Below are 121,896 nucleotides of genomic sequence, written 5' to 3'. Positions count from 1 at the left end.
GTCTGGAGTTCGTTTGCAGAGGCTGGAAGCCCTGGCGCGCCCATTCTCTCTCTCTCCCTCTATCTGTCTTTCTCTCTGTGTCTGTTGCTCTCAAATAAATAAATAAAAAATTTTAAAAAAATAAACAACAAAAAAATTAAAGATACCATAGTGCTGAAAAGAAGTGACAGAGTGTTCAGTACTGAAACATCTCTATCACACCTAACAAGGCTCAGGGTCCCTTGCGGAAGAGGTGGTAGGAAGAAAGTAAGCGCCAAAGGAAGGTAGGCCTCCCTACAAAATGCGCTCTTCCAGACTCACAATGGCCTGGATACCCGTGACCTTGCATTGCCTGGCACAACATACACAAGGCCATCATAACAGGAGGAAAAGATGATGACATCAAAATAAAAGAGAGAGTGGTCGGGAAGGGGAGGGGATATGATGGAGAGTGGAGTTGTGAAGGGGAAAATAAGGGGGGGTTATCATGGTTTATTGTCTATAATAAGGAAGTTGTTAATAAAAATATCTATTTTTTTTTTAAAAAAGCTGGAGGCTGTAGCGTGAGCACCTGTAATCTCAGTGTGCCTATGGCGACAAGGGCAGTAGAGACAAGAGAATCATCTGGAAGTTCATGGGGCAGTTAGTCTGGCAAATGGAGTGGTGAACAATGAGAGACCCTGCTTCAAACAAGGCGAAAGGCAAGGACTGACCTCCAAAGCGTCCTCTGTCCTCCGCAAGTGTGCTGTGACGTGTGACACCTGCATCCACATACACGAGCATGCCCACAATGCACACACAACCCAAAAGAAGAAATGAAGAGAATATGTTATTTTACTGAGTCCTTGGATCCAGCTTTGCTCAAAGCCCACGATGGCTCTGGGCCACTTAACATCAGGATTAGCTCGGAGATGTGCCACTTAGATAGCCTGTCACTGTTTAAATGTTGTACACTAATGTGTACAAAACTAGATGGTGAAGGTTGATTAATGGATATAGCCTCTTGAGTAAATGTGAGCTACCTGTGGCCTTATATAGCATATTTCTTCATAGTGAATTTTGTTTTCAAGGTAGGATTCCTCTCTAACCCAGGCTGACCTGGAATTCACTATGTAGTCTCAGGCTGACTTTGAACTCACAGTGATCCTACTACCTCAGCCTCCCAACTGCTGGAACTGAAGGCATGCGCCACCATGCCCAGCAAAGAGAGGAAAGAATGGCCACACCAGAGCCTCTAGTGCTACAAACAAACTCCAGACAAGTGCCACTTTGTGCTTCTGTCTTTATGTGGGTATTTGGAGACAGAACTCAGGTTGTTATGTTTTATTGGCAAGTGCCTTAATCACTGCCAGTTTTGAAAATAAATATTTTATTCATTTATTTATTTATTTATAAGGAATAGGTGGGTGGAGAATGGGTGCATCAGGGCCTCCAAGCCACTGCAAATGAACTTTAGATGCAGACGTTACTTTTTGCATCTGTACTTATATGGGCACTGAGGAACTGAACCTGGATTGTTAGGCATTATAGGCAAGTGCCTTAACTGCTGAGCCAATTATGCAGCCCAAAATTTCATTAAAAAAAAAAAAATTTTGAGGTAGGGTCTCACTCTAGCTCTGGCTGACCTGGAATTCACTATGTAGTCTCAGGGTGGCCTCAAACTCATGGTGATCCTCCTACTTCTGCCTCCCAAGTGCTGGGATTCAAGATGAGTGCCACCATGCCCTGCTGCCATTTTTTAAAAAATAAACTTATGTGTTCTTTTTTCACAATTTCTATTAGCATTTTCCATGATTATAAAAAATATCCCATGGTAATACCCTCCCTCCTCCTGGCACTTTCTCCTTGGAAATTCCATTCTCCATCATATTACCTCCCCATCTCAATCATTGTAGTTACATATATACAATACCAACCTATTAAGTACCCTCCTCCCTTCCTTTCTCTTCCCTTTTATGTGTTCTTTTTTAAAAATTATTTATTTATGAGAGTGAGAGAGAGATAGAAAGGCAAATAGAAAGAATGGGCCCACCAGGGCCTCCTGTCACTGCAAAGGAACTACAGATGCATGTGCCACTTTGTGCACCTGGCTCATGTACACACTGGGGAACCAACCCTGGGTTCTTAGGCTTTGCATGCAAGCGCCTTAACTGCTAAGACATCTCTCCTGCCCCAAATTGCCAATTTTATACAAGTGGTAGTGTTGTGGCTCTGTCCACACCAGCATTATTACACATTCTTGAGTAATTTGTTGGGCTTTGATGTTGCACTGGTTCTGATGTCACTAGGCCGCAGTAATTTCAATCTGTATTTGGTCTGTCACTGAAACCTCACACAGGACTGTATCTTCTCTCCTTATGGTAAACAATGGGGCTTGTCTCTGGCAACTGAGAAAGTCCGGACTCAGCAATGTGCTTCCTACTCACTCAGCCACCCACTACCTGACCCTGATTTCAGGTTCTGAAAGTGAGAATGCTGAATAAGAAATTGAGGTGTGGTTTCTGACGGGAATTTAGGTGCATTCCCCATAAAAATAGGAATGGATTCAGCAGGAAAACCCACAGCTATTTGCCACACTGAGTAGACATTTTTTTTGTTTTGTTTTGCTGCTTTTTTTTTTTTTTTTTTCCTGAGGTAGGGTCTTTAGCCCAGGCTGACCTGGAATTCACCATGAGTTCTGGCCTTGAATTCATGGTGATCCTCCTACCTCAGCCTCCCACGTGCTGGGATTAAAGGCCTGAATCAGCATGCCTGGCTTAGCATGGATTCTTAGACATTCCGGAGGCAAATGACTCGTGTGAGCAGCTGGAAGCGGCGTGACGAGCTGGGTTGCCCGGGATGTGCTTTGGAGAACTGAGAGCTGAGGTTGTCCTTGTGAACAGACTGAAGGGCTGTAGATGGGTCTGTGGTTACTACCTCTATTCTTTTTTTTTTTGTTTTTATTTATTTTATTTATTTATTTGAGAGTGAAGAGAGAGAAAGAGGTAGAGAGAGAGAGAGAGAATGGGCACACCAGGACTTCCAGCCACTGCAAACGAACTCCAGATGTGTGTGTTCCCTTGTGCATCTGGCTAACATGGGTCCTGGGGAATCGAGCCTTGAACGGGGTCCTTAGGCTTCACAGGCAAGCATTTAACCTCTAAGCCATCTCTCCAGCCCACCACCTCTATTCTTGTAGCTCATGCTTGCACAGCCAGGGTACAGATTTCTGTGCAGCCTGCCTGCTTCTCATTGCTTAGAAAGTTGACAGTCCCAGGAGTTGCTAAAGACTTAAGTCTTTTGTTTTTCTCACATGTACATAGTACGTGTAGCGTGCTGTATACTCATGAATGTGCTGATGCAATGCCCCATGAGCTTGCCATAGCATAGAAGCTGGAGAAGGACAATTGTCTCTGTTCCCCCCTGGAACTGAGGTTACAAACGTGTGTGGTCACATCCAGCTCTTTGTGTGGGCTCTGGATATTTGAGCTCCAGTGGTCTCAGCGGCCTCTGACACCCTCATGCTTTCATGGAAAATGCACCGAATTGCCGAGTCCAACTTAGGACTTAGTCTCCTGTTAATGGCTACTCCCCCACACGCCCTTCTGAAGAGACTTCCCATTAGGATGAGATCAATCGTCCATCCTGGTTTGTCCAGTACCGTGTATCAGTTTTAGTGCTTGAGCAAGTTTTTATAAGGTGACCCCCATAAACTCATGTGTCCCGAATGCCTGCTCCCTAGCTGGTGGCAAGTTGGGAGTAAGAGCCTTGCTAGAGGACGTGTGTTGTTAGGGGTGGCGTGGTGGCTTGATTTGGGTGTTCCCCATAAACTTAGGTGTTCTGAAGGCTAGGTTCCCAGCTAATGGAGATTTGGAACCTAACACCTCCTGAAGAGAGTGTTGGGGGCAGGCTTATGGGTGTTATAGCCAGTGTCCCCTTGCCAGTGTTTGGCACACTCTCCTGTTACTATGGGCCATCTTATGTTGGCCAGGGGGTGATGTCCACCGTCTGCTGGATCATGTCGTCATTTTCCCTGCCAGCATGGAGCCTGTACGCCAAAATAAATGTCTTTCTTCCCACAAGCTGCTCTGGGTTGGGTGATCTCTGCCAGCGATGTGAACCTGACTGCAACAGGTGGACTTGGGGTTCACTAACCCCTTGCTTGCCAGTGTCCGTCAGCTCACTCTCCTGCTACTGTCGTCCACCTGCTGAGGTGGGGGGACTGTCCAGCTTCCGCTCTACCATCTTTTCCTGCCACCATCGAGGTTCTCCTTGAGACTGTAAGCCAAAACAAGTACTTTCTTCCCCCTGGCTGCTTTTGGTCAGGCGCTTCCTACCAGCAACGTGGAGGTAACCACAACAGGGTTGAAAGGCCGGCATGTTGGGAGAAGCCTCGGGGCTGGGCACATCAAGGTGGACAATCACCCGAGCGTCTGGCAGGTGTCTCGCCTTGACACACCAGGCAAGCTGCGAGGACAGCGCTGAAGAGGCGGGCTCGGGGCCCCACGCCACTGGCGCACCTGCCTGACAGCACAGGCTTTGTGAATGAAGGTGGATTTCCCATAAAGCAGCAGCGAGGGCCTGTGCAAAGCCGAGCAGAAGTAGGAGGGGCAGCGTCACACGGCCGTGCAAGGTAGAGGCTCTCGAAGAAGGTGCTAAGAAATGATCTCATATGGATGGAGGAGGGTGGGAATGGACACGTCAACATGGCTAGGAGCTGCTTCACAAGACTTTGTATGAAGAAGCTCCAGGAGTGGAATGGGGACATGACTCAACAGTTAAAGGCAATTACTTGCTAAGCCTGCAGGCCCAGGTTCAGTTCCCTAGTAGCCATTTAAAACCACAAGCACAAAGTGGCACATGCGTCTGGAGTTCATTTGTAGGAGCAAGAGGCCCTGGTATGCACATGTTCTCTCTCTATCCCTCCCTCCCTTTCTCTCTGTCCCTATAAATAGATAATAAACAAATACATATTTTAAAAAGCAATGCCAGGAGTTTGGGGGGATGGTGACAGCCATCCCTGCTTCACCCACAACACTTACAGGGATAAGTATACAGGTGAAAGCCTGCATATGATGTGTCTAAATGGTTAAAGGTTATGAATCAGACTAAAAGTTCTTAGTTAAATGTTGTATTCTCCTACACCCTGTATCATGTTGTGAGGGATTGGAAGAGAATGCAGACACTCAGAGGTGAATCAGCCTGTCTGGCAACCCCTTACTGCTGATATGAAGGGCTTAAGCTGTGACAAGTTATTTGTTTGCCCTTCTATGAGAGGAGTCAGGATGTGTGTAAGGTAACTGATGACCCAGGCTAGGGTATTCTACAGCGGGGACAGCGAAGGAACTTGGAATTCTCAGATCTGGACTCTCTAGTCCAAGTCTTGGGCTCCCCCATGTTTGATTTTTTTGAGTGGGAATTTTATTTGACTCATCTTCAAATATAGGTGTTCTTGGGGATTCTGGCTTCTTTCTCATATAAGCCTTATAAGGGCTATCTTGCCTTACCAATTTCAATGATTCTAAAACTGAAAGATGACCCTTCTTCCTCCCTTAGCTCTTCCCTCCCATATTCAACCCAACACGAGATCCGCTGATTTTACCTCGTAATTATCTCTCAGCTCCCCTCCTTTCTCCCTATCTTCACTGCACACTTACAAACTAAGTCTATCACCTCCAGCCTGCATCACCACAAAAGCTTTCTGGCACGTGACTTACCTCTGTTTCTGGCCCCTACAATCCTCCAAGGTACTCTGTACATTTCAGCCACAGTGACTTTCTTGTAATATAAGCAAGCACCTTTAACCGCTGAGCATCTTCCTGGCCCTGTTTTGTTGTAATACAAGATTGACTATAATGTCTCTTCTTGGAGAGAGAGTGAGAGTTTACCATACAATATATACATGTATGAAAGCTTAAAAAAGTAAAAGAAGGGCTGAGGAAATGGCTTAGTGGTTAAGGTGTTTGCCTGTGAAGGCTAATGACCCCGGTTTGATTCCCCAGGATCCACATAAGCCAGATGCACAAGGGGGCTCATGTGTTGAGTTCATTTGCAGTGACTGGAGGCCCTGGTGTGCCTATTCTCTCTTTCTCTCTATCTGCCTTTCTCTCTCTCTCAAATAAATAAATAAAAAAAAATATTTTTAAAAAAAAGTAAAAGAAAAAAAAAGCCTTTTGTCCTAACCTGCTTGAAACCATTAATTGGCATTGTCTTGTCTCCCTCTCATCTCTTCTCTCATTCTTTCTGTTTCTCTCTTTTTTCCCTCTACTTTCCCTCCCTACTCCTTCTCCCTCCCTCCCTTCTTTTCTTTTTGTGCAGGGGATTGAACCCAGGGTCTCACACATGATAGACAAGGACCCTCTCACTGAGCCACATCCCAGCCTCACTGGCTTTCTCTTGCTCTTAGTATAAGATCCAAGTCCTCATGACCTCAAAGCAAGCATCTTCATGCTACGGCCCCTGTCTTCTAGTGTGATCTTTAGTCCATTTCTCCTGCTTTCTGGCCATTACTTGCCTCCAATACATTGGGTTCTGACCTAATGTCCGACTTTCACACATGCAGCTCCCTCTGCCTTAAACCTTTTCAGCTGTTACTCATCTTTCAGATCTCAGCTCAAAAGTGACTTCTTCAAGGTCAGTTTTCCTTGAACTTCCATCCTAGGTCATATTAACCCATTAGATGTACTTGCAGCACCAACAGGGCTCTTCTTCACAGCACTTAACAGTGGTTGTAGTTACCTTTTGTGTTTCCCACTAGATTATAAAGGACTATGTCTTCTGCCTTCACCTCATGTACCCACTCTAATATGTTTTCTTTTTTCTTTCTGCTGCTGAGGAATAAAGGAATAAGCCCAGATCCCTGCACGTGCAGGCAAGTGCTCTAGCACTGAGCTAAATCCGGAACCTCCAATAGCCCCCCGCCCAAGGTAGGGTCTCACTCTAGCCCAGGCTGACCTGGAATTCACTACATAGTCTCAGGGTGGCCTCAAACTCACAGTGATCCTCCTACCTCTGACTCCTTTGTGCTGCGATTAAAGGCGTGTGCCACCACGCCTGGTTTCCAATATGTTTTGAATGAATGAAAAACAATTCTTAAGTCCTCACCTGAATGAAGTTCATCCCTTCTTCTAAGTTTTTATTTCTTAGCAACTCCATCTTTCCAATTGCCCAGGCTTAAGACTTAGAGCCCTCATTGATTCCTCTCTTTTTCTCACCTTCTGATACCTAAGCACCAGCCAAACCTATCTAATCTATCTTTGAAATACCTGCAATGTCTTAGTCAGATATTCTATGCTTTGTAATGGAAGAATATAGCTCCGAAGCATTCGTGTTACTTCCTACACGGTGAATGACTTAATCTCTTTAACACTAACTTGAAAAGGGAAAAAGGAGAGGGAACCTATAGATTATGAGACAGATGGATCAAATTATACTATGGGGGCTGGAGGGATGACTTAGTGGTTAAGGCATTTGCCTGCAAAGACAAATGACCCAGGTTCTATTCCCCAGGACCCACATTAATCAGATGCATTAGGGGGTGCACACACCTGCAATTTGTTTGCAGTGGCTGGAGGCCCTGGTGCACCCATTCTCTCTCTCCCTCATTCTCTGTCAAATAAATAAATAATAATTTAAAAAATTGTACTATGGACCTTTACTGGATTCTGACTCAAATTAAAAACAACATAATCAGAAATTTTAGCTAAGAAAGTAGGAATAATTTTTTTTCAAGGTAGGGTTTCTCTTTAGCCCTCAGTCTGGCCCTCAGTCTATAGTCCCAAACTGGCCTTAATCTCATGACAATCCTCCTACCTCTGCCTTCCAAGTGCTGGGATTAAAGGCACCATGCCAGCTATTATTTTTTTTAATTTTATTTACTTGAAAGAAAAGAGAGAGAGAGAGAGAGAGAGAATATGGACATGCCAGGTCCCTTCAGCTGCTGCAAACAAACTCCAGACACATATGCTACCTTGTACATCTGGCTCACATGGATTCTGAGGAATCAAACCTGGGTTCTTTGGTTTTGCATGCAAGCACCTTAACCACTAAGCCATCCCTCCAGTCCCTAACTATTAATTTTTAAGGTGTGATATTCTGGTTGTATTTAAATGTTTACTTTAAAAATTAAAGGTAGAATGAACTGTTTATCTTTTGGTTTTCAGAGACAGGATCTCACTCTGTAGCCCAGGTTGTTCTTGAACTCACAGTGATCCTCCTGCCACAGATTCCTTAGTGCTGGGATTGCAGGTGTGAGCCACCACGCCCAGTGAAAAGGCTGACTCTCTAAGGGTGAATGTAGTGACATATATGCATATGAGATGATGTCTAGGATCTGCTCCAAAATAATGCGGAGGGAGGTCGGGGGAGTGTGTGGCTCAGATGTGAGTGGTCAGGAACTGTTGATGTAGGATGATGGGGCACATGAAGCTGCATCTTAAATTTCCATGTAAGGTTTGCAGACACGGCTCAGTGGTTAAGGTGCTTGCCTGTAAAGCCTGACGACCTGGGTTCAATTCCCCAGTACCCACATAAATCCAGGTGCACAAAGTGGCACATGCATTTGGAAAACATTTATAGTGGCTAGGGGCCCTGGCGTACCCATTCTCTCTCCCTTCTCTCTGCTTGCAAAGAAATAAATTACTTAAAAAAAAATTCCAGGGCTGGAGAGATGGCTTAGTGGTTAAGTACTTGCCTGTGAAGGCTAAGGACCCCGGTTCGAGGCTCAATTCCCCAGGACCCACATTAGCCAGATGCACAAGGGGGCACACGTGTCTGGAGTTCGTTTGCAGAGGCTGGAAGCCCTGGCGCACCCATTCTCTCTCTGTATCTGCCTCTTTCTCTCTCTGTGTCTGTTGCTGTCAAATAAATAAATAAAACAAAAAATTTTTTAAAAAAATTCCACATTAAACTATGTAAAAACAAGGCTGGCTGGATGGCTTAGTGGTTAAGTGTGCTTCCTGTGCAAGCAGGAGAATCTTAGGGAGCCTGAAACACCTGAATTTGACTCTCTAGAACCCATGTACACAGCTGGGCATGGCCACGCATACATGCATACCTGTCACCCCAGTACAAAGAATTGCCTGGTTTGTGGAAAAACAGCAAGCTCCAGTATCTGTAAGAGACTCCAACTCAAACAAGAATGGTGAACGAGGGCTGGAGAGCTGGTTTAGTGTAAGGCACTTGCCTGCATAGCCAAAGGGCCCAGGTTTGACTCCCCAGGACCCACATAAGCTATATGCACAAGATGGTGCATGCGTCTGGAGTTTGTTTGTAGTGGTTAGAGGCCCTGATGTGCCCATTCTTTTTCTCTCTCCACCTCTTTCTCTCAAATAAATAAATAAAAATTAAAATAAACTTAAAAAATAAAGAATGGTGAAAGAGTAATGGAGAAGGACACTCCATGCTCAAAGACGTAAAAACACATATCCAATTGTGACCTATTGTATTTCCACTCTGTTCTTACATTTTCTACTTCCATCCTTTCCCAAGCCATTACCACTGCCCACTCATCCCACCATAGCTTCCCATCTGCTCTCCCAGCTTCTAGCCTCACCCTGCAGTGACACTTCTTCATTAAATGGTGTCATATTAGTTCCCCTTCTGGGTGAGCCCTCCGTGGGGGACTCATCTTGTTTGGACCTTGTGGTAACTCTCAGACTTCATCACCTGCTACTGGGCTCCTCCTCAGCTCCTCCACTGCCCTGTGTATCAGAAGTTCAACACTGTGGTAAGGCCCACAGGGCTCTGCTGCATGTCCTCTGCTGGTCAAGGCTCATCCCAACCCAGTGGGACAGTCAACATTCACTTGTGGCTCCTTCGTGTTAATCATACCAAGCTGGACCTGGCTCCTCTAGAGAAGACCTCACTCCATACTTCTCACTGCCCTGGTGCTGGGCCCTTGAGAGCTCAGCACTGATTCCTAATCCTCTGTGGCCTTGTCAGCCTCCTTCTCTCTAGACCCAAGCCCCTTGAATAAGCAGCTGCTTGTGTCTCTGTGGCTCAAGCCTCAATAAAATGGCTAACACTCAAAATTCAGCAATTAAAACTTTTTTGTTTACATGCGTGTTTGCAGATGTGTTTGTGTGTGCACCAGGGTCTCTTGCCCCTCCAAATGAATGCCAGATACATTTGCCACTTTTTGCATCTGCCTTTATGTGGGTACTGGGGAACTAAATGCAAGCGGATAACCTTTGCCAGCAAGACCTTTAACCACTGAGCAATCTCCCCAGCCACTCCCCAAATTAAGCATATTTTTTTTAAAGTCTGCATGTTGGTACCCACACATGCAATCATAGCACTCAGGAGGCAGAGGCAGGATGGAGTATATAATGAGACTATAGTTCAAAAAGAAAAAAGAAAAGAAAAGAAAGGAAGAAAGAAAGAAAGAAAAGAAGGAGAGCGGGTTGTGGTGGCACGCACCTTTAGTCCCCATACTCAGCACGCGGGAGGCAGAGGCAGGAGGGTTGCTGTGAGACCAGCCTGGGTCTGGGGCTACAGAGTGATTTCCAGGTCAGCCTGGGCGAGAGTGAGACCTTACTTTGTAAAAAAAGAAAAGGAAAAACAAAATGCCCTAACTCAATAAAATCTTTACTCTCCATTCTTGTTATTGGAAGCATTTTTCTCTAAGAAGTTAAGGAAGCACAAATACATGGATTTTGGAGACAGATAGTCCTAGGTTAGGATTCTGGTCCTGTCTAGCTGTAGGAATTTCTCAGCAACTACAAAATGTGGGCAATGGGGTCCACTTCAGGGCAGGGGGTTGATAATGAAGACCTTGGTAAAGAGATTTCCACATGCCTGGGACTCAATACATGGACTTTGCTTCCCGTGAGAACAGAAAACTCCCAAGAGAGTATTCCACTCTCCGATGTATCATATAGCTTCAGGCCTATCCCCAGCCCAATTTTCAGAGGCATTTAATGTTTATTATTTCATCTTTTAAATATCATAGTCTATTTGAGTCCTAAGCATGCTTGCAAGTAGCTTCCGTGACATATAAACAAGGAAGCAGAACTACACTGAGTGCCGTCTGTGTGGCTCAGCTGTGACACAGCTCGCACATGAACAGTAAGAGAGGAGGGTGATTAAAACCAGGGATAGGGCTGGAGAGCTGGCTTAGCGGTTAAGCGCTTGCCTGTGAAGCCTAAGGACCCCGGTTCGAGGCTCAGTTCCCCAGGTCCCACGTTAGCCAGGTGCACAAAGGAGTGCACGTGTCTGGAGTTCGTTTGCAGTGGCTGGAGGCCCTGGCGCTCCCATTCTCTCTCCCTCTCTCTATCTGCCTCTTTCTCTCTCTGCCTGTCACTCTCAAATAAATAAATAAAAATTTAAAAAATTATTTAAAAAAACAGGGGTATATGAGAAGGCCACATGGCAACTGACTACTTTGTAAACTAATTACAAATATACTTATGGCTTGGGAGATACTTTCAGATCTGAAGTTCCTGTCCCAGCACCCATGTAAATGCTGGGTGCGTGTGGGAGCTCACCTGGAATCCCAGGCTCTGAGGCACAGACAGGCTCCCCACAATGAGCTGGTTCATCCGACTAGTCAAATGGGAAAGCTCTGGGTTCAAGTGAGAGGTCCTGCTTCAGCCATTGAAGTGGAGAGTGATAGAGGAAGACATCTGAGGTCAACCTGTGGTCTGTACGTGCATGCATGTGCTCATATGTGTCCACACTACATCATATATATGAAAATTTGGTATCTGATGTGGGTAGACAATGTTGCTCCTAGAAGCCATAGGTCACCAAATACCCCAGTTCCATAGGGAGTGGGATACCTCCCTATGAGTTATTGGTCACTAAGGCCCCTCAAACTGTAAGGTTATTTCCATTCCTCTTTATTTTTGTGGTTTTTTTTTTCAAGGTAGGGTCTCACTCTACCCAGGCTGACCTGGAATCCACTATGTAGTCTCAGGTGGCCTTGAACTCACAGTGGTCCTCCTCTTCCCCTCGAGTGTTGGGATTAAAGGCATGTGCCACCATGTCTGGCTTTTGTCTTTTTTTTTTTTTTGTCTATTGGCTTTTCTCCATTACTTAGCTGCCCATCAGAATTAGGTGGTAAGACCATATTACTGAAGACACCACATGCTTTGGTTGCAGGACACAGAGAAATCAAGCTGGAACTGAATGAAAAGCTTCCTGGCCAGCTTTCTTAGTGCTGGAAGGCACCATGCAGCCTTCTGGGGAAGAAGCATCAACAGTCTTACACTGTGCTACAGACATACTAGGCAAGATGTGCTCACTAGAGCAACAGTGGCTTGACTTCTGACTGGATTTGAAACCCCTTCTCCAGGAGGAAATTCATTCCTGGTCCTGGAAGCCTTATCAAAAGCCCATGGCTGGGGAGGTCATAGGTAATAGAGGCTAAGCAACTACTGTTCCTTTGCTAACCAGCTGCCATGTCAAACTGCCTTCTAAGTATCTGTGACCATGGTGCAACTTTCAGCCTTGCAGAGAGCAATGAACACTGCCGGGACTTATAACTGGTCAAAGAGCTGAGAATAAGTGACTGTTGAGTGCTCAGCCCTAAATGGCCTGTATATATCAGCCCCTCCAAAACTCAGAGACCCCTGTGGAAGACGGTTTCACATAATCTGTGGTTACCTGCATAAAATTGGGCCAGACAACATTCTGTCGTGGATAGGGAAAGGGCTCACGAGGCCTCACTCCTCCGTGAGGAACTGTTGGTAAGCTAGTGGTTACTAGGGCAGTGGGTGACACTTTCTTCCAGGTCCCACGTTAGCCAGATGCACAAGGGGGCGCACACGTCTGGAGTTCGTTTGCAGAGGCTGGAAGCCCTGGTGCACCCATTCTCTCTCTTTCCCTCTATCTGTCTTTCTCTCTGTGTCTGTCGCTCTCAAATAAATAAATAAAAAATGAACAAAAAATATTTTTAAGAAATGTTATTAAATTAATGCCACCATGTAAATGAAACGAATCTTGTGACTAAGTTGAGTTTCTTGTAAGCATATGTGTACACTAGCAAACCCATCGATGATTAAGCTTTGTGCTAATATGTATGTCCAAGGTGGGGGGGGAGGAAGCACATTACTTCAAAATATGAAGAGATCTAAGAGTTAGTTGCAAATATTTTGGTGGTTCTAAGTATAACCACAAAGTTATTGTGAATGTGAGCTGGACTACATGATTCTCTTTCAGTGAGTAGAATGTGGTGAAGTGATCCTTTGTGACTTCCAAGGGTAAGAAACAAAAAGGGGCTGGAGCGATGGCTTTGAGGTTAAGGCATTTGCCTGCAAAGCCAAAGGATCGCAGTTTGATTTCCAGGACTCAAGGGGGCACATGCATCTGGAGTTTCTTTGCAGTGTCTGGAGGCCCTGGCGTGCCCATCCTCTCTGTCTCTCTCTTCCTCAAATAAATAAATTTTTAAAAAAAGAAATAAAAAAAGGGGCCAGGTATGGTGGCACATGCCTTTGACCCCAGGCAGAGGTAGGAGAATAGCTACGAGTTCGAGGTCAGCTTGACTACACAGTGAATTCCAGATCATCCTGGGCAGCTAGAATGAGTCACCTGACTTGAAAAACAAAACAAAACAAACAAAAAAACAAACAAACAAACAAAGCAGTTTTTTTTTCCCTCAAAAAACCCAAGTCTTATCCCATTTAACCTATGCTGACCTCAGTCTCTGTTGGAGAATCTGAATCTGTTCTTTTCCAGAAGGCAGTCAGGACCAAGGAGATGACCCTCCCCTCACACAGCAGACAGGGCCCAGGTGCAACCACAGAGGAACCGGTGAGCTGAGCAAGAGCGCTGCTTTAACGGTGATCCTGTCACCTAATCCGAGAGAGGGATGCAAGCACTGAGGCACGCAGAATGTACCGCAGCAGAAACCCAGAAGCTGCTGAGAGCTCAGCACTCCCGCCACGTGTCAGGGGATTTTGCAAAGGAGGGGGTGGGAAGATTGCAAGAGCCGCAGAGTGGAAGGACTGTCCAGAGGCACTGCCCTGTCCCCTACACTGACTGACCACTGCTCTCACAGCTCATAACCTACAGCCCCATGGTGAATACCAGCGACCCCACTGAGAAGGGCCCTCAGCACACTGCGGGCAGGGAGGACAGAAAGGATGGACACATGTGTCCATTCAAGGTTTCTATGTATGAAAAAACAAAACAAGCTTTACAACATTTCAAAGGAGACTTAATGTAGGAATAAGCTATTTTAATCAAGCAAAACAAATTTATATTCATTATTTCTAAAAATAAAATTAGACTTTTCCAACTCTTAACATCTGCATTTAATATCTTCTAATCAAAATACAGATGCTAAAACAGCAAATTACAATATGTCTTGTACAGCATACATTATGTTCACTGTTTACACTTACTTTAATTCTACTTGGTCGTTATGTACTCAATGCATACTTAAACACCACTCATAACATTTTCACAATCAACAAAAAAGTGACCAGTTGTCTTAGACGGCTCTGCTATAAATTGTAGAGAATATACAGAATTACAAAGTCAAGTATTTTTTATCAAAATATACACCCCTCCCTGAAACTAACACAAGCTATCAACATTTTAAATGAATAATACAATTATAGAAAATATTTGTAAAATTATTTTTTCATGTATAAATATTCTGCCATATTTACTTTGGTCTAGAATTATCAGCATACAAGTCCACTTATAAAATATCCACATATAGGGGCTGGGAGACATGTAATTTTATATTTGTTGTTAAAATAACTAAAATCTGTAACTGATTGCTTTATAATCCTAACTGAGATAAAACAAATTAGTGGATCACAGGATTGCTTATTCAATATTCTAATTATTCATTGAAACGTGATTTTCATAAGCCCTTTGTGACTATATCCTTAACAAAACCCAAGTGGATGGTGCCGGTGTACATATATACAACATACAAAATAAAGTTGAATTTACTTGCATTTTCCCATTTTCCTCTACTATATAATACTGTATGCAAGTGAAAGTAGATAAACAAAAGATAAATGTAGATACAATATTGGGGTTACTTACAGCAAAGTACTACAGTATAAAAAGGTGAACTTGAATCATGTCCTTTTCCAGATGTTCAAATGTTTTCTTGCCCATCCAAATCCATACTAAGTCTTCTCCATAGAGACATCACAATTCTTTCAATTCTGGAGTCCTTTGAGCTACTTCTTCATAAAGATAACCTTCCAACCTTGGATTTCCACTTATCAAATCCAATGAACACGAATGGCTACTGGCCACCCTTGAACTCAGTTCTCAATTTGGCTCATACTGGTGATGAAAGGGTAGAAATGTAGTCTCCCTCCCTCCTATTCTGGAAGTTTTAAAAGTGACAAGCATGAGCTCCAGCTTTCCAGAAACCTAGTCCACGTGAAAGAATGTCCTGTAGAGCAATGGTTTTTGAGGGCAATGTTGATCGTATGGGTCAGTGTAAAAGAACATTTAAAAACTGAGATGGGGTTTTACAAAGGAACTAGATGTCTGCAAACATGAAGACAAACCATCTGGCTTTGAGGATGTGTTTCTGAGTCATGTAAGTAAGGGACAGAGCCTCATCACTTCACTTCCTATCTCCCTACCCCTCACAAGCCAAGCCACTGTTTGAGGCAAGGAAGCTCATTACTTCCCCCAGCCCTCTCCATCATTAATGTGTGAGGGGGCCCATTATCCTTTTATTTAATACTAGTATGTACTCGTGGGCTGTGTAATCTCCCAGAAGGCTCATGGTTGAGGGATTAGATTTTCTGTCACATTCAAACGCCTGGGAATTCATCACCACAGGTGTGTCTTGCTTTCAGTGTCCTGCACATGCCAAGGTGGAATGGGGGATGTCGGTTTACTTGACTCCAACATCCATGGCCGTGGGAAGACTGGAAGACTGCAGAGAGTTTCGGAAGAATTTGACCCTTCTTAATTCTCTGAGATGAGGCCACTGCAAAGTGTTATACGGCAGCACAGGTAAGTTCTGGGAAGGAGTCCCCCACAGATAAGGCATGACCTAGGTTTTCGGTGACTTGTATAGACCAGTTCTACTAACAGCACAGCCATACTCTAAGAGAACAGCAAAGCATTCCGCCTAGAGGGATACACATGCTTCTAAGTCAGATTCAAAATGCTTCTTGCTGAGTTTTACACCAGCCCTCATTATCTGCAGATCTATTGCTCATTATTATTATTCTCTACAAGGGATATGAACAGTTAAAAGGTATCGTACTTTACATACATATTTTACAAGGTTTACACTACAGAAAAGTAGTTCTAGGTAATGTACGAGTGTCCTACTGTAGGTTACTCATTGCAATTTTTCAGTTATACTGTTAAGTATTTTATATGTATCCATTAATTTAAACAAAGATTAATAGTGCAGAAACCGGATGGGAATAAATACTGTCATAACTCATTTACCATTAGACATATATCGAAGATGCCATCTCATGATATCTGACCCTTCTTTTCTCCAGTGACTAAAGACAGCTCAGCAGCCAGTTCCCATTAGCATTTACTAGCAAGCTTTAAATTAGGCTAAAACTGTTCAACTGTTTTATTTCCACTGGTAGAAATACCACAGCTAAGAACTTCATTAGCTTTCACAAGATATTTGGGATATTGGAGGATTCAGCTGTTTTGTTTTGTGCACTCTACATGAAGTGTATGGAAACAAACAAACAAACCCAAAGTAGATATCAGGATCCTTTTTCTGGAGTTTTTTACAAATGATACTTTAAAAACAACAACAATAACAACAACAACAAAAAAAAACCCCAAGAAACATTTCACTCCTTCATGACTGTATGTGAACAAAACAAAACAAAACATATAAGACAACTAAAAAAAAATCCCACAAATCTACCTTTTGAAAGATTTTTTTTCCCTAACTACTGTCACTCCAAGGATATTTTAAACAATGGTTTGTATGTTATCCTTTTGGTCATTGTCTTCTGAATTGATGTAATGTTGGTTCTCTGAGGGACTTGAACTTTCCTGGCACGTGTCACCTGTTTTTTCCTGCTTACTTGAGTTTTTGAATAAGTGTTTCTTTTGGTGCATTCCGAGGGCAGCGGCTGTTTTGCAGATTTTGGGGCACTGGAAGCAAGCGAAGCCTTTCCCGTCATGCTCTCGGACATGCCTCCGCTCATGATTTCTTTTTGTGGAAAGATACAAAAATCCCTGAAAGCAGAACTGACAGTGGTAACGCTTCTCACCAGTGTGGATTCTCTCGTGGATTTTGAGCGTCTCGTTCAACGTGAAGGCTTTGTTGCAATACTGACAGATGAACTCCTTCACCCCCAGGTGAATGCGCTCGTGTTTCTGTAAGTTTCCTTGCACCGAGAAGCACCGCCCACAGGTCTTGCACTGGTACGGCTTCTCTCCAGTGTGACATCTCATGTGCATTTTCAGCGTGGAAGGGCTCTGGAATTGCTTGGCGCAGAGCTCGCAGGTGTAAGGCTTGGAAGTGAGATGCTGGTGAGGCTTGTCTTGGTTTTCAGCCCCTGACGCTTTATCCCCGTCGCAGAGTTCACACTGCAACTTGGGCATCTCTTTATTTTCTTCTTCCTCGAAGGCCCTGTCTGGAGGCGGCTTCTCCGCAGCACAGTCCAGCTCCGCTGGGTACTTGCGACGACCGCTCGGGCTTCTGCTCTCATGCTCTTTCCTCCAGCTGACTTTCCTCATCTTTCTCAACTGTCTGGATTTCTTCTTGGGCTTATAGTTGTAGTAAGGGCGCCATGGCTTGTCCGTGGAATCCTGGTCACTTGCATCATCAAACACTTCGCTCATCTCCACACACTCAGACTGGCAGAGCCCAAGGGGGTTGTCTCCCTGGGCTTCGGGCTTGCCCTCCTGGGGCAGTGTCGCCTCCTCCGCTTGATGCTTGGGTCTTCTCCCTCTTTTGTAAAACAATTTAGAACCAAGGATATGCCTTTTCACAATGGCTTCATTCCCTATTTTCACTGTTATTTGGCAGAGGGGTGCAACACTGCTGTTTGTGGAGGTTCCAGGCAGAGCAGGTTTTGCAATGTAAGTTTCAATTTTACTGGTTTCCTCAACAATATTAGTGGTTTTGCCCGGTGACACTCCAGAGTCGGCAGCATGTTTTGACTCCTCCGGCATTTCTCCCTTGTTACAAGAAGCCGCTTTCTTTTTCTCTTTAAGGCTTTTGGGTCTGCTTGCAAGTTTACCCACTTTGTCTGCCTCAGGCTTGATGTCCTCTTTCAGCGACTGGCTGGCAGCAGGCTCGGAAGGGGCTTTGTGGTTGCTGCTGGTCAGGGGAGCGATGGCTTTGCTGTGCGTGATCACTGATGAAAACTGACTGCTGTGCACAATGACCGAGGGAGCCGGGCCACTGTAGCTGATCACAGAGGCGGAGTTCTCACCGCTGTTACTCAAAGATGAAACAGGTGCATCCCTTGCCCCGGGGCTGGAGCTGACAGCATTTTCAGTGGAAGAAGCTGACACTTTAGTTGAATAAACATTATTTCCACGATCCATTTTCAATGCCTCCTTTCTCCATTTGGTACCCTCTGCGTGTCGCATGCTGGCGGAAGTGGGTACGTCCTGACAGGCAGATGTTTCCATTGGGATAGCTGGACTGTTGGTCAAGGTATTTCTCCTGTCTTGGAAATTCAGTGTGGTAGTCAATTCAGAGCTCTGTGCGTTCTGAACAACAAAAGGAGACTCAATCATTTGACTGTTTTCTTGAGCACTTTCATAAGAATTTCGGTAGCTCTTATAAGGCGCTCTTTTGCATTTCATAGGCAGCAGCCTATAAAGTTTATATGGATAGACAGAAGGCTTCAAGCCCCCATTTGCTGTTTTTTTATTCATGGAAAGTCTGTGATCTATGGCATGAAAAGACTTCTGGTGGTTTTTTAGTATGTAGTAGGTCATGAAAGTTTCAAGACAGAAAATACACTGGTACCGTCTCTCTCCAGTGTGCCAAATCTCATGCCTTGTCCTGTACTCGGCCAGAGCAAACACTTTGTCGCAGTAATGACAAGGGTAAGTTCTTCTCCACGAGTGGACGTTTGCATGTCTTCGGAGGCTGGACAAAGTCACGTAGCTGCGCTTGCACACAACACAGCTGTACAGCGTCTGCCCATTGTCAAACCTAACCATGTGGTCCATGTCCGTCAAGGTGCTTCCAGTACTGGCAAACTCACCAATCCTGTTTTCCGATAATAAGGATTCTGGACCCGTGAAGGAACTTCCATTTTGTCCAATAGTGGGGTAGTTTTCCAAAAAGCGTCGGCTTTCTCCCGGGAGGGGCGTGTGGCTTGACCTCATACAGATCTGTTCGTGCCGATCCAGTCTGTTCAGAGTGGTGAACTGCTTATTGCAATATTTACACACGAAAGGCTCCTGGGTGGGCTTGTGAAGTTGCATGTGGGCACTGAGCAGGGTGCTGCTGTCAAAGGATTTAGAACAACAGCTGCAGTTATAAACAAGAGGTGGAACCTCGGCTGCTGGCGGCCCAGGGACGTCAGAAGGTTGACTTTCATCTTCCCTGGGAAAGTGCACATCTCCTTCCTGGCTGGGAGGTTCTGACTGCGGCAAAACTGCAGCCGGCTGGGGGCTTGTTTCGTGATGAACCTCTGGGCTGGTTACAAGAGGGAGGGGTGCATTTTCCGAGGTTGAATCAGAATCCTGGGGTGTGGAGACCGTTTTTGGCTTTCGGCCTGCTTTTGCTTTTGTAGCAGGAGCCTCACCATTTTCTTTACCTGTCTTATCAGATAAACTGCTATCATGCTCTTGCACAGGCTGCCCCCTGTAAGCATCGGTGGCGGAAGAAACGGCGTACGAGTGCTCAGCGAGCGTGCGCACAGGCTCTACCTCGTGGCAGACCTCAGTCCTCTCCAAGCAGAGGTTGGCTGTTCTCATGGAGTCAGACACTTTTTTGAAACTTGCCCTCAAGTCCAGTGGAGAAAACATGTTGTTACTGTTTTCTGTTTCAATGATGGAAAATGCATTTGTGATCCTTGGCCCATTAGTGATGGCTGGTTCTTCATGCCTTTTTTCATTTTTTTCTTCCTTAACCACACCCTTTTCAGTAATGCAGAATACATAGGGACCTGGGGAATTTGAGAAGTTGCTGTCAGTAAGGTCTTCCAAGAATGATATTCCCAGCTTTTTTCCTGCAGCTGCAAGATCGGTGACGGTTTCCTGTCTCTTGACAACAACAGTGGAGCTGTAGATATAATTAAGTATTTCTGTAAACACTTCGGCTTTGAGATCATCCAGCTCCAGGACGTGGCTGGAAATACAGATTGTATGGCTCCAAAAGATGTTTTTGAAATAAAGGCTTGAAGCAGCCAGGACATTGCTGTGGGCTTTAAATTTGGTGTCTTCCACAATGATAGTGACATCACATAAAATGCCTCGTATGCGCTGCTCATTTAAGATGGAGAGTACTCTGTCACTGTGAAAATCGTCCTTGAGGTCCCTGGAAAGGGACATGACTGTCATCTGCAACAAGAGAGACAAATAGTCAGAGGCCCTTGCATAAGCATCCTTTTATTTCTACATTTGCAACTTCTAAGAGAAGCCTTTTTTCATATTTGAAAATTCAATTTTTTAATCTCATTGTGTTGTTCCTCCCAAGTCCTTGAGTCAACAAACCTTTTTCTCATCCCAGACTGTTTCTCATCCTATTGCTAAGAGCTGAAGTTAAACATCCTCCCAAGACACTTTCCCTTGCCTTCTCCAAAGTTGTAGCCATGTCCACATGTCCAAATATTCTCATTCGAGGCTGTTTCATTGAACTTGTAGAGTTGGGCAGTATCATGGTCCTTCTATGATCCTCCACCCTGTTTTCATTCTGTGGGAGCTGGGCATTGAATCTGGGGCCTCTACATGCTAGGAAAGGGCTCTATAATTCATCCATACCTCTAGACTCACTTATGTTTACAGAGATAACCCTGATTATTGGATGCAAGCTTAATTTATGAGGTGGAAAAGTAATTTCTTCAAAAGAAAGTTCCCCATAAGCAAATGGCTCATTTATTCATATCTCAGAGGAGCAGCAAGCACTGGGCTGTTCTAACTTGGTGCTCTGATGCCCCTCTCTTCATCCTCGCCTGGGTGACTGACCCTGGCTGGCTAGGAGGGGCACCCTGTCTTCTCTGCACTAATGACCTGGTGAGGACTCACCCCATTCCTTGTCTTATCTCCCCCTCATTATTACCAGAATAGACTAGAGGTTTTTAAAAAAATTTTTTAAAAGAATTCTGAGACACTGAAAGCAAACAAAAAGGTGACCAAACACAAAGCCAGGAAAGTATGTTTCTAAGCCTATGATAAATGAGTTCTAAACTAGAACAATGAAAAGGTATGGTGGCACTTGTCCTGGGCTGAGGATCTCACCTCGGCTCTTTTCTATGTATGTTATTCCAGAACATTCGTCAGACTTCTCTACTGCCGTGACAAATACCTATGAGAAATGACTGAATGGAGGAAAGATTTATGGAGCTCATAGGTTCAGAGGTTTTAGTCAATCATGGAGGGAAGCGTGTGGCAGAGAGAAGCAGCTCATGTGATGGTGGCAGGAGGAGGTGGAGAGAGAAACGTGAATGCGAATGCCTGGGTTAACTACCTAGCTTTCTCCTTTCCCCTTCTACTCAAGCCCCCGACCTACATGGGCTGCTCAGGGTGGGTTTCTCCTTACTCCTTGGCAATTTCCTCAGACACACTCATAGGTATGCTTTACAAATCTCTCAACACACACACACACACACACACGCGCGCGCGCGCACACACACACACACACACACACACACACGGCGCATGAGCGAGCACTGGGGGAGAGCTTGTTATTCTCTATAGTAAGTTCTACATTGTGTGCCTGGGAAGGCAGAGCCAAGTGACACCCTAGTGAGGGATAACCAAGGCAGCGCCCTTCACACTTACCCGTAGCAAGAAATGGTGTCTTGAGACACAAATGAACTTGATACATCACCTGAGCACATGTGATACAATTTATTCTGTTCTAATAACTTTCACTTAAAAAAATGCAAAACAGTACCTCACTGTTTCCACGACAGACCGGAATATCACACTTGCAGTTAAAAGTGCAACAAAAACTCTGGTTTTTTCAGGTTGGGTGACTGGGAATTTCCTCTAGTCTCTGTCCAGTACATGCAGGCTCCAGAAAACCACTGAGCTCAATGATACTTCTTTTTTCTATTTTTTTTTTCCTCAAGTAGGGTCTCACTCTGGCTCAGGCTGACCTGGAATTCACTATGTAGTCTCAGGGTGCCCTCGAACTCACAGCGATCCTCCTACCTCGGCCTCCCAAGTGCTGGGCTTAAAGGTGTGCGCCACCATGCCTGGCTACATTTCTTTTTTTTAATTTTTAAAAATACCTTTTATTTATTTACTTGTAAGCCAGAGAGGGAGAGAGATAAAGATTGAGAGAGAGAGAGGGAGAGCACATGCATGCACCAGGACCTCTAGCCTCTACAAATGAACTCCAAATGCATGTGCCACTATGTCCCTTGGCTTACGTGGGTACTGGGAAATTGAACCTGGGTCCTTAGGCTTAGCAGGTAAGCATCTTAACTGCTAAACCATCTCTCCAGCCTTTAAAAAAAATATTTATAAGAGTTATTTTATTGAATTGCATTCCTATTTAAATACTTTATTTATTTATTTATTTGACAGAGAATGAGGGAGACAGAGAGCCTCTAGCCACTGCAAGTGAACTCCAGATGTGTGTGCACCCTTGTGCATCTGGCTAACATGGGTCCTGGAGAATTGAACCTGGGTCCTTTGGCTTTGTAGGCTAAGCCATCCCTCCAGCCCTGCATTCCTATTTATAGAAATAGCCCTCTACAGTTCTAGGAAAGACTAGCGGAAGATTGCAGTTAAAGACAGGGCAAATGAGAGCAAAACTAATGTGAAGTAAAGAAAATATGACAGTGGTCACACCAGAAATCCCAGCTGAGTGGCTACAGCAAGGGATCATAAAAGTTATAAGCTCCCATGGGCTGGAGAGATGGCTTAGCGGTTAAGCACTTGACTGTGAAGCCTAAGGACCCCGGTTCGAGGCTCAATTCCCCAGGATCCACGTTAGCCAGATGCACAAGGGGGCACACACGTCTGGAGTTCGTTTGCAGAGGCTGGAAGCCCTGGCGCGCCCATTCTTAATCTCTCCCTCTATCTGTCTTTCTCTCTGTGTCTGTTGCTCTCAAATAAATAAATAAAAATTTTTTTAAAAAAGTTATAAGCTTCCTTGTGTCAAGAACTAAGAGAAACATTGTCCTCATTATCTGAATTGAAGAATTTATTAGTAGGAAGGTTTTTTTTTTTTTTCTTATAGCTGAATGTGATGCAAGAATTTATCAAATAGATGCTAGGAAAAAGGAAGTTAAATGCTGTAATGGGCCCAGCTTATAACAGCAGCATTACACAAAGGTAACGAGAGGTTCTTTGTGTGGCCATCTGGTCTTTCCAACTGCTGAAAAGCTGTGTGTGAATGCCGTGCTCCACTGCTAACAAGACCTTGCCTCTGGCAGTTTAAGAAATGTCATCAAGAGCTGAAGAGATGAGTTAGATACCAGATACACATGGTGGTGCATGCGTCTGGAGTTTGTTTGCAGTGGCTAGAGGCCCTGGTGGCCCATTTTTTTCTCTCTCTCTAGTAAATAAATAATAACAATATTTTAAAAAGAATCTTTATGGCAACTCTGTAGCCCTGTAACAGTCTACTGCTGTTTTACCTTACTTCCAGTTTCCCCTGAAGGGAAGAAACGTGCTCCCAGATAGAGCCAGGAGTCTGTCCTTTACTGGACTACAGACCAATAATAATCTGTGGGGTGTGTGTGAGAGAGAGAGAAAGAGAGAGAGAGATGTGGGAGGTCAGAGGACAATTGCTGGCCTATCTTCACTTTCCACCTTGTCTGAGGCAGGATCTCTTGTTCGCTGCTGCGTTCCCCAGGCGAGCTGGCCAGCGCTCCCAGCCCGCCTCCTTCTCCCCATAGGCATGCTGGCATTACAGATGCCTTCCTCGGCACCTGGCTTTTTACATTGGTCCTGGTGATCTGAACTCAGGTGTTCATGCTTACATCTTTGTAGCCCTGTAACAGTCTACTGCTGTTTTACCTTACTTCCAGTTTCCCAGCCTGTGCCTCTGTAGTATTTACCTTCTCCATTGGCTAATAATCTTTTTAAAAAAATTATTTTTATTTATTTATTTGAGAAAGAAAGATGGAGGGAGAGAAGGAGAGAGAGAGAGAGAAAGAGAGAGAGAAAATGGGCATACAGGGCCTCTAGCCACTGCAAACCAACTCCAGACGTATGTATCACTTTGTGCATCTGGCTTATGTGGGCCCTGTGAAACAGAACCTGGGTCCTTTGGTGCTAAGGCAACCACCTTAACTGCTAAGCCATCTCCCCAGCCCCAAGTCATTTCATATATATATAGTTTTTTTCCCAATTATTTGTGAGAAAGAGGCAGATTGAGAAAGAATGGGCACTCCAGGGCCTCTAGCCACTGGAAATGAACTCCCGATGCATGCATCACTTTGTGTATCTGGCTTTACATGGATATTGGGGAACTGAACTCAGGTAGTTAGGTTTTTCCAGAAAGTGCCTTAACCGCTGAGCTACCTCTCCAGCCCCCTGGCTCATGTTCTTATCCTGTTTAGCTTCCCTGAAGCCTAGACTTGATGTCTTTATCTAGCTGACTAGAGTCTCAAATGACAAAACGTGTGCTATAGGATTCAAAAAAGTCATTGCTATGTTAGTTTAGGTCTGAGCTGATATCATATATTTTCTTTCTAATTCAAACTTCTGGCTTCTCACAAAAGTCTCCTTTATGCTCTGAGCCTCCCACTAGGCTTTTCTTCCATTCTGAGAGCACAGTCATCCCTTGGGTATTCTGGGGCTGGTTCCCAGACCCCCAGAGGATACCAAAATCAGTAGACGATCAAATCCTTTAAAAACAATGGTTCTGTTACTTGAATGCACTTGATGCACATGTTCCTGAATGATTAATTGATTAATTAATTAATTAATTAATCTCACTCAGCAACCTCAGGTCAGCCTGGGCTGCAAGGTGAATTCTAGGCAAACATAAACTACAGCAACATTTTGTCTAAAAAAGAAATCCACAACAATACAAACAAAATACTGTTGGGAATCTCACTTTGGATTTATGATAGATAAAACACTAGCTACTTCTGAAGGATCCACTGATCCAGATATTCAAAAATGAGAATGGTTAGTAAAAGGCATGTTAACCCAATGGTACCTTTATCACTTTTAGTGCTAGACTGACATATGCAATAAATACCATAGATTGGAGAGATGGCTCAGCAGTTAGGGTGCTTGCCTACAAAGCCTAATGACTGGGTTCAATTCCCCAGTACCCACATAAAGCCAGAGGCACAGAGTGGTGCATGCATCTGGAACTCATTTGCCCCTGGTGTGCTCATTCTCTCTCTTTTTTCTCTCTTTCTCTGCTTGCAAATATATAAATAAAATAACACTTAAAAAAGAAGTATAATTATATATGTCACTAAAACATTCTTATAACTTTAGAAAAAAAAATATAGCTACAACAACTTTCAGGTGAGTATCTACCTTGGGGTGGCAAAGCCCTTTCAAAAACTGTTATCAAACAGCATCTTGATTTGCCTTCTTGCTATGTGCACCTTCAGCTTTCTATTATTTTGGTTTTGTTTTTCGAAGTAAGGTCTTGCTCTAGCCCAGGCTGACCTGGGATTCACTATGTAGTCTCAGGCTGGCCTGGAATTCACAGTGATCATCCTACCTCTGCCTTCTGAGTGCGGGTATTAAAGGTGTACACCACCACACCCAGCAATTTTCTGTTAATTTTATAAAGCAAATACGTTAATCCTGAACAGGTCAGGAATGACACCTGGATGCTGCAGCTATGGAGGGGAGTGAGGTTAATTAAGTCTCTGCTCTCAAAGAGCTCAGCTGCTGCGGAATAAAAGTCGTTAAGTCTGCAACCTATGAAATCAACCAGCCAGGCAAGATGTACCCACTGGCACAACAGTGACATACAAGGGGGGTAATCACCTGCTCTGACTGAGGCCTGTCCAGTGGAAGGCAATTCATGCCTGGTACTAAAACACAAGTCAAAAGCCCATAGCATAGAAAGTCATAGACCCAGAGGGAAGATTCCACTGTTCTTTGGCTAAACAGAGAGGTTATATCTATCAAAAAGTTGTCTGAATGTGTACGTTTATCCCGTTGATCAGTGCTGCTCTCACTCCTGGTTAGAGAACCTGCTTTTTATGAATGACAACAAATACTAGAGAGATCTCAAGCCCATTAGAATAACCAGAGAAAGCCAAGTGCCTAGCACAAGACATCTCTGTCACACCGACCAGGGCCCAGGAAACACCACAGAGGAAGTGGTAGATTAAATATGAGTGCTGTTCCCAAGGCTAGCCAGAGAACCTGCTCTAAGGAGATATGATAGACACTGAGGACATTCAAAACTCATCAAAGAGAAATCCAGAGGCTGCCTAGAGCTCAACACTGAAGGAGACGTATGACAAAGCCTCTAAGGCTCAGGAACACTGCAGAAGAGGAGCCAGAAAGGATGTGAGAGCCACAGGGTGGAAAGGTGTGCTGGAAGGCATTATCCTCCCCACAGGAATTGACTGATGCAGTCACGATCCCATAGTGACTACAGTCATACCACTGAGGAGGACCCTCAGTAAAATCTGGGTCGGGGAGAGGGACATACGTTCCTATGTTAAAAGTTCTCGATAAAATTGAAAAAAAAAGAAATTGAGGCAAGCCCAATGGACTGCCTTTTTAAAATGTGAGAGTGAAAGAAAGAGAGAAAGAGAGAGGATTGGTATCCAGGGCCTCCAGGCACTGCAATCAAACTCCAGGTGAGTGTGCCCTTTGTGTGCATGTGTGACCTTGCATCACTGTGCATCTGGCTTATGTGGGATCTGGAGAATTGAACATGAGCCCTTAGGCTTCACAGGCAAGCACCTTAGCTGCTAAGCCATCTCTCCAGCCCTGGGCTCTTTTTTTTTTTTAAAAAAAAAAAAAAAGAATTACTGGGGTCTGGCTTAGTGGTTAAGGCAGTTGCCTGCAAAGCCTAAGGACCCATATTCTACTCTCCAGAGCCCACGTAAGCCAGATGCACAAAAGGCAAGGCAAGCACAAGGTTGCATATGCCCACAAGATGGCACAAGTGTCTGAGGCCCTGGTGTGCCAATTCTCTCTCTCTCTCTAAAATAAAAAAAGTAAAAAAAAAAAGAAGAGCTCAGAGATGTGCAGAAGAAAAACTAACACCTGGAATTTGTGACGGCATGCTTTACACTGGTTCAAAATGTTAGAGATTAAGTGTACACAACCCTGGAATGCCTGACATTAATGAATAAACAAAACAGAAAGATGTCTGAGCAGAAAACCCATGGAAAACAAACACACACACAAAAGATAAAAGAGTAGACTGCACTGAGAGACCAACAGTGGTCTTGGCTGGGGCAGGAGAGGCTGTGGCTACCCAGTCCTTAGAGTCTGAAGAAGTGTGGGGTACAGGCAGGCTTTGCATATATTTGCTGACTCTGGACAGACCTGGAGGAGACGCCATGTGGATCAATAAAAGGCTCTACAGCACTTCCCACAATATATTTACACTGTAGATTACAGGAATCATGGAAAGTCCCAGTCAACTTTGAATAACAAAAGCATTAGGCTGAAGTGTGCGAAGAGACTTTATAGTGGTTTGATTGAAAACTATCCCTCACAGTCTCACGTGTTTAGGATAAAGCTTCATCTTTAATCCCCAGCTGGTGGAGCCTTTGGGAAGTGCAGCCTTATTGGAGGAGGTGTGTCGCTGGAGGCGGACCTTAAACATAGGAGCCCAGCCTTACTGGGTGTTCACTAGTGAGCTCACTTTAGCTGTTTCTTTCTAGCTGATGTGACAAGATGTGATGTTCTGTTATCTGCTCTTACTATGCTTTCCCTCCATGAAGAAACTTCCTCTTGAAACTGTAAGCCAAAAGAAACCCTTTCCTCCCCAAAACTGCTTCTGGGTGGGTTTTTGTCCCAGCAACAAGAAGGTAACTGCTTCAGGCTTATAGGAAAGTTAAGCTGAGGGGTAAATAAAAGACCAACTAACTGGAAATCCTAGACACGAGGAAGGATAGAGGGTTTTGCTCCCTAAGAAAGTCACCTAAAAGTGCTTGTGAGGTGGTAGTGGTATCTGAACTCAAAACGTATCTTAGCTCTGGGGAGATAGCTCAGCAGTGTTTACTTGCAAAGTCTGCCAGGCTTGGGTTTGACTCCCAGCACCTACCTAAATCCAGATGCAAAAAACGGCACAAGCACCAAATATCTGTTTGCAATGGCAAGAGACCTTTGGTATGCACCCACAAATAAAATAAAAAATATTTTTTAAAAACCCACTCTGGTTTAAACATTTCTTCATGTCTTCATCTCCTCATTAAGGGTCTCAGGTAATAGTTAAAAATATGTATTTAAAATTTATTTTTATTCTTTCAAAAATTATTTATTCAGCAAGTGCTAGGTAGAAACATTCTTTTAGATCAAATGCTTACCCCACTTCATCATATATTTTAGGACAGGAGTTCCCGAACCTGGATATGCCTCAAAAACTACCTGGGGAGCTTAAACACAGCTTTAACACACAATAGATTTATAGCTGCTTTCTCCCTGTTTTTGCAGATTCTGGCTTAGTTGGGGTAAGACCCTGACATCCATATCTATACTTAAGTCTCATTTTGTGAACAAGCAACATAGTCACATGGTACCAAGTTGGAAACACACAATGAGTAAACCCTGAGTTTCCCTCCCACCTGGTCTCAGAGGCCAGAACTAGGCTTCAGGGCAGGTACCAACAGGAGGGCTGGAAGAGACATGCACGCTGCCTTCACAGGCTTGCAGGGTAGAGAGGAAAACAGAACCTGTCCAAAAATGCTTTAAAACAAGGAGATAGCTGGAGAGATGGCTTAGTGGTTGAGGTGCTTGCCTGTGAAGCTTAAGGACCCATGTTTGACTCTCCAGATCCCATGTAAGCCAGACAGTGAGGCAAGTGGAAGGTCGCACATGCCCACTAGGTGGCGCAAGCGTCTGGAGTTTGATTGCGGTGGCTGAGGCCCCCACACCACTACCTAAAACAAACAAACAAGCAAGGACACCCTGGGACGTGTGATCAGGCACATGGGAAAAGGCCTTGGGTGTGTGGAGGAGCATGGCTCAGGAAGCAGGGTGAGCACCACAGAGGGACAGACTTCAACTCTCTGCAGGAGGCAGTGACTTTTTGTTGAGGGACCCGGATGGGTAGAATGGAGCTCTGACGAAATGGACAAAGGAAGAAAAAAAGAACTGTGGCAAAAAGCCAGACAGAGTAAGTTTCATGCTTTCAAGAAGTTAATCATCTAGAAGGTAAAACAAACGAATCCAAGTCTGCAATGCAAACTGGAAAAGCGATGGACGGACTTTTAGATGCTAACACCCCCTTCTAGCCACCACGGCGTCCTCCACCTAACACTGTTTCGTCACCAATATCCTCAGAGCGCGGCTGCAAGGAAGCGGTCATCGGGAACCACTGTGGGCAGTTGAGCTTATTCGGCAGTCCCCAAAGGTTGGGTTTGATCCACATCTTTTCTGAAACCATGTGTTTGAGAAACTTAGTTAACAAATGCTGAAAAACTCCTAAGATTTAAAAAGTCAGTGTGCTCTCTTCTTGAAAATCAGAAGACTGAGTAATCCTGCGGCTGTTGCTTGCCTGGAAAGAAGGACTGACCCCGGGGAGCTTCCCACACAGCGCAGCCCCAGAGTTTACCACCAAGCCGCTTCGCTCGTAGGGTCAGTTCACGCTACTGATAAGAGCAGGAAGTAAAACAACTCAGCCTCCCACACATCTAAAAGGACAGAATGCAAGATGGTCCCATCCCCAGTGAAAACCGAGGTTTAGAAAATTGTCCAGGGCATGGAGGGTGGTCACTGTTACACAAGCTAGGATTCTTACATATTAAAAATGTAACTTACTTTATAGCAATTTCCTTTTCTTCATAGAGAATAACTTTAAACAGGAGTCCTAGGAGCTTCTGCCAATGGAAAGCCCACAACAGATTTCAGAACAAAAAGTTTAAAAAATTTTGGCTGGAGAGATGGCTTAGCGGTTAAGCGCTCGCCTGTGAAGCCTATGGACCCCGGTTCGAGGCTCGGTTCCCCAGGTCCCATGTTAGCCAGATGCACAAGGGGGCACACGTGTCTGGAGTTCGTTTGCAGTGGCTGGAAGCCCTGGCGTGCCCATTCTCTCTCTCTCTCCCTCTATCTGTCTTTCTCTCTGTGTCTGTCGCTTTCAAATAAATAAATGAATAAAAAATGAACAAAAAAAAAGTTTAAAAAGTTTAAGTCAGGAAGGTGAGATTTGGGAAATGGCTTAGGGGGTTAAAAGAGCTTGCTTGAAAAGCCTGCAGTCCTGGGTTCAATTCCTCTGTAACTGCATAAAGATGAATGCACAAAGAGGCACATGTCTCTTTCTCTCTCCCTCTCTCCTCAGAGAAATAACAGTAGTTTTTATTTATTTGATTGCAGAGAGGGGGAGAGAGAGGGATGCGCAGAGAGAATGAATGAGAATGGGTGTACATTAGGCCTCTTGCCACTGCAAACAAATTCAAGATGCACACGCCACTTTGTGTGGCTTTATGTGGGTACTGAGGAATCGAACCAGGGTTGTCAGGCTTTGCAAGCAAGCACCTTTAACCACTGAGCAATCTCTACAGCCCCTAAAAAATAATTTAAAAAAATTTAAAAAGAAAGGTGAGCTGGGCATAGTGGCACACATCTTTAATCCCAGCACTGGGGAGGGAGAGGTAGGAGGATTGCCATGAGGTCGAGGCCACCCTGAGACTACATAGTGAATTCCAGGTCAGCCTGGGCTAGAGCAAGACCCTATCTCAAAAAACTAAAAAAAAAAAAAAAAAAAAAGGTGAAATTTACATGTAATTTCTTAAATGTTTTCTAAAACGTTTTGTGCAATAAGTTTCTAAGATGGTAAGATGGACTACATAAGCATAAAATGAAATGTTCTAGATGTAAAATTTTGGTGAGCCAGTATTTAAAAAATTGTAATTAGATACCTGTCATCATCTGACTTACTCTTTTCCTAAATTTGTATTATTTGGTCTAGTTATTTATATTTCATTTTATTTTATTTTTTAATATTTTGTTTTATTTATATATTCATTTCATGGAGAAAGAGGGAGAGAGAGAGAGGGAGAGAGAGAGGGAGAGAATGGGCACGCCAGGGCCTCCAGCCACTGCAAATGAACTCCAGACGCATGCGCCCCCTTGTGCATCTGGCTAATGTGGGTCCTGGGGAATCGAACCTAAGTCCTTTGGCTTTGCAGGCAAACACCTTAACCGCTAAGCCATCCTTCCAGCCCCTCTTTTATTTTATTTTTAAAATCTTATTTATTTGCAAGGTGTTTTAAAAAAACTTTGTTTTCAGGGCCAGGTCTCACTCTAGACCAAGCTGGCCTAGAACTCACTCTATAGTTCTAGGTTGGCCATGAACTCACAGCGACCCACCTACTTCTCTGCTTCCTGAATGTGGGGATTAAAGGCATGTGCCACCAAGCCTGTCTAAAAAAATATTTATTTATTTATTTGTGAGCAGAGAAAGAGAGAAGAAGAGAGAGAGAGAAAATAAGCACTCTCTGCCTACACTCCATGAACTCTAGAAGCATGCACTACTTTGTGCATCTGGCTTAAATGGGTACTTGGAAATCAAACCCAGACAAACAGGCTTTGCAAGCCAGTGCCTTAAACTGCTAAGCCATCTCCACAATTCCTACAATATCTTTTAAATATGTAAATACACACACAAATATGTATATATCTACATGCATATACTAATATATTTTAAATAAAACATATGAACATATGCTTTACTTCTGTTTTATATGAACAGATATATAATTTAATACTCAAAACAGGGCACTAGAGGGCTGGAGAGATGGCTTAGCGGTTAAGCGCTTGCCTGTGAAGCCTAAGGACTCTGGTTCGAGGCTCGGTTCCCCAGGTCCCACGTTAGCCAGATGCACAAGGGGGCGCACGCATCTGGAGTTTTTGCAGAGGCTGGAAGCCCTGGCGCACCCATTCTCTCTCTCTCCCTCTATCTGTCTTTCTCTCTGTGTCTTTCGCTCTCAAATAAAAAAAAAACAGGGCACTAGAGAGAGCAATGAGGTTCAGCTAGCAACTGTGCCAGGGAAACAGTCTGCACTGGACTGTATCCCAGAAAATCAGAATCAGTGGGCAACATATGCATACATATATAGTATACTGCACTATAAAATTCAGGATTTTTGTTTTGTTTTGTTTTTCGCGATAGGATCTTGCTCTAGCCCATTCACTACGTAGTATCAGGTTGGCTTCAAACTCCTAATAATCCTCCTACCCTTCCCTTGTGCTGGGATTAAAGGCATGTGCCACCACAACTGGAAAAATTCAGTATAAAATTCAGTGTATTAACATAAAATATATTTTGTAAGTATGTGAAATATTTTTCAGACAGATGCCATGGGGAAACGCCAGTCCATTGGGATATTTGGGATTTCCTGCAGCTTCTGTCTCCTTCCATACCACTGAAAAATACACGTATATATGATGCACACATGGGCACCAAAATCCGATACTTTTGATTATTAAGATGACTTTTTTTTTTGGTTTTTCGAGGTAGGGTCTCACTCTGGTCCAGGCTGACCTGGAATTCACTATGTAGTCTCAGGGTGGCCTTGAACTCATGGCAATCCTCCTACCTCTGCCTCCCGAGTGCTGGGATTAAAGGCGTGCACCACCACACCCGGCCCAAGATGACTTTTTAAGGCCAGTTGTGGTGGTATATACTTGTAATCCCATCACTTGGGAGGCTGAGGCAGGAGGCTTATAAATTCAAAGTCAGCCTTGGCTACATAGTAAGATTCTATCTCAAAGTAAATAAATAGCTAAATAGGATTAACAGAATGGCTTTGTTATACCTGTGATCACAAGTACCTACCTTTAAGAAAATAGATCTTGTTCCTGGTAGGAGATTCAGACAGTTTAGACAGGTGCCCAGGAGAGCAGCAGCCCCCTCCCCATCCTGACCAGCACTCCCCACACGGAGCCCACCCGGCAGGCTTCCTTCGTCATGGAAGCTTCTCTCATAACTTTGGAAGAAGCGCATGTTTTTGTTTACATCAAAATTTAGGGGGAAAAAACTCTATTTCTCCTCTCAAGGTTCTGTTTCTCTTCCAGCCTAGAGCTTTCCAACCTGTCCATTTTCAGATATTCCCATCTCTGCCTCATGTGGGCAGCCACCCTCTGGGTTTCTGGCTGGGGCTCCATGCCGCTGCTATAGCACATGGTACTGGGATGTTTCACATGGGCATTTCCCTAGGAGCTCCCTGGGCAGGGCAACTCTGCACCCACAGCACGTCGTGTGCTGACGATGCTGATGGTGAGCAGACAGGAACTGGCTCTCACCAAGAACATTCTGTGCTCACAGAACTTCCTGATTTAGAGCCTTAAAATTCAAACCAAAGTGACCTCAAGTGTGCTCTAGAGGGAGAAAGATTATAGGAAAAACAAAAATTAATTGTTGCCAATTTTGTTCTAGTGTCTTTCTTGTCTGGCAGCCCTTAAGGTGGTTTCTCAGGCTTCTGAGTTCTTATCATGAGCCCTTTTTTCCAGGTTTGTGAGGTCAAAACTGCCTGCATAATAATAACTGAAATATTTTCGATGCTTTTTACTATATTGAGCTGCATGGTGATGATGCAAAAGCAGAATGGGTAAAACTGCTGGCACCTTAGGAGGCACCAAGCCAGTGATAGCAAACTGAGGAACACAACATTATTCATTTTATGAACTCTTCACGCGGAAATGGTTCATATTGGATGATAAAATGAGAAGTGTAAAACAATTCATGTGCATACTGAACCACAATTACTGTCTCCAAAAAAGGCAATTAGGTGGTTCTTTGAATTGAGAGCTAAACTAGCCAATATTTTCCCCATAGGGTTCCTTCCTTCCTTCCTTCCTTCCTTCCTTCCTTTCTTTCTTCATTTATTTATTTTTGTTTTTTTGAGGTAGAGTCTTGCTCTAAGTCCAGGCTGACCTGGAATTCACTATGTAGTCTCAGGCTGGCCTTGAACTCAGTGATCCTCCTCCTATCTCTGACTTCCAAGTGCTGGGATTAAAGGCATGTGCCACCATGCCAGGCCCGTACTTTCTTTTTTAATTGTTAATTTAAAAAAAATATTTATTTTTATTTATTTAGGAGAAAGAGAGAGAGAGAGAGAAAGAGAATGGGTGTGTCAGGGTCTCTAGCCACTGAAAACGAACTCCAGACATATGTGCCACCTTGCACATCTGGCTTACATGGGTCCTAGGGAACTGAACCTAAGTCCTTAGGCTTTGCAGGCAAATGCCTTAACCACTAAGCCATCTCTCCAGCCTACCATTCATTTTTAAAAATACTTTTATTCATTTACTTGTGTGTGTGAGAGAGAGACAGAGAGAATGGTGTGCCAGGGCCTCCAGCCACTGCAAATGAACTCCAGATGCATGTGCCACCTTATGCATCTGGCTTATGTGTATACTGGGGACTCACACATGGGTCCTTCCGCTTTGTAGGCAAATGTCTGAACCAGTAAGCCACTTTTCCAGCACCACTCTTATTTGAGAAAGTATGGTTCCTGCGGATATTTGATTGAACATTTTCTTGAAAATGGACTAAAAAAGCCTGTCATTTCATAGAAATTTAATAGTCATTCCGTTACCAGTAATAAAATTTTGCTTTCAAATTAAAACCACAATTAATTTAGAAACCTTACATCTACCACAGTACACTTCCCAAAGAGTGATTATTATAATGAGGCTGATGGTATGTCAATTAGGATGATTTTCGGATATTCGGAGGACAGGTATTTTTCAATGCCTAATGCCCCTCTCTCTCATAAAAAAATGAAAACTCTCTTGTTCAACTACCCACTTGTATGAAGTTGGATGTTCTTAATATACCTCAACATAGATATGAAAATCAACTGGTTTTTCTATTATGCCAAACTTACAATACCACTGTTCTATTTTTTGTCTTATGCAATAGTCATTTTAGTTATTTTTTAATTTGCTTTTTAAACTTATTTATTTGAGACAGAGAAAGAGGCAGATAGAGAGAGACAATGGGTACACCAGGGCCTTCAGCCATTGCACATGAATTCCAGATGCATGTTCTACCTTATGCATCTGGTTTAGGTCCTGGAGAATTGAACCTGGGTCTTTTGGCTTTGCAGGCAACTGCCTTAATCGTTAAGCCATTTCTCCAGTCCAAAATGTTATTTTTATCATGCAATTTGGATGACCAGTCATTTTTGCATGAGTTTGTTAAACACTCATTGAGAATATTGACTGATCTCAGATAAACAAAAGCTTTTCATATCTATTATTATTTATAATTATTATTTTGTGTGCATACATGTGCAAAAGGAGGCCAGAGGACAACTGTGGGTATCACCCCCCAGGCACTTTTTTTTCCCCAAGGCAGGGTCTTATTCTAGCGCAGGCTAACCTGGAATTCGCTACGTAGTCTCAGAGTAGCTTCGAATGAACTCTAGGCAATCCTCCTACCTCTGCCTCCTGAGTGCTGGGATTAAAGGCATGTGCCACCATGCCCTGCTTATGACAAGGTCTCTCATTGGCTGGCTTGGAGCTCACCAAGTAGGCTAGACTAGTGGGCCAGAGAATCCAAGTTATCAACTTGTCTAGGCCTCCTCAGCTCTAAGATTAGAAACACATAATACTGCTACTATGACCAACTTTTTCATGTGGGTTCTGGGAAATTAACTCAGGTCTTGATCCTTGCAAGACAAGCAGTTTACTCACTGAGCTATCTCTTCATCCTGAGCTTTCAATGATTTGTAAACATATAAGCGAGTTCTGGGACCAAAACAGTTGAAACTCATTGTGTTAATGAGTAAGAGAATGCTCATAATAATCTTAAATAATTTCTACTGCCAGGAAATTACTTTATTTAATTAAAAATTATCATATGTAGGGCTGGAGAGATAGCTTAGTGGTTAAGGCATTTGCCTGCAAAGCCAAAGGACCTAAGTTCGATTCCCCAGGACTCACGTTAGCCAGCTACACAAGGGGGCACATGCATCTGGAGTTCGTTTGCAGTGGCTGGAAGCCCTGGAGTGCCCATTCTCTCTCTCTCTCTCTTTCTGCCTCTTTCTTTCTCTCAAATAAATAACTAAAAATAAAATATTTAAAAAAATTATCATATGTAAACCTAAAAGGACTAAGGATAAAGTGAATGAAAGAGAGCTAAAACAGCAGAAATCCCAAGAGACAGAAGGGGAGACCGCAGGACAGAGAACCGCAGGTTGACAAGCTCACAGTCACACTGTTTTCTATGTCTGAGTTGAATTCTTTTTTTTTTTTAATTTTTTTTGTTTATTTAATTTATTTATTTGAGAGCAACAGACAGAGAGAGAGAAAGAGGCAGAGAGAGAAAGAATGGGCGCACCAGGGCTTCCTGGCCACTGCAAACGAACTCCAGACGCATGCGCCCCCTTGTGCATCTGGCTAATGTGGGTCCTGGGGAATTGAGCCTCGAACCGGGGTCCTTAGGCTTCACAGGCAAGCGCTCAACCGCTAAGCCGTCTCTCCAGCCCTGAGTTGAATTCTTTTGAATCTGAGTTATGGCTAAAAAGCCAAAAGGATCAAGAGACCTCTCCATAGCACCCTCGGGTGAAAGCTACTTTTGATTTGCAGGGCTCCCATCTTCATTCTACTTATACAACTCTTACTCTTCACTTCTTCTTTTCCAAGTCTCAAGAATTATCTTGGAACAGAAGGGATTAGCAGTTAAGGTGCTTGCCCACAAAGCCAGAGGATCCAGGTTCAATTCCCCAGGACCCACGTAAGTCAGATGCACAATTTGGTGCATGTGCCTGAAGTTCATCTGCAGTGACTGGAGGTCCTGGCACACCCATTCTCTCTCTCAAATGAATAGAGACAGACAGACAGACAGAATGAATGAATGAATGATCTTGGTCACCATAATATGCCTTCTCAAATGCTTCTACCCATTCATGTGTTAGAAACTCTTACATCTAGGACAGTGCTTTCAGCCCTTTGGTTCACTCATGAGACTGGGTTTGAAAACAAGGGGATAATTCTTGGCAATGATCTGACCGCCTCTTCCCAGTCTAGCATAATTAAAACTTCATGCCCTCTGGTTAGTTAAGACAATTCTACCAAAACACACAGACACAAACACTACAACACTTAAAATGCTAGTTCCCATATAAAGTCAACATGTATACTTCTTTATAGGATTTGATAATAGAATCTGATGTGTTTTTGTTGGTGAATCTTTAAGACAGGACAGAGAGTGAAGCACTCCTTCCAGGGTACTTGAGGGCCAGGCTGGACCCCATTCCTCTAAATCCTTCCATCCGAGAAGGCAGGAGCTCTTGCCAGCATGGTGGCTCCTCTGCTCCTAAGACAGACCATAGAGTCGAATCGACAGAACAGCTTTCTCCCCTCTCTACTGCAGGTCGCAGGTTGTCTATAAAAAGAAACTTAGGAATAAACCCTAACTAAAAAAAGAACGCTGTGTATTAGGATACTGACCTGGAATCCTGCAAAAGTCAAGCTCACATTCCATACGGGGCCAGCGCAGGCCTCATGGAAGCGGAGTCGCCGTGCGGGTTTGCTAGGCGCCGTGGAAATGTTATGACAAAGAGCATTTTGCCGCAGAGAGCCGGCTCCACCATCCCACACACATCCTTGCAGTGCATTTGCTCACAGTCATGGTGAGGTCTACGTCAGAGCTCACGTGATGGGGTGTTAGAAACACAAGCACCAGATCTTGAAAACAGATTACAAAACAGAAGCCCTTTATAGAGCCAAGCTGTGTCTAAGAAAGAGAACATTCCCTTGATTTGGCCTTCTAAATGTGGCCCAAAGGGGCCAGACCAGCTACGTGTATCAGACTGCAACACGCTGAAGCTGTCAGATTCAGGGTGACAGTGTGTGACAAGGGAAGTTCATCCCACATCGGGAGCCACTGAGCGTGCTCCACAGCGGCAGCGCAGGGACAACCCCAGACATTATCATGAAGAGGTAAACAAGTGGCCTCCAGACCCACAGTCGTGTGCACACAGGTTGTGAGAATGCGTACTGTCAGATTAGTCAATGATGCAATGGGCCCAGTTAAACGTTCTGGGTTGCTTGTTTGGGAAGATGAAAGTGGGGAATAGGCCTGTGGTTTGGTTTGGTTTTTTTCCCCTTTTGGAAATGCAGCAGTGTTTAGGGTAGCCTGTGTACTTTGGGTTCATCTCAGGATCAAGCTTGCCCAGACACCTGCTGGCTTGAGAAACCTGGCAAACAGGCTTACAGACGACCTCCTAAGCCCGAGGAGTGCTGGGCCCTTTGTTCAGCCAAATTCCACCCACAGCCAGAGCCCCAAATGTCGAAGGCATGTTCAGTCTCAGTGTTGGTTCCCTGGGCAAGGTCTCATCTCCTGACACTCCTCACTGCAGAGATGAGCTGACTAGTAAGAGTTTCAAGGGGCAAATTCCACTTCCTGGTGACCCTAGAGGCCCGCTAACTTAGAGGAAGGTGATCCTACTTTTCCCAGCCGACTGCCAGCCCTGGGGGCGGATAAAGGAAGACCTGCCGCACTTCTGCTGCGGCTTCTGAGCAAGCACGAACCTCCCACTAGTGGCAAGGGCAGGTTACCCTGCGACGGGCAGAGCTCCGGCTGCTACTTTGCTGCTAGCCCATCTGAATTCAAGCCGGCTTCTCCCCACCCTACCTGAACCCTCGGCACCCAGACTCATGCAACACTGTGACGTCACAGTTCACACTTGTGCATCCCAGATGAAGCAGGAACTGGGCAGAGGGAATCAAAGGACACACAAAAGCCCCGCACATGCAATACTTGCTGCACATTAATTCAGTCAATTCCCTCCACAGTCACAGGAAGCAGGCACACAAAATGGAAATATTAGGCAGCAGTTAAAGATACCTGACTGCAAAACCTTTTAGCCCAAGTTCGATTCCCCAGCACCTTCATGAAGCCAGATGCAAAGTGCAGCACTGCGCCTGTGGCAATGGGAGGAGCAACCAGAAGAATCCAGAAACACATGGACCAGCTAGACTGGTGCACACACAGCACAAGAAACAAGGGGGACCCTGTCCCAAGCAAGGTGGAAGAAGACCCCAAGGCTGACTCCACATGTGCATTGTGGCCTCCACACACAAACACACTCCCCTTAAAATAAGTATTGCCACATACTCACAGGATTAAATGAATTAACAGAGGCTGTTATTATTATCATGCCTATGGCAGAGGTGGAGAAACTGAGCCCAGAGCAGCGACTTCAGGCCATGAGTCTCTGATGGAGGACAGTGGTCAGGCTACTCCCTCTGTTGCCCCCTTTTGTATGCCCAGCATAGGTCAGAGCAGGCCCCTTTCTCTCTATGTAACACAAAGGGGTGCAATGCTGAGCCCACACTGCAGGTTATTCCTGAAGAAACTTGCAGGGACAGATCCACACAGTGGTAAGAGGCTGGGCTATCAGGACAGCTGAACTGAATCACATACCAAATCACCAAAAAACACTTAAGATTGTGCTGGAAAGGACCTTAACAGGAGCCAGGGATGACAGAGTTACCATGGTGGCAGTCGTCAGGACAATATGAGCATGGACGATGGGGCTTGGACCTAGGATCCTTCGTAGCTGTCCAAGTGGGCAAGAGCTGTACAGAAGGCATCTTCCAGCCTGGCATGCATTGTGTCTGTTCCACAGTCCAGAAGACACTTGCACAGGCAGGATTTGCTGGTCTGGAGTGATGGCATCAGGAAGGTGAGCATGAGTGCGTCCTCTTGCTCCAGGCCCAAGTCTATAGACTTCACCTCTCATCACAGGTCAGCGATGCTCACGGGAGGGCCGAGGCCATTTAGTACCATTTCCCTGGCATTCAGCTCAGCCACTGCCACGTAATACCTCCTCTATTAAATGAATACTGAACAGAAAATACCCCGACACTGTTTCATGGAGCTACGGCACCTGGCTCTATGACTAAGCCTTCAGGACGCAGCACGGGGTCATGGTGAACCGCTCTGCTATCTCCCACCTATGTGCCACTGGGGGAAATGGCCCTTGAGTACACAATACTCAAGGAGGCTGTTATGACATTGGAAAAAAAGAAAAACCCAAATGCCCCTCACAAACCCCTGCCAGGGTGCAGCACAAGAGCTGAGCTGCCAACAAGAAGCCAGTGCTACCCACCATGCACAAAGATGTTCTTGCCTACACTGAAAACACACTTCTAAACACCGAAGACTAATGCTTACTGTGCTAGTCAATTTCTAGTCTTTGTGACAGAATATATCAGAAAAATAGTTTAAGGGAGGATTTATTCTGGCTTACAGTATAAGAGGTAAGGTAGAGCTATCATGGCAGAAGAACATGGTAGAGGGAAGCTGCCCACCTCATTGCAGCACAAGAGGGGATGGGGGCAAGAGAGACCTTTCTAGAACATGCGCCCAGCATCTACTTCCTTCAACAAGGCCCCACTTCCTTGGTTCCACTCTCTCTCATTGCCATCCAAGTATGAATTCATCAAAGCTTAATTTACTGTGAGGTAAATTGCCCTTGTGAGCTACTCACTTCCCCAAAACCTATCAGCTGGCTATCAGGCCTTTTACAGTAAGACTTCCAGGAGGTTTTATACCCAGTATGAAATACTGCAATTGCTTTGGCTCAGCGGAAGGAAAGGGGCAATCCTTCAGGCTCTACTGATATGATTTGCTCAGAGCCAGAGACTGGGGCTTTGTCTGAGGTACTGAGACTGAACTGGCAACAAACCTCAAAAAAATGAATTGTTTTACCACTAAAAGTGTGAAGTGGGTGGCACATGCATGTAGTGTCAGGCCTTCATGCAGGGTATGTACAAAGAACTTAATTGCCATGTAACACCTTCCTTTTGGCATTTTTAAAGCTTCCTACTGCCTGTACCCACTTTAAAAATCCATCCGTATCCTCCCCCTCGCCCAACCTCCTGTCCTGAGCAGCTGACTAGAGATGGTGCTAGGTCCACGACCTACTTGTGGGCTACGGCGCTGTGGACGCTTGGGTTTGCTCTGCATGTGACTCGCTCTCGAGACACATGCTTTCTCCCCTCATCAGACCATCACGGGCAGCAGGATGGAGATGGCACGGTAATACGTACCCACCGCCGTGGTGCTTAGCCCATGAGCACGGCAGACCTGGCGTGGGTCCTCCCAAACCATCAGATGGGCTACGTCACTGATGCCGCAGCAGCGTGTGGGGCAGAGGGTTCAAGCTTTCCGAACCCCACCAGAAACGAACTGAGATACAGCACACATGAGCCGGTCTAACTTCTGGCTTTATTATAAGGAAGCGGGTGATGATGCCTCTTGCTTATTTATGTTGGAGCCCCTCTGGGCAGCCTTTCCAAGGGTTAGAAGAATGGAGAGATCCCCAAAACATTGAATTAGTCCAGTCATGAGATAGGACTCAATCTAAGGAAGGGAGACTATGGTACAGAGCCCGACCTTGGTGTCAGTAAGTTCTAGTTGTGTCTGTCAAGACTTTAGGCATGCTTCTCAAACTTTTTGTTTAAACTTTCTTCATCTGTCAAATGGCAGATCTATCAAGTGGCAGTCACATCTCTCACAAACACATCCAAATCCCCACTGCAACTCACTCACTGACAGGAGGAAGAGCATGCAAGAATGATAGCCAAATACTGTACCCCAGCACTGTTCTCCATATCACATGTGCATCACCCCACATAAGCCTCACGGCAGTCTGATTTTCCCAGTGATAAAACTGAACCTCAGGGCTGGAGAGATGGCTTAGCGGTTAAGCGCTTGCCTGTGAAGCCTAAGGACCCCGGTTCGAGGCTTGATTCCCCAGGACCCACGTCAGCCAGATGCACAAGGGGGCGCACGTGTCTGGAGTTCATTTGCAGTGGCTGGAGGCCCTGATGTGCCCATTCTCGCTCTCTCTATTGGCCTCTTTCTCTGTCACTTTCAAATAAATAAAAATAAACAAAAAAATATTAAAAAAAAACAAACCTGAACCTCAGAGAGGCCATGGAGCTTGCTTAAGATCCCTGAGCCTGTGAGTGGCAGAGCTAGGATTTGAAGCAAAGGGTGACTCAAAAAACCACACTTTCCATTTCAACTTCAGGAGCATGAAGACGTAATCAGATCTCATGTCTTCCCGGTTGCACGGAGTGACATGTACATGACCGAACTACCAGGGCTCATAAGATATCAGCCCATTCTGCTCCCCCAGTACGTATATGGCAAACTGTAGCATAGACTTCAGCAAGGCTGCTGTGTGCAGGGTAGTTATGATGTGGCTGTTCTGCAGCAGGTGGGGAACCCCATGTTCTACTTAGCCTAGCCGAGACCTTGTCCAGGTCTGTGCCCTGCCAGAAGGGGCTGTTTCTCTAATGTGCTCAAAGGATGTCATCCGTACCACAAGGTGGCTCTGGCAAGAATAAGTGAAATTCAGTATTTTCCATAATGTTTTACTTCATTTTCTTAAAAACAAAAACTTCACAGTAGCATATGACACTCAGATGATATTGTTTTAAGTTTATTTTCATCTACTTCTATTATTTCATAAAAATAATACTTATGAAATGTCTGTGGTCCACCATTTATTGCATGTAATACAGAAGCTCCCATAAGAAGAGGGCACAAAAAGGTGGGGAGATTAAAGGCACTAATCTAGGAGAATGGAGAGATCCGCAAAGCACTGAATTAGTCCAGTCATAAGATAGGACTCAGTCTAAGGAAGGGAGACTATGGTACAGAGCCTGACCTTGGTGTCAGTTAGTTCTAGTTGTGTCTGTCAAGACTTGAGGCATGCTTCTCAAACTCTTTGTACCCCACTGTCTTCACCTGTCAAATGGCACTGGTTACAGAATACACTCAGCAGGTTTATAAGAGAAGTATACCACAATATCCATGAATGTTCTTGGCATGGCCTGTGTCAATACACATTAGCTGCTGTCACTATTGCCAGTGAATTACTGTTAGTTGCCAAAGTCAGCAGGAACAAGTACTACCATAACCTTGATCCCATGCCCAAATATTAGAGAATGTGAAATTCCTCAAAGGCAGGGACAAATGTCTTATTTTACTGAACCCAGGGCACACAGAGTGCTAAATACCACACAGAAGCTTTGCTAGTCATTCTTCTTCAATCTAGACAGCATTACATCTTGCAACATGGACATGTAGTAACAAATATCTTTTTTAAATTTTTATTTACTTATTTATTTATTAGAGACAGAGAGAGAAGGAGGGGGGCAAATGGGCATGTCAGGGCCTATAGCCACTGCAAGCAAACTCCAGATGCATGTGCCACCATGTGCATCTGGCTTACGTGGGGCCTGGAGAATTGAACCTGTGTCCTTAGGCTTTGCAGGCATGTGCCTTAACCGCTAAGCCATCTCTCTGGCCCATAACTTCTTTCTTTACTGGCATTGTTAGCATTTCTTCTAGGCCTGGGCAAAAGGGCATTATCAACTTAAAAACTTTTCAGAGCTGGGGAGATGGCTCACTGGTTAATGGCACTTGCTTGCAAAGCCTGTGGCCCAGGCTCCATTTCCCAATACCCACATGAAGCCGGATGCACAGACTGGCACATGCATTAGTTTGTTTGCATTGGTAAGAGTACTGACATACCCATATTGTCTCTGTCTCTCTGCTTGAAAATACATAAATAAAAGTTTTTTTTTAAACTGTTTCCCATTCACTACTTATTGGCTGTTCTGGTAAAAAAAAAAAAAAAAAAGTCTGTTAGGAAAGAGGCCAAAGTAATCTAAGATAAATACTTATATTATCAATAAATTTGAGGGTCATTCAAATTTGGCTATAAATTTTGGGGTAACCTATTTAGGGTTATATGCTTGTTTGGGTGGGCACTTCCTTTTCCCTTCCCTTGCATTGTGTCCTATCACCCTGGCAGTATGTTTACAGACTCCTGGCAGACCTTGTCTGTTTCTTTCTTCCTCATGCAGAGGGGGTTTTTATAGCATAGTCTTGGGATCCCTTAGCTATTGCTTTAAACAAGGAACCTAAGAGCATATCAGTTTAGTTATGCTTTATGTTAGATAATATTTTAGTTTTGATTTCAGAATTTTTCAGTTTAAGTATTAATAGATTCAATTAGTTTCTTGTATTTGTTCAGTAAAAAAAATAAAATATTTGGGTTCAGTTTGGGGATTAACACATGTATGGGCTTTGTTTTATTTTATGGTCCAAGCGTCCATCAAAATCTTTGATTAAAATTATTAGTAACTATTAGGTATAATTGGATACCTGACTCCAAATATTCCTGCCCTGCTGGACCAGCCTTTCTCTTCCTGCATAGTTGGTTATCTTTCTTCCCTGAGGACAAGGTTGGGCCTTTGTTTACAATGCCTGGGCTTACATTCCCGTCCTGCTGACTAACAGTTAACTGGGGTATCAACTCAGACAATTTCATTAACATTCAAGACTTGTTTTGTTTTTAACATCTATAACATGTATATAATAGTGCAAACAACTTTAAAAAAATTTTAAAATATTGTATTTATTTATTTGAGAGAGAGAAGGAGGCAGAAAGATAGATAGGTAGAGCGAGAGAGACAATGGGTGTGCCAGGGCCTCTAGCCACTTCAAAGAAACTCCAGACACATGCACCACCTTGTGCATCTGGTTTATGTGGGTACTGGCGAATCGAACCTGGGTTCTTAGGCTTCACAGGCAATTGCCTTAATAGTGAAGCCATCTCTCCAACCCACAAACTACTTTTTACGATGACTAAATGAGATAATATAGATTAAATGTCATATCTTATTCTAGTGATCTTTTTTTGTTTGTTGTTAAGATTTTTATTTTATTTTATTTTTAGAGAGAGAGAGTGAGATACAGAAATAGGCAGGTAGATTATGGGACAAAACTGACGCCATGACAGGCTTCAGTAAGGCGCCACTCTAACTAGGCTTAAGTTTTAGTTTTGCAGACAGGCAGGCAGGACTTCTGGAAAGGGCCTGCCCTGACATGTGGCTGGGAAGACAGTTGCCCAGAGGCTGAGTCAGTTCCTGGATATGCCCAGACCTGCCCAGACATGTCCCTTTGGTGCCTTCTGCCCCAACCAATCAGAGTTGCACAACTGTAACTGCTGCTTGCCTAGCCAATCATTTTAAAGATTACCTAACCCGCCTGGAATTCCGCTAAACCTAGCCAGCCAAAACCTTAGGACCCATCAAAAGAATACAAGTACAGTTGTTCAAATTAGCCAGTCATGTTAGAAATGACTAAGCCCGCCAAAATTCCTGCAAGCTCCTCTCAGGGTCGTCATTTTGTATGAATGGTTGACCCCCCCCCCCCACACACACACATGATGGCTGATTCTGAAGAATAAATGCTCTTTGTTTTTACATACTATTTGAGTCTGGGGTCTTTCTTCAGCAATTCTCGGACCCTTACAGTAGAGAGAGAGTCAATGGGTGCATCAGGGCCTCCAGCCACTGCAAATGAACTCCAGATGCATGTGCCCCCTTGTGCATCTGGCTTACGTTGGTCCTGGGGAGTTGAACATGGGCCCTTTGGCTTTGTAGGCAAGTGCCTTAACCACCTAGCCATCTCTCTAGCCTGAGAGGATCAAATTTGCTCCAGTTTACAGCTAGGCCTAAGTTTCAGCTTCCTGAAGAGGCAGACAAGACTTCTGGGATAAACCACAAACAAAGGGCTGTTAATCAACAGCGACCCTGACATGTGGCCGGGGAAGACAGTCAGTTCCTGCAAAGTCTCTAAAACATGTCTAAACATGCCCAAGGATGGTAAAATCTGGGCCACAGCTAACCAAAGGTGTGCAAATGTAACTGCTGCTTGCTTAGCCAATCGCATTAGAAAATGACCTAACCCTCCTAGAATTCCCCTAGCTGTGCTTAAAAGGGGCCTTAGTGCTCCTCTCGTTTTTTTGTTTTTTTTTTGTATTTTGTATCAATGGTTGACCCCCGCATGCTGGCTGATTCTGCAGAATAAATGCTCTTTGTTTTTACATACTATTTGAGTCTGGGGTCTTTTGTCAGCAATTCTTGGACCCTTACATTTGGGGGCTTGTCCCAGAATCACTGGAGACACCCAGACATGATAGTGGAGCATTTCTAGGGGAGCAACTGGTTCTTTGTCGATCGGTGAGTTGGGGCACCCCTCTGTACTGTGTGTCTTTGTTCTGCTCTGTTCCTTGTTTGTCAGGTAGATCTGATGTCTGGACACAATCTGGAGGCCCACAAAGGTCAGGCGGATGTGCCAATTATTACCTTTGGGCCAGGGGGTTGCGAGAACGCTCCGGACCCCCATCTGTTGGAGCTAGAGAGCCCCAGTCTGACTCTGGATTTGATAGATACTGATGGGTCGCGCCCGTCTGGCGGGGCCTGTTTACGGGAGAGGCCGCCATCAGCAGTCAGCACCGGTTCGGTTTCTGTTGGATCCAGTCACACTTCAAGGATTTCCCACGCCTGGCGGACACTCCGGGTTTAACAGTAAGGCCAGGAAAACTAACCATCTTTTGCAGGAATGAATGGCCGACTTTCAATGTGGGATGGCCGGAGGGAGGCACCTTCCACCTTCCCACCATTTACCAAGTTAAAGCTTTTGCGGGGCTCTTCACGACTCAGGAAAGAGAACGAATGCGGACCGCAGCCCGAAAGTCGGTTCCAGGGCCGAACCGCCTGCCCCCGGCGGTCCAGGCCGACACCGACACAGCTCCTCCCTTGATTCGCCCGAACTGGGAGAGGCTGAAGGTCTACCACCAGACTCTAATGGGTGGTCTCCAGGAAGCCACCAGAAGGCCTACAAATTGGTCTCAGGTAGGCCAGGTCATACAAGGTAAGGAGGAAAGCCCAGCTGCCTTCCTGGAACGACTGTTGGAGGCCTACCAGACTTACACAGCCCTCAACCCTGAAGCGAAGGAAAACCAGTCTGCTGTGAACATGGCTTTTGTCAACCAGGCGGTGCCCAACATCCGCAGAAAGTTCCAACGACTAGATGGATTCGCAGGTAAGCAAATGGCAGAGCTCGTAGCCAGAGCAGAAAAGGTCTACAACAATAGGGAGACTCCAGAAGACAGGCAAACAAATGGACTCGCCAGGGCACTACTGGCCGCTACAGGGAGAGAAAGGTCTGATTCCCGAGAATTAAGAGATATTGCCTATGAAAGAGGGAAAGACAAACAAACCCCTCGAAAAAGGAGGGAATGACCCCATCTCTAAAAAGACCAGTGTGCTTACTGCAAAAAAAAAAAAAGACACTGAAAGAATGATTGCTCCAAAAAAAAAAAAAAAAAAAAAAAACAGAGGGAAAAAGGAACCATACTTGGAAAAATTATGGGAGGAAATTCCAGGAGTGTGGGCAGAAAAAACTCAGATGGGGCTAACTAAACATCGGGTCCTAATTTTGGTACAACTAAAAGCTGATGCTGGTCCGGCCTGAATCCATCAATACTCCATGTCTCGGGAGGTGAAAGTGGGGAAAACACCTCACATAAACTGAGTCTGGGAACAAGGGATATTAGTTCCTTCCAGTCTGCCTGGAACACCCCGCTTCTGCTGGTAAGAAAACCCCACTCCAACGACTACCGACCTGTGCCGGACTTAAGGGAAGTTAATAAAAGAGTAGAAGACATTCACCCCACAGTGCCCAATCCATACACCCTGCTGAGCAGCTTGCCGCCTGAGCGGGATGTCTACACGGTGTTGGATCTTAAAGACCCATTCTTCAGCCTGCCACTGGCCCCAGCTAGCCAAGCCTTGTTCGCCTTTGAATGGAGCGACACGGACAGCTGACCTGGACTAGGTACCACAGGGGTTTAAGAACTCCCCACCATCTTTGATGAGACACTCTATGAAGACCTGGGTGAGTACCATCAGGCACACCCTGAAATAACCCTTCCACAGCATGTTGATGGCCTCCTTATAGTTGCCCCAGATGAAAAAACCAGTGGTTTGGTAACTGGCACCTTGCTCAGAGAATTCGACTGAATGGGATATTGAGTGTCTGTGAAAAAGACACAGCTCTGCCAAAGGGAGGTAACGTACCTAGGGTTCATACTCAATGAGGGGGCAACGCCTGCTGTCTCAGGACCAAAAAGAGACAATCCTCAGTATCCCCCTCCCCAAACTCGACAACAAGTTCGTGAGTTCTTGGGCTTGGTGGGATTCTGTAGACTCTGGGTGCCAGGATTCATGGAACTTGCTAAGCCTCTCTATGAGGCCATAAGGAGGAAGGAGAATGCCTTGGACTGGACTCCAGAGATGGACAGAGCCTTCCACCGGTGCAAGGAGGCACTCATTAAGGCCCCAGCAGACATCTATAAGCCTTTCCACCTGTATGTGGATGAAAACAAAGGCATAACTAAGGGGGTGCTGACTCAAACTCTAGGCCCTTGGAAAACACTATCTGTCCAAAAAGCTGGACCCAGTAGAACAAAGATGGCCAGCCTGCCTGTGCATTGTGGCGGCCACCACATTGCTGGTTAAGGATGCAAATTACTATGGGACAGAAATTGATCATAATTGCCCCACATGCCACTGAAGGAATTCTCAAGAATCCCCCAGATTGACAGATCTCTAGTAACAGACTGGTGCATTACCAGTCTCTGCTTCTTAACCGGCCCTGCAGCTGATACCACTTTCCCTCAGCCCTCAATCCAGCCACATTGCTGCTGGACCCAGCCCAGAACATTATACATGACTGCTCAATAATATGGAACCAAGTCCAAAATGTAAGGCCGGACCTGACAGACATGCCCTGGCCAAATGCAGAGGTGGACTACTTCACAGATGGGAGCAGCTACATGCAAGATGGAGTCAGGTATACAGGTGCTGTGGTAGTAACTCTTGACTCTGGAGGGCCTCGGCTCTACCACTCAGGACTTGGGTCAGGGGGCTGAACTAATTGCCTTGACTCAGGCCCTTAAAATGGCCAAAGACAAAATTGCAAACATCTTCATGGACAGCCTATATGCCTTTGCCATGGCTCATGTTCATGGGCTCATCTATATGGAAAGGGGGCTGCTCACAGCAGAAGGAAAAAAATCATCAAAAATAAAGATGAGATCCTAGCCCTATTAGAGGCGATATGGCTGCCCCTCAAGATAGCCATCGTCAATTGCCCAGGCCACCAAAAGGGGGACAATAAAAGAACAAAAGGGAACAGACTGGCTGATAAGGCTGCAAAAGAGAATATACTAGGCTCCATAGGCATGGCCTTGGTAGCTATGGTTCCACCAGGGCTCCCTCTGACCCCCCATTACAGCTCGTAAGATAAGGAGGACCTAACCAAATGCCAAGGACTCTTTCGAAAGGAAGGATGGCTCCATACAGCTGAGGGCCGAATAATTCTCCCTTCAGAATTTGCTAAACAGCTCATTCATCAGATTCATCAAAATACCCATCTGGGTCTTAGAAAACTTAAGGAGCTGCTGAGAAATGCTAACTACAAAATTTTTCACCTTGAGTGAATGAGATCATTTCCCACTGCCCTATCAGTAAGGCAGTAAATCCCTTGACTATAGGACAAAAGGCCCTGGGAAACCAGCTACGCAGACAGACACAAGGTGCAAACTGGAAAATAGATTACACCGAAGTCAAACCAGGTTTATATGGATACAAGTACCTCTTAGTTCTTACAGACACCTTTTCAGGCTGGGTGGAGGTGTTCCCCACCAAGAAAAAGACTGCCACCATAGTGGCTGTGGTGGTTTGATTCAGGGGTCCCCCATAAACTTAGGTGTTGTGAATGCTAGCTCCCCAGCTGATGGAGATTTGGGAATTAATGCCTCCTGGAGGGAGTGTATTGTTGGGGGCGGGCTTATGGGCTTTATAGCCAGTTTCCCCATGCCAGTGTTTGGCACACCCTCCTGTTGCTGTGTTCCACCTTATGTTGGCCAGGGGGTGATGTCCACCCTCTGCTCATGCCATCGTTTTCCCCTGCCATCGTGAAGCTTCCCCTCGAGCCTGTAAGCCAAATAAACCTCTTTTTCCCAGAAGCTGCTCTTGGTTAGGTGATTTCTAACAGCAATGCGACCCAGACTGCAACAGTAAAGTGGTACCGAGGAGTGGGATTGCTGCTAGACACCTGACTGTGTGGCTTCGGCCTTTTGAAGCTGATTTTCAAGAGGACTGTGGAAGGAGTTGAAACCTTGGCCTAAGAGATGCCTTGCAGTGCTGTAAGTACAGCTTGATAGTCTATCCTGGTCAGAGCTGAAAGACCTGAAGGCAGTAAGAACTATGGACTGTGAGGTTTGGCTTATGAGGGTGAGAAAGAGCTGTGCCTGGACTGGGCTAGCAGTTTGTGTGAGAAGCTTGCTCTTGTGCCCATGTCCTGAGAAGTTGTGCAGGGTTGCTTAGCGTAGAAATGAACTGGTGTGTGCAGAGGGATATGGCACAGAAAGGAAAATCTTTGGGTGAACTCTTGCCCGTTCAGCTGCAACTGAGAGATTACAACCTTTGAGACTGGGCTAGCTGACCTGCGCTGGGGCAACAAGAAGAATGTAGACTCTTTAGAAGGGGCCTGAATGCTCAAGGAGTGTCCTGTTCTTCAAAGTCTGCTTTATTCCCCCCTGGATTAACAAATTGGCACCCTACCTGGTATTGTGGAGTATAAGAAATGCTGGAAAGAGGGTCATTGAGTTTGCAACACGGTCTTGTGTTTTGGAAATGGCCATGGGCAGTGTGAAGCAGGTTTGCTGGTTGCCTGCATAGAGACCCCATGGGGCCATGAAGATGGACCGTGGCTTGCAGTGGAGACTCAGTGGAGATGCTGGGACCATGAGATGGCTGCCGAGGAGCTGCCGGCCCCGGTGAAGTTTCCCAGGACTGTGAGTAGCCTAGCTGGAGGGGTGGAATTGGAATGCCAGAGACTTGTTACTGGTTAGAATTATCGGACTTGAAGATTTGTCACTGGTTTGAGTTGCTGGACTTGAAGCTACAGAGTTTGATGTTTGCCCTGGTTGTTTTAAATCTTGTATTGGTTGAATGTTTCTTTGCTATGCCCAATGCCATCTTTTGCAGTGTGAATATTTATTCTGTGCCATTACGGGTTTTTTGAGGTTATATTTTGGTATTATGGCTCAGTTAAAAGATCTTGAACTATGGGGATGTATGAACATCATTGAGATTGATAAAACTATGGGGACTTTTAAAGTCAGACTGAATGCATTGTATTTTACATCATGTATGGATATCAGTTTATGGGGGCCGGGGCGGAATGTGGTGGTTTGATTCAGGTGTCCCCCATAAACTTAGGTGTTGTGAATGCTAGCTCCCCAGCTGATGGAGATTTGGGAATTAATGCCTCCTGGAGGGAGTGTATTGTTGGGGGTGGGCTTATGGGCTTTATAGCCAGTTTCCCCATGCCAGTGTTTGGCACACCCTCCTGTTGCTGTGTTCCACCTTATGTTGGCCAGGGGGTGATGTCCACCCTCTGCTCATGCCATCGTTTTCCCCTGCCATCGTGAAGCTTCCCCTCGAGCCTGTAAGCCAAATAAACCTCTTTTTCCCAGAAGCTGCTCTTGGTTAGGTGATTTCTAACAGCAATGCGACCCAGACTGCAACAGTGGCTAAGAAGCTGCTAGAAGAAATTATCCCCAGATATGGACTGCCTTCATTGTTGGGATCTGATAATGGACCTGCCTTCATACCTCAGGTAACACAGTCGCTTGTTAAGTTTGTGGGGACAGATTGAAAACTTCATTGTGCCTACCATCCCCAGAGTTCAGGCCAGATAGAGAGAATGAATCAGACCTTAAAGGACATCCTAACTAAATTAACCCCAGAAACTTTGATGGTGGCTGGGTAGCCCTCCTTCCTTATGCCACGTATAAGGCTAGAAACACCTCCTACATCCTAAGCCTAACTCCCTTTGAGATACTATCTGGGAAGCCCCCTCCCCTTCTGCCTAAACTTCAACCTGAGATCCTTGCAGAATTTGACTACCAGAAGTTCCTGGAATCCCTACGAGCTCTCCATAAGGTCCAGAAACAGATTTGGCCATATATACACCAAATCTGTGAGTCAGCTCCCCCCCCCACCCCCATTGCTTTGAACCAGATGATGAAGTCTGGATTAAGAGACACAATCACAAGACTCTCGAGCCACACTGGAAAGGCTCTCACATGGTAATCTTGACCATGCCCACATCCATGAAGGTTGACAGAACCTGGATACATCACTCCCAGGTCAAACCTGCAGGACAAAAGACCACTCAACAGTTGCAACACTAACAGGAAAGGCCTCCTGACAACTCGACTTCAGAAGGACAGAAGATTCAGCCCCATCCACTGGACCCACTAAAGCTAAGACTTTACAAATCCTGATCTTGATCTCTGCTATGGGTTTGGCCCTTATTGGACCTAACCCTCAGGAGCCATATAACCTCGCATGGGTGGTTACTAACACGGCTACAGGGACTGTTGTTAATTTCATGTACCTCCGAGCCCCTATTGGAACTTGGTCCCCTTGGCTCACTACCCTCCTTTCAGCGGTGACAGGGTCCCTGATGCTGTTGCTACTCGCCCTCTTCTGTGGGCCCTATATCCTTAACCTCTCATAAGGTTTGTCAAAAAACGCATATCTACCATTCAGCTTATGGTATTAAAGTCACAATATCAACCCCTAGACTCCTCTCAAGGATTTGAGATGGAACCTATCTCACGTGGGGAATGATCAAATTTGCTCCTGTTTACAGCTAGGCCTAAGTTTCAGTTTCCCGGGGAAGCAGACCAGACTCCTGGGATAAGCCACAAACAAAGGGTTGTTAATCAACAGTGACCCTGACATGTGGCTGGGGAAGAAAGCCACTCAGGGGCACGAGTCAGTTCCTGCAAAGTCTCTAAAACATGTCTAAACATGCCCAAGGATGGTAAAATCTGGGCCACAGCCAACCAAAGGTGTGCAAATGTAACTGCTGCTTGCTTAGCCAATCGCATTAGAAGATGACCTAACCCTCCTCGAATTCCCCTAGCTGTGCTCAAAAGGGGCCTGCAGGCTCCTCTCAGGGTCGCCATTTTGTATGAATGGTTGACCCCCGCATGGTGGCTGATTCTGCAGAATAAACGCTTTGTTTTTACACACTATTTGAGTCCAGGGTCTTTCTTCAGCGATTCTCAGACCCTTACAAGCCCCATACTGATCTTTTTTTGTTATTGTTTTGATGTCTGTTGATCATTTTTTACCTTGATAATTTTCCAGAAAGTTCCAGAAAACAAAACAATACCTACAACTCTTTTTTCCAGCCCATCTGTGATACTTGCAACTGATTTAGCACTTGAAGCAGGTGGGGGTTCCCCTGAAGCTGAGATGAATGAATCTGACTAGGGATCCTCAGTCCTCGGGGTTTCCAGGAAGTTCAGGAGAGATGAGCTCTGGCATAGTCACGACTACAGGGCTCAGGCTAGGTTTGACTCAAAGAGGGACGAGTGAGATGGCTTAGTGGCTAAGCCAATTGCCCACAAAACCTAAAGACTCAGGTTCAATAGCCAGATGCACAAGGTGGTGCACGTGTCTGGAGTTTGTCTGCAGTGGCTAGAGGCCCTGGTGTGCCCATTCTCTCTCTCAAGTAAATAAGTTATTTTTTTTTAAAAAAACAGGAAGGGCTGGAGAGATGGCTTAGCCGTTAAGCACTTGCCTGTGAAGCCTAAGGACCCCGGTTCAAGGCTCGATTCTCCAGGACCCACGTTAGCCAGATGCACAAGGGGGCGCATGAGTCTGGAGTTCGTTTGCAGTGGCTGGAAGCCCTGGCGTGCCCATTCTCTCTCTCTCTATCTGCCTCTTTCTGTCTCTGTCACTCTCAAATAAATAAAAATGAACAACAACAACAACAACAACAAAAAACCACAGGAATACAGTAAGAGTTCCCATACTAAGGTTCTGGGAGCATATATTAATATATTTGATCCAGTGATAAAATTAGAAAGACACTTTCAAAGAATAAGTATATGTATCATGATGGGATATGATGGGAAATAGGGTCAAGCACTATGTACCAACAAATCCACAATTAGTGACTTTTGTTTTAGGGAGACTTGCATGTCCATTAAAGACAATGCTGCCCTCACTGCAAAGATTTGCCAGAGAAGAGGAGAGTTGAGTTGCCAGAGGGGAGCCTGACCCCTTGAGCGCTTCCATAGGCCCATACGTTGCCTCTTCCCATCTAGGTAAAGGGGCTGGGCCAGACGGCTCTCAGACCACTGCTCTAGATTAGCATATTACCCCGTTTCTTTACTCAGAGAAATATGGGTGCACTTGGCTTTGCCAGGATGTTAGGAGACCGTGTTGCGAAAATCCATGCATTTTATACTGGGAGTGTGCTGTTTTCTTCACACCTTCCACCTCTCCATCCTCCTCCATGCGATACGGTGAGTTAGGTTGACTGGCACCAGGGCCAGCAGGAAGGAGCGGAGGCAGGGCGGAGGACTGTCCTGAGCTGGGGGAAGGGCTGCTTGGAGGAGGGAGGCTCCCTCTCTAGGCCTCCATCCCCTGGGGAGACAGTATCTCATGAACTGATCTCCAACATCTGGGAAGGCCTGGCCACTGAACCTGTCCATTTTGCTTTTCCAGCTGACCTGGGCTTAATGATTGGGCCTGAGTCATAAAAGTCAGTTCCCAAAGGCAGTTCCTGACTTTGAAAGCAGGCCACTTCTCTTAAAAACATGGTCCCTTGGGCAAAGCCCTTGCCCAGTGGCTACTTTCTCAGGGTTGCATCTTGGGGTTCCTTCATAATGGATGACCAAAGCCCACTTCCAGTTCCCAGAAGGGTGCCTACAAGATAGTGCTGATCACACCCATAGGAACACTGTCAGGGCTCCACAGCTGGGAAATGCAGCTCCCTCCCAAATGTTTCTCAGATATTCAGGGTAGATGAGCAAACGTGGCTTGAACACAGGTTGGGGTTGTTTAGACAAGCAAGGCCAAGTGTGCTTGGCTATGAGTGGAACACATTCTAGAACTCATTCTTCATGGATCCTAGAGCCTGCTCAGACCAGAGAATGTGGACCCTCCTCCTAAGCAGTCCTCCCCCCACCACAGAGAGAACCATCAGGGGGGGAGCTGCAGCCCCTGCCCCTCCACAGCCCTTTGATAGTTTTCCCTTTTCGGTTCGACATCTCTAATTCCTTCAGCCATTCCCTTGTGAAGAGGATTTCATAGGGAAGCCGAGGATCTCACAACATGACCAAAACAGGTCTCTAGGCTTCGAGTTTCAGGCAAGTGTCTCAACCACTGAGCCGTCTCTCCAGCCCACGGCTTCTGGTTTCAAAGCCCTTCCTGACCCATGCCCTGCAGATGGCAACTACCGGGACCATACTTCACTGTGACTTTGGAAAACACTTCACCCCACTAAGCAGGCTTCCTAGCCCATAAACGGGAGCCCACAATGCTTGTAATGTTGGGGAGTCACACTGGAGATGAGGACTCACAAGAGCACAACAAACAGAGGCGAGCCGATTGGCTCGAGTGCGGAGACTTGCTGGCGGAGGAGCGTGGGCACCTCTTTCCTTGTTTGCTGCCTTCTCCCGATTCCACTTGCTGATCCTTATTCATTTTAAATCTGTTTACTGGGCCCATCCTTTGCCTGCCTGCTGAAACATTTCAGAATTCCAATACTATTGTCAAATACACCCTCTGGCCGCTTAAATGTGCTATACTGAGTCCTGTTCCAGTTTAGGATGGTGACATCTGTGACCAAAGGCATAATGGTATAGCCAAAGGTTAACACTCTTCTCACTCAAATTGCATTTTTTTAAGATTAGTCCTGTTTACTGACGGCTACTTGATACACATCTCTCAATCTTGTAGAACGAGGAGGCGAAAACCTCAATTTCCTCTGCAAATGAGACGAGGGTGCACTGTCGGCACATGGCCTGGGGAGAAGCAGCCATATTTGATCACCAGTGATTTAGATCGAAGACGCTCAGCACTCAGGGAGTTCTTGAGCTCAGATCCAGAAAGCTTCAGAGCTGCTGGGAACATCATTTCTAGCCCCGCGGAGCTAGCTGACCTGTGTGTGGTCTCTGGATTGGTCTTTAGTCACAGGTGACTGAGTGCAAAACTCCTAACCAGTGACATTCTTTCCGCTCAGTGATTTCAACAAACACAACATGAATTTTCTAACCTTTCTCCTCCATTCCCTCATTCACCTAAGCAGTTCACCCCATTTGCTTTTCTTGGACTCACATCCCAGCATCCTTGAGCCCCACCCAGGCACGGAATTCAGACAGCTTGTGATTGTTTCGGCCCCCACATCCGTTTACCCGGAACACTTCCCAAAGGCCAGCTTTCTGGACCCAAACACAGAACAAAGGCAAACGTACACAGCCTTATTCCTGTTTGGTTCTGCCACATTACAAGTCGCTTTCCTACACATCATGCTGCACTGTGAGAGGATTATTTCCATTTCAAAAAGGACACACGGAGCGTCAGGAAAGTTAAACTGAAGTCCCAGCACCACATGGCATATAGCTGGCAAGGCTGTGATGGTAACCCTGACCTTGTGCTATTAGGTTTCAAAGTAGCAGCTAATATATTAAAATGGAAGACTCACCCTGTGAGTTCAACATAAACATAAACCATCATCTTCTCTTTCGACTGGCATGTTTAATGTCCTGGCTGGTATTATGCTAGATTCTGAGTCAAGCATGTATTTACCAAGTGAAAAAAATCTACATTGTTACTAGCTGTATTTAATTATTTATTAATTAACCAAATTTCCCCTGGTCAGCCTGTACATCGTCATGTTACTAAGTGGTCACTTACGTATTTTGGTATGTGCCACACAGTATTTCTGTTTAATTTGTTCTGTTCAATGTGAGGCATACCTAAGAGGGTTATTTTTGCATTATTTATTTGCAGTTTGCCTGTGCGTGTGCATGCGTGTGCATGCATGCGTGCTCCAGAGCCTCTTATTGCGGCAAGCTCCAGATGCTTATGCCTTTTTCATGTTTAGCTTATGTGAGTAGTTTGCAAGTTGAACCTGGGCCAGCATCAGGCTTTGCAAGCAAGTGCCTTTAACCGAGTTTACCGTCTTCCAGCTCCCCTAAGAGGATTATTGTAATAATTAAATGAACTAATAGACTTTAGCCAGCAAATGTTCAATCAATAGGATAGCATCTTGCTACTAATGATACATTTTCAAGACATTCACCAAAATCAAGTAGAGTTTTGTTTTCCTAACAAGTATCTGATGAGGTATAAAGGAAAGAAACACAACTATTTTCCCCTTGGCCCTTTTGAATCCTTGATTTCTTTCCTCATCCAGCCATCACCTGGAACCCTCAGACCCAAGGAGGGGACAGGTTTGCAGAAGCTCTCATGTTGCATCCAGGGCTTGGTGCAGGCAGCTCTGAACTGAGTTTGGGGAAGGCAAATCAAGGAAAGATAAGTCAAGGAAGGAATGGAGAGAGGACTGAGTCTTGAGGGATAGAGAACACTTTTCTTGGAACCCAAGTGGGGGAAAGACATTCCATTCTGGGCAGAGGGCTAAGCAACCTCAGGAGGCATGAAATAGTGTGCTACATCTCAGGAAGGACAGAGAGGGGGGTGGAAGCTGCATGGGGAGGGCGTGCAGGGCCTGATGGGAGATGAGGAGGGAGTCTGGCCAGGCCCGTCAGGAAGAGTCTGAAGAGTGATGACGACTTTCTCCTCCAGTGCTATAGATTTCTGCCTCTAACTTCGCCATAGGAACGCCACTGAGAACCTGCCAAAGCGCCAGTATCCAGTCCCAACTCACGTTGGGATTTGGTCTTAGGTGGGGCCTGGATGTTAGGATTATTTTAAAAGCCCCAGGTGATTCTAATCCACCTCCACCCAGCACAAATGGCTGGTCATTTCAAAGATTTTAAGCATGAGGGATTTAACAAATTTGCAGACCGGCCTTTCTGGGAATAGATGGATGAGAGGGAGCCATCGACAGAGGTTCTGGAAAGAAGGCGAGGAGGCAAAGGAAATGAAAGAGGCGAAAGTCTTGACAGCCATCTAGATGGGAGAGCTGTCCTCTTGGAAATCAGAGAGAAAGGGAAGGATGGCTGACTAGCCATCAGTAGGTCAGGGAGAGGGAAGCTTGGCTCCCTCTAGCAGCCTGTGGGAAAGGCAGGCCCCTCTGTCTGGACATCCGCACGGGCTTGGCTGCTGCAAGGAAGCAGTGCAGTCCGCTGACATGGGGCCAGGGACTGCAAGTGTGAGCATGGCCTCTGCCCAAGGAAAGCAAGTGTGTGGCGCCTAAGACGAGTGGGCAGACCCTCCTATAACTTTTAGTTCTTAATGCCACCCTGGAGCAGAATAGCCAGGGGAAAAGCTTCACAACTGAACAAGTGTTTAACAAGTGCCCAGGGGCATCTGGATCAAGAATGGATTTGGGCACTGAGCTAGTTTCTATGGGTGTTCTAGCAAACCACCACTCCTAACACAACAGTAATTTACTCTTTCACAACACCAGGGGCCAGAAGTCTAAGCCAATGTGCTTGTAGGACAAGGTCTCTTTGAAGACTGGGGAATGTGCAGACACCCCCTTCACTGCCTTAGCATCTGGTGGATTTGGGCTTTTCTTGGCTTATGGCTGTTTAACTCTAACCTCTGCCTTGTCTTCTGGCCTTCTCTTTACACGTCTCTCCTTTGTGTCTTACAGGGACACTAGTCATTGATGTAGCGCTTGCCTGATGATAATCAAGGATGATCTCATCTCAAAATCCTTAATTATATCTGTGAGACTTTTTCCAGGTAGAGCCCCCCTCACAGGTTGTGGCTGTGGACATACCACCATTCAGCCAGCTCAAGCTATCCTGGCAATACCTCATGTGGATGAATGAGAGAGGGACATAGACCTAGGACTGTGAGCTAAGTCCCCCAAATGTTGTAAGAAGGAAGAATTGGGGAACTCAGATCCACAGTAGCACTCCCAAGCCTGGGACTGTTTAGAGGATACCACGGTACTAAGTGTTCAAGGTAAAGGCCCTGAAGGTACTAAGCAGGATAAGAAATTAAAAAAACAAAAACCAAAAAACATTAAGGGATAGAGAGATGGCTCAGTTAAGGCACTTGCCTGCAAAGCCTAATGACTTGGGTCCAATTCCCCAGCACCCATGTGAAGCCAGATGCACAAGGTGATGCATGCATCTGGAGTTTGGTTGCAGTGGCTGGAGGCCCTAGCATGCCCATTCTCTCTCTTTCTCTGATAAATAAATCATAAATATATATTTTTAAATTGATAAAGCCACAAGCTGGGCATGGTAACACATGCCTTTAATCCCAGTGCTAAGGAGGATCATTGTGAGATCATGACCAGCCTGAGACTACAGAGTATGTTTCAGGTCAGCCTGGGTTAGCTAGAGAGAGAGTCTACCTTGCAAAAAACCAGAGACAGCCAGGAGTGGTGGTGCACGCCTTTAATCCCAGCACTAGGGAGGCTGAAGTAGGAGGATCACCATGAGTTCAAGGCCACTTTGAGACTACATACGGAATTCCAGGTCAGCCTGGGCTGGCACAAGACCCTATATAGGAAAAAAACAAAACAAAACAAACAAAAAACCCAGAAAGAGACATACAGATAGACAAACAGATTATGTTACTTTGAAAACATAGGCAAGAACTTTGAAGGGCTTAAAGAGATTTTTAGTTTATCTAAATTGGATTAATTTGTTACAAAATATGTAACTCTCTTCTTCCCACCCAGGTACTAGCAGTCAGGCAACAAGCCACCATGGAAGAATGGGACTATTTCAGACATGAACGGTTTCCCTAATCCTTAGGGTCAGGCAGTGCTGCCCGTTACTAACACTGAAGCTTAGCTCTGTTTCCTTTCTCTCCACCTACCGGGGTCCCAAACATCTTCAGTAAGAGCGGTTCCCCCCTCATATTTACACATTTCCCCACTAAAGTCCTTCATTCTAATTGTTTATATTAGTTCCCACATTGAACAAGGCTTACTTTTATTTATTTTTTCATGCATGTGCATATATGTATGTCTGTATGTATATATATACATATACATATATATATATGGCTTGCATGGGGAGGCCAGAGGACAACCTCAAAGTATCTGAGCTCTACCTTCTCAGACACGTTCTCTTGCCACAGCCACAAGCTTTGGATTACATCTGGCTTTTTGTGGGTGCTAGGGATCGAACCTGAACTGGACAGGCTTTGTAAGCAAGTACTTTTAATTGCTGAGCAATTTCCCTAGTCCTATTTAAAAAAAAAAAAAAAAAAGGTTTTCTGTCCTTTCAGACAGAAATTTCTGTTCTTGGAAACCCTGTTGCAAGATTCTTTACAAACAAATTCTTATTGTGGTCAGTCACCCCAGCATATATTTCTATTGCAGAATTCAACCCATGCCTCCAAAGACTGCCCCTCACATGTCCTAGCTAGTAGGCTGGCAAACATGTACAGGCCAATCTGTACGCAAGTCTGTCTCTGCATTTCGCTGTAGCATTTACAGAAACACTCTCTGAATGTTAGCGCGCATGAGTCACAGGGATCTTGGGTGCACTGTGCCATGTCGTGAGTGGGTCTGCGGAAGGACTCAAGGGCTGGCATTTGTAATAGACGCCCAGGTTGTTCTCCCACCACGGCAGGTCCAAGGGCCACAGGGTAACACACCAAGGGCCCACAGCAGCACCGACTGATGGCTTCCCACTGGTCAACACTCTTCGAGCAATTACCCAGAATGACTCCATAGCTGGTCCCTGTGGTAGTCAGTTTCACATTGCCGGAGATGAACATCAAAACCAGGTATGGTTTAGGGGAAGAAGAGATTTATTTCAAGTTTATAGATGCAAGCAGAAGAAGCTAGCTCCCATTCATAAATCCACACAAAGAAAAAAAAAACACCACCAGCCAGCAACACCAACCCTTCTCCCCGTCTCCTCCGAAAAAAACAAAACAGTGGTCACAAAACAGGCAGCAAACAGAATCGCCCCCCTGCTCACAATGGGTCTCTGCACACCTTTGGGCTAGATTTCATATCCACGCCCAATGACATGTTGTAGCTGGACTCCAGGATCTGCTCCCAGTGACACCTTCTCCAGCCAGGTGGCTGCAGATCCAAGTTACAAACTTTAATAAAACACCTGGGGCAGGGGTGCAAAGAAATGGCTCAGAGGTTAAGGTGCTGGCCAGCAAAGCCTATCAACACAGGTTCGATTCCCTAGCACCCACATAGAGCCAGATGCACAGTGGCACATACAGAGTGGCTGGCGGCCCTGACACAGCCATTCCCTCTGCCTCTCTTCTTGCTTGCAAATAAATAAAAATAATAAAAAGTGGCATGACTCCCATAGCCACGACTTATAGTGGCAGAACTTGTCTCTACTGCCAGGGTTGTATAATATAATGTCTTGGACATGTGGGTGGAGGTGGTGGAGGACCACCTTAAACGAGTGGTTCAGACAGAATCTAAGAAAACCATGTGTCCTTGTCTCTTGCAAAATGATAACACTTATAATGGAGATGATGTTGGTGCCAAGATAACTAAAGCTAATGTTTGCTGAGCACTTTCTACACGCCAGGCACTGTGCTGAGGACCGTATAGGCTTCATAACTCAACTTGGCTCCAAGACGGAAATGGGAGTGGTTTAGAAGGAAAGGCCTTGCACATTCCAGAGTGCTGAGAAGGTCAACAAAGTGTCAATGGAGAGAGAGAGAGAGGACAAGTCTCACAATGTCCCAATGTAGGACTCCTTAAGAAGTTGCTATTTGATATTTCAGAAAACATCTTTTTTGGACTGAGTAGGCCACATCCATAGACAGTATGTATCAGATACGCCTGCTGTTCTTTGCCGTCACCTGTCGCCTGATGCCATCCAAGTCAGCCTCTGTGGGCTTGGTTCCGTTCAGCTGCACCCGGAGTGACATACCCGGATAAGGACAGGCTTCTTCTGATTGGTTCTTCCTGTTTCACTCAGTTCTGGGCAGCTTCGTAAAGGTTATTATATCTGATGCCTCTCCAGATATCCTTGGCCATACATGCTGCTTTCTGTTATTAACCTTGTAGGTACAGGTATTCTGTCTATATAAACGGGCACAGTTTGTATATGAGGCGGTTGTTTTATACGCAGTGACATGGAGAAGGCAGGCTCCATAGCTATCATTTCCTCAGGTTTGCGCTGTGGACAGCTTTAAACCCGATGTTCTACAGGAGAAGACCTTATGGACTGTGAGAATGCTCACTGTTGGATTCCAGCAGGCAAAATGGTCTATAGCTAAGAGCAGCAGGCAGCAGAATGGTTTCAGCAGGCTTCCTCAGCATCGTAAAGAGGTCTAATGCTCTGCAGCTTGCCATAGGCCAACCATGCCCTGTCTTCTTATACCTAGCCCACATTTATGTTCATATTACCTTTCTACATGTACATGAGTTTTAGACCTTAATGTATAAAATGCTAGGTATAAATCAGATTTTGTTCTGTCTATAAAATTTCAATCTTTATACAGTGATTCATTTTTTTCTCCTAAAATTTATGCTTTTTAAAACATCTTATTTATTTATTTATTTATTTGAGAGAAAAAGAGACAAATAGAGAGACAATGGGTGTGCCAGGGCCTCTAGCCACTGCAAACAAACTCCAGACACATGCACCACCTTATGCATATGGCTTATGTGGGTACTACAGAATTGAACCTGGGTCCTTGGGCTTCGCAGGCAAGCAAGCGCCTTAACTGCTAAGCATCTCTCCAGCCTTCTCCTAGAATTTAAGTACAAGAAGTCAGTGTTCAAGTTCACAGAATTACTGAAGTGCTCTATTTCGAAACCGTCGCATGGCATATGTCTGGGTAACATACGGTTTAAGGATCCCTCCAGTTTGTTCATTCCCACAGGGGAAACTTCTCAGCACAAGAATCCTAGGAGGCAGACTGCGGAGAGCAATCGCTTTACTTTGCTTAGCCACGTCAGTGTTGGGATTGGGTCAAGCTTGAAGAAGGTAAGCAAACCATCAGATTGACTCAGCCTTCTCTTTTAAAAGAGAGCCTAGTATTCATCTTTAACAGATACCGTAACAGGAGAGTAGTCACGGCACAGCAATACCTTGGCCTTTGTCAGTAGTTCCACACTGAGTTGACATCACGCTGTATCTCTGTGTCCTATTAATACAAGGCTGAAAAGAGCATACAGATGGGACCTGGAGGTCAGGGCTCCTAGCTAATGGGGCGGCACAACAAAACACATCCACTGAGACACAAGACTGATAAGGCATCCTCAAAATTGCTTCACGAAGCAAAAAAGGCCAAATGAGGAGGCCGGTTCTTCTCTGGGGGGGGGGGACGACAAAACTGATTCCTTTGGCCTGGAGAACAGACTGAGTGGCCATTATGCAAGGGGACTTGCTGGGGTAAGGCTGCTGGTACCTTTGCCCCGCTCTGCCCTTAGCTCCTTCCCACCTCTCAGTTGCAATGGCTTTCCACAAGCTTCCAGACACTGAGTGCCAATATGCAGAATCATCTGTCTGTGCCTGGGCCCTGATGTTCATACTTTCCCTGCACACACATTTCCTTCTTCCATATGTCCCATAATCCCCTCTCTGCATTTCCAGTCAGAAGTTACTTCCGGCAGCACTGTGATCTCGGGAGGGAGATCAAGCAAGATGGCACAGCTCTCTGAGGCCACCAGGTGTTGTGAAAGCTACCTCTTAGCATTTGGAGGCATGAGTGATCTGAAGGGTTGTTCAGCAAACCTACCAGTAGTAGGGCTGGGGAAGGGAGACGCGGGGCTTTTCCACCGTGGAAAGGCTACAAAAACACTGGGCAGCCTGACAAATGCATGTATAATGCTTTGGACAGAAAAAAAAATCAACTAGGAAAAAAAAAATGGTTGAAAGCAGAGAAAGATTATTAAGAAATATATTGCCAGTTTCATCCCAAAGGTCATTTAATTCAAACGGGATGCAGTAGGGCATGGCGGTGCATGCCTGTAATGCCAGTGCTCTGGAGGTTGAGGCGGGAGAATAATGAGTTAAGGCCAGGCTGGGCTAGATGATGAGACCCTGTCTCAACAACAAAACTTGGACTGAAGGTTTCTGGTACCTACGTAGTTTTCCCACTCACCTGCTTAGGAGTGAACTTTTTCTATTAAAGAAAGTAAAATTCCCCAGACAAACCCCAAACCCACCACAGAGGACCCATAATATACTGCTTAGAAAAATTATGCTTGGAATGCACTCATTAAAAAAAAAAAAAAAATCCCAAATACAGGCTGCGCTGTGAACAGCTCGAGTTTCTGCCCGTGCTTTCATTTCAGAAAACAAATGCTCATAGGCTGCCCAGGGGGCGGGGCTCCACCCTGGCATCAGCTCACAGAAAATGGCCACCCGTTAGCCTGCACAACCACCTTCTGGGGACACACGCACTTACCTCTCACGCTGCCGGGGGCCAGAGTCACTCAGAACCTTCCTTTTGCCACTAGGCACATAAATCACGCCGCCCAAGTATTTGTTTGCCCAGTACCACAATGACTAATCTCCAGAACTTTTATTCTCCCTGAGCACGGGAGCCTCGTGGGGGAAAAAATACGTCATTTTTAATGTTGCTAGGATTGCAAGAAAGACGTCTACCCAAACTTCACAAAAGAAGAAAGAAAAACAGACCTTAACAAATATATTGCTTAAAATAAAGAGAAACACAAATCATTTTTCTAGAAAAATCATTAGAACAGAAAATCTTAAGATAAATCATTCAAATGTGGCAAAAAATAAAAGAAACTTTTTTTTTTTTTTTTGGTTTTTTGAGGTAAGGTCTCACTCTAGCCCAGGCTGACCTGGCATTCACTATGGAGTCTCAGGGTGGCCTCGAACTCATGGCGATCCTCCTACCTCTGCCTCCTGAGTGCTGGGATTAAAGGTGTGCGCCACCACGCCCAGCTTGTAAAAAAACAAAACAAAACAAAACAAAACCTTTTGATCTTTCTGAAAATGTAAAAAAAAAAACAAAAACACAAAACAAGACAGAAATGGAACATGGAAACATTAAATACACAATAAAAGAGGGCAAGAAATTCACTTAGAAGCAAGCTTTTTTCCACTTAGGGAGAAATGTGTCTCCACGTAACTGATTGTGCTTGTCAACTAACCTGCCGAGCATGCGCCCTCCCGCCCTGCCAGGCCTCGCCGGGAGCGGAAAGGTCAGCCTTTTGCTTTCTCCGCTCGGTCAGCACCAGGCCTTTAGGGCGGCTCTAGTCTGGGCCCGGGGCCTCATCTCAGTGCCAGTTGTATTTGCAATCCCAATGTCTCGGCCTCCTTGCCGCCTCGGATCACATCCTCCCACGAAAGCAAAGGTGGACCTTGCCTTAAGCCTCGGGAGGTGGGATTCAGCAACAAGTGCCCAGGAGAGTGTGCGACTGTGACACTTAACCCCTCCCACCAAAGAGCACCAAAGGCATGGCACGGAGGCAGCAGAAATTTGCTCTCTGAGCTCATACCAGGGACTCCGGGGCTAGGATGCATGTATTTCATCGGGGCAGAGTAGAATGTGGAGCACGCTTGTGCGCATGTGTGAGATGTACATATGTGTTTGAGCTTGTAGCGCACAGGACACGTGTGGTGGTCAGAAGACAACCTTGGCTGTCAGTCCTCGCTGTCCTCCTTGTTTGGGACAAGGTCTCTCTGTTGATTCCTGCTGCCATGTCAGGTGGCTGACTAGTCAGCTTCTGGGGTCTCATTTCTGCCTCATCCCTTGCTGTGGGCCTGCTGGGATGAGACATGCCACCGTGTCCAACTTTACATGAGTTCTGGGGGTCCAAGTTGAGGTTCTTACACTTGCACCTTACAAACAGCTCTCTCTCTACTCTCAGACCAAGCGCTTTTGAAAAAAGGAAATCCTCACCTACAATTAGGAGCCAATCACTGTCCTATTAGAGCTGATCAGAAACTTTCTGGATCACCCCAAAACACAGGTAAGCTTGGGAAGATTGTGGACACGGGTCTACCCTGCCTGGCTAGATAATATTCAGCTTTGTTTTTACTGGATTGGTGCTTTTACTGTCTAATTGTAACTGACTACAAACAGAAGTCATTCTAAATGTGAAAAACAACAAAAACAAACAAACAAACAACAACCCACAAAACAGTCCAGAAACAACATCTGATTCACATTGCAGGAAGTGACAGCTCACTTCCGTCTCACCTTACACAAAGGCCGCCTTCATCTGCTGCTGAAATAATCTCAGGATGTCCTTCCAGGACTTAACAGAGCCACTGGATTTGTCATGACAATGCACCCTGGGATGAACATGGACATGGTACTGGCCAGAAGATGGCATGTGCATACTGAGATTTTGTAATATTCTTTGAGAAAATGTTTAGTTCCTTTCAAAAGTAAATTACAGCCATAGCCTGGTAATTTTCATAACATAATATTAAAAATGACCCCCTTTTTTTTTCAGTGGTGGGGCTGTACTTGGTGAGTGTTCTACCACTGAGCTATACCTTAACCAGTGCATAGACGCTTTAGATTGCCTTTCCCAATTTTTTTTAAAGATTTTATTTTTATTTATTTATTTATTAGACACAGAGAGAGGGGAGAGAGAGTGAGTGAGAATGGGCATGCCAGGGCCTCTAGCCACTGCAAATGAACTCCATACACATGCACCACCATGTGCATCTGGTTTACGTGGGACCTGGAGAATTGAACCGGGGTCCTTAGGCTTCACAGGCATGCGACTTAACAGGTAAGCCATCTCTCCAGCCCCTTTCCCAATTTTTAAAACACAAATGTTCTTGACTACCTTAGCTGGCAAGAATCTAAATTCTTTAGCTAGACCAGCAGCTCCAAATCCTGGTACTGACGGTGTGTCTTCTGAGCACCCAGCACTTACTTAGTCTGCTGTCTCTCATGGGACACTTCAGGCCCTTTAGACTTCACTGCTGACTGCCATCTCCTGCCTTCTAATAGCCTGCCTCTGTCTGGACATGGGATAATGGCTTCTGTTCCCACCGACACTATGTGACCTTGAGCAAGTCCTATGGCTTCTCTGGATTCCAGTTTCCTTATTTGGAATGTGAAAAGTTGGGTTCGTTTATTTCTAAGGTTCTTTTGCGCTGTAACATTTGAAAACATGATACTCATCCTCCCTTGCACATGTGTCATGTTTTGATTGACTTCCAAATAGTCCCAGACTTTCTGAAATAGTCATTTCCTAAAAAGTAGACATTCACACCCTTTCCTTTAATGTGTATAGGACAGGGGCAGAACCAAAGCCAGGCTGGTGTTAGTATGAGAGAGGGGGGGGAGGGAGAGAGAGAAGGAAGGAGAGGGAGAGAGAGGAAGGGAGGAAGAGAGAGGGAGAGAGAGGGGGAGGGAGGGAGAGGAGGAGGGAGAGGAGGAGGGAGGGAGAGAGAGGGAGAGAGAGGGAGAGAGAGGGAAAGAGAGGGAGGGAGGGAGAGAGAGGGAGGGAGAGGGAGGGAGAGGGAGGGAGAGGGAGAGAGAGGGAGAGAGAGGGTGGGAGAGGGAGAGAGAGGGGGAAAGTATGGCAGATGGAGGGAGCTAGTGGGACCCTCTGGCAGATCTTAGACTGAACCCCTGCTTTTTTGCTGGAGAGCAAACAGAATTAGTGAATCTTAACAGCAGAAAGTCAATGAGCCTTCATGAAGCCAAACCTCTGCTTATAGATGAGAAAACTGAACCACTTAAATCACAACTTTCTTTCCCAGGGTCTCACATTAGGTGGCTGGGAACAAATTGCAGGCATTTTACCTCCCCCAAGCCCACCTCTGGAGCAGCTCTGGACTCTTCTCTGTCCCCTGTGGAGTTCCTTAGAACTGACAGGGTGACCAATAAGTTATTGAGCACCCCTGGGCTATTCCAAGCTTTCTTCAGGGGACATTTTAGCCAAGTAGATCTTGGTGCATAAACCCATGGGTGTTTTTACTGTTAAAGCAAAGTTTGCAGTAGCATATTAATAGCAGATAAGGGCATATTAGGGACACAGAGAGACCCCCACACAGATGGGGTCCCAATCTGGTACCTGTATATAACTGGCACACATTAAATATTTATTGAAGAAATTTGAGTAATTTTTGTATCTGCTCCATTTGCCCCTTGTAAAAAAAAATTGGAGGTTACAGTAACAAAAATGTCTCTGAGTTTAAGGCAGGAACACCAATTTTGTGTCCCTACTATGTGGCTGGGTTGGGAGGGCCACCCTGGGGTATGGAGAGAAGCTGATCTTTGGAGTCAGGCAGCCCCCTGGCACTGGAAATGCTCATCTTTTCAATTGTAGCTGCAGCTGCCAAGCTTGTCCTTACAGCTAGGTTGGCTGAGGTTCTGGGTGGCTAAGGTTATGTGCATAGGAAGGACTAGCGAGGTTCTCCTGCTTCAGGCTATGGATACAGACAATGAAACCCGTTTCTAGGAATGGCTGCAGGCATCAGCCAAAAGCAAGCTGTCAACAGGATGTGGACACTTCAACATTACTCAATGTAGTTTTAATAAACATTTAATTAGGTCATCTGATTTTTAAATTATGTATAGGGGAAGATAAGCATAATGTATGCAATCTAGATGTTTTGTATTTCTCCATAGTTTATGCACCAACATATAAATATATATAATTTTGGTGAATAGGCAGAGCACCCGGGCTAGGAAGAAAAACGGGTAATTGTTCGTCTAAGATAATGTTGGGACAGATGAACTGTGGCCTAAAAATTCTATGACTGTAAGATGTAAGAGAATGTGGGAAATAATACGACACGTTTAGCCACCATCAGACAGTCAGATAAATTCACCAGAACATTTCAATGGAATGACTATACACTGCTGCCATTGCTAAAGATATTATTATGAATATGTAAACTTGCAATGGTTTTGCAAACTCTGGGCACAGGGACAGGGTGTCAACACTTACTCTACAACAAGTAAAACTGGATACACTGCAGATAGCAATGAAGGGGTTGGATAATACCATTGTTCACTATATGAACCCATTTGTATAGTCCATTAATATGAATGATAGAAATGTAAAACTTTTGAGCATAGACATGTCTTTAATGAAAACCTTTACTGAAGGGCTGAGGGGTGCCTTAGCAGTTAAGGTGCTTACCTGCAAAGCCTAAGGACCCACATTCAATTCTCCAGATCCCATGTAAGCCAGATGCACATGATGGCACATGCACCTGGAGTTCATTTGCAGTGGCTAGAGGCCTTGGTACACCCATTCTCTCTCTCTCTCTTTCTCTCTGTCTCCAATAAACAAAAAATAAAATATTTTTAAAAATCTTTACACAAATGAGGATTTGTATGTTGTATAAAAGTCTCAGATTTATTTCTTACTCTGCTTCCAAGAAACTGTTATTTGTTAATCTTTCAAAAATGCTTTATTTTATTTACTAATTATTTAGTTAGTTAGTTAGAGAGAATGGGTGCACCGGGGCCTCTAGCCACTAAAAACAAACTCCAGATGCATGTGCTACTTTGTGTATCTGGCTTAACATGGGTACTGGGGAATCAAACCAAGGTCGTTGGGCTTTGCAGGCAAGTGCCTTAACTGCTGAGCCATCTCTTCAGCCCTGTTAATCTTTTTTAAACTTATTTTGATTTATTTATTTGTTTGAAACACAGAGAGAAAGAGGCAGACACAGAGAAAGTACTATGGGTGTGCCAGGGCCTCTTGTAAATGAACTCCAGTTGAATGCACCACTTTGTGTAACTGGCTTTATGTGGGTACTGGGGAATTGAACTCAGGTCATCAGGCTTTGCAAGCAAGCACCTTTAATTGCTGAGCCATCTCTCCATCCCTATTTGTTAATTTTTTTTTATTTAAAAAATTTTTTATTTATTTATTTGAGAGCGACAGACACAGAGAGAAAGACAGATAGAGGGAGAGAGAGAGAATGGGCGCGCCAGGGCTTCCAGCCTCTGCAAACGAAGTCCAGACGCGTGTGCCCCTTTGTGCATCTGGCTAACGTGGGACCTGGGGAACCGAGCCTCGAACCGGGGTCCTTAGGCTTCACAGGCAAGCGCTTAACCACTAAGCCATCTCTCCAGCCCCCTATTTGTTAATTTTTATCAGAAGCTGTGACAATACTCATCTAAAACACAGATCCCCTGGCCTACTCCAAATTACTGAATCAGAATCCTCAGGCCTGGGAATGTACATTTTGACAAGTTCCTCAGTACCTATTTGCTTGAGACAGGGTCTCAAGAAGCCCAGGCTGGTTTGAACCCACTATGTAGCTGCCAAGGATGATCCTGAATTCCTGCTTCTCCTGCCTCTGCTTCCAGAGTGTTGAGATTATACACCTGTGTCACGACATTATTTTGTGTGGTGCTGGGGACTGAACCCAGATGTGAGGTAAGTTCTCTACCACCTGAGCTCCCACCTTTCTCCAGGTGAATTCTTATTCATACTAAATTGCTGATCCCTTGAACTTGAATTCACCAGTATAATGGGATAACTTCAAAACTGAGTCATGAAGATAAAAACTTTGTATGTAGATGCACATCATGCATAAAAATGTCCATGTATATGCAAGGTTGTGAGGCAAAGGAAATTAAAACTTTTTAGTTGTCTAGCATGGTATTGTTACTCACCAAATTGTAACTCAACCTTCAAAATAAACCTATAGGAGGTATAGATGAAAAAAGTTAGGCTTATAGGAAGTTTCTTAATGTTACAAGCCCAGAAAATGGCCCAGTGAGTATGTGAGACTGTTGACTTCAGCCTCCTCACTTTTTTAAAGTTCATGTGCTTATGAAAATAGACAAGCCATACACTAGCTATGTGATAAAAGACAATAGAATTGAGTTCCTTTTAGCAAGTTTTTTTGGTGTGTGTATGTGTGTGTGTGCGTGCATGCATATTTGTATGGGGGGTATATGTATGACATGTGTATGCAGGTGTGCATACCCTGTTGTGCACCCAGATGTGCATGTTGCAGAGGCCAGAGCTAGAGTACTTCACTTTGATAAGAGTCTCTCACTGAACCTGGAGCTCCCCGTTTTTCAGGTTGAAATGAAAAAGGGATCTGACCAGGGATTCCCGGTGATCCTGTTGTCTCGGCCCCTCTCAACGCTGAGGTCACAGGAAAGTTGTAGCCATTCTTGACTTTCTATGTAGGTGCTGGGGTAGAATTCAGGTCTTCATGCATAGCAAGCATTCTTACTCACTGAGCCATTTCCCCGGTCCCTACTTTTAGAAGCTTTTTATATCAACAGAAAGGTAGCTATTAAAACACTCATTCTATTAAGGAATGTTCTTTAATTTGCCTGCTGATAATGGGATACAGTGCTCAGACTACTATAAAATTTTAGGAGTGACAAGTGTGTTTGGAGGCATGTTAGGATCAAATTGAGGAGTGATTTATGCAAGATTTTTTCTTGATTTGTGAAAGCCGTGAACTTATGCAAATGAAACTACTTAATAGTCATGTCATATAACCACACATAGGAAAACACAAATACATAGCCTACTGCTTGTAATCTAGCGGTCTCCTTGAGCCCATAACTCCCACCCCAAGGCTGGATGAAAACCTCATTCCAGGTGCTTCTGAAGTCATGTTCCTTTGGGATTCTTTGCTCTTCTTTCAGACCTTTTCACTCCCTCTTTCTCTTTTGTTTTATCAAAAGGCTCCATATTCAGCCATATTCTCTGAAAACTCTCCTGGAAAATCTCTTTTCTTCCATCACCTCTTGACTTTTTCTTAAATACCAATGGCTCCCAAACCAGCCTTGGCCTTCCAGGGGAGCCCAAGAGCCCATCCATTGGGGCAGACAGCGCCCTTCAGCACTTTGGGCTCAGGACCTGGACCTTCCTCAGGTTCCCATAGTGCTGTGACTGTGGGGAGGCAGCGCCAGCATCAGCTGCTGTTTCCCCAAGAGACAGTGGACCGCCAGGTCTTCCAACCTCACCAACCATTATCCCGGGTAGATTTTCAGCTGCTCTCAGCCCATTTTCTCTCTTCCTTTGGAGGGTTGTAGAAACTTCTACCTTGTCTCTTTGTATCTCCTCCCAACCTCCCCTAAGCTATGCATAAGAGCTTGTTCCTAAGACATATGACATTCCCCTGTTCAAATAACTTTAATGACACTCATTGATTAATACATTCCAATTTCCTAGTTGGCATACAAGACCATTATTGTTCAGTACCAAATATCTTCCAGTTTTATTTCTTCCTGGGCACCTGTAGCGACCAGTTCTAACTCAACTGGACTTGACAATTTTCCCTGAATATACTGCTCTATTCCTATTTCAAATCCCTCCTAAAATTACCATAATAATCTCATTTTATATTTATATCATGGTGTGTATGCTCACTCTCATATATATATATGCATGCATATATTATATTTATATATGTGAATGTATTATATATAGTTGTATATTAAAATATATGCTGTGTGTGTTATATAAATAATGTGTATAAGGTCTGAGAGGAAAGCAGTCTCTATTTTTGTTTTTTGTTGCTAACTTCTCCATTTTTACAGTGTCATACTTATGGTGGCTACTGAACAATTTTGAGGATTTGCCATTTAACATTTATAGAACTCCTTCAAGTTTACAAAACATGTTCACATCTCCTTTGTTTTTATTTGGGAATTAAGTTATAAAATAACATTCAAGTCTTATAATCTGATTTCTATGGCTTACTGCAATTCTCTGCACTGTCTCTAACTTTCTATCATATAAACCAAACAAAGTATTTCTTCAACTGCTTTACTTTAAACATTCACAGTCTCCTGGCCTACAAGTATTTTTGAATGGAAGAAAGTCTTCTTGCCAAACCATTTCCTTTTTGTCTGTGGATTATGTAGGTAAATAAAAAGCCCCCATCACTGGTGACAGTGATAGAAAAATGAAAATTTCAAAGAGAAGTTTGAAATTCCTAAACATTTTAAGAATTTGGAAATGTGTCATGCACCAATCTTTAACATCTATAGAGTTGATATTTCAAAATATGACCAACTAAAAAATCATTAACAGTTGAGTAAATAATTCTTGCTAAAATATGGGACAGGACTAATATCATAATTATAAAAACATAAGCTGCTGGGCATGGTGGTACATGCCCGTAATCCCACACTTAGGAGAAAGAGGTAGGAGGATCCCTATGAGCAAGGCCAGCCTGAGACAACAGAGTGAACAGTTCCAGGTTAGCCAGGGTTACAGTGAGACTCCACCTCAAAACAAACAAACAAACAAACAAACAAACAAACAATAAGCTATTTGAATACCCAAATACCTTATACAAATTAAATTAAAAAATGGATCCAGGGGCTCTTGATTTATTTATAAGCTGAAAGCATAAGTCTAATGGATGGAAGGATATATTGAAAGTAGAAAAAATGAAAATTTGAATTGACATGCAAGACCTCTGAAATGTCCCTTACTGTGATCTGTTCTTATGACAACTGCCACTTCATCACCACTGGAGACACACAGGTAAAGGAAAGCAAGACACCTTGCCCATCAACTTTATCTCTTTGGACTTGAGCTAAACTTTGTGTGGCAGAGTCCCGGAGGACAAGCACTTCGCTTTGAACTTTGTGATCCTAGCACAGGGCTTTGAACACAGAATGTACTCCATGAAGGAAGGATGAGATGCGAAGCCCTCCATGACACATCTCCGTCACTCAGCCCTGCATGCACACAACTGCTGGACACAGTAGTTTAAGCTGTCACCGTCCCCTCTAGGACTTTGCATATAGCCCCTGGGGTAAAGCTTGTAGGCCGGGCAGCGGTGTGAGAATTGCAAGCATCTCAGCAAAGGCTCGTCACACTTACACACTCTTAGACTAACCCCGGGCTCACTCTCCAGCAGGCCAAGGAGCTGGCTGCCTGACTGGCAACAGAGTCCTGCCTTGACTTCAGCTCACGGGGACGTGATAAAGCCATGGAAACTCTGTGTCTATGGGTCCTCACAACTTTAAGCAGCCACAAGTCTATCAAGACATGTACAAAAGCACCCCTGACAGTTGGCAGCAGAACTAAAATGAAAACCCAGTTGTTGTGAAGCTCTGTTCCCCAGCTCCCCCTCGCTGCCGCGGCCCTGCCCAGCACAGCGTCTGAGAGTCATGGAAACTTTGTAATGCACAAGCCTGGTGGATCTTATCATGAATCACACGCCCCAGTCCTTCAAAAACAGCCATTTCCTATTTCATGTAGACTAAGGAAGGACACAAACTCAGTTACCTCAGTTGGAACAGACCAGCCTTAACAGAGTTAGTTTCCGTGGTTTGGAAGAAATCACTTGGAAATCCTTGGTTCTGAGTCCTCCATCTCATCCACATCAAGGTCTAAAAAAAGAAAAGAAGTGCAGATCCCATGACCAGCTGCCAGGATTCCATGTTTCAGCAACAACGGTAATAGTGATTAATGTGTATTGAACACCTACTGTCTGCATCAAATGGCCTGGAGTAATCGCCAAAGCTCCCCCCAGCTGTGGGGAACGTTTCCCCATTTTACAGCTGCAAACACAGAGAAGCTCTGAGAGGTCATGAACCTGTTCAAGGTCACACAGCTAATTTAAATGAGGGCTGGCACTCCCACCCAGGTCAACTTGATTATAAAACCTGGACCACTAAGCAGTAAACCAAGGTTTCAAAAGCTTCTTGGACAGTGACCATTTTTTTTGAAGTTACATTACATAAGCTGAGAGCCAAACGTTTAATTAAACAATACGTACTCTTACTATGTGCAACACATGCTGTTTCCCTTCATTTCTAATGTAGCATATATTCTTAAAAATTAAAAATCCCAGTAGTGACCTAGGAAACAATTCTAAAGTCTTCTAGAGTGTGTGTTCACTCTTAGAAAACCACTGCTCTGGTGGGGTATGGTGGCATAGGCCTGTAATCCCAGCAATTGGTTATACCGCTGCAAGGTTGAGAACAGCCTGGGCTACACAGTTAGTTCTATACTAGCCAGAGCTATTTAGAAAAAGAAGGACGGAAGGAAGGCAGGAAGAAAAGAGAGGTAGGTAAAAGAAAAATAAAGCAAAACATTGCTCTTGGATCATAGATCTAGGAACTCACTAAGAGTTTTTCTTAAAGTACGACAAACCCCCATTCTTTCCAGCCATGAGAAACGGAGCAAACAGAGAGCTTCGCAATTAGGAAAACAAAAAAAGTCTTTAACCTTTTGAAAACGCATACAGTGCGTAGCGCATATCATCTATAATGGGTCGCCAGAAGGGCTATTCCATTAGGCCCAAAGTCCAAAATGGAATTAGGCACTTACCCACCGCAGAGCAGGCGTTATAAAGCGGAGCCGGGGACGGACTAAAATCTTGGGTGACTTATTAGATACCCTGCAAAGAGGAGTCTAGCAAGCCGCGGTTGTGTTGGACCAACAGACAGCGCAACGGCTGCAGGAGTCGGCGGCTAAGGCTCTGCAAACCCCTGGGGGCAGGGCTCTGCCTTTGCACGTCCCGTTCAATTCCCGGGCTAGGTGTTGCAGCCGGAAATCATCCCGATCCCGCGGGGTCCGGTCTCGGGTCGGCTTGCGATCCCGGGAAAGGGAGATGCGACAGCCGGCGCAGTTCCGAGCCTGCAGGACGGGAGCCCTGCGCGTCCCGGGCCCCAGGTGCCCCCGGCGGCCACCGCGCAGCCCGCGCCCGCAGCTGAGGCCAGCCCCGTCCCCGCGCCTGCCCGCGGGCACCTGCGGGCGCTGCGGCAGCTCGGCCGGGCACCGCGGGACCCCTGCCCGGAGCCCCGCCCGGCCCCGCCCGGGCCACTTACCGAGCTCCGCTCCGGGCCGCCCGGCGCGCTGCCCCCCGGGGTCCATGGCGCTTCCGGACCCGCGAGCGGGGCCGCCGCACAGCGCCGCCCAGAAAATGGACGCGGCCCGGCCGACCGGGAAGAGATCGGGCGACGGGGACCCGCGCGGAGCACTAGGCCTGGGCGGGCGGCGCGACCCGCCGGGGAGCTGCGGGGCCCCGGGAGCCTCCTCCCCGGGGACGCGGGGCCTGGACCGGGGCGATGGCCAGTGCGGGGCCGAGGCCGGCCCTGGGCACGCGACAGGCCCGGCATGGAAGTCCTGTGCAGACGGAGCCGCACAGGAACAGAACGTCACCTGTCGGGAGAGGCCTAGACTGATCTTCCCAACGGGGTAGAAGAACTGTTTTCCGCCAACGAGCCAGCCCTTTTCCCTAAAGAAGGGGCACTGCCCGCCGGAATCCTTTCCCACCATCCAGGGGTTGCGCACTTGGGTATTTTTCTAAGCAGGTCACAGATTCACCTTGTGGCGCTAACTGCCTCGCTGTTCATGGGCAAGAGTTTTTGTTTTGTTTTGAATCGCCCACCCTCCCTGTGTTCTGATAGTACTGAGGCTTATTCCAAGTTTTACTCTGGAAAGGACTCACTCCCAGGCTGTAAGTTAAAAGCATGAAAAGGTCTATTCTTTGCCTGCGGTACAGCCAGTTTTTAGCCTGGACTACTGAGCCTGGGAGTCTGCGCCCAGTTCCTGGCTGAGTGGTAAGAATGACATCATTTTGGTGAACTAAGTAGATCTCAATACGAATGCAAAGTAAAACATTCTTAATGATGCTGGGAGGGGGGGGGAATCAAATAAAAGAATCCCGTTTAACAATGAAAACGGACTGCTCAGTGATTAAGGCACTTGCCTACAAAGCCTAATGACACTGGTTCCATTCCCCAGTACCCATGTAAAGCCCAGATGCACAAAGTGGTGCATGTATCTGGAATTCGTTTACAGTCTATCTCCCTGCAAATAAATTAAAAATATGTAAAAAAAAAAAAGTATTTAAAAATGAAGGCAGAGTTGTGGTAGCTGACGGGTTGGGCAATATGCATACACATGTCTGCACTAGCTGCGCCTCAAATTTCTCAATACCAAGTACCCTTGATTCTCTGTCCAGAAGCCACACATTCAGAAAGTTCAACTCCGCTAAACTGCACTTAAAAGTAATGATTCATCTTTCCTCTTAAAAAACATCTTGCAATGCTTTTGTCTACATAACGGTCAATCAGAGCTTCCAGAGCTAACCTGTTGGTAAAAGTGGATCTTAACCTTAAAAACAAACAAACAAACAAAAACCTCATGCTCTAATTGGATGTTTGTACATTTCCAAACGGAGACTCTGGCAACTCTCAAAATGATTCAAAATCCTCTGAGGAAACTGAAGCACACAGACTGGGAGGGACACGTACGGCCTGTTGCTCTCGGCGATTCCGTGACTGGAAGGCGGGAAGTGGCCAGTAAGGGAACTGGCCTTTAATTTCAGCCTGCCTGGGTTTAAAGCCCAAGTTTGTTGCTTCTGAGGCCTCAGCTCAGAGCAAATTCTGATAATATTAGGACCTATCTTCTAGGGCTTTAAAAATATTTTATTTTTATTTATTTAAGGTAGAGAGAGAGAATGGACATCCCAGGGTCTCCAGCTGCTATAAACGAACTCCAGACACATGTGCCGCCTTATGCATCTGGCTTACATGGGTCCTGGGGAATTGAACCTGGGTCCTTTGGCTTTGTAGGCAAGCGCCTTAATCTCTAAGCCAATCTCTCCAGCCCTCCTCCTAGGGCTTTTGAGAATTCGATAATATGTGGGAAATACAACAGTGCCTGGCACATAGTAAATTCTCTATAACTGCAAGCAGAGTAGGGGTGCTAACGCTGAGAGTTAATATCAGAGTTAGTGGTTTTGGTGTTGTCGCAGGGCCAGGGATTAAACATGGAGCCCACCATGCACTATAGATGAGCGCTGTGCCACTGAGTGTGTGTGTGTTTATGCGTGTGTGTGTGTGTGCGTGTGTGCGTGATTGTGCACTGGGATCCCAGAGCCCTGGACATGTTCTACTGAACTACATCCTCCCCAAGTATTCAGAGTTTTGAGTTCCTAACATTCCAGTAGTGAGAAACAGCTAGTGTGTGTGAAACCACCTTTATGGTCTAGAAAATTTCCATAGGTAATCTGCTAGGATCATATGGTGAGTGATGACAGAGGACTTAATACAGGTCTGACTCCAAGGTCCTCTTTCTCATTCTGCTAGCATGTTAAGGTGGCACCTTGGTCAAAAGCTGTCGACAGCTTGTTACCTGTGAATCTGTTACCAGATTCCCTTGTTATCTTGCTTTCTTAAGAGGCTTAGCAAGTAAATGGCTTCTAACTTCCACTGGGACATTCACAAACAGTGACATTTCTTTCTCATTGGAGCCAAATGTTTCTTGAGAAATGAGATTTCCCCAATTGTTATTAATAACTAAAATATCACAGCAACAGTTTTAAACACCACTGTCAAAAACTTACATAATAAGCCAGTCCTTCAAAATTTTCCATCCTTCCTCATAACCGGTTGCAGACTCTCTCTTTTAATCATTCTTTTAAGTATGGGGAACTATCTGGAAATTTCCAGGAACATCCCACCTTGTCATAATTATATTCCTTTCTGGAAAGGTTTTCTTTACAGAAAATTTTCTTCTCAGAGCAATTAAATGTGATAATTTTTTCTGTAATTTTCACTCAATACATTTAAAAAGGAAAAAAAAAATTAAGACTTTCAAATTTTTCCTCTCTTAACTTTCTACCTGTTCAGCTTCACAGCCTGGCTCCTGATCCTTTTCCAGGTAGCAATCCTTGTTTCTACCTCGTTTCTTTTCATTTCCACGCAGTTTTTGTTATGCTATGAGGGTCCGCTTATGCTTTCTGACTCAGACTACTGGTCAATTTAACACTGACTGGCCCAAGTTTTATTGAGAGGGCTTTAATATCACAATACCAGCAAATAAGAAGACTCTTTTAACCTCCTTCCTCTCCTTGTTTCTGCCACACGTCAGGGTCTGCTGCTTCCTCTGCTTTTTCACTGGGAGGCAGTGACGTGGTGAACGTTTGTCCTCTTCCCCATCCTGATGGCTCTCACCGAATCCTGTCACTCAGCCCTCCTTCCTATGGCTGCTCTCTCCTGCTCTTCAGGCACGTTGTGGCCATCTCTGTCTTGTGGCACTTTCTCTCATCCCCACCACGTTCCTGAATGGCCTCTGTCTCCTGTGTCACGTTGTGTTGACATGGACGCTGTCTCTGAGGAGGCTTTGTCTGGAGTCCTGGAAAATAACTGTGTGTGTGCATCCTAAGTGACGGGACCAAGGTCTGTGGGAGGATTCCTATTCCACCTAGAGTGGGTGCTGGGTGTCCCTACCAGACCCAGATTAATTGCTGTCACGTGGGAATGCCAGATTTGTAGAATAGCCCAATGAAGTGCCAAATCAAGATCTTTACGCAGTGTTTGAATCCCAGAGCTCTCTACCTAGACCCGCCTCGCTCTCCTCACACCTATTCATGTTATCCTGGGACGCCTGAGACCGCCTCCTGATATGACAAGCTGCTTCTTGGTCCTCTATTGCAACCCCCAAACCTAATATGTAGAATCTATGAATTTTGACTACAAAAATAAAAGAGGGCTGGAGAGAGGGTTTAATGGTTAAGGCACTTGCCTACAAAGCCAAATGACTCAGGTTCGATTCCCCAGGACCCATGTAAGCCAGACGCACAACGTGGCGCACACATCTGGAGGTTGCAGCGGCTGAGTGTCCTGGCAAGCTCATTCTCTGTCTCCCTCTCTGTGCCTCTTTCTCTCTCCCTCTCAAGTAAACTTAAAAAAATTTAAAAATAAACAGGGACAAAGAAAGGGGGGAAAAGGAAGAAAAGAGAAAGACTATGAATCTGATCAAGCCTGTAACCATAACTGCCAATTTACAGGACATTTTTGAGACAGACAGGGGCATCTAACATGGCATAAAGGGTTGTACTACTCCAGCTTCTAATTGGGAAAAATTCTGTGCTCTGTTTAATTTATTTCTTCTTATTTATTTGTGAGATGAGAGAAAGAGAATTGAATGAGAAGGGGCGCACCGGGGCCTCTTGCCACTACAAATAAACTCCAGATGCATGTGCCACTGTATGCATCTGGATTTATGTGGGTATTGGGGAATTGATCCCAGGCAAGTAGGTTTTGCAAGCAAATGCCTTTAACCATTTTTTAAAAACTACCAATAGCATTTTCAAGGATGACAAAGAAGGAGGGAAACATGTAGAGTAAATGAAACTGAAGAAATTATCAACTGCACTAAGGGGAACTTACTTGGAATTGTGCTTTGGCTGCATAAATTGCTAAATGACGGAATCAAGTTTAAAGACTTCCTGTGATATGTAGTGGTATTTGGCACTATGGTATGGCAATGTGTGGTCATTTCTTGAGTAATGCTTTTTCATTTATGCATATTCTAAACATTTAGAAGAACTGTAAGGACAGCACATGACAGCCTGGTTTCCTTCTACCACGTCGTCTCCCTGCGTCCCTCCCTCCATACTTTTGAACGATTCTCTCTTTTTAAACATATTTTATTTATTTATTTGCAAGCAGAGAGTTACATAGAGAGAGAGAGAGAGAGAGCTCTAGTCACTGCAAGTGAACTCCAAATGCATGTGCCACCTTGTGCATCTGACTTTACGTGGGTTCTGGGGAATCGAACCCAGGTTGTTAGGCTTCGCAGGCAAGGCATCTCTCCAGCCCTGAACTACTTTCTTTTAGCCCTACCTCCTTCAGTATATTTTTCTAAGACAAAGTTTTCTCTAAGAATTTGTGTTTTTAGAATTATACTGAAAGAGTCAGTGATGAAATGATTTGCTTCAAAATAGTGGCTGAATTGACATGCTTCTACGTATGTTTAAGATTTTCATAGCAAAATTTCAAAGGCTTCTTTGTGAAAGGCTTTATGATATAAAATGCTGGCTCTACAACATTAAGCAGATAGGAAGGCATCCATTGTGTCTACAAAGTATTGTCTCAACTATTAAAAATTTACCATATTATGGGGCTGGAGAGATGGCTTAGCAGCTAAACGCTTCCTGTGAAGCCTAATGACCCTGGTTCAAGGCTTGATTCCCCAGGAACCATGTTAGCCAGATGCACAAGGGGGCGCACATGCATCTGGAGTTGTATTGCAGTGGCTGGAGGCCCTGACATGCCCATTCTCTTTCTCTCTCTACCTTTCTCTCTTTGTTTGTTGCTCTCAAATAAATGAATAAAATATTTTTTTAAATTACTGTATTGTATAGATGAATGATTGAAATGATAAATATGAAAACATTAACTTTCTAGCTTATTTCACAGCCTGTTTATGTTAGTTTAGTAAGAAATAAGTAATATAATTAGAAAGGAAAAAAACATTCAATTTAAAATATTATTAGGAGGTGGTTGTGGTGGCACATGCCTTTAATCCCAGGATTAGGGAGTCAGAGGTAGGAGGAGTTTGAGACCAGCCTGGAGCTACAGAGTAAATTCCAGGTCAGATTCAGCTAGAGTGAGACCCTACCTCAAAAAAAATATGTATACACACACACACACACACATACATATATACCATAGAAAGTAAAGCACACATGTGGTCTAGATCTGGCCAGTGGGTCCCCAAATCAGCAGATTATAATTTACAAAGTGGATTTTCAATGCCAGACATCATAGTCCATGCCTGAAATCCTAGCATTCTGGAGGCTGAGGCAAGAAGGTCATGACTTTGAGGCAAGCCTGGACTACATATGGACACTATATTTCAAAGAAAGAAAGTAAAGAAGAAAGGGAAAAAAGAGAGAATTTTCAAATTCAGTCTATGACCTCTTTTTGTGTGGTCCACAAGCCAAGGATGGTTTTTATATTTTTATTTTTTAATATTTTATTTGTTTATTTGAGAGAGTAAGAAAGAGAAGCACAGAGAGAATGGGTGCACTGGGCCTCACTGCAAGCAAATTATAGACACATGAGCCACCTTGTGCATCTGGCTTACTGGAGAATTGAACCTGGATCCTTTGGCTTTGCTGGCAAGCACCTTAACCACTAAACCATTTCTCCAGCCTGATTTTTACATTTTTAAGTAACTGGGGGCTGGGGGGAGGGAATCAAAAGAAGACCATTACATGATGTGAAAATTGTGAAATGAACATTAAATGAAACATTATAGAGACACAATCACAGTCATATCTATCATGATTATTTTACTTAATATTGTATGAGTTTTATCAATACAAAAGTTGTTTTCTTCCTTGTTGTATAAATACCTGGACAATTCCCTCACCTTTGCCTGAACCCACCATTAAACAAAACTTTTGGGAGGCCACTGATGTGACCTAGCTTCCTGCACTGGACCCTAGCAGACCAAACCAAACTGGAGATATTCTATACCACTAAACTGGAATTATATTGTTTGTCTGATCTTCTGAGAAACAAGTAGAGACAATCCCCAAACAGGCCAGTTTTAGTGGCATGATGAGGAAGTCTCCTCTGCTTCTTGTGCTGTCCTGTTTCCTTGTTCCTGCTCTAGCCACCTTATAAAGCCCACTGATCTGCCCAAACCAGCATGGTGCCTTTTGAATTTTTTCGCTTTTATTATTTTTATTTTAGAGAGCGAACGAGAGACAGAGAAAGAGAGAGATACAGAGAGGAAATCAGTGCACCAGGGCCTCAGCCACTGAAATTGAACTCCATATGCTTGTGCCACCTAGTGGGCATGTGCGACCTTACACTTGCCTCACCTTTGTGAGTCTGGTTTATTTGGGATCTGGAGAGTTGAACATGGGTCCTTAGGCTTTGCAAGCAAGTGCCTTAACCACTAAGCCATCTCCCTAGCCCACCTTTCTACTTTTTTATTGATGGGGTCTACCTAATGAATAAATCTCTAGTAAAAATCAATTATATCTTTGTAAAAATATTTTTATTTTTATTTACTTATTTTAAAGAGAAAGGGGGGGAGAGACAGAGAAAGGGAGATAATGGGCACGACAGGGCCTCTAGCCACTGCAAATAACTCCAGACACATGTGCCACCATGTGCATCTGGCTTATGTGGGCACTGAGGAATCAAACCTGGGTCCTCATGCTTAGCCCGCAAACATCTTAAATCGCTAAGCCATCTCTCCCAGCCTCAATTATATTTTTCAATGCAATTTGTTTAAATTTTGTTTGTTTGTTTGGTGGTGCTGCAGACTAATTCAGGGCTTTAGCATGTTAGGCAAGAATGCTATTCCAGTGAAATCTTGCTCTGTAACATCAAAAAGTCTGTGATATTCCTTATCTGAACTTCTACAGAGCAAGGGCTGGGCTCCCCCAGAACTTGAAAGCAGTTTGTTAAGCGGAAAGAGCAATGAACTAGGAGTAAAGCATGAGCTTATTTTTAACTCCCCCACAAAATCTCTAGAAGGTACAATTTCTCTGTTCATAGCCCCTCAGTGAGAGAAAGAAGCATCTATTGTGCCAAAGCAAGTAAAAAAAAAGTCTGCTTTGAATTCTTGGACGAGCTAGGCAAGAAGTGCACTAAATGCTGGCCTGCCACCCTGGCATGGGTAGACCAGCCCAATGGCCCCTGGGAGTGCTCAAGAGAGGCTCAGACCACACAGGCTGGTGAAGAAGGAAGGGAAGGAGGGAGGGAAGAAGAGAGGAAGGGAGAGAGGGAAGGAACAGGCTTTGGGGGCTCTAAAAGCAGAGGAGCATGACTCCAGGAACAAGAATTTCTCAAATCTGCAGCTTAAAGCAGGTATTTGGAACATGTGGATGGGAGCCTTAGGACAGAACTGGAGACTGTTTAGGCTCTGGGATTAATCACTTTTGAGGACGCTCATCAGAAGGTTCTGCACAATAGGCTATGTAGGACAATTAAGCAACAAGGCCAACAAGATGACCAAAGCCAGACAGGATGGCACAGCACCCAGTCTCTGCAGTGGGTCTGTAGCTAACATTCACGGGCTCTCCCAAGACGTTTTTCTAGTCATAACCCCTCTCCTTCTCCATCTCCCCTCCCCCCGCATCCTGAACCTCTGGGGTACAGCAAAGTAGCCTCTCCTGTCGGTGCCCCAGCTGTCCCCAGGCTGCTCTTTAGTTTCTGCTTCCTGGTCTTGCTCCCTACTTTCCCCTTTGCTGCTCTCGCAGTGAGCAGCATCTCCCCATTTTGCTTCCCGGGCAGGCACGGCATTCTCTTTCACATGGCCTCCCCCGGGACCCTGCACCCTGTGTACTTTGGAGAATCCGTGGTGTGGCTCTTTCCTGTCCCGCTAAAGAGCCTCCATTTTCCTTCCAGAACTCAAGGGGGAGGCGGGAATTACAAGGGCGCTGCCCTTCTGGGATTTAACCACGCTCTCAGCTGGTGGCTTTTGTTTTCTCGTCTCACTGGCTTGTAAGGCCCTTGGGGCAGGCACAGTGCGTCACGCTCTGCACAGGGGAAAACGGGCAGCACTGTGAAGCTTTAATTAGAGCAAGGCCTCAGACGGGGTAGGAGATTTTAGTATGCAAAAAAGAAAAGAAATTTCAAAATATCCATTTGGCGACAGTGATCATGGGTAAGGAAGAGAGTTTATTTTATTATGAAAAGCTAATAATGAAAGCTTTCATTGCCTTTCAAGAACACAAAGAAAATATTTATGCAAGCTTTTTTTTTTTTGGGCGGGGGGGTTTCGAGGCAGGGTCTCACTCTAGCCCAGGCTGACCTGGAATTCACTATGTAGTCCTAGGGTGGCCTTGAACTCACAGCGATCCTCCTACCTCTGCCTCCTGAGTGCTGGGATTAAAGGCGCGAGCTACCATGCGCGGCTAGACGGGCATTTTTTTAAAAAAACGTTTTTTTGTTCATTTTTATTTATTTATTTGAGTGTGACAGAGAGAGAAAGAGAGAGAGAGAGAGAGAGAGAGAGAGAGAGAGAGAGAGAGAGAGAGAATGGGCGCGCCAGGGCTTCCAGCCACTGCTAACGAACTCCAGACGCGTGCGCCCCCTTGTGCATCTGGCTAACGTGGGTCCTAGGGAATCGAGCCTCGAACTGGGGTCCTTAGGCTTCACAGGCAAGCGCTTAACCGCTAAACCATCTCTCCAGCCCTAGATGGGCAATTTTAAAAACAAGGCAGCATCAAAAAGCAAGCTCCCTGCACAGGGAGGGCAGACACAAGTGCCGACCTCTAACACGAAGCAGAAATAGCCACAGAAGCCAGGAAGCCGCCAAGGAAAAACTGCAGAATTGGCTGTATGACCACAAGAGCAGTTTCTGGTCAAGGAGATGTTTAGACCATGGCACTGGCATGCTGGAATCTGGCACCAGCTCTCTGGCTTACCTGCTGACCAGAAAGCTTTCTGTAGAACCGTCAGTCAGCTGGGAGACCCCGTTGTCAGCCCCAGAAGGTAAGAAGGCAAAAGCTTCTAGCCGGAATCACAAATGCACATTTTTGCATTCAAGGGCTTCTCCACCTCACACCTGCTCATGAATTCAAAAGTGGCAGCTGCCACTGAGGTGAGCTGGCACTGTAGAAAGACCAGCTTGCAGAAGGGTAGCCAGACATGCGGGGGCTGATTAGGAGCCAGCACGTCCACACAAAGTCTGAGAGAAGAACAGTCCTGACCTTGGCTGAGCTGACTCCAAACTGAAGATGGGGAGCAGTCACAGAGGTCACTAAGAGAATGCATTTCTTTCTGCAACAGGGAGGACACATAAGTGTGCCTGTCCCTGTCAGCTCCAGCCTTGTGTGGGAATCTGGGTGGAGCCCCATGGGAACCCTGTCCTCATCCGTTCCACCTGGCTGGCAGCAATTTCTGTCACCTAGTAGATGCTCATCAAATGCTCCAAGCATGCTCCAGTGCACTCCTCCCATGACAGGCAGGTCTCTACCACACAGAACCAGAACACACCTGCCTCCCTGCAGTGGGATTAAGCCTCAAAACCAGCAAAATATGAGCCTGTGAGGTTAAGAATCAATGTTAGAAAGTACTTCTGAGGGCTGGAGAGATGGCTTAGCAGTTGACACCCTGGTTCAATTCTCCAGGTCCCACGTTAGCCAGATGCACAAGGGGTTGCACGCATCTGTAATTCGTTTGCAGTGGCTGGAGGCCCTGGCGTGCCCATTCTCTCTCTCTCTCTGTGTCAAATAAATAAATAAAAATAAAATATTTTAAAGAAAGTGCTTCTGAAATGTCTCAAAAGCCCTGAAGAGCCTGACTTGTACAGCAACCCTATCCTTTGTTTCTCTGACCCTTGTCACCAGACTAACCTGAAAGGCTCTCAAGTACTTTCTTGCCAGGCGTGGTGGCGCATGCCTTTAATCCCAGCTCTAGGGAGGCAGAGGTAGGAGGGTTGCTATGAGTTCATGGCCACCCAGAGACTACAGAGTAAATTCTAGGCCAGCCTGGGCTAGAGCCAGACCCTACCTCAAATAACCAGAAAAAAAAGCCGGGTGTGGTGGCACACGCCTTTAATCCCAGCACTCGGGAGGCAGAGGTAGGAGGATGGCCGTGAGTTCAAGGCCACCCTGAGACTACAGAGTTTTCCAGGTCAGCCTGGACCAGAGTGAGACCCTACCTCGAAAAACAACAACAACAACAAAAAAAAACAAAAACAAAACAAAACAAAAATAACCAGAAAAAAAAAGAACTTTCCTGTACTCTTCACTACAACAGAGAAAAATCATTCTACACAGTAGAAGCCACCAACAAAGACCTACGGAGCCAAAGTGCTTTAGTGAAACCTAAAAAATTTTCACTGATTTTAGGACAAACACTGCCTGTAAGATGAGCTACAGGCATTTTGCCTTAAAAAAAAAAAGTAAATGGGGCTGAAGAGATGGCTTAGCTGTTAAGGTGCTTGCCTGTGAAGCCTAAGGATCAAGGCTCTATTCCCCAGAGCCCACGTAAGCCAGATGCATATTATGGTACATGTGTCTAGAATTCGTTTGCAGTGGCTAGAGGCCCTGGTACACCCATTCTCTCTTTAATAAATAAATAAAATATTTTTTTAAAAAAATGGAGGGCCTGGAGAAATGGCTTAGCAGTTAAGGTGCTTGCCTAAATAGCCAAAGGACCAAGATTTCATTCCCTAGGACCCATGTAAGCCAGATGCACAAGGTAGCACATGCATCTGGAGTTCATTTGCAGTGGCTGGAGGCCCTGGTGCACCCATTCTCTCTCTCCCCTCTTTCTTTCTGTCTCTCAAATAAATAAATAAATAAAAACGCAAATGGCTGTGTTGTAGTCAGGTTCGCATTGCTGGTAGAAATCACCCAACCAAAAGCAGCTTGTGGGGGAAAAAAGGTTTATTTTGGCTTACAGGCTCAAGGGGGAAGCTCCATGATGGCAGGGAAAATGATGGCATGAGCAGAGAGTGGACATCACCCCCTGGCCACCGTAAGGTGGACCATAGTAACAGGAAAGTGTGCCAAACACTGGCATAGGGAAGCTGGCTATAACACCCTTAAGCCCGCCCCCAACAATACACTCCTTCCAGGAGGCATTAATTCCTAAATCTCCATCAGCCGGGAACCTAGCATTCAGAACACCTAAGTTTATGGGGAACACCTGAATCAAACCACCACAGGCTGTTTCAATGTTTTGCCATGATTTTAAATTCTGGAGTTCTTTGGAAAAAACAAAACAGAAGGCTTTCCAGAAATGTCCTTGTTCTAAGGGGCCTTTCTTGGGTTGGCATTGAGTTGGTGATAGAATTTCATCACTGCCAGGAACTGTAATGGCTGGAGTTTCAGTAGATGTTCCCAGGCAATTTCAGGATGTTGATGGAGTCAAAGGTAATGACCCCACTGGCACCCGAATCTGGAGTTTGACATGCTGAAACCAGCCCAAGGGACCGCCTTCTTACGGCAGGAGTTTGCATAAGCAAAGGGCAACCGTGAAGTTGCCAGACCTGGCTCTGAGAGCCTAATGGGCCTGCAGGGCCCAGACTGCAGTGTGAGGCTGTACCAGTCTCCTGGCTGGGGCCTCCACATCATGAAGAGCTGCCCTCCAGTGTCATGGCTCCGAGAAGGCTTTCTAAGGCCAGACCTCCACAGTCCTTCTCCCTACCACACATCACCCTTGCTTTTCTGGGGGGACAGGGTGTTTGTGCAGTATGTGTGGTGTATGCACTTGTGTGTCTGCAGTGTGTGTGCCCTGTGCACACACATGGAGGCTAGACTGGTTGATCGTCTTCATCAGCCCCAGGACAACCGTGCCTGGCTTTTGCCATGGATGCTGGGACTCAAACTCAGGTCCTCACACCTGCACAACAAGCCCTCTTACCCACTGATCCATCCTCCCAGCCCTCACTCTTGCTTTTTTTAAAAAAAAATATTTATTTGTGTGTATGTAAGAGCAAGCAAGCAAGATGAGAGAGAGAAAGAGAGAGAGAGAATGGAAGCATAGGTGTGCCAAGGCCTCTTGCTACTGCAAACAGACTCCAGATGCATGTACCACTTTGCGTGTCTGGCTTAACGTGGGTACTGGGGAATCGAACCCAGGCCAGTAGGCTCTGCAAGCAGCGCCTTTAGCCACTGAGTCATCTTCTCCAGCCTACCCTTGCTTTTTAATTGCTAATTTTAATTCCTTGTCTTTAAGACAAGGTCTCACTGTGTTGCAGGCTGGCTTCAAACTCAAGACCCTTCGGCCTCTGTCTCCCCAGTGCTGAGATTCCAGGTGCGTGTCACCTGCCCTCCGCACCCTGCTACTGCCAGCTACCTTTCCTTCTTTGTACTTGTCTTTTGTAGTTATTTGCCTGCAGATTAATTTTTGATCATTTCTCTGCCCTTTGCCCTATATACTAGAGGCAGGTCCATGAGAAGCAAGCTCTGGCTGTTTTATTCCCAACTGCATTTCCAGCTTCTGGAATACGTCTGAGAGGTGCTCGGTAGGGGCTGAGTGTTTAATTACCAAGAAGGCTGTTGAGAACTAAGAACAGCATCTCCTATGGAAAGGCACCATTTATAATGAGCCACATAGGACAGGAAACTCAAAGACGCAGTGTGATTTAGTACTTGGGAGAAAGGTGCTAGAGCATTTTCTAGACCCTTCTCACACGTCAAGCAATAAAGGGGCTATAAAGTCACAGTATGGCTAGCAGTCCATCCATGGCCACAGACATGGCTGAGGAAGTTCACCACCATTGTAGGAGCAAGAGGTGAAATCGCCTATGTCCACTGAATTAAAGCTTGGGCAAACATCCTCTATTCCCCAGAGGAAAAAGAAGAGTTGAGAATTGTATACTACAAATCGTTCAGGCAGAAAACCACACATTTGCTCATTTCGTTTTGGTGAGAACAAAGTGGGTGTTTGCACCGTCTTCCTGCCGCACCTGCTCTGGCCTGCCGAGCGCAAGCCCCTTGGCCAAGAAGTGTAAATGGGTTAAGCCTAGTCTTTGAAGCAGTGAGAGGAGGGAAGTGCCATCTTTAATCGGCAGGAAACATTTTCAGCTTATCTAGGAAATCCAATAATAATGGGAAATGTGTAAGTTTAGAAAAAGCTTTGTGTCTTGTAAGCAGTACTGTGAAATAGGAAGGCAAAACACAACAAAGTAATAAATAATTATTTTTCCATACACTGGTATATTTACTAGAGTGACAATGGTGTGATATATTTCCCAACAGTCTTATATTTGGCTTTCTGGATCCTTGAATTTTATTTCTAATTCTTTTAGACATGACCAAGAGCGACACAGATGAATAATGTCACCTAAAAAGTCATCATATGAAAATCTACATGATGATGCAACCATGCTTGGGTTAAAACAAAAGGATGGACAATTCTATAAATGTGGACTGTGTCAGGCATTCATCTCATGGTAAAAACAATTGCATTCCATCTATCTAATCTTGTAATTAGGATTCAAATGTGTTTGAAATGATTAATTTGTACTGGCCTATCAAAATAGAAGACACTGTAGTTGTAATCTTTATGAATAGCAATAGTGTTTTAATTACAAATGTCTAGATCACTATTTGTTTAAGAGGAAATGACAATAAACCTGACCCTACTACAACTATTAATGCTACTGGACTTAAAATAAACACAACAGTGAATCAGGTGTTGGACATTTCCTTTAGCTTACCATCTAAGAGATTGCATATTCAAAATGTACTTTGTCATTTTAAGTTACAAGCAAAAAGGAAAATGGCTCCCATGCAGCTCAGGGAAAAAAAAAAAAAAAAAAGGTGTTGCAGGAAGGAAGGATATTTCGTGGCAAACCCAGAGCATGAAATCACCAGGAGATGAATCATGTTCTGATATAATTGAGCCACAGAATGATTCTAAACAAATACTTCAGTTGGCCTCAAAACAACACAGTAACAAGAACAAGAGCAACCTCCCTTACACATACGAGACTCCATTGTACAGATAATGCCGTAGGAAATTAGACAGACTGCTAGGCTCAAGCAGCTATTTCCACAGATGGTTTGAACCTCAAAGTTCTTCACCTGGGAGCAAACCTCGGGGAGGTTTCAAGTTGGCAGCATCTATCCCAGAGCCTAACACATCTACAGAGCCGCTCCCATTAAGGCTTGGTGTGCACTTGTCATGGGGAGGGAAGGTTTGTGTTTGGGTCCATGTCTACTTTGAGCTCAGAGGTTAGCGTGGAGGGCTGGGAAAGTAGGAGCCAAGGCATTGGTTGATTCTCAGGATTTTTCTAATACCCTTTGTTTCAGGGGCGCTGACGAATTCGTGGCAATGAAAGTACACCTCTGCACACAAACCTTGACCTGCATGCTGGAGCATATTGTGGAGAAAACCTTCATTTTGAAAGTACTGAGCACAAAGGAGGAAGAAAGCTGTCATTGTGCAAGCTTTTTCTCTCTCTCTCTATTTATCTATATACATATATACACACATATATATTTAGAAATAGAGCTTAGCTTCTAAAGCTTGAACACCGCATTTTTAAAATGACTAAGATCAGTTGAGAGTCTATATGAAAGGAAACAAAACTGAAAAATTTTTCATTAAGCATTTGTTTCCTTTTTAAAAGACTCTTGTGCATATCTGCTATTGCATTTTAAAATATGATTTGGTTACCAAGGAAACAGGTTCCTGCCCGGTGTTAATTTGAAACTAAAATATATTTGAGAAGTTAAGCTCAAAGGAAAGAGCTCATGAAATTATTTTGAAAAATGCCAGATTTTTAGATTTATAGAACCATAATTATATGTCTGCAATGAACCATTCAAGGGGCTCTATTTCATTTAGTGAAGCTCTATTTCTTCTAAGAGAGCCATCTAACCTTAATACTTCTCCTTTTAAAAATTATAGCTCCCCATTCCCCTAGTTACATGTGTGTATGTATATATATATGTGTGTGTTTGTGTGTGTGTGTGTGTGTGTATGTGTGTGCATATATATGTATATATATACAGACACACAAATAGTGTATTTGCCCTTTTATATTACCAAAAAAGATTTAATTTTAGAAGAGTGTGTTTTAATTTTCATCTTTTATACGACACGTTTAAGGACCGCTTCTTAAAATTTAAATATTTTTGATGTTTCTTACTAAGTTTATTTGCGCTCCTGGAAATTATCTCCAGAAACCCATTTATTTTTAGTTTCAAGTTAAAATGGAGCTGAATCATCAGACTTTTCAAAAAATTCTTTTGTCTAGTGGCGCCACACCTATCATATAACTGATATTTTTTTAAAAAAAGAAATCATCTCACTTTTGTAGCAGAACAACTTTGTAAGTTTACAAAAGCTACACCTTTATATAGTACCTGGATAGGGGAGGCTATCCAGTTTAATAACCCCCGTAAATTACAACTATCTTATTTTTTATAATTATAAAAGTCATTTTAAAAATATCTAATGCTCTTGCTATATGGCTCAGAAAATCTATAATGCATGCAAATTTCAGCCTACCTGTGGTATCCCTCAATGCAGTGCTAGCATGAGAAGACACTCAGCCATCTTTATGTAAGGCGATGGAGACCAACTGACTTCTCCGTCTTCTTGCTCACAAGTTTTAGATGCGATTGTCACACACACCAAAAATCACACGCAGAACAGCTTGGATGTACTGTGATCACGAGAACTGAATTTATCAACAGGAAAACAGGACTGAAAAAAGAAGTTTCTCATCCAAGGTTTCTCTGAGGCTGCAACCAATGAGGCTGTGTGTTGAATTTTTTCCCCTTGCTCCTTTGAGAGTTCAAAGCTTGGAGCTGACCACTGCAAAGGCCACTGTCACATTTGCTGAAAATCAAACCACTGATAGCAGCACCGAAAATACAAATGTGAGAACCCAGGTCGCTTGCACACGATGGAGTGCATGAGAGTTAAAAATAGAATCCACCTGGCCTCCTACCTGCATAATAAACATGTAAGTTTCAAGTGTTTAATTTGATATTCACATTAATTAACAATACAACATACATTATTTAAAAGACAGCAAATGCAAGAAGAAAGGGGAGACACCATCTGGTAGCAGAGTTTTGTTGTTCTTGTTTTGGTTTTAGGGTTTTTGTGGGGTTTATTTGGCTTTGTTTAAAAAAAAAAAAACAACAACAAGAAGGCAAAAACATGTTTTGAATGTGATGCAAAGCAAACATCCAGAAGCAAATGCATCAGAAATGAAAGGTGATGTCAAAATATCTAAGGCTGTAATGAGGCAAAAACAAGTCTTCGCTACCAGATGATATGGCACACAGCATTTACATACTCACATCTGAAATACTAGGCAACGTGTAATGAATTCTATACACAGCATGCACACACAGCCCAGCACGGCTAATCCTGCCTGCCATCTTAGGCTCGCAGAAGCAAGACACGCGCTACATGCAGCCCACGAGCACTGGGGAAGGAGGAGGCAGGAGACAGCTCACCTTAAATGCAGTATCTGATTAATGTTGTAAGTGACATTGCATATCAGCCTCAGAGTCTTGGTTCAACTGGGTAGGAGGGAACAAAGAAAAAATGTCATCAACTGGTGATGCAAGATGAAGCCAATCACTAAACACTGTTTAGCAAACTCCAAATTCTGCAGCCAGACAGTAGAAGGCATTTCATGCACTTAAGCAGAGCTGATGCACAATGAGTGAATCCTGCTTCTGAGCACCACGCAGTCCTTTTGCTAAGGAAGGAAGAAAAGAAGCTTCAGCGAGTACTGTCATATCCTCTTCTTGAAGGAAGCTTGCAGTACAGTATGTATCTGGTCCGGGATGCATTTTATAGACTTAATTTCATAAAATTGTTAACAACAGCAAAAAAAAAAAAAAATCAAAACTGTTAAGCTATTGCAAAGTAGAGAATAGTTCTGGTAAAGGGTGAAGCATTTGTAGATTATTTTTCAAAATCCTAAGGTGCCAGCCGGCTTGCAGAAGGATGCATGATCAGTTGTCTGTATCCGTTCTCTAACCTTTAACCACAGTCAGCGTAAATGTATCCTGCTAAATGTATCTTCAGCACAGAACAGCAGATACCGCCGCAGATAGAACTGGATGAAGACGGGAATGAATTTTCCTAAAACTAGATGCTAGATAAAATCAGTACAGAAAAAGAAATTGATGCTGAGTTCCTGTGAATGTACATCTGACCATCATAAACAATAAGCTATCTTTAGGATACTGACCTCGATAATCGTAAGCTTTACGGAAGCATACTATGTGTGTGCTAAACATAGAAAATGCACAATGATTTTTCTTCTCCCTCCCCTCCCAAGAGCTAAATTTTAAAGGAACAAGCCATTTATAGGAATGCCAAAAGGCTACCGAGAGCCCATACCACAGGAGAAGAAGTGGTGCTGTGCTGAGAAGCAACGGTTCTTTGTTTTACTTTGAGGCTTATTTTAGCTACGCTTGTACGATGACATTGACATTAGGAGGTCAGTGCTGACACTGGGTTGCTGTCCGTTTTACGAGTGAAATGTTTCTCGAAAATTAAATCCCATCTACTCAAACACCGAATTTCATGTCTTCTTCAATGCCACCTCCCCCACTGCTCAAGATTGATGGGATCTGGTTTGGCTTCTTGCATTAGGGGCCACCTTCTTTAGGGACTTGAATTCCTAAGCACGAGGAATTAATTTTTTAAATAAAAAAAAAAAACCTTCAAGAATTCTTACACACATACCCTTTCATTCCTCCCCCCCCCCACACACACATTTGAAGCTCAAATTGCAATGAAATGTTTAACATGTGGGACAAAAACTGTTGAAAGGGACGCCTATTCAGGATTTAAAAGAAATGCCTAATAAGCAAATACGATTTTGCTACAAACCAGCATCACTACATCTCCAAAGAGAAAAATATCGTAGCTTGCTAGAAAAAAAAATTTTTTTTCAGACCCACCAGCAGGTTAAAAAGCAGAAAACCGTGTAATTAAACATGCTGTATAAAACAAGAAAAAACAGAACAGATCTCTTCCACTTTATTTTTTTTTTCTGTTAAAAGAAATCATACCCCTAGATCCTGGATATAAGCCAACTTTTTATAAAATGCTATGAGATTGATTTTGAATATGCAATCTTTACATTTTTCTTTGTATCTCTCCCAAAGTCTTTAGCTGCCTATTACATCACTAAATATGCTAATGTTAATTAATTGTAACACATGCAACAATGAATTAATATTTAAGTGGCTTTCTGCTTGAATTAATATTTTCTGGTAGTTTTCCAGTGACTATCTTCTGTAAAAATAATGAGGTTAGCAAAACATTCAAGCTCCCTAGAAATTAGTTAAAGGAGAAAAAAAATTTTGAACATCTTAACTTAGGCACCTCATCCACGCTTCTAGTTTGAGGTCTAACTCTTTCCTCCGAACAGAAGTTGATTTTTAGTCGAGCATGTGGAAAGCACCCTGCTCACATCTCGCCTGTAGGAGTGGAGGGGGTTGTCCAGATGGTGGGTTCTACCTGATCCCTAGCAAGATCTCTTCTTCTTGGAACACAATTCTCTCTCACAAATACTCTAGAAATAAATAGGATTCAACAAAAACAGTAGTTGTTGGTCCAACATGTCCACCACTTCATTCTCTTGGAGCCCCAGCTAACAGTGACAGTGACAGAAAATTAGAATGGAATGTCCTTAGGCCAAGTCTTCCTGTACCATGGGTTCAGGAATTCAAGAATTTCCTGCTGAATTATGGACACCAATTTTGTATATGATCACCTATAAAATAAGGTCCTCTAAGAGGGGTGGAAGGTTGAAGCAAACACCTAGGCATTTGACACTCAATACCTGGTGCGATATTTTCTATGGATAACATTTGAAAACTAGACATTCACATTACTCATTCACAAATTATTATGTGGGCTAAATACATGATATGGGATCACTGTGACCACACTGAACTAAGTCACTCCCTCCTGTCTCGGATAATAAATGACAGTGACAACAACAGTAATCTATATCAGGCTCCCTGGAGATGAGTCAGTAGCCCTGCATCTGTATGGTGAAGGGCACTGGATGTGATCAGGTCCCTCAGTGGTACTTGTAAACCAGATGCCATGACAGGGGTGTCCAAACCTCCCTGTGGAGTGCTCTAGTCCACCCTTTGTCAAAACAAGCTAAAAGCGATATAATGGTTTTGTGTGGTGTGTGTGTGTGTGTGTGTGTGTGTGTGTGTGTGTGTGTGTGATGTTTCAAAACATTCAGTAGCAAACATGGTACATTTACAAAACCTGTTTGGGATAAATAATAACTTGTAAATAATCTGAGGGAATGAGTTTGCTTAAGCAGACATTGTCAACCAGTAAATCCCGTTTCATACTGAGAGAAAAAAAAGCAATGCTCATGCCCGAATTACTTAAGCTTTGTCGTAATTACAAGTAGCAGACATATGCATTCATTTAGCATTTTAAAAAATTGCCTGTCCCTCATCCTCAAGGCATATATGCACAGACGCTAACTTAAAAGAAAACCCCTTTTCCACAAGATTATAGCCTGTTTCAGCTACTTGACCGATCAAACACAAGACACCCCAAGACTGAAATGTGGTAACTAGAAGCGTGAGGACGGTGAGCAATGAGGGGCGAGTCTTCACCTTTGATTAACGTTTTTGCTTGGGGTGTCCATGTTCTGCAGGCGATGCTAATTTCATTTCTAGTCCTTGTGGATTAATGTTAAATTGCATGGCTTATGCAAAGTACGTAATTCAAGTATGAACAAAGCTTGCCTCGATACGTTAGAAAAAAACATCGAGTCAGAGCACTGAGTCCCAGAGGGATCATTGGTTTATAAACATTTGGATCGGCTTGCACGTTTCTTTACACTATTCACTGCTTTAAAAATTACAGCTGGTTTCCTTTTGCAGCTAGTATAGACAATCAACATTTGCAGGCGAATTCACTATCAAGTTAGGCTATTCAATTGGTAATTTAAAAATAAAATAAAATGTTCAGTAAGTAACATTTTTTGTTGAAATTCTTAACACTTAAAACAGCTTAGAATTTTTAGGTAGGCTGGAGAGATGGCTCACTGGCTAAAGGTGCTTGCTTGCTTCCCAAGCCTGAAAGCCCAACAACCCCAGTTCGATTCCCTAGTATGCCATAAAGCCAGATGCACAAAGTGGCTTATGTGTCCGGAGTTCATTTGCAATGGCAGGAGGCCCTGGCATGCCCATACTTTCTGTCTGCCTCTCTATCTCTCTCAAATAAATAAAATAAAAGTTTTTAAAATATCTTAGAATTTTAAAAGATGAGTCTGAGCGTATTCAGGTCTGGAGACAATGTGGTGATATACCAATGATTAAGATGACCTTGGGGGCTGGAGAGATGGCTTAGCCGTTAAGGCATTTGCCTGCAAAGCCAAAGGACCCAGGTTCAACTCCCTAGGACCTGCATAAACCAGATGCACAAGGGAGTGGATGCATTTGGAGTTCGTTTGCAGTGGCTGGAGGCCCTGAATGCCCAATCCCCATCTGCCTCTTTCTCTCCCTCAAATAAATAAATAAAAATAAAAATATTTTAAAAATGACTTTGGGGCTAGAGAGATGGCTTAGTGGTTAAGGCGTCTGCCTGTGAGGCCTAAGGACCCCCATTCAACTCCCCAGAACCCACATAAGTCAGATGCACAAGGGGGTGCATCCATCTAGAGTTCATTTGCAGTGTCTAGTGGCCTGGTGTGTCCATTATTTCTTTCTTTCTCTCTTTCTCTCAAATAAATAAAATTAAAAAATGACTTTGGGGTTTGGGGAGGTGGCCCAGTTGGTAGAATGCTTGCTTCAAATCTCAGCACCACATAAATTTGGCATGGTGGTACACACTTAGAATCTCAGTGGAGGTGGAGGCAGGAGGATCATTAGTTCAAGGTTATCCTAAGGCACGTATTGAGTTTGAGGCTAGCCTTGGCTACATGAGACAATGTCTCAAAAAAAAAAAAAAAAAAGAAGGCCTCATGGCATATGCCTTTAATCCCCAGCACCCAGAAGGCTGAGGTAGGATAGGAGGATTGTGATGAGATCAAGGCCAGTCTTGGGCTACAGAATGAGTTCCAGATCAGCCTGGGCTAGAGACCCTGATTCTAAAAAGATCAAAACAATGGCATTAAATGATATTTTAGCTGAATTTTTTTGGGAAATTCCAATCCCACTTTTAGCAGGTACATCTTGCCTGAGATCTGGGAAGAAACCTCAGTTTTTGGTGTTAATGATTAAAGACAAAAAGTCATATTTAATGTTTTAACTATATTATTTAATTCTAACCTAATAATCCTACAAGGTAGGTTTTAACTGTCATCAGTTTTAGATGAGGCGCTAATGAAGACCGCTATCATACAGAGATTAGGATTGAATCTAAGTGTACTTGATTGCAAAGCCCGGTCACCCGCCCATCAGAAGAGGAGACGCCTCCTCCTGTGTCCACGCTCCATGTCCAGCGTCGCTCATCTCGGGGAGCAGACACAGCTGCGGAAGGTCTCAGGCAGCCTCCTGGCTCCTTGTTGCCATGGCTACTCCTGTTTCTATGAACTAGTCTCTACTCCCCAGGCCTTGAAAATTGTGGGTACCTGGGATTGCACCAACTAGAGACAGTCAGGACCCAGCAGGTGGAAAAGACAGAATAATGAAGAGATATCAAGTAAGCCATGTTGGGAAGTTGAGAGTAGAAACCAGAGTAACTATACGAGGGGGAGGCTTGTCATAATTTGTAAATGTTTTATGATTCAAAATGATAAAAGCTTACGTTTCCATACAAGCCAATATATTTCTAAGGAAGTCCAGTTTCTCCATATTACAGATTAGGCTGGGGTGTAGTTCAGTAATACAATACTCACCCAGCATGCACAAGGTTTTGAATTTAATCCACAGCACCACATATTCACAGATTTGCCCTTAATAACTAGTTTACTCACACATTGTATTGAAAGTTATAGATGGATTCCTTTTATGTCTATTATATTCCATGTTTATGAGCAGATTTGACATAGATTGTTCAGCTGTTGTAAACTACATGATCAATGAAAAAAATCAGTGTAATAAGATCAACTTCATAAGTAGTATTTTTTTAACTTTTTATTATTTATTTATTTATTTATTTAAGAGTGACAGACAGACAAAGAGGGAGAGAGAGAGAGAGAGAGAGAGAGAGAGAGAAAGAGAGAGAGAGAATGGGCACGCTAGGGCCTCCAGCCACTACAAACGAACTCCAGATGCGTATGCCCCCTTGTGCATCTGGCTAATATGGGACCTGAGGAATAGAGCCTCAAACAGGGGTCCTTAGGCTTCACAGGCAAGTGCTTAACCACTAAGCCATCTCTCCAGCCCATAAGTAGTATTATTTTCCTGAACAGATAACCCAAATGGATACTATGTATATTCCTTCAACACACTTTTAATGGACGAACCTTTTCAAAGAGTCCACTGTGTGTGTGTAGTGTGTGTGTTGTGTGCACAAGTGTGTGCAGATGTGTGTGTGCCATGCACATGTGGGTGGAGGCCAGACGTGGGCTTCGGGTGCCTTTCTCCACTGTTCATCCACGTCCTTTCTTCGGATAGGATCTCTCCCTAAACCTGAGCTGCTGGTATTTTAGTGAGCAAGCCCCAGAGATTCTCTGATTTTTAACCCCCATGCTTAGTTTTTTATGTGGATTCTGGGAGCCGAACTCAAGTGTTCTTAGGCCGTCCCAAGCCTTCGTGGTTAAGAGGCAAGCACTCTTACCTGCTGAGCCATCTCCCCATTCTTTTTTAAAAATTATTTTTGTTCATTTTTATTTATTTATTTGAGAGTGACAGACAGACAGAAAGAGGCAGATAAAGAGAGAAGATGGGTGCACCATGGCCTCCAGCCACTGCAGATGAACTCCAGATGCATGCACCTCCTTGTGCATCTGGCTAACATGGGTCCGGGGAACTGAGCCTTGAACCGGGAGGCTTCACAGGCAAGCGCTTAAATGCTAAGCCATTTCTCCAGCCCCAATATCCCCATTCTTAAGCCTCCTGTTTGATTAACAGATTTTCCTCAACTGAGTTTAATGTTTCAAAGGTATTATTTTGAATATCTTATTTATTTACTTATGAAAGAAATGGGGGATGGGGGATGGGGGAGGGGCGGTAGGAGGGAGAGAATGGGTGCTTCAAGGCCTCCAGCCACTGCAAATGAACTCCAGACACAAGTGTCACATTATGCATCTGGCTTACGTGGGAACTGGGAAATCAAATCTGGGTTTTGAGGCTTCTCAGGCAAATGCCTTAACTGCTAAGTCATCTCTCCAGCCTGTGAAGCTCAGTTTTTAAGAGAATGTCCAAACTATCACTTGGATGCTTAAAAAGTTGCTATAGGTTACATGAAAATGACAAGATGTCGGGATAAGAGCTTTATAATGTGTTTCTCAATTATTATCAAAGAAAATTATATAATATTTATTTATTTGAGAGAAAGAGGCAGATATTTGGAAATATATATATTTGGAAAGAGAGAGAGAAAGAAAGAGAGAGAGAGAGAGAGAGAGGGAGAGAATGGGCATGTCAGGGTCACCAGCCACTGCAAATGAACTCCAGACACATGTGCCATCTTGTGCATCGGGCTTATGTGAGTACTGGGGAGTTGGACCCGGGTCCTTAGGCTTCGCAGGCAAGTGGCTTAACCACTAAGCAATCTCTTCAGTCACAAAAGTTAAATGTTTTAAGTTTACTATTTGAATGTGTGTGTGTGTACAGGCATGCCAGGGTTTCTTGCCACTGCAAACCAACGCCTGTCTGGCTTTACATGGGTGGCTGGTCAACTGAGCCCAGGTGTCAATCAAGTACCTTTAACCACTAAGTCATTTCTCCATCCTATAAATTTATTTTTTAAGCTTAATAATTTTGATCAAAATAGTTAATATTGGTCAAAACTTACCTGCAACCATGTGTCTGTGATACTTTCCAAGGCTTGATCAATATGTTAAGCTAATCATTCTAAACCTAGCTGGTGGTAGTCACTTTTATCCTATTTGATTTGCAAAAAAATATCTCATGAGTTAGCATGAACAGCTAAAAATAAGTTGCAAGTTTCATTTTCCATTCTTCAGTATGGCTTTGAAACCAAAAGGTGTACAACGAGGTCCAGGAGGTTCGTTACCACTATGAAAAGTCGGCAATTCAAGTTGTCACCTTTCCTATCCTAATGGCCAACTCACCACCAGACCTGAAAAAGTGCATACCTAGGTTCGTCTCAGAATGGGGTCTTGAAAGAAATCCTCCAAATCAATAAGGCATGCTGGGAAACCGGGGGCTGAGGCCAGCAATGGGGGGATAGTGGCTTGTATGCGAATGGATTGTCACTTCCGGACAGGATGCCACAGACTTCAGCCCATAAGTGGAGTCTTGATCGTTGGTGATGTTGAGGACCCGTGTGCAGGACAGAAGGAAATAAAGCTTGGGCTTCATGAAGCTTGGTTCTGAGGAAGTGAGCTCAGAGTCCCCCGTGACCCAAATGCCCACATGTTGTGCAATCCCCTACTGCAAACCCAGGCAGCTCACGATAAATTAAATTTCAAAATCATCTTTCCAGGGCCAAGTCGGGCAAAAAGGTGTTTGATGGAAGCATCCCTGCTTCAAAGGGAAGGCAGCCGCCGCGCTTGGGAGCCCAGAGAGCAGCGCTGTGAAAAGAAAGCCCTCGACCGAATGAGACTGAGAGGGGGCACCGAAGGGTTAATCTCCCTCCATTAAAGGAGGGGCCATTTGGTGAAGGTGAAGAGAGTAATCTATTGGAAAGGCAGAGCAGACAAAACGCCATTCTGGAAATGAAATTGCGTGCAGGGGCGAGAAGGGTGATTTGTCCTGATTTTCACTGTGCCACCATTTCTTAGATCTCAGGGTCTTTACCTAGCTTTGAAGTTACAGCCTCAGGGAGGGGAAAGAGGACATGTTCACACTGAGCACGGGGATACCCGAGCTGTGCGTCTATCAGAGCTGGGCTGTCTGGAGAGCAGAGGGGGCTCCATGGCCACGGGCATGCGGAGAGGCCTAACCACAAATTAGATGGCAGCTAAGTCAACCGAGCTGCTTCCCCAGGGTGGAGAACACCCTCCTCTGTTCTTATTTTTAAAAGCTTTTTTTATTTTAAATTTATTTGAGAGCAACAGACAGAGAGAAAAAAAAAAAGGCAGATAGAGAGAGACAGAGATTGGGCGCACCAGGGCCTCCAACCACTGCAAATGAATTCCAGACGCATGTGCCCCCTTGTGCATCTGGCTAACGTGGGTCCTGGGGAAGCAAGCCTTGAACCAGGGTCCTTAGGTTTCGCAGGCAAGCGCTTAACCGCTAAGCCATCTCTCCAGCCCTTTAAAAACTTTTGAAAGTTTGCTTTAATACCTTTTTCTTTTCTTTTGTTCATTGGGGGTGTTGGTTGTGGAGAATATAGAGATAAGAAGTTTCAACAATACTAAGGATCAAACCTGTAATCCCAGAACCTCGACAGGCAAAGGCGGGAAGATTGCAATTTGAACGCCAGCCCATGCTATAGGAAGAGTGCTGGGATTAAAGACACGCCATCATGCCCGACTTCCGTACAATGTTGTTGTTAGACCTATGTATGTGTGTCAAAATATGTCAGTGTTTACTTTTTTTTATTTAATTTTTTTTTCTGTTTTATTTATTTATTTGACAGCGACAGACAGAGAGAATGAGGCTGATAGAGAGAGAGAGAGAGAGAGAGAGAGAGAATGGGCGCGCCAGGGCCTCCAGCCACTGCAAACGAACTCCAGACACGTGCGACCCCTTGTGCATCTGGCTCACGTGGGTCCTGGGGAATCGAGCCTTGAACCGGGGTCCTTAGGCTTCACAGGCAAGTGTTTAACCGCTAAGCCATCTCTCCAGCCCCAGTGTTGATTTTTTGTATTTAAATATTAAAAGGATTCCAACAGGGAAAACTAGTGTCCATATCTATCTATCTATCTATCTATCTATCTATCTATCTATCTATCTATGTATCTATCTATCATAAATAAATAAATATAATAGTGTCCTGATAGCTCACAAATAGTAGCACACTGACATGTTATGAGAGCAGGTACACATCTCATCTGATTTCTGTATTTTAATTTTTACATTTTTTTGAGGCATGGACTTACTCTAGCCCAGGCTGAGCTGGAACTCATTCTGAATTCCCAGGCTGGCCTTGAACTCACAGCAATTCTCTACCTCAGCCTCCCGAGTGCTGGGACTAAAGATATGTGCCACCATGCCTGGAAATTTCTGTGTTTTCTTTTCTTTTTGTTTAATGTGCTCTGTACTTCTATGACATGTTTTCATGTTAACATCAACACAGTCAGTCAGTACACGTGATTAGCCCCTCGCCTCAGTTCTAGACCCACCAACGCTCTTTTAGTCTCACCCCTCCTCCAACCATAAACCCTGGCAGCCACTGAGCTATTCTGTAATTACTGTAATTTGGTTATTTTGAGAATATTCTATACAGCATGTAACCTTTTGACACTGGCTTTCTTTCTCCCAACTTAGGGCCTTTGTGACCTACTAACTTGTGGGCAGGAGTGTGTGCATTTTTGCTGAGCAGTCTTCCATGGGTGGATATACCCATTCACTTGCCAACCCATATTTGGCTGGCTTCCAGCTTTTAGGTATGACCAGAAAAGCTATGATCATTGTCGTGCAGGTTGTATGAACGTAAGCTTTCTTTCGCTTGTGTAGATATCCAGGATTGGGACTGGTGGATAGTATGGCTAAGTGTGTTTTCCTTTGTGAGAAACCGTCAACTGTTTCTGAGAGTGGCTTTACCGTTTTACATTTCCGCCAGCAAGGTGCAAGGCGGTCACTTTTCCTACAGTCTGGCTCAGGTTTGGTGACATCAATATTTTTACTTTAACTATTCTACTAGATGTATAGGGGCTTCTTTTGCTGATTCAGTCGAGTTTGGGGCCTTGAGCCTCAGACAGCTCTCACTGAACCAGCTTTCCTGAGATCTGTCTACCCAGGAGTTTATACTGCATGGCACTGAGATGCTGGGACACGCGTGCATGCTGTCGCTGCATGGGGGAGGGGAACACCTAGGTTTGCCCAGTTGCTCCTGGCAGAGCACTGTCATCCAGGGAGGCTGAGTCTCTTCCAGGCAAGGCCCAGTGACGCCAGTTTCTATGGGATCAGGGAAGTGGCAGGAACTCATGGGGAAGGAAGCAGTTTGCCTGGGCCAGGCCCTTCCTGCAGCTTTGGCCAGAGAAAATATGGGTGCTGCTTTTCCCTGTTGGAATCCTTTTAATATTCAAATACAAAAAAAAAAAAAAAAACAACAACATGTTTTGACACACACACATAGGTCTAATAAAACTGTCCAGAAGTCTGGCATGGTGGCATGGACCTTTAATCCCAGCATTTAGGAGGTAGACAGAGGTATGAGGATGGTCGTTGAGTTCGAGGCCAGCCTGAGAGTGCATAGTGAATTCCAGGTCAGCCTGGGGTAGAGTGAGACCCCACCTCGAAAACCCAAAAACCATGCTGAGTGTGGCGGCACACGCCTTTGATCCCAGCACTCAGGAGGCAGAGGTAGGAGGAGAATCGCTGTGAGTTCAAGACCACCCTGAGACTACATAGTGAAGTCCAGGTCAGCCTGGGCTACAGCAAGACTGCCTTGAAAAACAAAACAAAACAAAACTAAAACACCAAAACCCAAAACAAAATGTACAGAGGAAATGTGCTCCTGTTTGGCGAACAGCGCTTATCACCCCAGCTTCTGGGCGAGGCTGCAATCAGCCTTCCCTGTGCCTGAAACACAGAGATGCCTGGTGGCTACTTTGTACTACAACTATAATGAATTTTGTCAGTTTTATATTGTGTGCCCACCTATCCCTGGCATTTCCATTTTTTTTCAAGTTAATGTGGCTAGAGACATAGCTTCACTTGCTAACAAAGCCAAAGGACCCAGGTTTGATTTCTCCAGTACCCACGTAAAGCCAGATACACAGTCGTACACAGAGTTTATCTGCAGTGGCCAGAGGCCCTGGTGTACCCACTCTCTCTATCTGCCTCTTTCTCTCTCAAATAAGGAAATAAATGAATAACATATTTAAAGTTGTTAGCCAGGTGTAGTGGCACACGCCTTTAATCCCAGCACTCAGGAGGCAGAGGTAGGAGGGTTGCTATGAGTTCAAGACCCCCCTGAGACTATAGACTGAATTCCAGGTCAGCCTGAACTAGAGTGAAACCCTACCTCAAAAAAAAAGTTATAATAAAGTTGTTAATGGTCAGGGGTGTTTGTGTCTCGCTCCCTGGCATTAATGTTTTTTGCCCACAAGGAGAGAGTAAGAACTTCCAGTGACAAGCAGCTTACTAAAAGAGATAAAGTGGCCGGGGCTGGACTAACCATTGGTATGGCTGTACTCTGATGTCACAGTGAGGACAGAGGAAAAAAGTGAGGACAGGGTGACAGGCACAATTGCAAGTTGAGAGTCCCTCCATGAAATAAGGAGTTTTCCTTTTCAGGTTTAAATAGACCATATGCCAAAGTTAAAGAGGAAAATAGCACACCAAATAATTATCATTTTAAACATGACTGAATTTCAAACCTTTCCCTCCCATACACCTCAAATACAGCAGCAATGGCCCCAGTCTTTCCAGGAGTGAAGGTAAAATCCTGGCATTCCTCCTGATCACCTGTGTTAGACCTAGCAGCTTCTGCCTGCTACCGCTGCTTCATTTGCAAACTTTTCTGTGTCAAAGACGACAGAGGGAACCAAGATCACATAGGAGGTGGACTCAGTCCACAAGGCTGCCTTGGAAAATCTGTACCTCTTCTGAGCCATAGAAAGGGCGATCAAAACTGGCAGAGGTAAGAGGATCGCTGTGAGTTTGAGGCCTTCGTGAGACTACATAGTGAATTCCAGGTCAGCCTGGGCTAAAGTGAGAACCTACCTCAAATAAATAAATAATAAATAAAAACTGGCTCCTGCCATGGACCAAGCTCTCTGGAAACACCTGTTAAGCCCCAGAGTCTCTTCAACAGGGTCTCATCTAGCTGTGGTGGAGGAGATGCAGGTTGTGGTCACAGCAAGAAGCTTCCACCCCGACTCTGCTATGGCATGGGAGATGCCGAGACTCGGGAGCTGGGGCTCACAGGGCCCGGTGTGGCCCCTAACACTACCTCCTGGGGCAGGTTGTGTAGATCAAAGGTGACTTATTTTCACAGTGGAAGTGGGACGCTGGGTCAGCCAGACAGGTGATGGTGGGACCGTAAGTGGCAGCTACCAATCACAGGACCTGCTAAACACTTTTTGCCTTTGAACTTCCTGTTCTGTGGACACTTAAGACTTTCTGGCAGGATGTGGACATCTTGTGTGGGTGGAGCTCCAAGGTCTATGTCCCATGGGTTACACATAATGGCACCCTTCTTACCAGCAGTCTTTCCCAGCCCAGCCTTCTGAGCAATCATAACATCATTTCAATATCAGAAGGTGGGCTGGAGGGATGGCTTAGTGGTTAGGGCATTTGCCTGCAAAGCCAAAGGACCGAGGTTTGATTCCTCACATTAGCCAGATGCACAAGGGGGCGCACGCGTCTGGAGTTTGTTTGCAGTGGCTGGAGGCCCTGGTGCACCCATTCTCTCTCTCTCCCCCTCCCTCCCTCCCTCTTTCTCTGTCAAATAAATAAATAAATAAAACAAATACTTTTAAATATCAGAAGGTGCCTTAGTCAAGAAGGTTGTGCAGGGGCTGGAGAGATGGCTTAACGGTTAAGCGCTTGCTTGTGAAGCCTAAGGACCCCGGTTCGAGGCTTGATTCCCCAGGACCCACGTTAGCTAGATGCACAAGGTGGCGCATGCGTCTGGAGTTCATTTGCAGTGGCTGGAGGCCCTGGCGCGCCCATTCTCTCTGTCTCTATCTGCCTCTTTATCTCTCTGTCACTTTCGAATAAATAAATAAAAATAATTTAAAAAAAAAGAAGGGTGTGCAGGACAACAGGACATGGGCCTTGTATAGGCAGACAGGTTAAGGACCTGAATTGGTACAGCCGTTCTGGGGCCATCACCCACATCAGTTGAACCTTCTGATTCAAGGGAGACTATAGACATTACTAGAATCTATGCTTATCAGAAGCTGGCACCACAAGTTTGGAGCGTGAGGCGAAGACTGAGGAAAGTTGCCAACAGCAGTGAGGGCAGCCATGAGACAGCAGGGGTGCACATAAGCAGAGACACAGAGAAAGCCCCAGAGCGTAAGCGTGGAGCTGGGCACAGCTGAGGAGCTCTGCAGACTCGAACCTCTTCCCTCCATCAGCCGTCATTTCAGGGGTGGAACCTACATGGAGGTCACAGAACCTGGACGTGAACTGGGGGCTGTAGACAGGTGTCTGTGGAGGTGGGACTTGAAAGATGGATGAGATGGTGGCCCTTCAGCAGCTGGGGCAGGGGAATGAGGGGAAGTGGGACTCTCAAAGGCTATCAGGTGACCATCAAGTGTGGGCTGATGTTTTCAGCTGTGTTGTGCAGGGACAAGGGACAGTTACACTTCCTCTTAGGAGGCGAGGAGGATTTTTAAGGCTTGGTTGGTGTTTGCTCATGAGGTTCTCTGCTGTGACTCATTTTGCAATAGTTTTCTAAGTTCCCATGCTCAGGTCCCTAGTGTCTGGCCCAACGCTCCTACTTCTCACATCACCTTTCACATTTCATAGGTCTTCTATGCACCCTCTGTCTTCTTTTCAGTTCAAGCCTCTCGAGTTGAAATAAACCCATCCATTTAAGCCTGGTACTTGCCCTGACCCTGCTGCGCTGTCGTGGTCTCGGACACCAGACCCACCCATGCTTAGTTCTGGTGGACTGTATCTTGTGGATACTCTGAGCATATGACTGCCCAGGGTTCTCCCGAATCCAGCTGTAGATGCCACTGCTTCAGAGCTCAGAGCTCACAGTGGTCCAGTCTCACAAGGTGGCCAAGATGACCGTGGGTCTGGGCTGTGCATTTGAGTCTTAAAAGACAGCCTGGCCCAGAAGAGGGCAGATAAGAGTTCCCTGGCTGAAGCCAGGGTTTGCTTTAGAAGCTACTATTCTCCCCGGTTGCTTCTCTCTGCTACCAGGAGGCTAAGTGACTTTGGGTCCTTTGTCTAGTTCAACTTCTGCCAGTAAACCTCTGGGAGACTTTTGGGAAGTAAATGACTTACGCTTGCCTTAGTGATCTCATATTGATAATAATATTTCCTGACTCTACATCTAATAATCTTTATACTATAGTACACCAAGAAAATTCAGGGGCTGGAAAGATAGCTCAATGGTCAAAGGGGCTTGCTTGCAAAGCCTGTGGGCTACCTTTCATTCCCCAACACACATATAAAGCCATACGCATTTTCCTAGTTTAAAAGAAAAAGTTTAAAAAGAAACGGGCTGGAGAGATGGCTTAGCGGTTAAGCGCTTGCCTGTGAAGCTTAAGGACCCCAGTTCGAGGCTCAGTTCCCCAGGACCCATGTTAGCCAGATGCACAAGGGAGTGCACGCATCTGGAGTTTGTTTGCAGTGGCTAGAAGCCCTGGAGCGCCTGTTCTCAATCTCTCTCTCTCTCTGTCTGTCTCTTCCTCTCTATCTCTGTCACTGTCAAATAAATAAATAAAAAATGAACAAAACCAGGAAACCTGCTGTCTTTCCTAGTTTAAAAGAAAAAGTTTTAAAGCCATACGCACAAAGTGGCACATGCATCTGGAGTTCATTTGCAGTGGTAAGAGGCCCTGGGGTGCCCATTCCCAATCGCTATCCTTGCAAATAAGTAAGTTAAAAATCTTAAACAAAATAAAACAAAACAGAGATATCTCACATTCAGAAGCCACGAGGAACCTTTAAGTTAAGGCTGTGCTTCAGGGATTGTTTGTCCCCTACAGCATAAATGCCAGAGGCTTGATCCTCGGTGTTGAGGGATGGGACCTTTAAGAGGTGAGGCTCAGTGTAAAATAATTAGATCGCGAGGGCACCACCCACAGAAGGGATTAATACAGGTCCTGTGGGCTGGGATTAGTTCCCCTGAGAACTCTGTGAGTCTGGCACCTCCCAGGAAGCCCTCTTCTTCTGTATGTAACACACGCTTCTGCTACGATGCCACTCACCAAGGGGCCCCTGAGAGAGCAGTGCACATGCTGCTGCCTGTTCTGGAACCTCCAGAACAGCGAGCTAAATAACTATATTTTCATTACGAGGTACCCAGCCTCAAGTGTTTTGCTATAGTAACACGAACCAGAACACAACAATGCACTAATTCAGGGTGCCTTTTTTCCTGTGTAGTAAGTGTTGGAAACAGGATGTGTACTGAAAAGAATGTAGCATGGGAGTCGTTCTCCAGCTTGACATATACAAGGACAGGGCAGGTGGGTCAAAGTGTATATTCTTGGGACCACTCTCAGAGCGTCCGACGCCTCTGGGACTTAGGAGCACGTATTTTTCATGAAACTGAAGGGGTCCAGGTTTTGAAATAGACATTACCTCTCTGAACTCTAATTCACCAGCTAGGAACGTTAATGGGTCATTGAAGTGCATGTTTCCATGTCTGGGAATTTTACCTATGAGGTCCAGAAGGATTTATCCAAAATAATGGATGAACTAGGTGTGGCTCTAGCCCAGCAGGTGACACACGGGCTACACAAGCTTGAGGACTTGGAGGTCAGATCCTCAGAGCCACTGGAAACCTGGACACAGTAGTGCGCACCTGTCACCCCCGTGTGCCTAGGGCAAGACGGCTGTCCAAGACAGAGAGCCTTCCGAGCTCATGGGAAAGCCTTGGCCTGTGCAATAGTAAAGAAAAGACCAGAAACGGGGTGGGGTTCAAGGACCCACACTTGAGGCTTCCCTTGGACCTCCACATGCCTGCACTCACATGTACATAGGACCCACACTTGAGGCTTCCCTTGGACCTCCACATGTCTGCACTCACACACACAAACACTGTATCATTCATACATATATGATGATACAAAAGGATAAATTAAGACATACACATGGAAAAGGAAGTGATTAAAATTGTGTTTTCCATGCCAGGTATGGTGGCACATGTCTTTAATTCCAGCAATAAGGAGGTTGAGCTAGGAGGATCACCATGGGTTCAAGGACGACCTGAAGTACAGAATGAGTTTCGGGTTAGCCTGGGCTACAGTGAGATCTTGCCTCGAAAAACAAAACAAAGCAAAACAAAAAAGAAAAAAAAATGTTTTCAAGGAGTACTTACTGAATTGGAAAAATGCTTATAGAATCACAAGAGGACAAGTGTGTGTGTGTGTGTGTACAGATATACATCTATGTAAATGAAAACTGAAAAGCGATACTTCATCAAAGTGTGTATGTTGGTCCTGGTGCAGTAATATGTGCCTTCATCCTGAGCACTCGGGCACTGGTGGATGCAGAATTTAAGGCCTGCCTGGGCTACATAGTGAGACCCTATCTCAAAAATTCAAAAGCCCCAGTGGTACAATACTTGCCTAGAATAATGCCCACATTTATCTATAAGTTGAATAGACTTTTTTTTTTTTTTTTTGGTTTTTCGAGGGTATCACTCTAGGCCAGGCTGACCTGGAATTCATGATGTAGTCTCAGGGTGGCCTCGAACTCACGGCAATCCTCCCACCTCTGCCTCCGAGTGCTGGGATTAAAGGCTTGAGCCACCACGCCCGGCTAAATGCCCACATTTATAATGAATCCTGGTTATTGGCTATAATGGTGACTTTCTTTTCTTCTTCATTCCCCTTCCCTGATTTCCTTCCTTCTTTTTTTTTTAAATTTTTTTTTCTTCCAAGAAAAAGAGGAACTTCAATGCAGAGTGATTCACACCTGAAAGCTCAGCGCTTGAAAGGCAGAGGAGGGAGGACCACTAGACTCATGTAGAGTAAAACACAGGAAGAGAGTGCTCTTACAAGCCCAGCTCAGTCTGTAAGACACTGGGGTCCCTCAAACCTCATGAAAACAGAGGTCCAGAGTCTGCAGAGAAAGCAACACCAAATCAGATCTCTGTCTTGCCCACCAAGGCTCAGGGAGTATCTTGGAAGAGGGGCAGAAAGAGTGTAAGAACCTCAGGGTGGGTGGGCGTGGCCCATATTTCCCCATCCCTGCAGAGACTGACTGGGGCCTCTTGGTTCCCACAATGAATACAATGACCCCACTGAAGGCCCTGGGCAGAATCGAGCAGAAAGGGTCTATGTGCTCAACCCTTTTATGAAACAACCAATAAATTAAAAAAAACAAAAAAAACAAAAACAGCTCAGCATGGCCCAGCTACTGCCGGAGGTGGCAGGCAATAGGCTTTGCTTGTGTCAATATTAAGCTACGACTTTTAGGAGGTACCTTGGTATTACTGATGTCCAGGTGTTTATTCCTTTGAAAATGTCGTTTTTGATATGATTTGGAATGACACACGGGGATCTAAGACAAGGAGGATGACCCCCAACAGACCTCCACAGGCCGACTGTACCACTGTGAACCGTGGCTTAGGAGGCACCCCCCCCCCCAAGGTCAACACTTCCATGACATGGATTCTAAGCCTTCTGATTCCAGTGCACTGGGACCCTCGGTAGAATTCCAGGAAGCATCTGCTGGCAAAGAGACAACTCATCCAACATTCATCGAAGATACAAGAGAAGCTGGCGCCCAACATCCCCTTGAATGAGATCAGCAGCCCTCGGGCCTCTGGCCCAGAGTCAGACCTTTCCAAGGGGCACTGAGAGCCACACCAGGTGCTTCGCCTGGCTCAGGGTATGACTGAAAATCACAGATGAAAGTCACTTGAACCAGTGACACTTCACAGCAACATCAAAGGCAGAAATACCAATGCAAACCCTGATTATGACAACCCTTTTCATGGGCGCACGGACCGCACACCCATCTTCTACCCTGCTTCGCGGGTCTCCACGCAGAACTTTACTGAGGCTGACATGGTCTCAGCATTTCGCTTTGGTCAAACACGATTTTGGAGGTGAGAAGAGGCTTTCAAGTTCTGATGAAAACCAGAGGCTTCTTTAGTTCAAAACAAAAGCCCGATGTCTTCAGTGTGGTGTTTTCCAAATTAGTTCTTGACAAGAAATCAGGGGATTTTAGTGTGAGAAATAACAAAATCTAATTATCATGATTTCTTAGTTTTAGTGACTATGACATGGGCTTGTTGCAAAATGCTCTAAAAGGATTAACAGGACATTTATAATGCTGGCCCTGGTGCTGCCCATGTGATGTGCCGTGCTCAGTCATGACTGTCCACTATGGATAAACAAGATCTTCAGGTGACCTAAAAGGGCCACAGAGTCTCAAATTTGATTTACACAACTCAAGTATAAAACTGGAAAAAAAATCAAAATGAGAGTGAAACAAACTTATGAAAATCATTTTCCCATGAGATCTGCTTTGATGCTTTTTTGGGGAAAATCTCAAATATCATAATATTTATAAAATGTGCAATTTGTACACAATTTCATCTTACTGATGTTGTCTCTGAGGTTACTGTGCCTGCTTGCTTTCCTAACTGTCTGTTCATGGGGATCTGTGGCTTTCCTTCATACACTACATGTTCACAACAGTGAAATTCTGGTCACCCAACTTGGTGGTTACACACCTCTCTCTGTCATATTAGCCAGAAATTTTAGAAACCACTCATGTCGATTTGGCATGCTATGTGCTTTGAGGGATCCTATCAGACGGCAGCTGAAATTAACAAGCTGTGGTTAGCCGGTGTCAAGGTCTGAATATAAAATATCCCCTACAGTCTCATGTACTGTACATTTGGTTGTGAGGTTCTGGCAGCTCGCTGGAGGAAGTAGGGTGTCACTGGGGCAATTATCTTGTCCTGGCATCTTCCTTTCAACCTCTTCTCGCTCCTGTTGCCATGATGTTCTGCCCAAGTGCACGGGGCCAAGCTACAGATTAAGCCTCCAAAACTGTGAGCCAAAATAAATGTTTTCTCCTTTAAGCTGTTCGGTCAGGTATTGTGTCACAAGGAGAATGTAACTATAGTCAATCTCCTTGATGAGAGGACCATGGCATCTTTCTTCCCTGACTGTGGCCTTTGGCTTCGTCCTTCCTGGGAGGCTATTGTGCTGTGACTTCAAGCGACAGAACGTCCGCAGTGAGCTCCAGCTTGGACACCTCAACTTACTCCTGTGTCTCCGTGGTTCCGGCAGGTACGGCTGTCACCCTGCCCAGCATGCTTTGTCTTTCTTAAATCAGCCCCCTGCAGAATAGACTTGTTCAGTCCCCAACAACCCTAGAAAATGGGCTTTCAGTGACGGGGATGTTGTTGCAGAATATCAGTTTATCTATTCCATTCCCAATGCGTGGGGACTGAGCCGCAACCTAAGAGACTGCCAAACTGGCCAGTCACAGGACTTCTTTTACAATGGACAATGCATGCTCTTCAGGGTGTGGGTGCGGAGCCAGAATTGTCAGGTCTAGTGGCAACATTTAATTTGTTCAGCCAGATATTGACCACAGAGCTGGAGAGCTATGTACCAGGCAGCTCAGGCAGAGACTTGATTCCATCTTTTTTGGAGGCTTTAAATAAGAGGCCTCACAAGGCACCCACCATACAGTTTCTGAAATTTACCAACATGGCTTAAAATGTACATAAAGTATATAATGAGTTAAAGGGTTCTCCACAAAGGGCTTATAACTTTACTTCTCATTAGTTCAGTAAATGTCTGAAACTTCCCTTAAAAAAAAAAATCCAGAATGAAGGCCAGGTGTGGTGGCAAATGCCTTTAGTCTCAGCATTCAGAAGGCAGAGGTAGAAGGATCACTGTAAATTCAAGTCCAGCCTGGGCTCCAGAGTGAGTTCCAGGTCAGCTCGGGATAGAGTGAGATTTTTTTTTCAAAAAATATCTCCCCCTCAAAGCCAGAATCATATATCAGTTTGTTTATTGGTATGCAATGTATGTATGCCATGTATATGTGTGCGTGTTTACATGTGTGAACATGGGCATGCATGTGCCACTGCACAGTATGTGGAGGCCACAGACCAGCTTCCTCCTCTGAGATGGAATGAGAGGTTTTTCCCTCCCATTCTCACTGTGGTTTTGTGCTGCACTTGATGCAAACTTCTAAGCTGCGGAGAAGTTTTCCTGCCTCCATCTCTTTCACCTTGTGTCAGCCAGGTGATAACTAATGGTGTAAGTTAGGGATATCTGCATATCTAATATGAGATTTACCTATCATCTATCTATCTTGTTTGTTTTTTGCCATAGGGTCTCACTATGTACCCCTCGGTAGCCTGGACCTCAGCACTCAGACCAACCTGGTCTTGATAGTGTGAGTGTGATCATCCTGCTTCTGCCTCCCGAGCACTAGGACTGGTTACAGGCATGCACCGCCATGGCTAGCCCTCCAACAAATTTTTCACTTCTCCCACTGCTCCGTCCTGTAACCTTATCTTTGAGTATTTCCAAGTTGCTTTCTATTCCATGCCAATGAGAGCTACCTTTTTGCCGAAAACTCTCCACAGCTGTCACTGGGAAGTGGTTGTCCCACCAGGGACCACATTTTTAGACAACTCTGTGGTTAAATGTAGTCATGTGACTGGGTTTTAGCCAATGGGATGTGAGGAAAATGATGTACCCTCTTCTAACCCCTAAAAACCTCCCAGGTATACATTTCCAGTGAGGCATGAAGAGTCCCTGGTGACTTTGAAAACCACATGCCATAGGAGGCAGAGCCTCTCTCAACCCATCAATGTGAAGGTGGGTTGTTTCTTTTTGATTATTGTTTTTTGTGAATCAAACCCACTCTACCACTGAGCAATGTCCCCCAGCCTTGAATCAGAATGAATGCACAAGAGCAAGTTACCTCACTAACCTATACCGTTATGAGCACAAAATAAGCTACTGTGTTTGAACCACTGCACATTTTGGGGTTTATGAAAACAACCAGCCTATCCTAATACATATGCTCTTTGACACAGCTTGCATCACTGTGTGCAGAAGTATCTGTGACTGATCCCTTTTTTAAAATCCTAAAACAAAACAGAATTATTAGTAGAATTAAATGTAAATACCCACTAGGGACAAATAACACTTACCAAATCACGGTCACAGGGTTGGGATCTTGAAGCCGGAAGAACAGCCGATTAGCACAGCCTCTCTTCAAGACAACCTGATCTATTAAAATATATTTAAAAGATAAAACATAAGACCTCAAAACCATGCTCGAGTGTGCAGTTCATTTCAGAGTGTAGTTAGCTCACAAAGGAATTTGCCACTGTTTTCCAGAAAAATGACAAGCTCTGTGTTCATTGCCTTCAAAGTACGGGCCGTTTTTAAGATATACTTTCCGATCATTTTAACACAGAATTTAGGAAGAAGAGACCTTCTTTGCTAAGTAAGCTACACAGAAACTAGATGTTCATTCAGGAGATGTCTTTAGCAGCCAGCAAACACGTATGATTTCTTTGTCCACGTTCTTTGCAGCTATTATGAATGCATTCTTGGTGTGTGTGTGTGTGTGTGTGTGTGTGTGTGTGTGTGTCTATGAGAGAGAGGGAGAACAATTTAAATTTTTTTTCATTTGGTAGGGAGAGAGAGAACGGGTATGCTAGGGCCTCCTGCTACTGCAAAATAGCTGTAGCCAAATGCACCACCTTGTACGTCTTGCTTTATGTGAGTAATGGAGAATCAAACCCAGGCCATCAGGCACTGCAAACAAGTGCCTTTCACCGCTGAGCCATCTCCTCAGCCCTTAAATTTCTCGAGTAGGAACTTTCAGGACTTATAAATTACAAGCTATGCAATGACCCAAGAGTTTTCAGATGAGAGGTTAAAACAGACACATTCTGGTGTGTCTGTCTTTAATATCCCAGAGGCCACGGGATGAGTAGGAATAAAATACACTCCTTGAAAACAAGACGATGACTTAACAAAAGTTTATCTGCTAGAACAGCCAGAAACAAACTGTCAGGGCTGGGGACATTTTCCTCCCATCCTTTTGCCAGGTTAAGTGTGAAAATATCATTTGGCGGCATAGGGTACTTATTTGCCTGGAACGGGTTTGTTCTGACGGCCTGTCACCCCATATATGATCCAGGAAGCAAACAGCGCACAGCCCTGAACAAACATTTTGGCTTTCCTTCTAAAACCACCAAGGAGCCAGGCGGGTGGAGAAAGCGGTCAAGACATGAAGTCGGCCTGGGCAAAGGCATCGTGGGCCATTTTTCCCTGGGGTTTCAGCACGGGCACTTATTTTGTGTGGGTACTTGTCTGGTCCCATGGGGAAGAAAGAAGGAGAGAGAGAGAGATCAAGCCCTTTGGGGGTGTATTCAGAGGGTCTTCCAAAGGCCATCCCGCTCCCCGCCCTGTGCTGAGGCCTTGCCAGGCCTGGGTACCAGGGGGCAAGATGGAGCTCTGAGCATGGCCCCGGGGGCGAGGGTGGCCTTCACTTACTCTAGGCGGAGGCGCTGCCAACTCCCTCAGGAGTTAGAACCGCTTTCTTGCTCTGGATTCTGAATTCTTCACTCCTGGTCGAGATCCGCTCCGCATAGTTTTCTGATGGTGTCACTCATTCTGACTCCCTACGTTTGGAAGTGGAACCTCCTGGAGGCGCAGGGAGGAGGAGGAGGGCTGCAAGGTGCGCTGCCCTGGGCAGCTGCAGCAGGGCCAGGCCGCGGCCTGGGGATCAGCGGCGGCTGCAAGTGCCACTCCCTGGCCAGGTTCCTGGCTGCAAACGCAGGCCAGAGGCCGGGCGTGGGTGACGTCAGGGCCCGGCCTGAGTCATCGCCAGTGGCCCGGCTGCCCTGCCACTCGCAAGGGGACAAAAGGAACCTTTGATGTCCAGAGGCCCTCCTCTCTCACGCTCTCGCAAGGCACCCAGCAGCAGGCCAGAACATTCCAGCTGCCTCCCCACCCCCACCCCCGCCCTTCCTACTTCCGGAGCAGTCCCAGACAGATTCGACCAGGCCTCCCCCGAGGGCATCACCCTCCTACACCGCAGAGGCTCGGCTGCTCTCTGTAAGGCGGGAGCAGGGAGGAAGAAGAACGGGGTCCCCCAGGCCGTCTCTCCTCCTTCTTGGGGTGTGCACCTTAGTTCAGAGTCGTAGTGGTATGGAAAGGTGGACTCACTCTGGTCACCCTCCTCAAGTAGCCCCCAGGGCTCAATACCTATTTTCCACAGATCTCAGCTCCCTGCTCTTTGGGTGCAGTACCAGCTCACTTGTAGATTTAAGGCAGTCAGACCTCAGTGCTGGCATGAGTCTCAGTAAGTACTTGAATGATACCCCAGGACTGGCATGAGGCTCAGTAAGTACTTGGAGGAATGAATGAATGAATGATGGTAAAAAAAAAAAAACAAACCATGTACTGAAAGCTTACCGTGAATGTCCAAATCTCTGTGTTAAGTACTTTGTGACGATTATTTCACTTGTCGATAGTATCACCACAAAGCTGTGATCCCCAGTTCTGCGAATGAGGAAATGGACACTCCGAGAGGTGAAGTCACTTCTCCGAAGTCTCACAGTGAATCAGTCACAAGCCTGGGCCACCTAATCTTGAATCCTGTTACCACTATGCACTGAGTGGCTGGAGAGAATGAAGAAATACTGACCAATGTATTCTGTGCAGGAGAAGAAAGAATAAGGATAGGACCTGAGACAAGATCTTACAAGGATGTGGCAGAACAATCCAGAATGTGTGTCCAAGTTGGGAAGATTTCACACCCACCTGATGGGCCAATACCAGAACGGAGATGTGGCAAAGTGACAGGCGGACGTGTCTGACAGAAGAACTGACAGAAGAAGCTAGATCTTGAAGCAAAGCCAAGGAGGCCTGGTGACCAAAGCCCTGCAGTGTGTAGTGGATGTAGGGTCCAGCAATCACAGTGGCCAGGGCACCTCAGAGGAGCCAGCACCCACATTGTCCTCCTGGACGCCTGGGCAGCGGGGAGAGGCTCGGGGAAGTACAGAGCTGTAAGTCTGCACAGGCAGGGAGACTCAAAGGAAGAAACTGTAGTGTTGCCAGAAAGGGAGTTGAAACAATTGTGTGACTTCAGAGTGTGGGTTGGGGCTGGACAGACAGACGCAGATCCAGGCTTGGCAATAACAATGTCTTCTCTCTGTCCCACCGGGAGTAACAACATTCGGGGGCAAAGCAGGAGTCCTGACTGTGCTCAGGCCAAGGCAAAGCAAGAAGAGAGCATTTTCCCAGGGAACTCTGGTACCTGCATAAGGCTGACCTCTGAAGTGCCTTCTCCAGTGTGGCTTATGTTGTGTGTGTTCTTCTGAGCGCGTTGGGCACGTTAGTGCCATTGCCATGGCACATGTGGGAGGGTCAGAGGACAACTCTGAGTGTTGGCCCGCACCTTCCACTGCATTTGAGCAGGGTCTCCCCACGCTGCCCTCGCCGGGCTAGCTGGCTCAGGGCATGCTGGTGGCCGATGGTAGTGTTGCGGCCTCTGGCTCAACGTGGGTTCTGGGAATCTGAGCTTGGGTACCGAGATGTGCGCATTACCCACTGAGCTATCTCTTCTGCTCCAGTGTGGCGTACAGCTCTGTGGTTTGTATTAATCCACGACCCTCAACTGTCTTATTGCGAGAGAATGACAAAAGGCAGACATGTCCAGCCCCTTGAGGGATGGGGAAGGGGGGACATGGGCTTTCTCAGCGATGCTGCCACACAGCTTTCTTGCCCACTCTGGGTGGGGGGGCGGGGGAGCTCGTCAGTCAGACTCCTTTCCATGGTTCAGGGAGTCTTCGACTGCCCCCTGGGGAGACTGGCTGCCTTGTTGCTGAGAGCTGCCGGTTACCACCCCGAGGAATCTCACTTGTTTGGTGGGGCCTGAATCCCTTGCCGGTGGAATTAGCAGAGGAGATCTACCACGGGTCACATTCGCTGGGAGCCTCTACAGAGCCTGGCCCTGGGCTGAGGAAAACCCTTGATGTTCAAGGCCATCGAGGCAAGCTGGCGTGTTCCCCTCTTCCCTCTCTGCGGCTGAGCTCCATGCTGCTTCCCATCACAGCATGTATTTCCCTCGTAAGAAGGGCAGAAGCTGGTTGTTTTCACTCTGTTTCGTGGCACCAGGACAACGCACACAGAAAAGGGAAAGAAAGCAGGCAGAAACGGTCGGGGAACTGCAGCGAGCCCCGAGCAAGAAAGCCAGGGAACTGGGCAGACCATCTGCCTGGAGAAGCAACACAGAGGCACCTCCTTGTCTGTACCCCGACTGGAGAACTCTCCTCGTGGCTACAGTCAGTGTAATTGCCTCATGATAATTTTCTGGAAAACCTTTAAGAGTTAAAGGAATTCCTCCAAAGACTTGTCTCCACTTGCCGCCTCCACTTTCTCTCCTTTTCAGTCTTTTAAAAACACAATTAAGATATAATTTACATACCATAAAGTCCAACCACTTAAAGGTTACAGTTCCACGGGGTTTAGTATATTGCTGACTTGTGTGACTCATAACCTCATTTTACATTTTTGTCATTTCCCAAAGAAACGCTGTCCGTGTTAGCCTCCTCTGGACATTTCACATAAATGGAACCACACAATATGTAGCTTTTTGGGTCTGTTTTTTCTTTAGCATAGTGCTTTCAAGGCATGTCCATGTTGTAGAATATTTATTTCAGGGCCTTATTCTTTTTGTACTTAAATCATATTCTACAGAGTGGATATAGGTCATTTGGTTTATCAGTCTTCCATCAGTGGATGAAAGTTTGAATCATTTTCACTTTCTTTCTTTTTTTTTTCTTTTTTCTTTTTTCTTTTTCTTTCTTTCTTTCTTTCTTTTTTTTTTTTTTTTAATGTAGGGTCTTGCTCTAGCCCAGGCTGACCTGGAATTCACTATGTAGTCTCAGGGTGGCCTCAAGCTCATGGCAATCCTCCTACTTCTGTCTCCCAAGTGCTGGGGTTAACGACGTGCACCACCACGCCCAGCTTATTTTCTTTAACTTTTTTTATTTATTCAAGAGAGAGCATGGGCACACCAGGGCCTCTAGCCACTGGTAGAGTAGGGATTGACCCCAGGGCCTTGCACATACTTGACAGGTGTTCTACTATTGAGCTATATCCCTCCCTAGCTCATGTTTTTTTATGTTTATTATTAGTAGTAGCATTAACAACATGTTTTATATGACTATATCATGTGTTGGTACCCTCTTTTCTTTTGTCCCTGCCCCCCCATTCTGCTGGGGACACTCACACTCTTCAGTGGGGTTGCAGGTATTCCCCATGGGGATGTGGTTTATGAGTTGTGGGAGCATCAGTCAGGTATTTTGAGGGGGGGGGTTTAAGACAAGGTCTCCTCAGGTCCTCACACCCCTGATCCTAGGCCTCCCAAAGCTAGGGTTACAGGCATGCAGTCACCATGCCTGGCAATGCTGTGCTTTAAAAACTGCAGGTCAGCAGCTGTTATTGAGTGGGTCAGCGTTAGTTTCAAGGGACCAAGTAGACAAAAGCAAAATAGAAATATCCAAGAGCACAGACAGTCAAGCTTTTGTTTCAGTGTTACAGTACGCATGTGGTCCAGGTCTCCCTCTGTGGAGTATGTGTCATTCAGGGTTTAAAGATGCTTAAATGACAGTGTTAGGAATTGGGGTGTAGTTCAGTGATAGAACATTGGCCTAGCATGCACAATGCCCTGGGTTTGATCCACGGGAAAGAAAGGAAGGAAGGAAGGAAGGAGAGAAAGAAAGAAAGAAAAGAAAGAAGAAAGGAAGGGAAAAGGAAAAGAAAGAGAAAAAGAAAAGAACAGAAAGTCAGCTGGGAGTTAGCTTAGCAGTTAAAGTCACTTGCTTGTAAGCCTGCCAACCAGAGTTCTGTCTTTCCCAGAACTGCACTCACGTTAAGTGATGCAAACATTTATGAACACATTGTGCATGTGGCAATGAGAGATGGAGCCAGGAGAATCCCGAAGCTCGTGGGCCAGCTAGACTACGGTGGTTTGAATTAGACATTCCCCCTTAAACATTTGGGTGCTAGGGCCCTAGCTGAAGACTATTCGGGAGGTGGAGCCTTGCTAAAGGAGGTATGTTGTTGGGGGGGGGGTTAGGGGTCAGGCTTTGGGGTGTATAGCTCAACTCTCCATTGCCAGAGTTCAGCTCTCTCTCCTGCTCCTGTTTCCCACCTGCTGTGGCAGAGGTGATGCCCAGCCTCTGCCCATGGCATGTTTTCCCCTGCCATCATAAAGCTACCTTCGAGACCGTATGCCAAAGTCGACCCTTTTCTCCCATCAACTGCTATTGCTCGGCGCGTGGTCCCAGCATGAGAAGGTAGGCGTGACACTGATGCAGAAATACAACAGAGCCTGACTTGAAGAGGTGGAAGGACAAGATGGACACCTAGAAGTTGTCTGCGATCTCCACGTGTGCCCCTTGGCACATGTGTGACCCCACAGGCATACATTTACACGCAAAAGTGAATTTAAAAAGGAAAAGTAAATAAATAATAGGAAGGAAGGAAAAGATAAAGACAGCATTGGAGTAGATCTTTCCCTTTATGAGGGTGTTTAAACAGAGAACCCTCCAAGCACTGTCCACTGTGGAAGCGGAGCCCAGGGATGAGCTTCTTAGGAGTGAAGGACTTGGGGCCATTGGTCACCGTGGGAGGAGGAGCGGGTTCTGTTAGCAGTGTGGACCCGCTGCCCCAGATCATCTCTCCACCATCTCCTCCTTTCGTGCCTCTGATGTTTGCAAATCCACGTACCGAACTCAAGTGGGGTTTTCTATCGTTTGAGACCCTCTCACATGCTCCATCTCGTTTGCTTCTCACAACTTCTCCATGAAATCAATGGGTCTGATCCTGTGCCCTGTTTGAACAGCGTACTCATTGAGTAACTTTATTGTTTTTTTAAAGTATTTTATTTGTTTGTGTGTGTGTATGAGAGAGAAAGCGAGCGATGGGCATGCCAGAGCCTCCAACTACTGCAAATGAACTCTAGCTGCATGCACCGCCCTGTGCATCTGGCTTACATGAGCTCTGGGGAATCAAACCTGGGTCCTTAGGCTTTGTAGAGAAGTGCTTTACTTACTAAGCCATCTTTTCAGCCCTCATTGAATAACCTGAAACAGTTACTTGTTATCTCAGCCTCAATAGCCTCTGCTCTCTGTGCACAAAACAAGAGATGTTAAGAGACTTGATCAGTCTTACACAATGTGGAATTGGCGGGACTAAGAAGAAATCTTGACTTCTTATCTCCCAGTTCCACCGGCTCCCCTCAGAGACCGTATCTTCCCCACCATATCTAAAGAGCCCTGACAAAACCCAGGACAAATAGTCCTTCATGCCTTACAGTGAATGGCTATCACTCCCAACTCCAAGATGAGCTCTTTAAAGCCAGAGCTTCCAAGCGGAAGCAAGCCCAGGGAATGGAGGTTCCCTGCATGCTGTTTTTGTCCTTTGTGTAGCACAGTGTCCCCTCTAGTGGCTCTGAGGGCAAATAGCTTCTGGGAACAGATCTGCAGACAGCCTTGATGGGAACAGGAGCTGGCGCCTCCACTTCAGGCTCACCCTAGGCCGTTTCTCTTCACTGATGAGAAACAGGTTCTGATCAGGGGCGATTGTGTCCCCCAAGGAATGTCTGGTGACATCTTTCGCCATGGCGGCAGGGGCACTGCTGTGCGGAGTGCAGAAGCTGGGAACTGCTCCACCCAGCCGACTCATCCAGCCCAGAACGTCACTGCGCTGAGATGGAGAAGCCCTGGATCAGGGGAATGACGGGACCTGGAAGGAGCCCGCAGCTTATTCATGGTTTATGAAGGCTCGGGCTGAGTACTTGGTTTCTTGTATTCCTTTACAAAATTTCACTTAACTTATTTAAAGAAAGCCAAAAGTAGCCAGGCGTGGTGGCGCACGCCTTTAATCCCAGCACTTGGGAG

The 121,896-nt window shown here is 45.1% G+C and overlaps 1 protein-coding gene across 1 annotated transcript; it reads right to left on the bottom strand.

The window, feature by feature from the left end:
* Positions 1-14,120: 14,120 nt before the first annotated feature.
* On the bottom strand, positions 14,121-115,697 carry Zbtb38 (zinc finger and BTB domain containing 38). The gene is made up of 6 exons (XM_004663585.3): positions 115,478-115,697; positions 114,121-114,199; positions 92,565-92,630; positions 91,603-92,047; positions 74,150-74,253; positions 14,121-20,400 (listed from the first exon to the last, which is right to left on the bottom strand). The coding sequence occupies exon 6, from the start codon at positions 20,398-20,400 to the stop codon at positions 16,837-16,839; it is 3,564 nt and encodes a 1,187-aa protein (XP_004663642.3). The 5' UTR covers positions 74,150-74,253; positions 91,603-92,047; positions 92,565-92,630; positions 114,121-114,199; positions 115,478-115,697; the 3' UTR covers positions 14,121-16,836.
* Positions 115,698-121,896: the final 6,199 nt, after the last annotated feature.

Source organism: Jaculus jaculus, chromosome 17 (assembly GCF_020740685.1).
Source record: "Jaculus jaculus isolate mJacJac1 chromosome 17, mJacJac1.mat.Y.cur, whole genome shotgun sequence".
NCBI classification, from domain to species: Eukaryota; Metazoa; Chordata; class Mammalia; order Rodentia; family Dipodidae; genus Jaculus; species Jaculus jaculus.
This window is presented reverse-complemented; position numbering and strand designations above follow the sequence as displayed.

Bases quoted from the DNA above. Each gene is read 5' to 3' on its own strand.
- Zbtb38 (XM_004663585.3), bottom strand. From the start codon at position 20,400: ATGACAGTCATGTCCCTTTCCAGGGACCTCAAGGACGATTTTCACAGT.